This window comes from Eucyclogobius newberryi, unplaced genomic scaffold (assembly GCF_026437365.1).
Source record: "Eucyclogobius newberryi isolate DKJ021-1_F unplaced genomic scaffold, fEucNew1.0.hap1 SCAF_5, whole genome shotgun sequence".
Classification (NCBI taxonomy): domain Eukaryota; kingdom Metazoa; phylum Chordata; class Actinopteri; order Gobiiformes; family Gobiidae; genus Eucyclogobius; species Eucyclogobius newberryi.
The window spans coordinates 17,297,332-17,440,746 of record NW_027316167.1 but is presented as its reverse complement, the minus strand read 5'-3'; the positions used below and the strand labels follow the sequence as shown (position 1 = coordinate 17,440,746).

At 39.8% G+C, this 143,415-nt stretch overlaps 11 protein-coding genes across 21 annotated transcripts in view; 8 read left to right on the top strand and 3 right to left on the bottom strand.

The window, feature by feature from the left end:
• Positions 1-4,888, top strand: part of kif18a (kinesin family member 18A) — a 22,688-nt gene extending 17,800 nt beyond the window's left edge. Inside the window, exons 15-18 of the mRNA XM_072465399.1 lie at positions 1,300-1,636; positions 2,663-2,755; positions 2,838-2,938; positions 4,714-4,888. Of these exons, the coding sequence (XP_072321500.1) occupies positions 1,300-1,636; positions 2,663-2,755; positions 2,838-2,938; positions 4,714-4,850 (668 nt within the window). The 3' untranslated portion in view covers positions 4,851-4,888. The remainder of the gene's footprint in view (positions 1-1,299; positions 1,637-2,662; positions 2,756-2,837; positions 2,939-4,713) is intronic.
• A 35,089-nt stretch (positions 4,889-39,977) lies between these two features.
• bdnf (brain-derived neurotrophic factor) lies at positions 39,978-53,617 on the top strand. Of its 6 annotated transcripts, none has more exons than XM_072465069.1 (3): positions 40,439-40,808; positions 41,517-41,635; positions 52,584-53,617. In XM_072465069.1, the coding sequence occupies exon 3, from the start codon at positions 52,605-52,607 to the stop codon at positions 53,394-53,396; it is 792 nt and encodes a 263-aa protein (XP_072321170.1). In that variant the 5' UTR covers positions 40,439-40,808; positions 41,517-41,635; positions 52,584-52,604; the 3' UTR covers positions 53,397-53,617. The 6 variants fall into 6 exon arrangements, with proteins under 6 accessions (XP_072321173.1, XP_072321170.1, XP_072321169.1 ...); XM_072465070.1 differs by lacking the exon at positions 40,439-40,808 and adding an exon at positions 40,927-41,050; XM_072465072.1 differs by lacking the exons at positions 40,439-40,808; positions 41,517-41,635 and adding an exon at positions 39,978-40,093.
• A 1,941-nt stretch (positions 53,618-55,558) lies between these two features.
• On the top strand, positions 55,559-58,701 carry lin7c (lin-7 homolog C (C. elegans)). The gene is made up of 5 exons (XM_072465067.1): positions 55,559-55,767; positions 57,224-57,342; positions 57,420-57,491; positions 57,626-57,835; positions 58,116-58,701. Exons 1-5 carry the CDS (start codon positions 55,731-55,733, stop codon positions 58,281-58,283), a joined length of 606 nt encoding a protein of 201 aa, XP_072321168.1. The 5' UTR covers positions 55,559-55,730; the 3' UTR covers positions 58,284-58,701.
• A 3,924-nt stretch (positions 58,702-62,625) lies between these two features.
• Positions 62,626-123,628, top strand: LOC140381741 (large ribosomal subunit protein P2-like). Of its 6 annotated transcripts, none has more exons than XM_072465872.1 (5): positions 62,626-62,728; positions 63,527-63,650; positions 63,735-63,783; positions 64,146-64,244; positions 123,607-123,628. In XM_072465872.1, the coding sequence occupies exons 2-5, from the start codon at positions 63,528-63,530 to the stop codon at positions 123,612-123,614; spliced, it is 279 nt and encodes a 92-aa protein (XP_072321973.1). In that variant the 5' UTR covers positions 62,626-62,728; position 63,527; the 3' UTR covers positions 123,615-123,628. The 6 variants fall into 6 exon arrangements, with proteins under 6 accessions (XP_072321973.1, XP_072321971.1, XP_072321970.1 ...); XM_072465870.1 differs by lacking the exon at positions 123,607-123,628 and adding an exon at positions 64,372-64,459; XM_072465869.1 differs by lacking the exon at positions 123,607-123,628 and adding an exon at positions 64,369-64,459.
• On the top strand, positions 65,078-68,308 carry LOC140381022 (ferritin, heavy subunit). Its single transcript, XM_072465038.1, has 5 exons — positions 65,078-65,363; positions 66,254-66,359; positions 66,772-66,918; positions 67,156-67,281; positions 67,910-68,308. Exons 2-5 carry the CDS (start codon positions 66,258-66,260, stop codon positions 68,066-68,068), a joined length of 534 nt encoding a protein of 177 aa, XP_072321139.1. The 5' UTR covers positions 65,078-65,363; positions 66,254-66,257; the 3' UTR covers positions 68,069-68,308.
• mcee (methylmalonyl CoA epimerase) lies at positions 69,150-70,916 on the bottom strand. The gene is made up of 3 exons (XM_072464721.1): positions 70,813-70,916; positions 69,657-69,994; positions 69,150-69,357 (listed from the first exon to the last, which is right to left on the bottom strand). Exons 1-3 carry the CDS (start codon positions 70,838-70,840, stop codon positions 69,205-69,207), a joined length of 519 nt encoding a protein of 172 aa, XP_072320822.1. The 5' UTR covers positions 70,841-70,916; the 3' UTR covers positions 69,150-69,204.
• mphosph10 (M-phase phosphoprotein 10 (U3 small nucleolar ribonucleoprotein)) lies at positions 70,870-75,085 on the top strand. Its single transcript, XM_072464720.1, has 11 exons — positions 70,870-71,013; positions 71,818-72,505; positions 72,579-72,760; positions 72,896-73,070; positions 73,437-73,578; positions 73,658-73,725; positions 73,805-73,942; positions 74,014-74,124; positions 74,283-74,390; positions 74,519-74,749; positions 74,827-75,085. The coding sequence occupies exons 1-11, from the start codon at positions 70,928-70,930 to the stop codon at positions 74,974-74,976; spliced, it is 2,079 nt and encodes a 692-aa protein (XP_072320821.1). The 5' UTR covers positions 70,870-70,927; the 3' UTR covers positions 74,977-75,085.
• ist1 (IST1 factor associated with ESCRT-III) lies at positions 75,544-79,610 on the top strand. The gene is made up of 10 exons (XM_072465126.1): positions 75,544-75,639; positions 76,139-76,239; positions 76,542-76,722; positions 76,795-76,882; positions 76,962-77,045; positions 77,108-77,218; positions 77,297-77,479; positions 77,588-77,689; positions 78,161-78,200; positions 78,281-79,610. The coding sequence occupies exons 2-10, from the start codon at positions 76,152-76,154 to the stop codon at positions 78,445-78,447; spliced, it is 1,044 nt and encodes a 347-aa protein (XP_072321227.1). The 5' UTR covers positions 75,544-75,639; positions 76,139-76,151; the 3' UTR covers positions 78,448-79,610.
• On the bottom strand, positions 84,117-97,184 carry pkd1l3 (polycystic kidney disease 1-like 3). The gene is made up of 19 exons (XM_072465577.1): positions 96,986-97,184; positions 96,117-96,218; positions 94,616-94,641; positions 94,228-94,257; positions 93,997-94,146; positions 92,965-93,093; positions 92,650-92,866; positions 91,948-92,129; positions 91,080-91,310; positions 90,672-90,773; positions 90,092-90,270; positions 89,868-90,014; positions 88,849-89,051; positions 87,312-87,493; positions 87,042-87,174; positions 86,084-86,279; positions 85,306-85,528; positions 84,838-84,922; positions 84,117-84,340 (listed from the first exon to the last, which is right to left on the bottom strand). The coding sequence occupies exons 1-19, from the start codon at positions 97,182-97,184 to the stop codon at positions 84,297-84,299; spliced, it is 2,760 nt and encodes a 919-aa protein (XP_072321678.1). The 3' UTR covers positions 84,117-84,296.
• dhodh (dihydroorotate dehydrogenase) lies at positions 97,830-107,954 on the top strand. Its single transcript, XM_072465371.1, has 9 exons — positions 97,830-97,958; positions 99,068-99,280; positions 99,358-99,557; positions 101,356-101,438; positions 103,105-103,292; positions 104,024-104,137; positions 105,523-105,676; positions 105,765-105,924; positions 107,282-107,954. The coding sequence occupies exons 1-9, from the start codon at positions 97,941-97,943 to the stop codon at positions 107,427-107,429; spliced, it is 1,278 nt and encodes a 425-aa protein (XP_072321472.1). The 5' UTR covers positions 97,830-97,940; the 3' UTR covers positions 107,430-107,954.
• A 4,899-nt stretch (positions 123,629-128,527) lies between the features above and the next one.
• Positions 128,528-136,597, bottom strand: LOC140381150 (trace amine-associated receptor 13c). The gene is made up of 4 exons (XM_072465173.1): positions 136,531-136,597; positions 134,243-134,311; positions 130,382-130,724; positions 128,528-129,577 (listed from the first exon to the last, which is right to left on the bottom strand). The coding sequence occupies exons 3-4, from the start codon at positions 130,647-130,649 to the stop codon at positions 128,682-128,684; spliced, it is 1,164 nt and encodes a 387-aa protein (XP_072321274.1). The 5' UTR covers positions 130,650-130,724; positions 134,243-134,311; positions 136,531-136,597; the 3' UTR covers positions 128,528-128,681.
• Positions 136,598-143,415: the final 6,818 nt, after the last annotated feature.

Sequence of the window (143,415 nt, the reverse complement as noted above, 5' to 3'; positions counted from 1 at the left end):
TTGTGGGGGGGCGGTGTTTAGTGAATGGGCCACTGTGAAAGAACTGCAGAAGATATAAAAAAAATAAAAATAGTTAGCATTTAAAGGCACAGTACCCACAAAAATGCTCTCACTGCCCCAATACCAAAACAACACGATGAGCTGTTTTTTAGTAGCTTTAATTCTGCATGAAAAAGAAAAGAAAAATGGTTCTAATAGCAATTTATTGTTCATAAACCTCATTCTCATATTTTCCTAAACTTCTAAATAAATTATCAACTTCAATAACCCCGGGAAGACTAGCGACCTTTTAGGAAGCTAATCGGGCTCTGAAAAAATGAATACATAAAAATAAGAAGTTCATTCCAGTTCAAGTTGTCTTTTTAAAATTATTGTATTGAAGGTGGTTTGTTCAGCAACACAATCAGATTTTGCGAGCATAACTTTTGGAAATTATCATTTTTCAGGCCCTTCTTTCTCCAAATTGCATTGAAATGTAGATTGCTATAAGACGCATTGATTCAAACAAAAAAAAGATTATTTATTGATTTATTTTGCTGTAAAATCCAACAATGTGTATGAGAAGTCAGTTCAACATAGTTTTGTCATGATATAAAATAATTAAACCTAATTTTGATTTTGATTTTTTTCCTGCCTCCAAAAGTGCTTTCCAAAGGTATCCATTAATTGTGTCCATGGCAGGGTTTTTTAGGCCCAAGAACATAGTTCTAAATTGAGAGGGACGTCAAACACTGTCTCCAGTGCAATATTAATTCCTGTCCAATATCTTTGTGTCTCAAAACACCTCATGACTTTCTCCAACAGTTAGCATTCCCTTGTGAATAATAGACTAAATTTCAACACAAAATAACTTTATAAATGTATGTTTCCATGTGCTCTTCTACTAGTTCTGATAAAGCTCAGGTCCAGTTTTGTCCAGTTAATGTGATGTTTATTTCATTTTTTTGTATGAATACTTCATTACAAATCAATATCTCTTTTTTTTCGTTACTAGTTTTTGGTATAGATTAGTATCAAAGTTTTGATTATTTTTACAAGCCTTTGTCAACGTGAGTGACCTTCTGAGTTTTCAGCTAACCATGTGCCGTTTGCTGACGTCTTCATTGAGATAAAGACAACAGTTTTATTTTTTTATCAGCAAACTTTGGATCACAACATAATTCTGATGCACTTCACTACATTTTTCACATTTTCAACAACAATTTTGCAGAAAGGATACACACGAGTTTCAAAAATGATATTGCATGTATAATTATTTTTTTTCGGTCAGATTTCTAACCCTTTGTTTATGTGTTTTAGGACATGCACATCAGACAGACGCCTGTCCCAAAGCGCCCACCAGACGTAACCTGTCTGCTTCTATGGCGGCCCCCCAGAGTCCCAGAGCCTCTGCACTGCTTCCTGTGTCTGAGGACGGCGTGGTTCCCCTGCAGCGCACTCCCGAGCACATCCAGAAAGCGGTCCAGGCCGCCGGCGCAGACCCCAACGCCACTTTTGAGGTCGTAGAACCAGAAGATCAAACCAACACGACCATCATCTTGGGCCTGAGCAGCAGTCCAGCTCAGGAGTCAAAATCTGCACTCATCACGGGTCAAGGCCAAACTCTGCAACCTCCCAAGGCCAGCACGAACAAAAGGTCAGTCATGTGCTCAAATCCACGCTTACTCGACTTCAGGTATTATTATAAAAATACCATTTAAAAACGTAAGCGAGGCCTGCATTTTATCTATTAAGATCTATGTGTAGATTTTGTGTGCTTCTAAAGTAAGGGTTTTGTAAGAAACGCAGTCGACCTAAACCATTCGAAGAGGCTTAATCCCTAAAACCTTATTCGATCCAGACAAAAGGGAAAATAACTAGAACATTAGACCAAGAGGCTTACGAGAGCTGAGCCGCATCCCGGTGCTGTTCCCTGCAGCAGACGACACAACAAACCCCAACCGTATCCGTGTTTGTGATGCAACAATGTATTTTTCATATCAAATCATCCTAGGGGAGGTGCCGGCCCATTGAAACGCAGTCACTGGATTTGTAGGATTACAGCCTGCTGCACGGCTCCAGAGCACAGGCCCGAGCACAAATCACGGAACGCTACATCCTCCTTCAAGTCATAGATTAATGATTTATGATGGGCAGGACAGACGGGCCTACTGTATGTCCATGATCTCTGTTTTACTTGCACAATTAAGGTTGACACATTAGTACAAAACTAATGCACTTATTATCTCGGTAATGATATCCGGGCAATATTTTCACATTGAATCAGGAATGAACAAAACGAGAATGGACCATCAAATTAACGCACTTTATACTTTTGTTTGTCGGTCAAACTGTGCAATCGGCTCTTTTCGCTTTTTTTTTAACAGTATAATATATATTAACAGTACAATATACTCAATATTCATACACAACATATCTCCAAAACAACAATTTTTATATCATTTCTTTTCCAACATATCTGCCACCTCTTCTATTATTGTATAGCAAAGGTTTAAGACACTCGTCCATCCTCCCGGTTAAACAAAGCAACCGCTCTACCGCCTGAGCCACCGTCGCCTTTTATTTGACTTTGAACAAAAGTTGATTTGAGGAATCTGTCAATATACTCTAGCTCAAGTCTCTCTTTGTCATTTTATTTTATTTAATTTTTTTTACCTTTTAGACCGCCAGTCCTATCGTTACAAGAAATCCGACGAGTCAAGCCAAAGTACATGGAGATGACGTCGTCTTCACAAGGAAAACGCAAATTTAACCAGTAATGCCTCTTTCTAATTTTCTTTTAACTTCATTTGTGTTTGTTTTGTTTAAAGTATATATTTGTGTTTTTTATTCTTTAGTGTGATCAAAGAAGACGGCTCGCAGGGGATTTCTGTAGCAAAACGCATCAAGAAAGACACTTCTGTGACACGCAAACCACTCCGGGTGCATCGGACAGGTGGTGAGTGACACTTTTAGTCCTGTTTAAACTTTAGGAGGCATTCTATGGAGGAAGTTTTTATTTCAGAGTCTCAGAAGCATTAACATTTGCTAAACAAATGCAACGATACAGTGCATTTCAGAACATGTTTGAAGAGGTCTATTTTGATGTTTGTTTCTGGATTCTTGTACTTTTCTGAGTTAAAGTGCCACTTCACTTTTATTCAGTTTCAGAACGAGAAGATGTTACTTATTTAGCTTTGAATGGTCAAGGATTTTAAACTTGCAGTAAACATTTAATCGAAAATGTTTCTTAGGACAATGTGGGCAATTCATCTGAAATGAAACAAATAAATGTTCTGAGGGCTACATATGACATCTTTCCCCTTTTTCTAATGTTAGGTTAGGGTTAATACCGTACTTAAGTCGTTTTTGAGGGTCTGTTCTTTACTTGAGTACTTTCCACTTTGACTCCACTGCATTTGAAAGACAAATACAATACTTTCTAACTCATTACATTTCAACATATTTTGGCGGTTGTTTTTTTCCTGTCTTTTGTGCAATTGAAGCCGTATATTAGTCCAGAGAGCTCACTGTTACAGACTCTGTGCAGGTGGTGGCTGCATTGTCACTTATCAGTTTATTTGAGTTGAATCAGTCATTCTTGAAATGGTAGAAATACTAAAAATAGGTTCATTGAATTCCTCTTTCTATTCTAATTGTCAGTTGTACTAATTTTACACGACAAGACTGAAATACAATTTCTGTCTTGTCTTTAGAAGGTGCTGAGTAATAATAATATGAAGTACTTTGACCACCTCTGTGTATTTGTAAACCATCAACAAAGGGCTTTTTATGGTTCAGGTTAAAGCATTAAAAAAATAAACCCACGAGTACAAAAATTTCACTTGATGCCTGATTATTATGATTATTCTTAATTCACCCTGGAGAGACGCAGAGACGACCAGAAAGGACTGTTTAGCAAGCTTTATTACGTGGGTTATTTGGCGCTCAGACCGGAAGACGTTGCAATCATGGGCACTCCATGATCTATTTGTATTAGATGTCTCCCCCCGGAGCCTGGAGACTGGTGGTGGTAGATGTGAAGAGAAGGTAGAGGATGAGGGGAATGTAGAGGAGGAGCTGGGGAGGTGGTGGGTCGCAGTACGGTTTGAAACGGTCGAGCCATCTGCCTGAGGGCTTAAATGCGACCGCCTGGGCGCTGATTGGGAGCGGGGAGGAGTAACTTGAGAGCGTTGATTGGTGATGAGGAGCAGGGGCCATTATGCAGACGCCCCCTGTCCTTCCACCCTCCTTCTTGGCCGGGAAAAACTGCATAACCTCTTTGGGATAAGCACAGAAACCTGGAAGAGTCCATGGTGAAGTGAGGGATCTGACTCTCACAGACGGACAGGCAGACGCCGCTTGAGTGCGATGATGGCGCTGGGGAGAGGGGTCCTTCCATGGAGGCCGACGCCCGGGCTGGGTGCGTTGGTTGAGCTGGGGAGCAGGTTGCCTTGACGTAAGTGGGTGGAGTTAGGTCTTCCAGACTGAATTTACGCAGGCTTCATTTGTCTCATGAAGGTATATTTAGATTGATATTCGCAATATTCTTATTGTTGATATCTCCACAACTTAAAGTCACTTAAAGTAGTACTGGCTTGTGCAGGAGCAGAGCCAGTCTTAAGTTGAAGTGTAAACCAGCACTTGACGTCAGTGCCTGAATGATGTGTCGAGCTATTTTCTCTCCTTTGTCTCATGTTTATTCTTGACACTGTGTTTGCTGTTTGCCCCCAGGTTCAGAGGAGAACAAGCCTCAGAGAGTCGTCAGGAGCACATCTGAAGGAAACCTCAACCTCCTGGAGCCTCACAAACCCAAATCCATTTTCTACAAAACCACACAAACATTCAAGCGAGTGGCCAAACGAATGTGAGGCCACAGCGTACATCGCCGTCCTCTGAAACATCTTTTAAATTAGGTTTTAACTTGATTTGAATGTACTCTATTTCAAGTGAAAAGGTCCTGTGGAGGCTTTTCCATAGGAACATTTCTGGTTTCTCTCTGGGCAGCTAATGACATTGATGGACTGAATAAAACATTACAATGTCGAAGGAAAAACTGCTCTGTTTTAAGTTTGTTGTAAATAGGTATTATGTTTCTGTACAGTCAAACATGGGACTGCAATAAATGCTGCTTTTATGACCCTTAATCTTTTCTACTAAATAACTTTATTTTCTCTTGAATTGAGTGTGCTTTCTGTGCGTGAATGAGCCTTAAATGACGTTTGAGTTACAGGCTGTTCCCACAGTACGTGACACAACTCTGACTCAGGAAAGGTGAAAATACAATGGCTCAAAAAAACTGAAGTGACCCAAGAGTGACTCGCTGCAAACTCACAAAAATAACTTTGTCAGTCCACATCAGACGACACACTGTGGCTTTGAGAGAGCAGGTGAAGTTACTGATGCTCTGCCCACACAGTTTACCTGGTGAGTGCTTTTTACTACAATAAACATACCCTGAATGAGACGATCTCCCACCAGCTCCAAACTTTATACTTCTTTATACTTGATACTTTTCCACTTTTGAGTTGTGTTTTCAAAATATTTTAGGCTCGTCTGTTGTGTTTTTAGCTGGCTCAGATGTAAAGAGTCACAGCTTTCATTAGGCCCCCCGCTGTGCAGAGGATGGGACCTCATTGCCATGTCTGAGAGGACTAGACCTGTCACTTTGAATTTAGTCCTGCAGTTTTCAATGCCACCGCGTTCAGTGTGATCTTTATTTTTAGCTCAGGGCTCAATGCACATATCAACACTGTACTGCACAGGCACAACACCTCTGCTCTCATTCACAAGAAGCTCCTCATTGTGTGAGCGCTGCACACAGGCAGGCCGTGGCTAAACTTTATTAACTTTCTACCAGCCAATAGGGCGGTCTGTGCGTTTTTCCCACTGACCAATGGGGCAGGCCGAGAGGTTGGAGGTGGGTGTTGCTTAGCAACTGCAGGTAGAATCTCGGATCATTCCGGACCCATTGTTTTTATGAGGGAGACTACGAGCTTGTGTTGTGATTGTTTGTAAAGAAATAAATATATATTTTTGCAAATGCGTCACGAAGTTGACAACTCTATTTTTGTGTTGTATGACTGAGATCACAGAAACTTCAATGGCATTTCAGTCACAACACTTAATGGAGCACAGTATCCATCTGCAGCTTCATCACTCTGCTGCTTACATTGTTGGTTGGAGGCACTGGACAAGAGATTAAAAAAATTAAGTTTATTGGTTATGTTACTTATCCAGGTATCAACAAACGGTAGAAAACTCAAGTGTCAAGATTGTAACTGCTAAATTAAAAGAGTTCTTCGTTTTTAGTTCAAAGGAGACGGTCTTAAATAAGCATGTGAACCTCCTACAATGTTCTTGACTCCCACGAGGCGGCACGTCACAGCTGTGAACTTTTTGTCCCTCGTCTAATGAGATGACCTGATATCTCAGACCAATATGTCAGAGAGGAATAACTCGAAGCCCTGTCCTTTCACCACTAATCATGCCTTGTTTTACCCCTTTTCTGTAGTGTACGTGCTGCTATGTCTCCGGCGTGAACCTCTGTTTATTAAAAGCAGCACAGCTACTCTTCCAATATCGTTACCTGTGACCTGCATTTGCCTATTTAAATGTTTGTTGTTTAACTCTGGTATGGGATGATACCCATAACTGCAAATTCATCTCGAAAATGTAAAGGGACAAAGTTCCATTTGGAGGGGCTCAGTGGTAGAGTGTGGTTCAAATCCCGCTCTCTCCTGGCAGAGCGGTCAGATCCACTGGCCCTCGGGTTGGCGGTGCGATCGCAGCTGCCTCAGGTGAATACTACCGTTGTGTCCTTGGGCCCGACACTCAACCCGCCTCCAGTGTCTGATGTGCGTGTGCGCGCAAATGTGTGACTAGTTCAAGCGCTTTGAGTGTGTTGAGTGAAGAGATTAGCAGATTCAGTTTCTCGTCAGATGCCCTCCCTGTCACAACTGAGGATTTATCGTGGCTTGGGACCAGCATGTTAAGACCACATTGAAGTCCGGAACCTTTTAATATTACACAAACTGATTTTAAATGGTAAAAGTATAACATTCCTTAAAACTATGTTGTATTGCTTGGTAGAACCTGTAACCGTATATATTTAATGTATTATCTTGTTTCTCTTGAACGACAATTAAAATGAATACTATGTTGATGCAGAAGGTAATTGTAACATTTTCTTCTTTAGGATTTACCAACCAATTCAGATCGTAGTAAGATCCTTTGCATCTGACAATTTATTCTTATACAATAATATTAAAGCATACATGGGGAGGAAAAAAAAATGTCATCATAAATGTCATAAATTAGCTTTCTTTTTTTTGTCCAGATTTAACAATTGCATTTTATTGTTCCAAAGAGTGTGGCTACGTTCACTCATTGTCCTGTGATGCCAAATGCAAATATTTAAATGGGTTTTATGGAAATTCCTGGCACGCACTCTGGATTTGGCATGTAAAGCAGGATTCTTGTTTACTCCCAGTCCATCTGAGTCCGACACTTTGGACGGAAAAACCAAAGGGATTACAAACGAGTGTCTACTGGGTGCAGAAAGTTGAGGAAAGGTTCAGGATAAGGTAGGTCTTTAACGCTTTATTTGCCATGGAGTATCATAGAAATTCAAATAATATGCTGGTTTTCTTCCAAACGTTTTAGGAAAAATTGAGCAGAAAATGCCTGCTTTGTAGATTTTAGATTGTGTTTGTACATTACATTCAGCTATTAACACTTTAAACGTTCATTCAAGCCAATAATGTTAATATTCTCGACAAGAAGTTGATTTTCTGACACTTTTTGCACAGTAATAGCTTACACAACCAGACATGTTTGTTGCTTCCTCTACATTTGACTCCACAGGCAAATTCTGTGGCGGGAACACAAGTGCTCCAGTTCATACGCTTCACTCCAAACGGGCAGAACAATATGACCACCACTGCTTTATAGGTGGTCATTATTTTGATATGTTTACACCTTGTATAAATACCTTTGGCTCTTCTATTGGCCACATACTCCCGTCTTCACACAGGCATCACTCATACATAAACACCATTGCAATGGCAGTGTCACGTTACTAAAATGTCAAACTTTATTCTGATACAAAAGGAAAAAGCTGAATACTCCATACCACAACTCTTATTTAGACAATACAATGGGATTTTCAACATAAAGTAATACTTTTATTCTAGTTCTGAAATAAATCAAAACCATTACAAAACTAGTCAGAAAAGCTACTTTTTTGTCCTATTTATACTTTTTTTGTGTTCAAATTAGTTATTTATTTCCAGTGCTAGTTTTAGTATCAGTTTGTATCATGACTGCTTTTGACAATACAGTTTAATGACATGAGACACAAGCTGCAGTTTTGGAAATACCCAGTTGTCTAGTGATTCTCAAACCTTTCACACCACGTGCCACTTTTAAAACATCATTACCGGTTTCTTCTCTGATTCTCTAATGGCGTGTAACGTGACTATTACAGGTCTAAAATTGGACATCACTGAAGTCTAACCGGGACATAGCGAAAGGCGGACACAAAAATGTAAATACGATTGATCAAGCCAACGCAATCAAATGTTGTCTAATCCATTCATTTCCCTATTGTCCTGTTTTTTACACATCCAAGTTTAGGACAAAATGTCCACTTTCCTCTTACACACCACACCCACTCACAGCTGCCATCATGACTCTGATCTGTTTAAATGGTCGTTATGTTATGGCTGATCAATGTACACACAAACGGACACATTCACTTTTGTATTTCAAACGTTTTTTTTTATTTTAAAAAGGGACAAAGAACAACTAAGTACATATAAAATGGCAGCATGTTGTCAATAAATAAACAAACAAATAAACTGAAAAAAGGGAGATATAAAAAAAATAAAGGGAGAACCCATGAAAATGAGCTTGAATCTAAGAGAACCGGCTCACTCGGGCACAATCTGTACACATTGTTACATGTTGATTCATGTGGAAAGTCCCTTTGCTTTTGCATTGAGGTCAAAGGCTTTATTTGACTGGACAGTTGTAGTGTGGAATGGGGAGAGACGGGGTATAGACATTCAGCAATACGGAATCCCTTTTCAAATAAATAAATAACTATGTTAAATGTCATACTGTGAAACATTCTTTGCAAAGTAAAAACATCTCCATGGAGACGAGGGAATGGTGGACCTTCTACCAGAAAGAGCACCTTTTAAGAGAGCTGTTTCTCAGTGGTGAGCGAGTTGATCCATAAACCTACAAGTCGATGGTTTTATCCCACATTCACCACGGCAGTATTTCACCCTGGAGAGACTCGGACACAAAAGCAGAAAAGATGTTTTAGCTAACTTTATTGCAAAGTTTATTTGGCGCTCAGACCCCGGTGGAAGGCGTGGCGATCACGGGCACTCCATGATCTGATTGAATTAGATACCTTCCCCCCGGAGCCTGGAGACTGGTGGTGATAGATGTGGAGAGAAGGTAGAGGATGAGGGGAATGTAGAGGAGGAGGAGCTGGGGAGGTGGTGGGTCGCAGTACAGTTTGAAGCGGGCGAGCCATCTGCCTGGGGGCTTAAATGCGCCCGCCTGTGCGCTGATTGGGAGGAGTGACTTCGGTGCGTTGATTGGGGATGAGGAGCAGGTGCGAGGGCCATGGTACAGACGCCCCCTGACCTTTCACCCTCCTTCTTGGCCGGGAAAAACTGCATAACCTCTTTGGGATAAGCGCAGAAACCTGGAAGAGTCCATGGTGAAGTGAGGGATCTGACTCTCACAGACGGACAGGCGGGCGCCTGCTTGAGTGCGATGATAGCGCTGGAGAGAGGGGTCCTTCCATGGTGGCCTTGATGTAGATTTAAGTTAGGTCTTCCAGGTGAATTTACGCAGGCTTCATGTATGAATGCTGTGAGTGTGTTAGGACTAAAACTGAAGCAGAACAGAACCAAAAGTCTGCCCTAAAACCAGGACAAACGACCTCAAAGAAGCAGCCTATAGATCTACATCGTAACAGTTAATAACCACAAACGCGTATCCCCATCTTTTCACACGACTGTTTATCTTGGACGTGGCGTGACTGAGCGGGGTGCGATTTACAGTTTAGCAGGTAAAGGAAATCATTGGTGTTGTGATGCTTCAGCATGTTGTTCAGCCATGTTCATGTCAGAGCCCACCTCAGTTATTAGTTAGTTATTGACTTTTGCTCTCATGTTTTACAATGGATGACATTTTATAGTAATAGTCCTTCTATGGTCTAATTTCTGTAACAGTACTATATTTATGTATTTATTTATTTATTAAATGAGAGAATCTCTTTTTCGTGAGTGCCCTGTCAAACTATAAAAAAACAAAAATACAAATTAAACAAATATACAATATATACTGTAGGTAAAATACCAATGAAACAATGAAATGAACAAATACGTAAAAACACACTTAAACATACAATATGGGATAAAACATGCAAAGCAAGAGTATTCTTTGCATATAACAATGATTGAACCATCTGATTTAAAAAGTGTTTGTTTGGATTTTAGTCTCCTATTTCTTCTTCTGGTTGAAAATGCATGAATAAAAGTAATTATGATTCAGATTGTGTAATGAGATGCTTTGGGTGCCAATTAATAATAAATACAACTCAATTGTCCTTAATAAAGAATCATTCAAGCAAAACGTCTTGATCCCCCCCGTTTTTTTAAATTTACAAATACAAAACAGTAACAATAGCGATAACCACAATAACGTTGTTATATATATATATATATATATATATATATATATATATATATATAAATGGGAACGCCTCGGGATCCCCCCGGAGGAGTTAGAGGAAGTGTCTGGGGAGAAGGAAGTCTGGGAGTCCCTGCTCAGACTGCTGCCCCCGCGACCCGGCCCCGGGGATAAGCGGCAGAAAATGGATGGATGGATGGATATATATATATATATATATATATATATATATGTATATATATATATATATGTGTATATATATATATATATATATATATATGTATATATATATATATGTATATGTATATATATATATATGTATATGTATATATATATATATATATATATATGTATATATATATATATGTATATATATATATATATATATATATATATATATGTGTGTATATATATATATATATATATATGTATGTATGTATATATATGTATATGTATATATATATATATATGTATATGTATATATATATATATATATATATATATATATATATATATATATATATATATATATATATATATATATATATATATATATATATATATATGTTTTATATGCACCACTTCAACAATATATTCTGACCCTTTCTAATTCTGTGTGGGGCATGTCGGCCTAAATGCATTGCGACCCCATATATCCTCTTTAACTTTAACTGTTGGTTTGACAAATTTACTTCCGTCAATCCCACAGCTCGGCAGAGGTGAAAACATTGTGTTGTTGCATTGGGGGCACTGGGTGCAAGGTGCTTGTGTCTTGTGCCACTCGCTCCTATATCGAAGCACAAATGTGATGCATCGGTTAAGGCTCCAGGAATTGACTCATTTTGTTTATTGAAACTGCAAATTTGTCATCGTTGCCGCAATTGCCATGGCGACAAGTCTCAAACCTGCTGCTAATACATTATAGGCGTGTATGCTAATGACTCTTCCCTGAAATGCAGTAGAATCCTGTAACTCCACCTCTTACGGGCAATTAGGGACAAAATTCTAATTATTGAAGGTTTCCCAGAAGTTTCTCAGTGGCTCCCCCGAGTCCTGTGCTCCATTCAAGTGCTCCCGAGGTGCTGCAAAAGTGTTGCAAAAGTGGGAAAATATGATATGGCATTTTTTATTATTTTTTGAGAGAAACAGTCAAGTGATATAAATCTCTTGATCGACTTATTAGTTGGTTCAAGTTTACAAGATTGCTTTAGGTTTGCTAAAGCTTTGTTTCCTAACTGCTTTACGTGAGGAATTTAATCCCTGTAAATTTGAAGAGAAACATTATGATCCATTAAAATGTTATATTATTACACTCAAACGCAAAAATAATGGCTTATTTGTTTTTGCATGTAGTACAGAGCAGACAGGATTGACATAAAAAACAATAATAAAATGTAAATCCAAAAATCCAAATGCCCTTTCAATGCATGTATGGTTCACTCTTTGGTTTGACAGTCTTTAATCTAGATCCAAAAGAGAGAAAAACTGCTGTTTTTCAGATTGTTTAAACAAAATAACACAAATAACTAAGAAACAAAAATTGACAATTCTGTTTTGTTTATTTGTTAATTTATTTTATTTTTTTGCCCGAAGGCTTTATTAGACAGAACAGTTAAGCATGAAATGGGGATGAGAGAAGGGAGGACATGCAGCAAACTTTTGGAGCCGGGATTCAAACTGACAACACTGCACAGAACCTGGCATATGTGCTGCTACCTAAACCACCCGACATCTTTATAGGCAGCAGATTCACACATGTTCCTTGTTACGAGCGCCGATAAAAACCCTCTTTTGGATTAAACAGAAAATCCAAAGAGCGAAACATGTGCCTTCGAGAGCATGTTTCTTTTTTTATGTTTTTATTATATGAAAACTAATATTATGTCTGATTTACTGTAAGGAAGTTGATTTTATTTGTATTTTGCCCTTTTCATAGAGCAAGGCCCACAGACACACACTGTAATCAGGTTGAAAGTAATAACATTTTACATACATTGGGGTTAGATTATTACATATTATTATAATATTATAACATAAAGGCCTTTTTATAGTTGGAGCCAATTACACTCTTTCTCACATTTATGCTATTGTGGTTGTGTGTTTTGTGGCTTTTGAATAGTGTGAAAAGGCATTACACTAACTAATGCTAATCAATGTGAATATGTAGTAATTTAGTCTGGACCACGGTCCTTAAGCCATTTACAAAATCACAAAACTGAAGAAAATGTGCACCACGACAATGTGAACTTTTTTTTAACTGCTGCAGTAATTCAAGCTCTCCTGATCTTTAATCTATGAGTGTCCATTATTTATTTATAAAGTTTTTATCAGGGCTCTGGGCCGGCACAAGGAGTAGCTTATGTTTTGGAGTACTGAATTAGATGAATTTATGACATTGTAAAACTAACTTATTTTTAGTTGGCCTTATTTTATTAACGATATTATGTTTTTTGTTTTTTTGACTTTCCAGTGTCTACCACAATGCAACCAAATCATGTACTCAGGTCTTTTGCTATTTTGATTAATAAAGATTTAATTGTTGTTGTTGCCAAGGTAATTTCTCAGGATCAATAAAGTTTGTCTTAGTAATAAAGAATTATGAGCATGTTCATCTTCTATTCCTCTCCACATTTTCTTCTGTGCGGCCGTGGCCCATGTCCTACCTCAAACCTAAACACTTAAAATACCTAACTATTACCATTTCTTTGTCCAGTTTGTATTATCTTTTCAAAACGGGGCTATATAACATTTTCTTGTGAAGGGTTCACAACATGTTGTTGTTGTTGTCGGAAAATGCATGTTAATGAACATACATGAAACACATGACGTGAACACGCTGGATTAGCCATGGACTCATTTTCATCCGTTGTCCCACATTTACTTTCACAACACACTTATTCATACACATGTTTTTAGTGGTAGGAGGAAACCTATCCAGACATGGGGAGAACATGCAAACTCCAAACAGAAAGGCATTGCCTATAACTTAACCTAGTGAAAGAAAATATGATGAATTACTACTCACAAAAACTAAACAAAAACTGACCAGCAAGATGAATTCTGGCAATATTTGATGGGCCTGAGCCACCAGTTGTGCAGCGACTAGACCAATCACAGGGCGGCATTGTGATGAAGCCCCAAATAACACAAAACAAACATAGTGGCAGATGTAATTCAGCCTATTTTGCAGAAATACTGAATATTTTACTTTTTAAAAACTGAAAACACGTTGTGCATTGTGGACGGGAAAGATGTTACAAAAGTTACATTTTTCCGTTTGTTCTGGCGTCGACCAGTCAGCTTAAAATATTTGTCATGCCTTTTCTCGACTGCTTTCAGCAAAAGCCTTTCCAAGTGGATACATGTATAGAACTCTAGCACTAGCCAGGTTACGTTCAACTCACTTATCTTCCATTTATTCAATTACCTACAAGTATTTTTATTGCTTGCTTGCACTATCATTCTGATCCTGTTGTTGTACATATATTATATCACTCTTATTCTACACATTTTATTTTGAATGCCCTTATTCTGTTTTGTCATATTTTATCAAAGTATATATTTTTACTGTTGTTGTTGTTGTTGTTGTTGTTGCTGCTGTTGCTGTTGTTACTGTGATGATGATGATGATGATGATGATGATGATGATGATGATGATGATGATGATAATTCAAGTTCAAAGTTTGTGAATTGTACACAGACAGTGGCAATAAATCCAAATTTGATTGGGATAAAAAAATACTAATAGCAAGCTAACTACGCCACAGATCAGTTTAATTTTAATTTAATTTTACCTTTATTTTCCCAGGTCGATTTATCTTTTTTTTAAATGATTAACTCTTTCACACAGTAGACTATAAAAGACAGCGAAAGAGCGACTCAAAACAGGTGCACTCATGACAAATTGTATGTTGAACAACTACATGTGTAACTTGGCTTGTTCCCATGGAGATGGTATGTGTAATGCCATTCTGTGGAACATTCCAGGCAAAGCAATAACATCTCCATGGAGACAAGGAGGACCCTCCGCCAGAATGGTTACATAGTGACCTTATACCTTAAAGACTTAAACACTGACAATAAAATGAAGGTTTTCCAACAGCTGTGAGTCACTCTTATGTGGGTGATGGCTAATAGTAATCCTGCATTGTAAACTGTAGGCATAACGTCAAAGCACAATATGCAAATGTGAGGAAAAATACTACTGGTGATGCAGATGACTTTTAACCATGACCTGACTGGATGGAGTCATCCACAAAAACAATATGCGCTCAACCATGTCTGTCCACGCATTCTTCCACACATCGTGCGCTCATCATTTTGTAATCACTTTTGCAATAATTAAAAAGCAATATAGAGATTATAACGGCAACTTATTCAGACACCCACATTCATTTGCTGTGAAAGGCAAGTGACCCTGGTGATGAGTCACTGCATTCACTGCGAGACTTTTTTTTAATTCCAGGGAGCGAGTGAGAGACGGCCGTCCTCACCACGAGCTCAGGTGCATAAGACACAAGAAAAAAATACAAGTTAAAACTAAAATAGCACAGTACTTCATTAGACAGCCAGTGAATTTTATCTTCAATCAGATCTGAAGCAGCTGCAGCCTTTGTTAGACCTGAGGACTGCTCTACTGTCTCTAGATACTAAAGCTCAACGTGTTACACAGGCTTTTGCTGGAGGTCCTTAGGAGTTACATAACGTATATCATATGGCATTTGTCATCATTCAACAAATGAAAACTTTGTTTGTCTTCACTCATTCTTTGATTTGTATGAGTCAACAGCTAAACGTTGCATGAACAGTAGGAATTTATAATAATCTAGTGGGGGGGATTTTACTTACATACTGTATTTCTCCATGAATCTGGCATATTTAGCCTTGAAGCTGAAACATTTTCACTGTCGCCTGAAATATGTATTTTTGTAACAAGCTGCCAGCAATTCTATTATAGATTTTTAAATGTACACAAATAGGTCCTTTTAAATGGTTCACAACTTTGGATGAATGTTGCATGTATTTCTTTTAGCCGTTTGTGTCAAATTACTCAGTGACAAATCATTTGTCCAATCACCTTCTGGTATTCTAAATATGCTCATAAGGCCGTTTCATAAGGGCTTTCGGACAACTATCATTTACTTATCAAGCATGTCAGCCATATGTTAAGGCTCTAAAAAGTGGTTGTTGGAGGGTTAAATATGCCATGACTATTTTAATATTTAGAGGTGTTTGTTTAACTTCAAATGTACTGGTTCTTTTTTTGTATACACGGAATGTGCTGAAGTGTAACCTGTGCAAATTTGTGTGACTGTTAAGGTTTTTTGTCCAGTAGATATTTTGACATCAACTTGCCATGGGTTGGGTATAATCTTTACATGTTTACATGCATACTGTTCATTAGTGCAGCACAATAGGAGAGTGCTTAGCACCACAGCCACACAATGTCTAATGTAGAGTCTGTGTGGCCTATGGGGTTTCTGGTTACATCTGCATATCTTAACTAGCCCTACTGAATTGGTGACTCCTATTAGTTAATGTGATTCTAGAAGTAAATTTAGACTCCTTTTTCCCCATTCAAATAGTAAGAGTTGCACGACAGAGGTTAAATAGCTACAGTGGTAAAATAGACAGAGGTTAAATAGCTACAGCCCAACAAACACATTTAAAACTTCAGCTAAATTCAGCTAAAGGTTTTAATAAATTAGCAGTTTAAAAACACAGGATCAATGCGTGCCGTTACACTGACCTCGGAGCACTGTGGTGGGGGTCCGGGCGGGTGCAGGTTGGCGAGAAGAATCCACAAGGTCTATTTTTCCCAGACACTGTAGCGATCTGGAAGAGTTTTAGGGTAATTAAATGAGTACATCGTGGAGTGACCAAGAGTCTGGAAGTAACCTGCTAAAAATATGTGGCAAACCCGTACTGAGTATAAATGAGGCGTTTAACTTTTAATTTCACCATTTATTTTGTTTTATTCTACGAGAAAAATGTATGGGAAATGTACTATTACCAGCTGGGGTCTGTCACTGTATATGTAACGTACGTCCACACCATGTCCGTGAAACATCTTTAATCTATGAAACATCTAGGCTCATATCTTCTTTTTAAACTATGTGCTTTCCAATTTATAATGGATTGTTTTATTTATTATACTTTCTGACATGTTAAAATAAATGTAAGAATATTTTAATTGTTAGGTTTGGTCAGTCAAGCTGAAGGTGCGAGATCTGAGGCACATAAGGTCCGGTCAAATCAACTCGAACTGTTGAGCAGGATGTTGATCAATGATTACATCAAATAATATTATAATATATTATATATTATAATACTATATCAAATATAAATATTATTACTGCTCATTATTCCAAATCAATGTTTCTACTTTCAACTTCACTGTTTTTGAAGTTGTATCTGGAAACATGCAGTTTATCCATGGGTTTCAGAATGATGAGAAAATAGGACCGTTGTCATAGCGATTAACAATTTGAAATCTTAAAAATCTTTTACATAGGGAAAGGTCCTCAAAATGTTGCATAAAACAGGAGCTGAAACCCACAAATGAAAAAACTAGTGAAATGTAGTTAGTCAGCGGCACCTAATGCGGTGCTTCTCAAACTGTGGTCTGTGTACCTCGGGTGGTACTCTAGATCTACTGCATTTTCAGTCCTATTTTATTTGCTTTTCTCCCATTATAGTTTAACTCCACTTTAGATCAAATTAAGGTCTATTATGCTCTAGTTTTAAAGTTTTCATTGTGTTCACATCTAGTCTTGGGTTAGTCCGAGAGGTGCCTGGAAACTTGTTAGTTGGTACTTTGAGTATAACGTTTGAGAACCATTGACATAATCCTACACCGCACTACTCTCTGTCTACGCATAATTTACCGTATTTACCTCATATAAGTTGCATAACTATTTACCATCTTCTTATGATGTACTAATTCACATTTATTGTCTTCCTAAGGAAAAATACACTGTTAAAAGACTTACTTCATAAGCGCGTGGAGGTGGCAGCTGAACTCACGTGTTATTTTCAGGTAAATGCACCGAAGTCGTGTCTAAGACTAAGTTTATGTGTGGGTGGAAACTCTGTAGCTTTTCTTTTTATACTTGCCGTGGATGAAGTGAGAAACTAAAGTTGATTTATAAGCGAGGAATTTAAGAGATGCACTCAGCAGATGCTCGGAGTGAAACGTGAACCCAAATTTGGACAAAGATTTCCGGAGGCGACGATGGGGAAACGTGTCCAGCAGGAGTATGTCTGACCACAGTTTGTGCAAAGAGAGAGGTAAAAAAAACTTGAATAAACTTGAGCCTTATTTTTGGGACATTAGCCCTGAGGCCGCGACTGTTATCTGGCTGCATCAAGTTGACTTTGTTTAAGGGAAGAAAAGAAGGAAATTTGGGGGGAGTGCACAGGGGGGAGGGACTGTAACGGGAGTCTCCAAAAGCCACTGAAAGGAGTTTGATCCAAGTGATATTTTATATGTGTCCTGGTCAGCGATAGACAATGGGCCACGGCAAACCACCAGAGAGCAAAGCATGTCAGGTGAATAGTATGTCTTCTTTGCAGTGTTGTACATCCAAGGCTTTTGTGCGGCCGAATTTGGCTGCTGGAGTTGCACAAAAGAGGCAGTTTGTTCACTACTGACAAGTGTGCTTTTATTTGTGCCGGCCCCTTTGATGTGTAGAGAAAACTTCAGGCCGGGGGTATCCCTTCTGCAGACAAATGCACCAGAAATCCCACTCCATTGTATCATCTTTAACAATTCACCTGTCCATTCGCAGCGCAAAGCTTTTATTCCCCTTTAAGATCCTTTATTTTAAAAAACGCTGTGCCTACTGTCTGTCTGTCAACTGTAATGAGGGGCGGGAGGAGGGAGGGGGCGATGGAGAGGGCACGCGGTTCAGGGGAGGAAGAAAAAAAAACTTGGCAGGATCCAGTGACTTTGTTTATCAAGTAGGACACTTTGACTTTAGGCTGAAGGAAGCATGGAGGTACAAACAAATAGGATTCATTCGGGGAACCCCTTCAGACAACAGGTGCCTTATAATGCATGTATGTACGACCACTGTAAAATATATACTCATTTAGTTTAGTTTATGTCAGTTCAGATCAATGTGAAAAGTATAGTTGTATGGTCAACATTCTGTACAATTGGAGTGAAATGTTTTGAACATTTATAAGTGCCTGAGCACAGACTGCCGTTGTGCCTCTGGATAAAACACTTCCTTCACAATGCTGCCTTTGTTCTCTTTGTCCTGAAACATTAACACTAACACATTCATACAGGCAAAGGGGGGCGGAGTGTTTTGCCCATTGACACAAGAACAGGGAGCAGTGCTATCAACAGGAATAAAACCTCCAACTAGGGCTGGGCAATTAATCGAACAATCGAGATTCAGTCATGTCTAATCATAAATGACATGTTTTTTTTTTCTTTTATCAATCCACAGACAATACTTTGTCCATATAAAATCATAAAAGATATATATATATATATATATATATATATATATATATATATATATATATTGTTCTTGAATGGCAAAAATTAATAGGTTGGCAAGTTTATAAAATCCATGATAGATTGATCAATAAAAGGCAAAATATTGTGTGTTTTCTTTCCACATAAAGCCCAGCTCTACCGCCAACCTACAACTTATTTGGCAAAGGTCTCTTTAGTGCAATGGTTCCCAACTTATTTTGTCTCAAGTTTTGTCTCACACTCTGAGGACCCCCAACTCGGGTGCTCAGCAAATAAATGGGTACATTAATCAATAAATACTATTTTATACTTTTATACTTTTTGTTACACTGATATTCAAACCGCTCCAAAACTTTAGTAAGAATTTAAAATGCATTATAAAGATTTATTTATTTATTTAAATTAGTTTAAATTTGAAATGATCAAGTGTCTCCTAATTGGAGAAATAATTGCCTCTGACAGACAGACAATTACAGGGGTTTAGCAGAAAATGGGTACTGGGTACAAACCTTGGTAGGTCTGTACAACTATGTTCTATGAAAAATTACAGACATTGTGAGGGCCTCCTTCCTGCACCGGTCCCGGGTAAACAGGCACCCTACCTTTTTTCCTCCACAATGATGCCCTTGACAAATTATTCATAATAAATAATTCTAAAATAAATCTACCAAGAAGGAAGCAAGAGAGGCCCTACTGTACTGTCTACTGTTTACACTGGATGATTAAGCATTTGATAAAGTTGGAAAATTACAGACCAATTGAAACGTAAAATTGGTATTTAATACGTCTGACATATTTTCAAATTAGCGGTTTCATAATACGTGCCAAAATGCACTCATCAAATATATTTTTTTTTACTGTGCCATTTTTATAAAGAAAGGCATTTCCAAATTCCCAAAGTGCAAAGCTTTTTAGACACTTCATTGATGATGTCATTTCAAAAATGTGACTCTCATATGTTCCATTTATTCGGGTTAAAAGGGTCAAGGAAAATTCAGTGATGCTTAATTCAAAAGTGAGAAAACTCTAAAGCTTCAGATTCACTTAGGGCACACAACAAACAAAATTGTTTTCATATTGAATTAATACCAAATTATTCCATTTAGATAATAACAACAACACATTAACTATGTTTAAATGTTTCTTATTTGTGGCTCTTGGAAACTTGCTGTCTTCTAATGCTTCTAATCTTCTAGCTTCTAGTCAATGTACAAATTAATTTACATATAATTGTTTTTCTAATCTTATTCTTTTTAGGTCTATGAATTTGCACTTGTGCACACGAAGACTGATTTGGATATGCTGTGGCCTTCTCTAATCAGTTAGCATCATTCTGCTAAGTTACAGCTAAATTAAAAGGTACACTTGCCATTTAATTTATTTCAGTGAATTGTTGAAACGTTCCACTTAAAATGTCTGCTTTTCCTTGACAGAGACAGTGGACGGAGACATAACCATGCCATGTGACCACCTTTGTCGCTGTGTGTTGCTCATCTGTGCCTTCCTGAAGGTTAGTCACTCTCAAATACAGGGGGCGCAGACATTTTCAAGACTTCCCTGAAATGCAAATCTCTGGTCACTACCACTGGGAACCAATAACGCCTTTGGCTAAGCAACGAGATGCAAATACTTGTATTCAAATTCTCCTGTAGACATTCAAGCTCAACCCAAGTCTAAAACACAGCATACAATGGGTTACATAATTAAAAAAGGCTTAAAAAATGACCATGCATTTTAGAGTTATTCTGTGCAAAGAAGAATTTAGATTTCTGCCAAGATGGGGTTCACAGAGAGACATTTAAAGGTGCACTATGTAACTTTTCCTCTGCACTTTCTTAACGCATTCCTAGCATTCTAATTATTCTCCTCTGTAAGTTTTCAAGTGCTTTTCTCAACTTTCAGAAACGTTTGCACGGTTTGGCCATCATGGTAATGCTAACAACAACTGGCATGCTCTTCCTGGTTCGTGGAGGATAAAAACGCTCTATAATTACATGCAGACAGCACACGTCGGTCTCATTTTTACCATAAGAGCTGTTTGTACACTACATCTGTATTGGAGACAAAATTATACATTATGACAGGAGAAAACTGGGTACTTATCTTTCTCCATGGAGACAAGGAGGAAACTCCACCAGGCCAAGTTACATGTCAGATCTGTGGAGAGGTGAGACTGCTCACAACATCGGTTGTTTAATAAATACATTATGTTTAATGCCATACTGTAGAACTTTCCTCCTCAGTAACATCTCCCTGGGGACAGTAGGTGGATCCCACTCCCACCAGAAAAGTTACACAGTGCAGCTTTACCCAGACAAGAGGAGGCAGCATCAACACAAGCAAAACATCTTCTCTCAGTTTGAACCAATGCCAGTAACGCACAAACCAACCAGGGAAAATACATAAAGCTTGTGCAAGTTTTGATAAATATGTTTGATTGTTCAGGATGATATTAAGTATGAGGAATGTTGTGTTAATTTGAGAGTTTTTTGTGTTGTGTTTACAATGTTTTAACACCCGGATCAATCAGAAATCACACCTGGATTTTGTATTTGATGCAACGCAGCCAATTAAACATACACCAGAGAACAACAGCTTCACTCAATTAAGAGAGTTTTTTCTTTTTTAAATTGTGGTCAGAACGGTTGCAGATTCCTGGGCTAATAATGCCGTATCATAAGGATAACACAAACAATGATTAAGAAAATGTTTTTGATTGAGACTATTTGACTACCTCTAAATCAGGTTTTTAGTCCGAACACCCCAAATAAAACCAAGCAAACCATAGTGTAAAACATTATTGAAGTAGGAAATATTTAAAATCTAAGTATTTTCTTATTAAAACGCTCATGTACAATTTCACCACAATTTGCAATATGTAATGTTTAGAATGAATTATAGGCAAGGCAAGGCAAGGCAAGTTTATTTGTTGAGCACATTTCATACACAAGGCAATTCAAAGTGCTTCACAGCAGGAAAAATGCATTCAAATCACAAAGAAATTACAGAAACAGAAATACAATAAAATTAACTAAATTAAAAATTATCAATCCAACTGATTTTCTAAACTAATAAAATCACAAACAAAAGAGAAGAGTGCAAAGAAAAAATCCTTTCAGTCATATGCGCAGCTAAACAAAACTGTTTTTAGCTTAGATTTGAACATTGTCAGAGTAGAAGCCTGTCTCACATCTTCAGGAAGACTGTTCCAGATTTTAGCTGCATAAAACTGAAACGCAGATTCCCCATGTTTTGTCCTGACTCTGGGCACCAGCAAGAGGCCAGTCCCTGAGGTCCTCAGAGTCCGAGATGGTTCATATGGCACTAACATATCCGAGATGTACTTTGGTGCTAGGCCATGGAGAGACTTGTACACAAGCAGAGCTGCTTTAAAGTCTATTCTCTGAGCCACAGGAGCCAGTGCAGAGACCTGAGAACAGGACTAATGTGATGGTACTTCCTGGTTCTAGTCAGGACCCGAGCAGCAGCGTTCTGGATGTACTGCAGCTGTTTTACAGCTCGTTTGGAGAGGCCAGTGAGCAGGCCGTTACAGTAGTCTAATCTACTGGAGACAAACGCATGGATAAGTCTCTCTAAATCTGGTTTTGACACTATATTTTTGATTTTGGCAATGTTTTTTAGATGGTAAAAAGCTGCTGATGTTATTGATTTGACGTGGCTATTAAAGTTCAAGTCTGAGTCCATTATTACCCCCAGATTTCTAATTTGGTTTGTAGGTTTTAGAGCGAGACTCTGGAGGAGACCGCTAACACTTTCTCTTTGTTTCTGTGGGCCAAAAACGATTATTTCAGTCTTGTCTGAGTTCAGCTGGAGAAAGTTGTTTTGCTGGAGAAAGTTGTTTTGCATCCACAAACTGATCTGTTGGATGCAGTGACAGAGTGAATCTACTGGTCCATAGTCACCTGCCGATAGTGAAACATAGATCTGAGTGTCGTCTGCATAATTGTGATAGGACACATTTTCACTGCGTATCAACTGACCTAACGGCAGCATGTAGAGGTTGAACAGAAGGGGACCCAGGACTGACCCTTGGGGCACTCCACAGGCCAGGGTCATGTGGTCTGAGACACAGCTACCAATTTCAACAAAGTACTTCCTGTCTTCCAGATAGGACCTTAACCAGTTTAGGGCAGTGCCAGTGATGCCCACCCAGTCCTCTAGTCTCTGTAAGAGGATCCCATGATCGACAGTGTCAAAAGCAGCACTCAGATCTAACAGAATTAAGACTGAGGCTTTGCCCGTGTCAGTGTTCAGGCGGATGTCATTTGTCACCTTGACAAGAGCAGTCTCAGTGCTGTGATGAGGTCTAAAACCTGACTGAAAAACATCAAATGAGTTGTTTATTAAGAGGAAATCTGTGAGCTGTTGGTAAACAACCTTTTCAAGGACTTTGCCCCAAAATGGCAGATTAGAGATGGGCCGGTAATGACTCAGTACTGCGGCATCAAGACTGCTCTTCTTTAGGAGAGGCTTTATGACCGCAGTTTTCAAAGACATTGGGAATGTTCCAGATTGAAGCGACATGTTAACTATGTGAGTGAATGGTGCTAACAAACTGTTCAGCACAGACTTTAGAAATCTGGTGTGTAATACATCGAGGCAGCATGTAGATGAACTCAGACTGGTGATGATCTCATGGACAGTTTTGTCAGTTACTGGTGCAAAGTGAGTTAGCTCTAAGTGTCTTGGTGGTTTTAGGGTAATTTTTTGCATTGTGGGATTTATAGCATTTTTACTGCCCTGAACTTTGTCATTAAAGAATAATGCAAACTCATTACACTTGGATGTGGAAATGAGTTCTAACGGCAGCTGAGCTGGAGGGTTTGTTAATCTGTTTACTGTGGCAAACAGGACACGCGAGTTGTTACTGCAGCTTCCAATTATTTCAGAAAAATATCTTTCCCTAGTTCTACATAAGATTAGGTTGTACATGTTCAGCTTTTCTTTGTAAATCTCTTTTTGAACCTGGAGCTTTGACTTGCGCCATTTCCGTTCGGCCCTGCGGCACTCCCTTTTCTGTGCCCTGACCGAATCATCATTTCTCCACGGCGCCTTCTGCTTATTTTTAACCATTTTAGCCTTTATAGGGGCGATGGTGTCCAGAACATTCAAAACACTAGATGTAACAGAGTTCAACAAATCATTTACATTAGAACATGAGACATTTTCAAAGTTTATCATTTCCATAAACAGTGCACCTGTGCCATCACTTATGTGTCTCCTCTGAACAACTGCAGGACCAACCGGAGGTTTGGGAGAAACAGACAGGTCAAAGAAGACACCGAAATGATCAGACAGAGCAACATCGATCACATTAACATTTGAAATATTTACCCCCTTTGTAACTATGAGATCTAGAGTGTGTCCTTTGCTGTGGGTGGGGCCTCTCACATGCTGAGTAAGACTGAAGGTTTCAAGGACAGCATCAAGCTCTTTAGCGTTTCTGTCACAAATATTATCAACATGCACATTGAAATCACCTGTAATGACCAAACCATCAAAGTCTGTGCATATGACTGAAAGCATCTCAGTAAAATCATCAATAAAACTTTAGCAGTGCTGGGGAGGCTTGTATAAAACAATGAAGAGAATGGATGGAGACCGTTTTAGCTCCATTTTAAAGGATACATACTCAAATGATGAAAACACCCCAAAAGACAACCTGCGGGTAATTATTTCATCTCTAAAGACAGCACAGACTCCACCCCCTTTTTTGTTTTCTCGTGTTTCAGATTCAAACTTAAAGTTGGGTGGAGCAGATTCTATCAGAACTACATTTCCTGTGTTTTTGTCAAGCCATGTTTCAGTTAAAAACATAAAATCAAGATTATAAGAAGAAATAAAATTATTAATTAAGAGAGATTTGTTACATAAGGATCTGACATTTAGCACAGCAAGTTTCAGACTAGTTTCAGTGAGACTGGGCTTTATCTTTTCACAGGGAATATGAATCACATTTCTCAGATTGGGCCTGACTCGCATTTTGTTTTTCCATCTGTGTGATGATGTGACTACAGAAATAGCACTAGGGGGGGCTCTTTTTACATAGGGCCCCGGGTTGGTTTGATTTTTAATGTGACAATAAGTCCCGGCAACGCTGAGACCCAGTGCATCCTAGCTATGGGAGATACCAGGTGAAAGGCGAGGTTGGATGGGTGGTGGGGCTTTTGTAACCAAGGAGAGTTTGGGACCAGGTGAGAGGCGAGGGGGGATGGGTGGTGGGGCTTTTGTTGGTGTAGTCGGCATAGCCCTTGCTATTGTGGCAGTACGAGTGTTTTGATATTGTTTAAATGGTAAGTTGTCCAACAACGCCACCCCAATTTAAACTGGGGAAAATTAGTAAGGCACGCAGATAAGGATTACTGATGAGACAGAGACAGTTCCATAAATTACAACATGTTTATTATTTAACTAGATAATGCTAACAATCTAAAACACATTTTAAACAAGACAATAATATTTTTAAACAATCTAATCTAAAAGCTGAAATGCTACCACTCAACACCACGCACACCCACTCACACACACATACACATACACATGAACAAACTCAATAAGACCGTTGGAGGGGGCGCTGAGGCTTAGCCGTGGAGGTAAACAAATGGGGCAGTAACCTAATAAGAAAACGCCAAAACAACAAAACAGTGCACCACAAACCAAAACGCGGGAACCACCACCAGGGGAATCCACCACGGTGTCAGACCATCAGCCCCTATAACACAGAAACATGTATTAAAAGCGGTACATAATTTGAGTCCAGTGTAGGCACGGCACAGGGATATGCAGGTAGAGCAGCAGAAAAATGTCTATATCGCGCCCATGCGCGACACACCCAGCGCAGAGCTGGTACAGACCACGGGAGAGCACAATCGGGCAGCGTGGGGGCACAATCAAGCGCCGGCCTGCGCCGTCAGTCCGACCAGGAGGATGTTAGTCCGCGCAAAGCGGGTTACTCCGAGCACAGCGGCAGCGGCAAAGCGGCAGCAAAGCGACAGCAAAGCGACAGCAAAGCGACAGCTCCTACATACAGCGGAGGAATCAAACACTGAATTTGGTTGTTAACACTAGTTTGCCACTGACCCAGGCATACTTACTCTTTGGAGCGCGACTTAGAGCTCCGATGAGGGAGAGGCGAGAGCGAACAGCTACGTCAAAGCCTATAAAACAGGAGAGCCTAAGCGCGTCAGACGATCGCGGATCTTAAAATGAGGGGCGCTTACCTAAGCTTGCGGTAGTGAGTGACCCGCATCTGTGGTTACAGGTGACTGTCCGTGCTAACAAAAAGGAGTCTAAGATTAGAAGACAGTCCACAACATTTAGGAGGGAGACAGCGCTCCGCTTACCTGCCGTGAGGCGCTGGAGGAACGCGGAAGTGTGACGCCGGTGGGCGGGCACAATGCGAGAGGCCAGAGGGAGCGTAAAAATCAGGGGGGGCATTTTTATGAATGGCGACCGGCATGAATGGCCAATGAGAACGCGGGCTCAGATCTAAGGGCGGCCCAAAATGCGATATGGCCACATCCACTCCCCCAATCTGCATCGGCGCCCCGCCGATGGCCTAAAACAGCCTAAAAGCTGGCACTTGTGGAAGGAGCCGGGGACTCTGACTCCCCTTGAGGCTGCCGACTCACCGGTCTTGGGAGATGATGGAGGTTCTGATGTTTGCCCGCTGTTGGCCTTGTGGACCTACGCACGGACCGCTCAGTTGGACCAGTCATGGAGGTAGTGACTGTCACAAACTGGGGCTGGTCGGCAAAGGAATCAGGTGGAACCAAAATGGGTCCAGCAGCATCTGGGGAAGAGCACCATATTGCCCCAGAGGGTGGTTCAAGTGCTGCAGCCAGCCGAGCTGGTGTTACCTCTGTAACGGGCGGTAAAGCCTGCGGAAGCAGGAACAAATCGCCCTCGTGGGACGACCCCTCTTCAGGGTTTCGCACCGTGGGCTCCACTGGAGGGACTGATGCTGGAGCGAGATCTGGAACCTCACTCTGGATCAGGCACTTCAACAGGGAGCGGTGCACCCTCTTGATTTTAGTCGGTTGTCCAACTGGGGCAACTGTGTACACAGTTCCACCCTCATGTGGAACTTGCACAACCACATGTTTAGTGGGGCACCACTGGTCTTGAATTTTCTGGCGGCCTCTCACACCGTAGTCCCGGAGCAACACGAGCTGGCCCCCATTAAGGGGTAACTCCTGGACATGTCGGTCGTGGGTTGCCTTTCTACGGGCAGCAGCTAAACGCAGTTTCTCTCTTGCTCCATCGAAAGCCATTTGCAGACGGGCCTGGTGCTCCTTAACCCACTCGTGTACAGTCCCGCCAAGTGGGTCCTGTACCTGTCCCAGCAAGAAGTCGATAGGGAGCCGCGGTTCCTGCCCAAACATCAAAAAGAATGGAGACTCCCCAGTCGACTGATGTGGGGTAGTGTTATAGGCAAAGAGCACCTGTGGCAAGCAAGCGCTCCAGTCCCTCTTACGGGACACAGGCAGAGCACGCAGCAAGTTGTGCAGCGTCCGATTGAAGCGCTCACACTGCCCATTCCCAGCAGGGTGGTAAGGAGTAGTGCGCGACTTCACAATCCCATACAGACTGCACAACTGCTGGATCAGTTGGCTCTCAAAATTACGGCCCTGGTCAGAGTGGATGCGGGCCGGAACCCCAAACTTGCCAAACCACTCCGTTACCAGAACCTGTGCAACCGTACTGGCACGTTGGTCGCGGGTTGGCACCGCCATTGTGTACTTGCTGAAGACATCAGTCATCACAAGAACATTTTCTAGGCCAGCTGCGGTTGGCTCCAACAGCGTAAAATCAATAGCCACAATTTCATTTGGTCTTGAAGAGAGTAGGTGGCCCATGAAGGCATGTGTCGCATGATCATTGTTCTTTGCGAACTGACACCTCTCACAAGCCTGGCACCACTGGGTGACCTCCTGGGACATACCTGGCCAATAACAGCGGGGGCGAAGCAGAGCCAATGTCCTCTCCACGCCTTGATGCCCATGGTCTTGATGGACCTGATTGAGGACCTCCCGAACCAAAGCCCTAGGCAGGACGAGTTGGCAAACTGCCCCACCACCGTCGGAGCGGAACACCTGCCTGTACAACAAACCGCCCAGCTCCACCAGATGGTCCCACTGACTCACCAGAACCGAGGCCGGCTGCGAGAGGACACGCCGCTCTTCACGAGTGGGCCGGCGCTGTTCTACCCAGAAAGTCAGGATCTCCTGAATGACTGGGTCAGCCTGCTGGAGTGTATAAAGAGCAGCAGGGGAATGGTGGGGGAAGACTGTTACTACAGACTGAGTTGCCACCGCCTGTACCCCCTGCAAGGCTTGCTGTAATGGCTGCGGTAGAGAGGTACTTGCTGCTACCCCGGACTCGTCCCTGGGTGAGGGCCATGGCTGACGGGACAAGGCATCTGTATTCCGGTTCGACTTACCCGATCGATACTTCAGTTCAAAATCAAACAACGCCAACTGGGCTGCCCAACGCTGCTCCACAGCACCCAGTTTAGCAGACGCGAGATAGCTCAGGGGGTTATTGTCTGTATAGACCACGCACTTGTGGCCCAACAGATACTCTCTGAACTTCTCCGTCAATGCCCATTTAAGAGCCAATAGCTCCAGTTTCATGGAGCTATAATTGGACATATTCCGCTCTGTAAGTCGGAGTCCTCTGCTAGCATATGCGATGGGTCTGACTTTCCCCTCCTGCTCCTGGGAGAGAACTGCGCCTAAGCCCACATGGCTGGCGTCTACTTCCAGGATAAAGGGAAGAGAAAAATCTGCATATGCCAGCACTGGGGCAGACGTGAGTTTGGCCTTCAAGGTCTCGAAGCTCTGCTGGCACTCCTCAGTCCAAGGGACTGCAGCACGCCGAGAGGTTCTCTTCCCCAACCGACTCCCGGTCAGCTCGGCCACTCTGCGATGTAAGGGAGCGGCCAGTTTAGCAAAGCCGTCGACAAAACGTCGGTAGTAGCTTGCAAACCCCAAGAAGGAGCGCAGGTCAGAAACCGTAGATGGGACAGGCCAGTTTGCTACTACGTCAATTTTGCCGGGATCAGTGGCCACTCCCTGGTCAGAAATCACGTGCCCCAAATAGTGCACCTCCCGCTGGAAGAACCGGCACTTGCTCTGCTTTGCCTTGAGCCCTTCCTTCTGCAACCTCCCAAGCACCACCTCCAGCCTCTCCAGGTGTTGCCTTACCGTAGATGAAAAAACCACAATATCATCCAGGTAGAGGAGGAGAGACTGGCACTGCTGGTCACCAAAAATGCGTTGCATAAGTCGTTGGAAGGTGCTGGGAGCGTTGCAGAGCCCAAAAGGCATGCGATTCCACTCAAACAGACCAAAAGGTGTACAGAACGCCGTCTTGTGCCGATCGCCCTCTGCGACAGGGACCTGATTGTACCCGCTGGCCAGATCCAAAGTGGAAAACCAGCGGGCCCCCGTCAAAGCGTCGAGCGACTCTTCGATACGTGGGAGTGGAAAGGCATCCTTTCGGGTCTTTATGTTCAGTTGGCGATAGTCAACACATAGACGAAGGCTGCCGTCCTTCTTCCGGACCAAGACAATGGGTGATGCATAGGGGCTGGAGCTCTCTCTGATTATCTGCGCTTTCAAGAGCTGATGGATATGCTCTTTGACCAGCTCGTACTCAGATGGCGGGATACGGCGGTAGCGCTGACGGACTGGGACATCATCCAGTAGTGGAATGTCATGGGTGATCAGGTTGGTACAACCCAGATCCTGATCATTCGCAGCAAACACAGAGGAATATTTCCAAAGTAATGCCCGCACCTCCACCTGCTCCTCAGGGGGCAGGGGAGATAGGTCAATGGCTGCTATGGGGTCCGTGGCGGAGGAAGCGACACTTTGAGAGGAGACACTCGCAGCCACTGCGGGAAATTCCGTCACTCCTGCAGGAAGACTCACCACATTGACATTGTCCAGAGTCCCTACTAGGGTACGCGGGTAAAGCAGCACATCGTTGTCACCGACATTGACAATGGGAATGTACGCCGTGCCACGGACTACCTGGACCAGAGCAGGGGATGCCAGCAGGCCTGCAGGCAATCCCTGCTCCAAAGGCTCAAACAAGACCGTGGCACCCGAATAATGTGTCGAACAGGTAGCAGGGACGATTTTCGTAACACCCCCCGGGATGCGAACAGCTCGTTTTCCCTGCAACTTGACCCTACCTGGTTGTTTGGGGGTGGGCCGCAGGTCTGCAGCGTGGCACCTCTGAAACGCTTCCACCAATGGAGTTGGGCATGTGACCACAGGGGCTGTATCAAAAAGTGCAGGCCCATACTGTCCAAACAGTTCCTTATAACACCTGCGGAGCACATTCATTCCCAAAACTCCAGGGACTTGGGGAGAGCATTGACCAGACGGGTCCCCCACTACTAACACTCCACAGTGGGGCATCACTTTACCACAGAGCTCAATAGGTAATTCTAAATATCCAATGTAAGGGATGGACAGACCATTGGCAGCTTTAAGCTGTAGCCAATGGCAAGCCTGCAAGCGTTCTTCCCCCCATGGCTCAAAATGCCTGCGGAAAAAGCTTTCTGTAATGGTAGACACCATCGACCCAGTGTCCACAAGACATGGCACAATTACGCCATCCATGTCTACATCAAGATGTGGACAGGATGCTATCAACTTTGGAGCGTTCCCCCCTCCGTTAGTGGTTGAGCTAGTGGATGCCCCACCCGTGCGTTGGCTCCGCGACACGGTGGGCGCTAGTTTTCCGACGTTTGATTAAAGCGACGGCGGGTCGGCAAAGAGGGTTCGTGGCGACTGGGAACACGAGGGCCATCACAGTCTCTGGCAATATGGCCAGGTTGCTGGCAACGATTACACACAATCGGGCCATAACGAGGGGAGCGACTACGCTGGTGTGCAGTTTGCGTGTTCTGCAATAATGCAATGCTTTGCGTCAACAGCTCAAGTTGTTCCTGTTGCTTTTTCAACATCTCCTTCATTTCGCTAACCTCAGTCCGTGTAGGGGTGGCCTCAGGCCCCGGGTTTCCACGCATGGCATATTGTATACCAAAGGCCGAGGGCACTGAATTGCTTCGACCTCTCATGCCGGCCGGCAGACCTTCAAGCTCCCACCTGATTGCCTCTCCCCTGACCTCAAGCAGAGTCGCCCTAGGGCACCGGCGCACATACTGTTTTAACTCACGACGCAAGGAACCATCACTCACGTGCTCAATAAACTGGTCGCGCATTAAATCCTCAGCATTTGGCATGTCTCCCGGGGCTTGCATTTTAACCCTTTCCATCAAGCTCAGCAGGGCCAGGGAGAACTCCTGCAATGTCTCACCTTCCTGCTGTCTCCTGGAGAAGAGGGCCTCCTGCAGAGCAACATAGGACTCTGTGCACCCGTATAATTCCTTAAGAATAGAGACTATCCTAGTCGGGTCCTGGCGCTCTGCGGCAGATCGATATTTTAGTTCTTCCTTCGCCTCCCCCTCCAGGTGATCAAGAAGGAAGTATGCCTGGTCCGCCAGTGACAGGTGCCGAGCCCTCATACAGGCCTGTGCTTCCTCGGCCCACTCACCCACACTAATCCCTGTACTGCCCCTAAACATGGGACATTTTCGGTCCCTCGGAATAAATACCAACCGGTCTATGGCAGGGGTGGCGGGGGGCACAGGCACTGCAGAGCCACCAGCACCAGAACCAGCTGCAGCGCGTCCCTGGCGCAGCTGTACATTATCTGCTTTGAGTTGAGTAATTTGGTTCCTTAATTCCTGCAGCTCTTCCTCCATGGCTGCAAGTCTGTTGCTCAAAAGAGAGACTGCCGCTTTGCCTCTTTGAAAAAACACACAAGTTACTTTTGCCGCTTGCCACAACAATCACAAAAATCAAATACACAAATAACTTTGGTGGAACTAGCCTCTGCCTCCAAAACAGCAAATCCTGCCAACAACGCCAAAAATGTGGCAGTACGAGTGTTTTGATATTGTTTAAATGGTAAGTTGTCCAACAACGCCACCCCAATTTAAACTGGGGAAAATTAGTAAGGCACGCAGATAAGGATTACTGATGAGACAGAGACAGTTCCATAAATTACAACATGTTTATTATTTAACTAGATAATGCTAACAATCTAAAACACATTTTAAACAAGACAATAATATTTTTAAACAATCTAATCTAAAAGCTGAAATGCTACCACTCAACACCACGCACACCCACTCACACACACATACACATACACATGAACAAACTCAATAAGACCGTTGGAGGGGGCGCTGAGGCTTAGCCGTGGAGGTAAACAAATGGGGCAGTAACCTAATAAGAAAACGCCAAAACAACAAAACAGTGCACCACAAACCAAAACGCGGGAACCACCACCAGGGGAATCCACCACGGTGTCAGACCATCAGCCCCTATAACACAGAAACATGTATTAAAAGCGGTACATAATTTGAGTCCAGTGTAGGCACGGCACAGGGATATGCAGGTAGAGCAGCAGAAAAATGTCTATATCGCGCCCATGCGCGACACACCCAGCGCAGAGCTGGTACAGACCACGGGAGAGCACAATCGGGCAGCGTGGGGGCACAATCAAGCGCCGGCCTGCGCCGTCAGTCCGACCAGGAGGATGTTAGTCCGCGCAAAGCGGGTTACTCCGAGCACAGCGGCAGCGGCAAAGCGGCAGCAAAGCGACAGCAAAGCGACAGCAAAGCGACAGCTCCTACATACAGCGGAGGAATCAAACACTGAATTTGGTTGTTAACACTAGTTTGCCACTGACCCAGGCATACTTACTCTTTGGAGCGCGACTTAGAGCTCCGATGAGGGAGAGGCGAGAGCGAACAGCTACGTCAAAGCCTATAAAACAGGAGAGCCTAAGCGCGTCAGACGATCGCGGATCTTAAAATGAGGGGCGCTTACCTAAGCTTGCGGTAGTGAGTGACCCGCATCTGTGGTTACAGGTGACTGTCCGTGCTAACAAAAAGGAGTCTAAGATTAGAAGACAGTCCACAACATTTAGGAGGGAGACAGCGCTCCGCTTACCTGCCGTGAGGCGCTGGAGGAACGCGGAAGTGTGACGCCGGTGGGCGGGCACAATGCGAGAGGCCAGAGGGAGCGTAAAAATCAGGGGGGGCATTTTTATGAATGGCGACCGGCATGAATGGCCAATGAGAACGCGGGCTCAGATCTAAGGGCGGCCCAAAATGCGATATGGCCACACTATATTGGGCGTGAGTGGAGCCATCTTAATGCCTGATTTGATCAGACTTTCAAAATGGCTGGGAAGGCCCATGGGTGAGAGTGGAGATGAGAAGGAGAATGATGAATCTTTAGTGGGAGTAGATGTTGCAGGGGGAACCCAGGGCTGGTGTGAAGGCAGGGGCGATGACAGGGATGTTGTTGGGCTTGTCACAGATGGGTCCAAGGCCTTTGAAGATTGTTCCTTTGCTGGAGGCGGTGGAGGTGAATGTGGAGCAGCTGGAGCTGAATCCTTTGCTGGTGGTGGTGGAGCAGCTGCTGATGAATCCTTTGGTGGAGGCTGAGGTTGTGGTGCTTTTGATGTTGAAACATTATACATGATTAAAGATATCAACCTTTCACTACCATGCCTTGAAATCATCCCTACACTGAGAACCTGTGATCTAAAGGCTGCTGAGTACAACCAATCAGTAAGAAGCCATCAATTGTTGCTGCAGTGACACTAACATAAAACCAGAGAACCAAAATATGCTGTAGTTGGCAAAAGTTAAATAAATGTTCACTGACCTAACTCCAAAACTATGCACAGTATAGGCAAAGTAAGTGTCGCTGCCTCCCTCCTCCTTGTGGGTGTTGCTGCTCCCCCAAGCAGCGCCCCTCGTCCCGCCGCAGCGCCGTAGCCCGTCTGGCCCAGGCATAAACCATAAAGATAATGGAGACAGGCAGCATCCTCCACTGTCAGCCTGTGGAGCAGACGGACATTAGTCAGCCCTGAGATCAATGCACTTGTATGTCACAGCCCGCGCCGCATACCTCCCCTCAGGCCAGTTTACATACTCACCTGCTGTTTCACGCACACACGCCAGCAGGTTGCATGGACGCGAACTCATGTTAAAGCAAGAGTAACTTTTTAAATGCATTGTAACTCAAGAAGTAACATACACACAGTACCCTTACATTTAAGTTGTAAAATAGGAATCTAGCATTGCTCCCACTAGTTAAAGTTCAAAACAAATCTGATTTGAAACAAAAGATTGGATACATACATTCAAAGGGGACGTGCTGTATTATGCTACATTAACTTTTTACCTTGTTACAACTGTGTTTCCTCATCATTAGTGTACTCAAAGTTGTATTTAGATTTTTAGATTTGTTTGAGTAATCCTGGATCGTCCTGCATTTGACGCTCAAGTGATCAGAAAATATCGGCTTTCACCTACCCCCTATTCCTGCCCACATCCTTGTACTTAGTTCAGATTATTTGAAAAATTAGGACTCTTGAGGGACACGTGTATGGTTCTAAAATATCACATAGCCGGCAGCCAGGAGGAAAAGCACTATCATGTGTTTTGGGATTGTCCTGTTGTTCACAGATACTGGACTGAGATCAACAAAGTCTTACAGACAATTTATGACATCACCATCTCAATGGATTTCAGGACTCTGTATTTGGGCCTCAGGACTCCTGCCATGGACACAACCAGCAGCTCTCTCTGGAGCATCCTCCCGACTGCAGCAAAAAAGCCCCTCACAAAAAATGGATGACACAAAATGCTCCTATGATCAAGGACTGGACTAACATTATACTGGACATTTGTAGTACGGAAAAAAAATCACATTTGAAAATTGACAAATTTGACAGACTTTGGACTAAATGGGCCATTTTCTTTGGGTTTCCGGTGCCTTGATTTTCTCTTTCTTTAGTTTATTATTTGCTGGATGTCTACTGTTTTTTATTCTATGTTGTTTTCTCTGTCATTTTGTTTGTTTATATGTTGTTAAATTAAAAATACATTTTAAAAACTTAAATTAAAAAAAAACTAATATGTCACATAGTCTGTCACGTCAACAGGCCTGTTTCTATTAAAAGGCTGTTATTAGATCACTATTTACATTGAACAAAATGTATAACAATGATCTAATCATTTCAATTCTAAGTACCTGAAAAAAACATAATATGTCTAATAATAATTAAATCTGCAATGTTTGTTGAGGAAAAACGTCCAAAAACATGTATTAGACAAGACGCTGTAAAGCACAATTTAAAACATTCCAGACAAAAGACCTGTGGATAGCATCACTATCTAAACTGATGATTCTCAATGTAGTTCTTCCCCCAGGCTGATTTTATCTTCCACACAAATATTCTATATTTTTATACCTCACATACAACTTGACATTGTTCTTCTACTTAAGTGATATTATACAGTTTCTGTCAATCAGTTCACCTCTCGCCGGCTTCTGTATCAGATTGACACTCTTTGGCCTGCCATAAACCAGTGGGCAACCCAAAAACCATCCATCCTCCTCTGTCCGTCAGGCTAAACTTAGTATCAGAGAAATTAGCACAAACGCTGCGCGGGGCATCACTGTGAGGTATGGTGGCAGCGGGGCGTTATTTACGGGGCAGCGCTGCTTTCTGAAGACTCGAGCTCTGACTCACCTCCCCAGACCCATAATTGATTCCTCTCTCTCTCTGAAGAAATATTATGAGGCAGAGTGACAAATGTTCAGCGGGAAGCATATTGTCACCAGGCTGCGAGAGTTTGGCAACTATACCTGCTTTATTGGTGATGGTTTTGTTAATGAAAGTTCACATGTTAAAATAATCAATATGAGTAAATATAGTGACACATTTAATTGTTAGAAAATTAGGCATTTTCCTGCCAGAATTGGACACAAATCAAAGCCAAATTACACAACAAATGATTCACTATCTTCAATCATCTGTTACAATAGATGACATACTGTTGCATACAGTGAGCAGACATTAATGAAATAAGATATGATGTGATAAAACATGCCTGTAAATGATGTGACTGAAAATGAACCAGGTACATCTCTTTAAGCCCTTATTGGGCTTGGAAAGACTACATGTTTGTTTTATTTTCAATATGCTCTCCAGCCTTTAATTTTACTTTTTGTAAACTACAAGTGTATATTTATATATAAATAATTTTGAATACCTCCAAAACAACAATTTTCAAATCATCTGCCCCCTCTACTTCAAAACAGGATATAGTTGCACAATAACTTAAATAAGCACATTAAAATAGTTTCAAAAGTTTATGTCTGTTTCTGCATATTGACATTTGGATAACAAATAAGCCACAAAGACGACCTCTCCTCACTGTTGTGTCTCTGGTCTTGAACAGCAAATCCCAGAGGTCCTGAACTCCACTACCACAGGTTGGCAGCTGGCTGTGCGTAAGAGACTGTAAAAGATAACCTTCTATTTTTAACCAGCAGCGGGTACTATAGTAGCGTATGACGTGGACTCTTGGTTATCAATATTTATGGAGCCAAAGATTAAGATAGAGTAATGATACACAGCCCGGGCTTAATAGTTGTCATTACGGCAAGAGGAAAGTGCTGATAGTCAGAATTTTTTTGCCTGGCACTGTACATTTTAGTAATGATTTCTGAGACCAAGCAGGGCCCAAATGTAATTAGCAGTAAACAGGAGTGTGTGAGGGCCGCAGCATAAAGACACTCAAATGACTTTATTCAATACAAATCCTGTTACACAGTTGTCAGAGACAGGGCTGGCACTCTTGCAAAGACATGAATGAACCTGATTATTTTATTTTGGCAAATTCAAGGTCTCATAAATGAGATTTGCAGTAAGCAGCTAACTGTACTGCATTGTCTTTACTGTTTTGCACTACTTTTTTATCACTTTTTAATGTTTTGCAATTTTAATGTTCTCAAATTAAAGAAAAGGTGTCAAGCATTTTTGTGCAATAACAATAATATGTGAAGGTAATAAGGAATACCTAATGTATTATAACATGAAATACTAAAGTATATCAAATATTCATTCATTCAGTTTATTTTATTTAATTATATAAGGAAAACCCAATGAGAAAAGTTTTCTTTCTCATGGGTAATCTGTTAAAACACAACACAAAATAAAGAACAAACAATCATAGGATACTAAAACACAAATAAAACAATCAATAAAATGAACCAATACATAAAAACACATTTGACCCTTTTGTGAGAAAAAGTTTTTTATATAAAGTTTTGAAGGGTCACTGAAATATGTACTTGAATTTCATCTGGGTCAGTGAGCCCTTTCCACAACTGAACAACTGTCAAAAGACTATTGACTATTGGCTAATTGCTTATTTTATTTATTCATTTATTTTGAGATAACTACTCTAGTATCTGTATATCCAAATATTTGACTTAACCTTAAATATTCAAGTAAATCAAATCATTGATACCACCTGCTTAGGGCTGGGTGATATGACACACTTTTTTCAAATCGGAAATCATAACTTTTTCTCTAATTGACAGAGAATTGGAGTCCTGCACCTGCTCCTTTTCCCTTTTCATCTTATACTTACCTCTTCTTGAGTAATATTGAACTAACAACCCTCATACATTGCCCTGCAACTCTGCCCACTTAGTTTTAACTACTCACGGTGGGGTGAAGTGGCTCATTTTCTCATTGAGCCAAATGCAGCCTGGGGGGGATTGGGATGACTGATCTCATGACCTCAAGCCTGGCCGTAAGACATTGAGGTGGCAAAGCGTGTGTGTGTGTGTGTGTGTGTGTGTGTGTGTGTGTGTGCTTGTAGGGGAGGGCGTAGGGCAAGCGCACAGAGACAAGAGACGAGCGTGAGTCAGTGCTCTGTGAAAGCTGTGGGAGCAGTGGAAGTGTTAACAACATCACAAGTAGGAGCAAGTCAAGTTTACCACGTCAAGGAAGCGCGGAGGACTCACCCGAGTAGGACGAGGCTCATAGGAGGTGATGGCCGGTTTATTCCCTAATCATTTAATCACGTCCAGGGGACTTCTGTCGTCTCCAGCCTGATGTCCACACCTAAGCAACGTCACTGGCTCTGTTATTACTATCCTGTTACAAGTGTGAAAAGCCTACATTTACAGGCAGGGAAAGCATATATTTCAAAGATGGCAGCCTCAGCTCTAGTGACTGGTTGCTTTTTTGATATCTTTATCTGCTCATGCCATCTTGTGTTGTTAATAAAAATGATGGAATAACTTTGGCTGCGTGTCCAAAAGTGAGAGGACATGCGGTACATGCGTAGTTAGACAAAATTAGAAGCACGTTCCTAAGCCAAGAAACACTTTATACTGTGTCAGAGCCTAAACTGTTGATAACACAGCAATAATTGGGCGGTGATAGATATTTGGGGACGCTTGCGTGCGCTGTGATGGAAGGGGGCGGCGATAGACTGGCATCATCAGCAATGTTTCAGGGGTTTCCGTATTTTGTATCACGTTATATTAAGGATTTCCCTTATCCAGCAGCAAGGAATCAATGGGTTGAGTTCATGTAACGTCACAATATTGTAAAATATCTACAGTGAGCTGGAGGACAAGTCAGAATTACATGGTAGAATTAGCCTTTGACAGTCAGATTTATTTTATATTTTATTTTATTGACATGGTTTATGGTTAATACATCTGTAATTACTGGGTCTATCCACATGAAACAGAAAACACCATAATGTTTTAACATCTTAGTCAACATATAAATCAACAAAAGTGACATTATTTTCCCACAGTAGCTTCAGAAAATGGTGCCAATATTCAACTCCAAAGATGTTATTGTTGTCAATTGAAAGGACTTTAAGCCATGAGATTAATATGGCAAGTTTGTGGAGCCAATCCATAACAAATAATGATAAGACTCAACATTTGTGCATTTTCTATTTGGATATTTCTATCAAAATCATTAACTCTCCCATAGAGTCATGAAAGTAAGTCTGAAATGATCATCAAATTCTTCCTGCCAGACTCGCAGCCCCGGAGAAAAGGAGATGGGTCAGGAAGGGCATCTGAGGTAAAACTTATGTCAAATAAATCACAGCATCATAAGACATACACAGGCTATACTTTACTTTGGAGACACTGAAAGGGGAAATCCAAAAGCAAATATAATCTACTTTTTATAATAATAATAATAATAACTTTTATTTATATAGCGCTTTTCAGTGACCCAAAGACGCTGAACATAATAAAAAAAAAAAAAAAAAAAATCGTTTAAGATTGTCACAATATTCCACTCACTTTCCCCATTGACAACTACATTAGAAGAAACGTAAGAAGTTCTACCATGAACACCGCCTAAAATAACGTAATATAAGGCCATTTTCTTTTAGTTGTGACGTTGAGTGTCTCTTTTGGTATCCACGACAAAGACTTACACAACACTTTAGACAAACATCTTTATTTTGTTGTCAAATACGTCCATTGATTTATCACATTGTCGCTATTATTTATCAGTTTCCTTTTGTTTGTTTGTTTCCCTTTTCTTTGCGCTTCCCTCAAAACACGTAAACACGACAGCAGAGATCGTTTCGGGTGCCACGAACATGACACTTCCCTTGAAGAAAGTTTTGGAGATGCTGGCACAGAATCAGGCAAATATCACGTATTACTCATGTTACTTAGTACATTTGGGGCTCCACTTGCACTGCACTGCGCGCCTCGTCACTGCATAACAATCAGATGGTGAAGTGTTGGCAGTGCAACTGATGGAATTTTACAGAAAACAGATTTCGCCTTTGAACTTCCACATATACATGATCGAAAAGTAGCACTCTGAAGGCTGCGCTCGCCCGTTCACAAACCCGCAGCGCTGCACCTGGAAGACGGAATAACTTTTTGGATTTCTCCTGACACAAAGAAAAAGGGAAGCGCTTTACGAGATATTGATGTAAGTATGAGATGAACCGCACGAGGAGAAGAGCGCTGGTGGAGCATTTTTGAGCAGCAACAAGTTCCCCCCTCCATAGAAGTTGCGGCGCGGCACGGTGCGTTTCCCCCCTATAATAAAGAATAATTAAAAGAAAAGGGGCTCGTGTAGCTTGTTATGAACCCGAAATGAGCAGTGGTGTTCATGTGTGATAGGCCCACAACATATGGATCGCCGCCAAGGAGGGAGTTAACAGCAAGTGAAACGGTCTCAGAAGTTTTATCGTAGCTCGATGCGGATCAAAACATATGAGGAGGCAGTGAAACGATCGAGCGACACCAGTGCGCGCTTCTGGAACCCAGTTTAGCCCCCTTTTTTCCCCTTTAAAAACTTGGAATTGCCCGTCGCTCACGTAAGAAGACCCTTGATGGCGTTGACCAGGCGACGGTGTTGCGTACATCTGAACAAGCTTTTCTGACAAGCTTGCACTGTTGTTGATATTTGCCTCTTCCCTTTCTCCTGTTGAACCACCCAGGTGTTGCCTAAGAGAGTTTAAAGCAAGACGATATTGCAAAGGGTTATTCGATTCATAAGCCAGCGAAGTGGTGGGCGATCTAGTGAGCACAGCTGAAGTTCTCATATGATGACTTCAAACAAGACACATTACCTACCAGCATCTGTTGGAGTGAGTGGATATTAAGACACCTCTATCTCCAGGACAGCGTAGGGGAAAATGGTAAGTGGCAAAGGAAACCGCGGCATATACAACGGACTGATGAGCACTAAATAGTCGTGCTTACTCTGGCTGGTATTGTTTGGCGCTTGCGTTTCTGGAAGGGTTGGACTATACTTGGCTACTTGAGAAAGTCAGTGTCGAGACTCGTGCCTGATGAGGTTGATGTTGTCAAACCTTCATTGGAAAAAAAAGGCTCGTGTGTGGCATTTCTCTGCTGTGGATATGCCGGTTCAGTGAGAGAGGTAAGGCTGGGGAAAAGAGAAAGGAGTATTTTCTACATTGTGTCTGCGCTCTGCTGTGGATCTGCTGAATGTGTTGGCTCACGCATGTATGTATGTGGTCTTTTTTTGTTTTTTTTTCTGGATTTTTTTGTTGTTTTTTGCCACATTTTTTTAAGCCAAGCAACATGTGCCACTGCCATTCAGAAGAAATGTAGCCTCTTTTCCCCCCCAGTCGGAGTATTGTTTTTACGCGTAAACGCTGGCACTGGGACCGGTTTAATTGTGTTGGGAGCTATCTAAAAGGAAATGTCCAACCAACATGTGATCAAATATTAACAGGGCTGGTTTGGCAAGGGGGGTGAAAATTACACGTGACAAGGCTGTGGGAAGCCGCTCAGTTAAAAAGCTGTTTAAAGTGGGCACTCAAAAAATTCTATAGACATTCTGTTGGCCCCTCATAGTTACATTGGCTGTGTTATGCTTTCAGCACGTTGGACAGAGGCACCGGAGTCGTGCATGGACTAACACGCCGAGTGGACGCCAACTCTCTTTTCTCTCTTTTCCCAACCCCTTTTGCCAAACCTGGGATTGTTTTTTCAACTTTTGGTAAGCTTATTCTGAGGAAGCCTGTGCCCTTTTGTAGACGGAAACAGCGGGATAGCTTTCTGTAAAAAAGAATATATAATAATACTAGTAATAAAAACGAGGAAGGAAAGGAAAGCGCTTGCAGTTTAAGGCGCATGTGCTTCAAAGATGTGTTCTGGTTAAAGTAAGAAATGTTAGGGCGTCTGGTGTTTTGCTCATCTCATAGTCGCTACCTATAAGCAGCCCCCCCACACTGCGTTAAACTTTGGGACATGCAAGTGTTGGTCGCGGAGATCTAACCACGCACATAGTGGTTGTCAGCCCCTTGTAAAAGGTAAGAGCACAATCCATTGTTTTCATGTCACTCTTTTGTTGCTATATATGTGCTTCTCTCTGGCTTTTCCTCACGTGTGAACTTGGGCTTTTAATAAGTACAGCATGCAGCCAGCTTTTCATTGTTCCATCACTGACCGGAATCTCTCCGAAATAAAGCATAATCCCAACCCAGGTGACTCATAGTGCACTATACATCGCAGACGCGGCTGCTTTTTTTGTAACAGAACTTATCTCTGTTTTTCTCTGTACACTCTCAGATGCGTTTATAAACCCGGCGTAAACGCGTTAAATGGGACTGCGGTGTGTTTGTGCTTCAAGTGCGGCTCTTTGGAAAGCGTTTTTTGGAGTTTCCGAACAGTGTCTGCTGCAACATAATTTGCGTAATCGTTGCGTTGTGCCTAATCATGCTCCCAATATGGGACTTAAAGACGCTGCAGTGATGCTTCTAGTGTGCATCCATCTATCCATCTATCCAGCTATCTATCCGTCCATCCATCTTATCCATCGTATCCATCTTATCCACCTATCAATTGTCTTATTTGGTCTGCAGCATTCATGTTTTGTCTTGATGTCTGTGAATTTTTTTGTTGCCTACCAAAAATAGCCCTACACTTTACCCCCCTCCCTTCCCAGACCCCCCCTCCACCCCTCCCGCCGTCATCGCCATCGCTATCAAATCACTTGTGTTTTTACTACGACCGCTCCACGGTTTCATTCATAAGGTGCTTTTCACTTCACCTGCTTCCCCCATAAGCTTGTGCTCGCTTTTGTTTCCGCCGCGTCTCCGTGCGTAAAACCCAAAACGTCGAAAAGAAAATGACAGTCGTGGGAAAAAAAGACATTTAAACCCGTGCGAAATCGCGTTTTTTTTTTTTTTTTACCATGGGAAAATTGTCACGCTGCAACAATTCCTGTAAAAAAACAATTACAATAGCGATGGGCGTGGTCAGAGCGCTTCACTGACAGATGTGATGGCTGACTATGATGATGGAGAGATAAGATGAGGGTTTGTTCCGGACAAATTGATTTTTCATTCATTCTGTTTTCAGCAAATCACAACTATTATTGTTGTCCGTTCAGTGCTCGTAATTACTGTGGGATTTTTTTTTTTTTAAATGGGCTGTATTTTTTCTTATTTCCGCCTTTGTCTTTTAAATTATTATGTCGTTGCGATATTCAGAAACGAGGAGAATATTATTGCGCTCTCCACAAGATTTAAGATTTCTGATCCAAGACGGAAGAAGCTTTGGAGGAACTGCAAGGAAGGAGAAAAGCCCCAACGCCCACTGACTGCCGTAGATGGTTTAATCCACAGCGATGTTTTTTTTTTTTTTTTGTTAAAGAAAAAAAATCCGGATTTCCGTTCGGGAATCAAACGTATTGTTAATCTTTACGTGATTAATAATAACAAGTGAAAGAAGGGAAATTTTACGTCATGTGCGCAGATTGATTTCTCAATTTGACTGCCTATTAAACCAAAAATAGATCAGACGACTTATTAGGCTTCCGGGTATTCATAATAAAACCTGAAATTACAACAGTATTTTTCTCTCACATTTAAGAGGATTATCGTCATTAGGCTGATCAAAAATAATGTCACGGTGTGAAAAAACAATGCTTTTAAACGTCTTTCGTGGTGTATTGTTCATTGAATTGTCATGCTTCTTAATTTGTTTTAGCGATAATGTGGCAGTATATTTATTACGCTTTTCCCTCGCGCGGAGACGTGGGATTATGGCGTGGGCGTGGGCGTGTTGGGTGAAGGAGGAGGGATGAGCGAAGGCGGGTTAGGAGGGGTCTGTGGGGTGGCACGACACACTTTGTATGTATGAAGGTTTTTTTATAGCACTTTTCTGCAATGTACGTCAGCGGATCAGTCCATAAATGGGGCTGCACGTTCATGTGTGCGGCCGTGCGCGCTCCACGCGTGCGTCGCCGCGTGTGTTATCTTTCCCGAGAATCTCCCTCCTCTCCCTCTCTCTGCTCTCTCTGCACTCTCAGCTCTGCAGAGCTGGGGTGGGCGTCAGGAGGGAGGGTTTACTGCAAAAGCGGTATTATGTCTTAGGCCTTAAAACTTTAAATTAAAAGAAACAATGCTCATTAGTTTGTTATCATCTGACATGCCACCAAATTGTGCCTACATGATTATCGTCTACGCGTTGGTGCCAAATAACGTTATATTTATTTTAAATGGCTCTAATTTTCAAAATGTGAGCCGTGTAAAGATTAAATAATCGCTCCTCCTAACTTTAAAAGTGCAGCAGTTCTGCGTTTTATGGTCTAGATCTTCAGTTTTATTCTCATCGCATATTTGATTCCTTTTGCGCGAGTGCGGATTGGCGCAGAATAGTCGTTTCCACGTGGTTTATCCTGTATGTTTCACGTGTGCAGAGCTGGGTCTGTGAGCCACAGTGAGGAGACGTGTCCTTACATTGTTTTAGTTGCTAGGCATTTATTTAGTGAACATTCCATCATAGAACGTTCACGCGCGCAGACGTTGCCACGCGCGCTTCTGAAGTCGTTGCTATAGGCGTTTAATTCCCACGAGTCTCTTCAGTGGTTTTTACCTTCGCTAAATTAGTGAATTAAGACGCATTTCCTTCATTACCGAGCGAACACATGACTAATGTCATATCTGCTCTTCACTGACAAGTATTGATGAATTGTGTATAGTCCAACATTATCATATTTAACGAACACATTTAACCATATAAAAGCATTTCTTGTGCTATGGGTTTTTTCTTCTCGCTTCTTTCTTCTGCTTCTGTGTCTTTTGTGCGCCTGCTTTAGTCACCACTAGCGTCACCATCATCTCCATCGTCAACACCTCCAACCAATTAGCAGGCTTGTTTAAACACGTTCTGGCAGGAGGCCCTGAGCTTTATTTCGATTCTTAATTATCAGCTATTCGTCACATGGTTGTTTTTTTATATATGTATATTTTTTACAGTGCACAAGCCCACGACAAGTTATTAATACACAGTGGGTAGTTTCAGTGTTAGTGTCTGTCCACGTGGAGTCAGGGCTGTGTGCGTGAGAAAGTCTGACGACATCAACAAGCTCCTTCCTTCATGGCATCTTACATTTGTTTCTTCTGCCTGATATTTGTACATAATCAATAATCTGAATCACAGTATGGGAGCCTGCATGTGTCGTATTATCAAACAAATCATGAGTCACATTACAGGCACGGTGCACACGCTCATTTTGTGCCAAAAAATTAGGTTATTGACGCTGTGGTGATATTGGATTGAGGAGTCTGGGGTGAGGGGTGTTGGGTTGGGGGGGGGGGGGGGGGGGGGGGGGCAAAGGGAAGAATAAGACTGCACATAATAAAGCGTGATCACATATGAAAAGCTGGTCTATTGTATCCGTGTTTGTGATTAGATGAAAAGGGTGTGATGACAATAAGCAAGACATTAAATTCTCACTACAGCATTTGATTAGGTTGGTCTTTATTTGTTTAGCAGACACTGTTCTCCACCTCCGGACTTGCGTCACTATAGCGAGTCGTCCCCACAGCCCGGTTGACGTGTTTTCTTTCATTTACTTTGATCAAAATGCCCTCGCTGCCATCCTTTATCCCTACTGAAAATGACATTTCTGCAAAATGTCAGTTCGTCCATGTTTTCTGCACAAGCAATAGGCACACGCATACTTGGAGACTCTTGGAGAGGATTTTTTTTCTTCCACCGCACTGCCGGCATCACGCTGCAGTTTGGCAGATATGAGCCTTGAAAGGTTATCCAAGTGTGTCATATTGTCACTCGATGGTTGATTTATCTGCAGTCCAAAGATGTTTAGGTGACTGTGGTCTAGAAATGTATGCCTTTATCAAAGCTGTATCACTCTTAACGTTGTCCCAAAACTGACCAAGACAAAAGATCCCCATAGCCACTGGTCCCATTTGAAGTCATTGTCCCAGGCGTCGTACGGGGAAATCTTAAACCTACAGAAATCGTACACCTCAGTTCCGATGAAATAGTGGTTTAGCAGTTTTAGATGGACGGGCTGTTTGACCACACTTCTCTTCAAGTTTCACCCGCATGAGCCAACAAATTCCACCTGCCTTTAAAAATTTCATTCACAAAAAACCCTCTCTCCGACATGCGAGCAGGCCCTCTGTGTGAAGTTGTGCTGTCTTTGCAAAATGGAGAGACACACCATGTTGTTGTTTTGCTCTCCTTAATGAGATGCCAAGTGATTTATTTATGAATTACTTGTTTGGAATGGCCCCATGTGCAGTGTGCATTTTTTTGAAATCTTTGCCGGAGTGAAGTAGTGGCTCTGTGATTGCTGATGTAAGTCTTTGTCATCCAGAGTTTGCCCTCACCTCATGTGCGCCTTTGGGGAGGGCTATATCTATCTTGGCATGTCCCCGGGTGTGTTGGAGGTGGGACTGACTCATTAGGCAGGTGTGAGAATCCACTCCCATAATGCTGCATGCCAAACAAGAGCTCTCCACGGCTCATAGGCGCATGCAGGGAAGAGAGACATGATGGTAATATAGCAAACACATCATAATAAATCTTTGCCCTGGATCAAGGCCAAGTCGTGAGGATAATGAGCAGCTCCCTCCCCATTATAATAACTCTTGTATTCAACACAGGTGGACTTTCCAAATCACCCATTGAAAGCTTGTGTCTCCTCTGACGTCTCTATTCTAGCGGCGAAGGGAGCAGTTTGTCCACAAGAGGAAGACCCTTTTAAGCTTTGTTGTTGCAATTTAACTGTGTTGATTTAGCATTTATGAGGTTAGAATGACCTGTGAAAGGATGGTTACTACACGGCGGGGCATTGCAGGGGAGGCGCCCATCTGTTGTGGAGGCAACTTGTCTCAAAGCCTCCAAGAAAGTAGTCAAATTCATATTTCCATAGCCTCCACACACTGCCACAGCATCCCTTTGTCAATGACTAATACAAGCTGATATATGCCAATTTTACAATACAATAGTCTGATTAATGTGTATTTACTGCAAGTTTATGCAATAATATGGAGTTCAACTACTGCTTTTTAACATTCTAATTAGTACTAGAGTCCAAAGTGATCACCCTCCATTCAGTTTAGTGCACAGAATGTCACTGTTTCTTCTTCATCTATGGTTTATTGCCTGTCTATAAGTATGTTTACTCCATCCACTCTGAAAGCATTTGTCTCGCATTGTGCTGAAATGCTAGAGTCCATAAATTCTGGTCTAAACATGGCCCTATAGAAGGATGCTTTAAAATAACATCCAGGAAACCTCATATAGGGCTATAATTGGGTTAGATGCTGACGCAAAACGACGCATAGCATCTGAGCCGGGCTCGTTTTAATACAACGCCTTTATCCCCCTCAGTGTGTGTTGTTTAGAGGCAGAGGCGCGCTGTTTTTAGTTCCCTGCACGCCTAATTTTATACAAATAGGCCAAGTCTAAAACCACTCGCGGTGTATCACGACTTTGCCGGAGACGCGCTGTTACGCAAAAGCCTCCCTCTTTGAACTCACTGAGCATAAAAATACGGAAGAGAAGAGCGCAGCGCGGGAGTGGAGGGCTTTGTGCTTTATATAGCCTCAATGTAGGGTGCATATTATTGGCAGACGCATGAAGTAGATGCTGGTGGACAGACAAAAGCGCTAATAGTTCCGCCTCGGGGCTGTTTAAGCAGGAGTTTGATGTCGACCAGTCAGCCAGCGGCAGGTCACATGTTGCAGCGTCATTGTGTGTAGTAAAGTTACTGTAGTTTGCCACGGCTCCTCATTCCAGCCTCCGAGGTCTTGTCATCCGCCGCTGCTCCCGAGAAGTGCGGCGTTTTTCTCCCCCCCCTCCACCACCTCCACCACCTCCACCGCCGCCGCCGCTTTCACCATGCGACAACTTCACTTTGACGCGATCTCCAAACGATCTCCAAACGCGCCGCGCAGCCATGGGAGTGCATTACCTCATCCATGCAATTTCCACCATCAATAATTTAATATATTTGCTCCATAGCCGAAGAAGAGATATCCTGAAGCTTGACTTGGGGGAGAAGAGAGAGGAAAATACAGCTTAAAGTTAATTACTCAGAGTAGGGAGTTTGTCTTAAGCGTTCCAGATGACACTGTCTTCTTGAATGGTCTCTTTTACGACTTGGGCAGTAAAAAGGTATGTTTTATGTTTGCTTGCCGTAACTTATTTGATGTATTTTGTGTGTTATTGTTGCGTATGTGTGATAGCACGAGGGAGATGGGGAGGGGAGGTGGGCTAAAAGTAGCTCGATCAAGTCCGGTTCTCCTGCGAACAGACTGTGAGGGATATGCGTAACCTTATCCTCGCGTTCATTAATTATGTTGAGTTATTATGTTGATTGGGTTTCCAGAGAACACACCGAGGCCCGAGATATCATGCAATGTTCTTTTAACAATTTTAGCATTAGACTTGAACCAGTCCTAGCGATGTGACTGTTTATTATTCCTATGAAGTAACGAAGTGGAGGCTTTCCAATATATGAAATCAGACACTTTGGACACTCCAAGCGCGTAAAATCCAACAAAACGCATCTGCAACTGCGCAGAATGAGCCACATCATTACTGCGGACACGATGTCCTGTCACGTTTTTGTCTTACTGATTTGGAAAATACAGAAAACTTTGATGAACTCATTAAGACTTTATAGGAAACCTGAGAGAGCAGCTACGTTAGCCAACACCACACACGGTGTCGGGGTTGTACCCCACGACTATTTGCCATCACTAACTTTAAATTGCTTTGTTAAACGTCTTGTTTAGTGTGGTGGGAAGCTGAATCATTTGTGCTGATTTTTCTTTCTTTTATTTTTTTGGACGACAGCCTACTATTTTGGATCTGGGGTGTCAACTTTTGATTTCCACCGTTGCAGGTTTTGAAGGCAAAATACTGAACTTGATGACACTAAAATATGCCGAAAATTAGACGCTATCGGTGTAACTACATATTTATTCGTCTGCCTTCCCATCAAGGAGGGGTGCACACTGCATGGAAGGTGGAGGAAACAGGGCCGGCACAATATTCCACGGTCTCATGCGCGCTCTAGTGGCCTCAACCCGGTACTGCACACGCCTCTGTTTTAAATCTAATGTAGAAGAGTAAATGTTTCAATATAGAAGGCAATGTGGCAGCAATAACCAAGTCATCTCAATCATAGTCAGGTCTGCCTTTGTAAACATTTGAGAACAGGTCGTGTTCCTCTTCTTGTGTGTGAGGAGGATACTTATTTGGAAATGGACGCATCACTCAGCAGTTGCTTGAAGAGCCGTCTCTTTGTAGCAGAGGCTGGGGTTGGCTCAGACCAGGCCAGGTATAATCCTTCAGTCATGCTCATCTATTACTAAACATGCTTTGAAACTGTGTCAGATTGTAAGCAGATCCCAGACAAGAAGAAGGCAGCAGCGACCTTCCACACGTGTCAGCCATTACTGCTGACAACTCTAATTGCATTTCTTTTTAAAGTGCTGCATTGTTGAACACACAAGGGGTCCTTTCGCAGACTGTGGTGCAGAAGTTGTAAAGGAGGTTTTGATTTTATGCTGGATACAGTATTTTGAGGCGTCAAGTGGTAATTGGTGAAACGTGATAAAACATGTTGCAGGAATGAAAGAATTGTGCGTTCAGGTGTGATTGTCAGTCAGTCAAATGTGTATCTATTTATTTCTGTCTTTGATGTTGATATCGGGTGCTGCTGGGGAAGATGTAGCCCTGTTTTGTGTTGACGTGTTCACAGAGTTAGGAGAGCATTAGACTGCCTGTCCTTTCATGCTTTAGAACTACTTTTCAGCATCTGTCAAAGGAGGGATTTTATGTCATAATCCCTACCTGGCTCTGAAAGAATAAAATGCAAGGCTTATGCAGTCATGCAGCGCCTAATGCACAAACAGGTGGTCAGGATGGCTGCGCACTCACCTGCTCCTCTGCACACATTGTTCCTGGTGTTTTGAGCTGTGTCGTTGTGAATGAAAGCTTGTTTGCGTAGAGGTTATTGTCAGATGAGTGGCGCGGGGAACCTGCCGGACAGAAATCAGAACATCCAACCGGTGCAAAGACATGATTCCACATCTCTTTTCTAAATATCTCTCATGGTGAAATACAACGGCGGCCGTGCAGGAAACAGCCAAATATTGCATTGCGTTGTGACATTTTAAGACATTCAAAGCCACTATCCTCAGCCCAGTCCCACAGCAATTAAAAGATGCATCGGGTTGATCACGTTTTAACAGGATGTTGATTGAGAGCATGAGCCATATTGATTGTCCTGATGGAAAACAGGAAATCGCGGAGTTAGAAATAAAATCATTTGTTGTTCCCAGTGTGTGGAGGCCCAGGGGAAAGGAAGGGCTGGCGATTGCACACCGTTGAGTGGCATTACCCCCAGCAACCTCCTCCCCTCCATTGGCTCCCCTATGGAGACCTGGAAGAGACGTCATCCGCGGTTGTTATGCTGCGAAATGACGTTGGCACACTCTCCACCCCCCTACTGCTACTGCAATATTACCCCTGTGGTCTGTATTACGGAAGATGCAGCAGCACTTCTCCGGTCTGCTGCACCATTTTCCAGCATGAAGTTTGACGCCCAGGACGATAATCGGACGCTCTTTGCCTCCGCGTGGAACCAATTGAGTCATAATAATATAAGCCTAAATGCATCCTACACATAAAGGGCCCAAATCCGGTAAGCAGTGGAGCTGAGAAGGCATCAAAACCTTTATCGTGAATGGACAACTTTTTCATTGTTGTTTATAGTGAGGGAGAGAAGAGGAAAAAAACAAAAAATCCATCTGCCCTGCCCCTAACAGACACTGACTTGGGACACGCACATCACGCAGCTCTGGGATTGAGTGGCTCATTAGAAACAAGTATGTGATTTTCTGAATAGAGACTGTGAGACTCCAAGCACTTCTATTTTTAGGCGCAGTGGCAATCCCGTGGCGTTGGCTAATTGCAGCCAAGGCCCCAGATACCAATTAAGAATGAAACAAATGCTTTTAAAGGGGGAGTTTGCTCTCAAAAAACGGAGGTGACTTTTTGGGGTCGTCTGGCTCGGGATGTGCCAGTGTGAGGTCACTGTCAAGAGGGTCCGTCACCTGCTTGTCTCCACACAGATGTTCTTACTTTGCCAGGAATGTTCCACAGTGTTGCATTAAACTTATCTATGTCCATGGGAACAAGCAGGGGACACCGCCAGGACAAGATCTGTGGCGAGGCGATCATGCTCATTGTAAGAATGTATGTTATGTGAGGTGTTTTTAGCAGAATAAACAGAATGAGGCACATTTAGTACTGTGGAAAATTCCAGGCAAAGCAATAGCATCTCCATGGAGACAATCATAAGCAATGTGCACCTTTACATAAGGAGATTTATTTAGTTTTTATGTCTTCGGCTTGGACAGGCATGTGTCCAAGCCGAAGACCATAAGAAGAAGAACATACAGTTTTTAGTCTTGAATCTCCAGTGTCAGTGATCTAATAGTGGATGGAGGGACACTCCATACTTCATCGTCTTTCATTTTCCACATCCTGTCAGTTCATTTTTTGGTCTTCTCATTGCGACAAAACCTCTGTCCCACAGCAAACTCCCGCTTCCTGACAGACAATGGGCACTTTTAAATATTCTAACGTTTGTTGAGACGGAGACAAAATCCCCTTTTAATAAGAGCTGTTCATGTTGGTGCACAGGTCATTTTGTTAGTGGAAGGATAATATTGATCTAGTCCAAACAATGGCGTCCAATGAAAGCCGAAACAAATAATCTCATATTCTTAAGTAAACATGCACACAGGCGCTCTAAATTAATCTTTAAAGGTCTCCTCCATCGTTTGTTCCTGTCAATTATGTTATTACAGTAAAATGACTGATACAATCTTTGTAGTAATGAACGCAAATGTTAAAGAGTAGAAATAAAACTAGAAATTTAGGTTTTAAATACCAAGGACTAATGTGTGTTTGGAAATTGGGAGCTTTTGTAAAAATATGCCCTTTTCTCTGCCAGCAAATAAAACTCAGGCCAGACATCACACAGGACTAGAAGGATTTGTTTGCAAACAATTTGTAAAACTGATAAAACCGTGCCAATGTCACTATGATAAAACATTGGCAAGTGGCTCATTTTGGCTTGAATTAAATGAGATTGAATGGTATTTGAGTCCAGTTTGTTCAAAAGGCTCTGTACAAACCCGGGGTTCCTATGCTCTTGTATTTCATGGGGCGACCACTAGAGGCGCGCCAGCACCACAGGGTGCCTTATGACATCCCTGCATTGCACTCCCTTTATTCTTTCCCCCCTGCATCACCGAGTGTCTTATGCTGTCACCGGCTCTGGGCTGGGTGATACAACATAGCAGCTACATTCTGCCTTTGTTCCTTTGATCCTGGGGCAGGGTATATAAACCGGGAAATCTGTATTGTATCTTGTCTTCTTCTTCTGCATCTCCTTCTGAGCCTGAATAAAGCTACCAAAAGGACCTCGTATCGTCTCGTCTTTCCGATCCTCATTCCTGGCCTCCAGGAGTGCTCTGACAGGCACTCTTGAGCGGTGACTTCTACAAACCCAGAACTAGCACCTTATGGTCCGCACCGTCCTGAGTTATCTTTCCTACAGGCTCTTTGACTGACGTGTTTCTCTCTGTGTTTTTTTGTTGCAGTTCCACCAGGTTAGAAGAGTGATGACCATCCTGTTTCTTACTATGGTAATTTCATACTTCAGTTGCATGAGAGCCGCGCCCCTGAGAGACGCCCCGGGTATGAGGGCCCATCGGACGGAGGGCTACTTGGGCGCTGCTGCGACTGTGGGCCGGGGCCATGGGACTGCTCAGGGCAGTGGGGGCGAGCTGGCGGCGCTCACAGACACGTTTGAGCAGGTCATAGAGGAGCTGCTGGAGGTGGAGGGCAACGCCCATCTGGGACAGGGCTCGGACAAGAGCCAGGGCGGAGGAGGGCCCAGTCCGGTGCTCCCGGCAGAGACCAAGGATGTCGACTTGTACAACTCGCGGGTGATGATCAGCAACCAAGTGCCTTTGGAGCCGCCGTTGCTCTTTCTCCTGGAGGAATACAAAAACTATCTGGACGCCGCCAACATGTCCATGCGGGTGCGTCGGCACTCGGACCCGTCGCGGCGCGGAGAGCTCAGTGTGTGTGACAGTATTAGCCAGTGGGTGACAGCTGTGGATAAAAAGACTGCAATAGACATGTCTGGGCAGACAGTTACCGTCATGGAAAAGGTCCCTGTCCCCAATGGCCAACTGAAGCAATACTTTTATGAGACCAAATGCAACCCCATGGGGTACACGAAGGAGGGCTGCAGAGGAATAGACAAGCGGCATTATAATTCCCAATGCAGGACAACCCAGTCCTACGTGCGAGCGCTTACCATGGATAGCAAAAAGAAGATCGGCTGGCGCTTTATAAGGATAGACACTTCATGTGTATGCACATTGACCATTAAAAGAGGGAGATAGTGTATAAAATGTATAGATTTTATTGAAGAGTTTAAAAAAGAGAATAAAGAGAAAATATCTATTTGTATATATACATAACAGGGTAAATTATTCCGTCAAATGAAAATTTTATGGACTGCATGTAAAAAAAGATGAAGTTTATACAGTAAAAGTGATACTACAGTCTATTTATTGAACATATTCATGACCTTGTAAACAATTAAAAAAAATCTGATCAGTCATTTGCGCCCAGTTTAAATTACTGTCACATTCCTCCAAGACATTGTGATTTGTTTACGTTGCCAAGAATTAGAAAATGAAGGAAAAAAAACATGGCAAGGAATGAACGAGGACAGCTCCATCTTTAAGGCTTGCATGCTGCTTCAATTGTGAATTGAAATTTTTTTCCACATAACAAAAAAGGATATGACGCTTACCAAAAACATCCCGTTACATACTCAGAACCTCCTGCAGTAATTTATCTGTTTACTGTTCTAAACTTCTCAAGGTAATGTTGGAACTACATACTATGTCAAGGTGCTGTTGTCAAAGCTTTGCTGTTTATTTTTTTATCCCCACCAGAGGACAAGATATATATATATATATATATATATATATATATATATATATATATATATATATATATATATGCACACACAAAATCTATTCATGACATGTTTCTGGGTTAATATTATTCATTTTGTATGTTGTGAAGTTGTTTGCAATATTAAACTGAAATATTTGAAGAAATAAAAATGACTATAGGCAACTGAAAAACAAAATCAATGTTCATAAAGTTTCAGAAGTGCATTTCAAGGAAGGATAAACTGGGCACCAATAGGGACCACACACACACCGTCTCTAGCATGAACACAGATGACACGAGCACAGACTATCTGATAAAAGCATGGTTTAAGGACTGGATGTTATGACAAATCACTATATGTTCTTCACCGCCTATTGTTACACATGAAATTTCACAATTACAAGGTCCACATATCAAAAGAGGAGCAGCCACACACATGTGCAGACAGGTACCTTAAGCTGAGGGTTCATGTGAGGCATAGCATATCTGACAAAGACGGATTGGTGCTCCCGCTTTCTGGGTACATAAAAATACCGAACAAATATAACAGTATTAGGCCACAGACAGATATAATTCTCAAACAAAAGAAGAAATTGAATTAATGTATGTTGTGGTGGCCCTCAAAAGCCAGCTTTGAAAACTAGGTTGAAGGGGATTGAAGCATTATAATAAATCTGCACATAACTGTGCCTCTCTGCCAAGTTTAATTACTGTAGTGTGAAGTAATAATGTACTATCACAGCAAAGCTTTCATCTCCTGACTTTGGACAATGGATCAAATCCAAATGTGCCCGAAGTACAAAATACTTCAAGTAGCAAGTATGTACCCCTATTTTGTTCCTGGTTTACTTTAAGGTAAGTACAGATCCAACAAGAGGAAAAGGTCAGGTATTCAGAGATTTGGGGATATTAGGAGCAAGTGAAAAGATAAAAATCTTTTCACTTGCTCCTAATATCATATAAGAGGTTTAAAGAAGGGCACACTAGGAAGAAGACGCCATATGACATAAAACCTACAAACTTAAGTAAAATGGTTCTATAAATGTAACCCCGGTTAGTGATGATTCCAGACGCATTAAATGCACGTTATGTACATATCATACATTTATAGAGTGTTCTTTTGTTAGGTAATGCTTTAGAGTCTCTCATTACAGAGAGAGCACAAACCTCCTATCAGACTCAGCTGCAGCCCTGGTATCAGAGCGTGTCACTGTGTGTTCTGCCACTAGAGGGAGGCAGAGAAACAAGATTAGTTCAAAGTTTCGGGAAAAATATAAACCACTATATCTAATTATAAATATAATATACTACCCATGAAGTATATAATGTATATGAGCTCAAACATATTTTCTTAATATTTGTATTCTTAAACTGTCATGAATATTTCATCTGCCATCACCAATTAACTTATTTCTAAAATTTGACATTGGTTTAAAATATCTCCTACATCCTGGTGTCAAAACGCGATACATGCATCCCTTAGTGCATCATTGAATTACCAACTGTATTGATAATACTAACCTCGTCAAGGTAAAGTAAGTATACTCTGTAGCAGGTGAACTAGTGGGTTTAGTGGATGTGTGTCTTCTTTCCCGCAGTCTTGGAGCGCACACTGACACTGGCAGCTAGCCTAGCAGCTAACGTGGCTAATCTGATTTATCGTCTGGGCTAAGCGCACACGACGTTTCCAGGGATTAACAATTTTTGTTTTCCATATTAGTCTTTGAACTCACTTAACATCCATCAACTAAAGGTGTCCTGCTAGAAGAATGGCGTCACTTGGAGAGCCTGTGCGACTGGAAAGAGGTAAGTTAATTGGCTAACTTAGGTTAGCTGAAGAGTATTTGTTGTGACACGGGGCGGTTTCTGCTTTTCTTTTAGCATTAGCCAAACACAGAGTTTATGTAGAAGTCTTTATTATTGCCGAACGTAATCTTTACGGGTTACAGGCATTTTGCCTTCTATTTCTTCATCGTTATTTATTTTTTATTTTTCGTTGGTTCACTACAATGTAATGTCAGTGTGCTAGCTATGATTAGCCACCGACAAACGATGTCAAATGGCTCGCTCAAACAGCTCTTATTCTAGTTTAGTTGAGTAGTGGTCATACATGTGCATCATTATATCTCTCTTATTCTAGTTCAGTTTAGTAGTGGTCGTACATGTGCATGATTATAGCTCTTATTCTAGTTCAGTTTAGTAGTGGTCGTACATGTGCATGATTATAGCTCTTATTCTAGTTTAGTTTAGTAGTGGTCGTACATGTGCATGATTATATCTCTTATTCTAGCTTAGTTTAGCAGTGGTCGTGCATTTGCATGATTATATCTGACTTCGCTGACCTAAAGCTTGTTTGTCTAAAGAAAAACCGTCAGAGCTTCGTTTTGAACACAGCTAATGCTAATAACACTCTTGTGAAGATTGGGTTTCGCTTTAACTCTGAAGATTGATTTGTTTATCCATTATTTCGTTTTTTATTCTTCATTTGTTTGGACATTGGTCATTTTGCATCTCAACAAATGGTCCACACTAGTTAATAAACTGTTCAGAGTTGAATTGCATGCTTGTTTTCTTATAACAAACAAAGTTAATATTACTTTTTTTTTAATTAATAAATGAAATGGAAGCATTAGTAAAATAACTAAATGTTCAGTCACATGTGTCCCAAGCCTGTGTCTGTGTCAAACTTGAAATGTGGCCTTTCCATCCTAGATCATATCAGAAGGTGTTTTAACAGAGTAAATAAACAAACAAACAAACAAATGCATAGATAAATAAATAAATGTCTGAAGTCTATAGCTTAGCATGGCTGGGCCTGTCAGTGCTTGGATAGAGATGCTGCAGTTGAGGCTCACATTGCCCTTTATGAATGTGTTGGTCAGAGGGCCTGATGGGACATTTGGCAGCCTCTTCTATCAGCACCAAGGCAGCTGTGGCTACAATTGCAATTTACCTCCACCAACTGAATGAATAATGCATGGAATGTAAAATGACTAACATCTCATGGAACTACAGATGAAAAACTAATGATAATTCTGGCTTATTCACTGATGTGTCATTTCAGGGATAGTGCATGTTAATTAAATCAATAAATAAGATTTGAGCATCCTGAAGAGCAATTTTTAAGACTAATAAATAGTAATTATTGAATGGATTAGCATGACATTTGTGCCAAAACCTATTTTGTAAATCACGGCCCACTGGGGCTGCCATGATCCTGCAGGATTCTAATTAAAGAAAGTAATTCAATCATTATTTGCAGATATTAATCGTGCCATTGAGCTGCTGGATAAGCTGCAGCGGACGGGGGAAGTGCCTCCACAGAAGCTGCAGGCGCTGCAGAGGGTCCTCCAGAGTGAGTTCTGCAACGCAGTCCGAGAAGTGAGTCTCCTTTGTCACATTGGATTGAGATCATGTCCTATTAATGTTTTACTTATTTATTTTTTTCTTACATTCAGGTTTACGAACATGTGTATGAAACCGTGGACATCAATAGCAGTCCTGAGGTCCGAGCCAATGCCACAGCAAAGGTAATAAAGGATTTATTGTGTTTCCAAGGGAATATTGTTAACAATTACGTAATTTCAGTTCCATGATGAGGCCCCTGTTTAATTTGGCAAAAGCATCTATTTTGTGTCAAATATTGTTCCAAATATTGTTTCAGGCCACAGTGGCGGCTTTTGCAGCGAGTGAAGGCCACTCCCACCCTCGTGTGGTGGAACTGCCAAAAACTGAGGAAGGCCTGGGCTTTAATATAATGGGCGGGAAGGAGCAAAACTCCCCCATCTACATCTCCCGAATCATTCCAGGGGGAATAGCTGATCGTCACGGCGGCCTGAAGAGGGGCGACCAGCTGCTGTCTGTCAACGGAGTGGTGAGATTACACTGTCATTGAATTATTCAGTCAGCTCTCACTTTACGCTGCTCAAAGAGTATTTGGGCTGGTATTTTTTACTTTGTATGTCAAAGGTTTAGTTTATGTAAAGGTTGTAAAGAAGAACAACTTATTTGTATTAAAATTAAATTAATGATGTAGCTTGTGTATTTATTTGTAGTACAGTATGATTTCTTTTTCTACAATGGATTTCCAAAAAATGGTGTAGTACCTTTTTATGCTCACATCTGGCTGCTTTTGTCCTGATTTTGTGGTTTAGAGCGTGGAGGGAGAGCACCATGAGAAAGCTGTGGAGCTGCTGAAGGCGGCTCAGGGTACAGTGAAACTGGTGGTGAGGTACACCCCTAAGGTCCTCGAGGAGATGGAGTCTCGCTTTGAGAAAATGAGGTCTGCAAAGCGCAGACAACAGAACAACTATCCCCAGTAGGATTTAGTCATTCTGATGCCCAGTCCCTTGTCCTCCTCCTCCAGCCTTCAGGCCATCTGTTCAGGCCTATTTCCTCTTCCCAGCACAACATGTGTAACAAACATGCTCAACTCTAGATGTACTTCACATTCACAAACAACACCAGGCTTTTAGCATTTTAACACTCTTTTGTTTCTGTAAAACACAGTTTTGCTTAACACTAGATGATTGTCTTTTGGATTGGCACTTGCATTTGTGACTTATTCTAGTTGACAGATTGAATGCAGTTGGAGATAAACCACGCAGCTCCTTCGACTGGTACGGTTCTAACACTTTTATCACAGTCACTACAAAGTGCCTCAGGGCAAAGCTATTTTTGTATCTATCGTGTACTGTTTAAACTCTTTGTTTTTTGTTCCTTTTAAGAATATTAAGATCATTCATAACTGTTTAGTTACATGAGCAAAATATTTCTGTTAATTCTCTACAAAAATGTTGGAAGGAACTAAAACATCAAAGAGTTTGTTTTTGTTTTATGAGGAAAACGCATCCAGTCCAATGTTTTTCACTGTTTGTTCACTAAGTTATAATATAACTATTGACTTTATGTGTATTTATTAGTGTTTTTGCATCATTCGATGCATTTTACATCTCAAAGTTTCATCACTGTATTTTCTTTGTCTCATGTGTGTTGTTTTTTTTTCCTTTCCTCTTTTTTTTACCAAAATGCGTCAGACTTCAAACAGCTTTTACATACCGGTAACTACATTTTAGAAATGTTTCCATCAGCGATTATTTTATTATATTAGGATATGTCCTAGCAAAATTGCGGCTTATTTATTTATACATTGATGTTTTTTTTAGACACAATATTCTGTACATAGCAAAGGAAGCTATAAAACTAGGCTTAAGGTGAATCTGTCGCTCTCAGAGGGGCGTGGCACACTGGCTTGTCAATAGTAACTGTTGGGTAAAAGATAATTGTTTGAGTGACATTATGAACGTTAAGGTCATGTGTCTTTTAGATTTGCAGTTAATGTCACAAGATGCAGGTCACTGATTGGCTGCCGTCCGAAGTGGCTGTTTTTATCTTTATTTTAATGTTTTGTTTTAGTTACTGTGGCTTGATAATTGTGGTCAGCAAAAGGATGTATGGTGCTTACGCGCTGTAAAATATGCTTAATGTTAAAAATGGACACTATGTTTTGATAAACATGTTTTTCCAAATTAATTAACACATTTACATGGAAAACCTTTGAACCTGATGGATAAATTTGAATGATACACAGCAAAGAAATGTGCAAATCACAGTAATAATCTATGCAAGATCAGGGATGAGAAAACTTCCATTGATGTTGATGGGACGAACAACTGTAATTTTAGCGTCAAATTTAAACTTCAGGCCGTGTGAAATGCAATATCACATGCTTAAATCTTTTTTAAATCGTAGCTAAATTTAAAGTAAGCTTGCTGCGTACAGAGTGTTGTATATAAACTATGAATACAGCTTTCACACACACTCGCTGCAAACTCACATCTGTCTGTTATCCTTGCGATGCTCTCTTTACCTTTCTATCTGTTTGGTCTTTGTCACTTCAAATGGCCAATAGAGTATTTTTTATAATAGTTTTCTTTTGATATTTTCTCAATTTTTATAAGTGAATTTCCTAAAGAATAAAATAACCCGAGGAATATCTGGTACTTCATTTTGCTCAAGTACCACGGCCATATCAGCCATGTCTCAGAAAACTACTGCACTGACCTAACGCCGGCCGCGTCGGACATTTGTGACGACAACCGGCCTAAATTGTTGCTTTTTTCTGAGATTTTGGCAGATTTTCTTTTATGTTAGGACCAAATTTGCTGCATTTGTGAAACTTTTTGATAACGGTCTAAAATGTGTAATGCTCGTCGGCTTCTTACACGTAGAATTGTTGCTGTTTTGTCCTTTCTGTTTCGCTCTTTACTGTTCTTAATGTTGAATGTAAAATGTGATGTAGACAATTAGTGTTCACAATTTAGGCTTAATAAACCACTTGAAGTTGTGACTTTTCAATTGATCAAAGTTGTTTTTCTTACTGGTGGGAAATGGTTTGGAGAAGATTTTGATGTAAACTAGGCTACATTTTAGTTTTTGTAGCGGGGCTGTGCATTTACATATCTGAAAATAGCAGCAGTGTGAAGGGAGTTTGGAGTAGAGTTGAAAACATTTAAATCTAAATTTTAATAAGAAATAATATACCATTTTAAACCACAATTTGAGAGTAATTTAGTTTTAGCTCTGCATTACGTGTGGAGCATGTTTATTTATGATATCGCATAGTCCACTGTTAGACCTGGTTTAGTTCAGATCTCTGTTAAGTTTGTCTGTCTTGCCATATTTGGAAAATCAAATAAAATCTAAAGTGGGATTTGGTGGGAAAAGTTAGATTTTGCCCAAGTTTCATGATTAAACTAACAGAGTTTTCACGTAGATGCAAACTCTTGACTGACAATGGTTCACTTCACATTTTTGGCAGCACAAATCCATCACATTTGAGACGAGAGTGGACTTGAGAGTGAGGGCCAGCTGGTGTTTGGAAACACAAGTCCTATCAGACTAACGGGCTTAAGTGGGACTTGGACCAACCAACCCTGGACTTATCACGCAGACCTCACAACGTCTAAACAGCCAATATTAGTGTCAAATACAACTTTCAAAGTGAAGTCATTTAAGTAGCGTTGTTTTGTTTTTACATGTTTTCATTGGATGGTGTTATCACTGTGATTGCATTCTCAATTAAATTAAAGTTTATTTTTACAGCTTATAAAACAACTTCTGCTGATGAAAGTGCTTCACCTGAACAGCATCAGTAAATATTAAAATTGGTGAAAAAAGAAAAACTGTTAGGACACAGCACCAAAGCAACCGGGCTATAAAGCATAGACATGATGGGCATTAACTTTTAACATACATTAGACCCAAGTGCCAAACTATGGCCCAGGGGACAAATGTGTCAAGAAATTAGACATAAACTAATGCTATTCCTTAACACACAGAGAACACAATTCAACTTAGAATATGAAACGATACAGAAACGTCAGACTTTTGTGTGGCAATGGGAGAAACCGCCGGGCCGCCAAGGCTGTTGTAAGCAGCCTGGCGATCCTCCTTGGTCTCTTTTCTCTTGCAGGTTGGTTTTATTACAAATTATGAAATAGGCAGGTCACATTCTCATTGGTTAACTTCACATCACTTGTTTTTACAACTGTCTTTCTTCCTTAGAGATAAGAGTGGGTAATGTTTACCTAAACTCCCCTGGGGTGCCACACCCCCTCCCTAGGATAAACATTCCTTTGGCCCATCTTTACGCCACACAAACAAATGCAGTTTTTCACATGCCATTTTTCTCTTGGAGTAATGATGCAGATAATATACAAATATCGTCATATCACTATTATGCAGATAAAATACATCACAGAAATATAATCATATATTTACATTTTATCACAAAATGTAGCCCAGATCCATTTCTGTTGGTCCTATGATTTCCTGTTGAATTGGCCTAAATTAACTCAAGTACTACTGTTCACCGCACATCTATAAATCACACAAAAGGAATTAAAAACTGATGGCCTCATTCAGGTTAGTTATAAAACATTATCACTCCGGTACTAGAGTAACCTCAATAACAAACATTGAGGCTGGTACCAAACTGAAGAAAGATGTGGTGGCAAGATCACCCCCCTGCTAAATGCACATATTTAATCGCTCACATTGACCACAGTCTGAGACCCTCCACTTTGAGTATGTTCAATATATTTCCCTGGATGAAAAAAAAGTTTGGACACCATGGATTAGGTTTATCCTCCATAAGGAGCTCAAAGGCAGTGGAAAAAACAAAATGTAGAAAATTATGCCCAGGTACAAATCAATATAGAGCACATATAGCTGTAACAAATGGCTCTCTTTCAGCCATGTAGTCCTCTTTCCCACATCCCACAGAGAAGCTTACACTTTTACATTAATGCCACATTAATTGAATTACAAAACAAGACAAAACATTTGCATACAAAACATGATCAGTCTTCATGGAAAAAAGTAAATAAATCACTTCGTGCATTCTGGGCTGATAAAATGTTATAGTGTTTCCATAACACCTATTTGTGTTGCAACACTTGAATTTCCCCATTGTGGGACAAATAAAGGATTATCTTATCGCTCTGTTTTGGTTAAAAAAGGATATGCTGCAATAGTATTTTTATCTACACACTTAAATTTCTATGTCCCTTCATGTCGCACCACATTATTTTTAAATACTGTTTATTCATTACATGCTTTTGTCCAGCAGATGGCGCGACACTTCTTCTTCACCACTACCACCAATAAAAGAAGAAAAGTGTCTATTTCCGCTTTATTCCTTAACGTCACTTCCTTTCTGTCCGCGCTAACCTCGTCGTGAACACGCGTTCGCCTGAACAGCCAAGTGAGTGTCACATTTTATAAGATTTCCCTCACAAAATCACAACCTCAAAGCCAAACAATGTCTCCAATGTCATTATAAACAAACCCCGAGCCCCGCCTGGTTTAGAAAAAACACATTTTCGTCTTTTTTTTCTTATTATTGAGACCAACTTGGCAGTTGCTAATGCGCTAGCAATAATCGGCAAAAAAAAAAAAAACGTTTCTTCAAAGGTGTGAAAGATCTAAACCTTGTGTACAGTCCTAGTCAGCTTAATCACATTTCATTGTGCAGGCAAGGTACCTGATCCCTAGACTGAAGGAAGAACTTTATATCACCATTTCCCGTTTGATTATATGGCCGTAAAGGATATTTGAGCTTAATCTGTCAGAAGGCCAGTCTGTTATCCAATAGTTGATGCATCTTGAGATATCAGTTTTATATTGCAAGAATAAAAAGTTCAGAGGATGAGCTAACGTAGCAGAAGTGTATCAGGTGAATAAGTTGCGCTGCATATTTCTCCCATCTCTACGAAATAGAAATGTACATGTTCAAGTTAATTGAATCAGGAAAGTGTTTGTTGCCATTGTCTGTGAACAGAAGTCACCAACTATGAACTTGCTTTCGCATTAAGCCACAGTCAATGGTAGCAAAATATTTCAAAAAGGGCAATGCATTTGTAGATATAGTATGTTCAAGTAAGAAAATGGACTCACTGCATGTCTTAATGGAAATATGTAAAGTTTACTACAAATTACTTTTCGGGACTCTTACTACTTTTAATTAACAAACTGAAATATTTAACACTTTGTCTGTCCACAGGATGCGTTACGTTGCTGCTTACCTTCTTGCCTCCCTCAGTGGTAACGACAACCCTGAGTCCAAGGACATCAAGAAAATTCTGGAGAGCGTCGGCATCGAGGCTGATGACACACGTCTAGACAAGGTTAAACTGGCCGGCCAAGGATTGGAACTATTTCACGTGCGGTTACAATCCAGCACTAATGGTGTGAATTTATTTTGTCCACAGGTGATCACTGAGCTCAAGGACAAAAATGTGAACGAGGTGATTGCCTCAGGTGAGTGACGTTGCGCCTACACACGCACGGTCTGTAAGTCTAAAATAAAAAAAAAGTTCTATATAGTGATTTTGATTTCCAACCCTAAAAGCTAAACTGTCCTCTTCATTATTTACTGAAGAAATCCTTTTAGTTGATTTAGTTTTGATAATACAAATATAGATGTGTTTACAGAGAAGTACAAAGAACTGTGTCTTCCAATAAAGAGGAAATGAATCTATTCACTCACAGAAATGACTCAATGTCTTAGCTTTTCAGCTAAAAGTTAGCTGACTAATGAAACATTTTGGTTGCCTGGGACTAATCAATCTTTATTTGGACTAAAGGCCTTGTTATCTGCTAATCTTTACCAATCTTCTCAGGTTACGGTAAGCTGGCCAGCATGCCAGCAGGTGGCGCTGTCGCTGTTGCCAGCTCTGCAGCTCCCAGTGCAGGTGGAGCTGCTGCTCCTGCTGCTGCAGGTGAGCCTCTTTTACCTCACATTTGTCTCGCTCTGGTGTCGTCTCATACACTGCCAGTGTTTCACTGGATTGTTAACTTGATGTTTAAGGATTCCTTTTTACTTTGCAGCTGAGGAGAAAAAAGAAGAGAAGAAAGAAGAGTCCGAGGAGTCCGATGATGACATGGGATTTGGCCTCTTTGACTAAATCGAAAATAAATAACATTTATAAAATCTTTGTGTGAATTGTGCCTTTAATGCAAGTCATGTTACAGTGAAAACCAGATAAGGTTCAGTCTTTCACAATAAGTTGTCTTATTACATTTGCATCAGAGAAACGAAACCTTCGGCAAATGAGTAAAACATACAGATACGTAATATAATCTGCCCTGAATTTTTAATCAAAGCTCAATTTGACTGCTTCCCAACAAAGACACTTGCCACAGGAATAAAGTAGAAACTAAACATTGTGTCCCAAGTAGTTGAGTCTGCAAATTTAACAATGTCATGACGACAAAGGGAATTTCAATATGTTGAAATGTCAGATTCACGTAAGACGGATGAGTCATTGTTCAGGAAAGGATTCTCATTTTATTTGGACACAGAAGCTTAACATTATAAATGATAAAGATTGTAATAGTGGTACAAAAATGGACTGACTACAGCTATATGTATTATGTGTGCATACAGTTAAGTACTCTGTATATTGAATAAAATTGGTTTAAAATATGTCTAGATTGTATGTAAAATGTTACCAAAACATTACGGAGTGTAATTTAGTAATGATAAAACGACACATTGTTAAACCAGTTTACGTAAGCTGAAGGTTGTTTTTGTCAGTTTGTTGTTCAGTGTTGGTCGTGGCGGAAGTGACGTAGCGTCAACGCTGGAGCGCTATATATGCCGCAGAGCTCGCGCTGCTTCCAGTCGACCTCACATTAGCGGACGGTAAAGGTTACCTGCTTCAACAGTGCTTGAACGGCAACCTTTCTACTGTCTCCTGCCACCATCAGTCGATAATCGCTAAACATCTTCTTATTTCGTCCATCTGCGTTCACAGTTCGCACTCAGTGTTAACGTTAGCTCAAGAATTGTTTTTCATCAAGGACAATCTTTCAGCCCCTCGAAACACACCAATTTGGTAAGAATTTTTCATTTTTATTTGAAATATTTTGGCTTTTCACGTTTAAAGTTTGCTAATTGGCGAAGAGTTAGTGCTGGATCAGTCTCGGTTAGTATGTTGTCCGTGTGCGTGGCCTGGCGCAGCGCTTTGTACCGGAGGCGCGCGGCTGCTCCACCACGACACATTTATGTAACCTAATCTAGATCTATTTTTAGATCTGTTTTGCGCATGTTTATTTAGTGATTGCCTCTGTTTAAATGTGTATGTCCACAGTAGGCTCTAGATTCAACGTTTAACAGTTAACTTAGCATCAGAGCTTCTCAAAGTGTGGGCCGGGCCCAGAGCCGTGCCAATGGAGCGCGAGATGGTTGTCGTAATGTGCGCACACCACGCTGGTTAATCTCTAAATACAAGATAGCAGCGGAGGAGTGGGTCACCCAGCCTCTGTCCTGGTTCCCTTCGCTCATCTCCCCCTTTTTGAATCTTGACTTTTGAACTTGCTCTGCTACTGTGACATATGACTTAAAGCATATGACGATTTTGATTCCTCTCCGCTTTGATTCCACGGGCTTTGAAAACGATTACACAGAAACGCAGACGTACGAGTCGGCTCCGTGTGACTGTCATGGACCCACAGTGGTAAAAGTGACAGTGACGAGAAGTAACTAAAGTGCTAGAAAAACCTTCACATGATTCCAAGTGCTGGGCTGAACACAGAGGACAAGAGGTGCATAAACATGATCAGGGTGAAGTCCGGTCACTTGACGTTGGCTCAAGTAAAATGATTAGTTTAGGCAATAACTATACCTTTTTTATGAAAGTGTAATTATTGTAATTGAGCTGTAATTGTATCCTAGGCCAATACTACGTAACTACATACACTAATCTTATGTTCACTTTATTTCCAGAGTCATGAGTTCACAGGTGAGACAGAACTACCACCAGGACTGTGAGGCTGCAGTCAACAGGCAGATCAACCTGGAGTTGTATGCCTCCTATGTCTACCTGTCCATGGTAAGGTCCAGCCAGACACAACAGCTGAGTCAGAGCCCATGAGAGCTCTAATGTACAGACTGTCAGCAAGCGTCTACCAATATTTTTACAAGCGCTTGTATTTCATTTTTTTGTCACTATAATTACAGAATGGACTTTCTGGTCAGTAGGCAGCAGTAATGTTTTTTTTATATTGCTGTTGTATTTAAAACATTTTTAGGGTAACGCTTGACTTCACTGTGAGGTGAAGTGATCCTACAATAAATGTGAGGCTAAAGTTCGTTCAAAGATTAAATCATGTGGTGCAACACTTAAGTTTACTTATTGGCTAGCAGATCTAATGTGTATTCCTAAAAATCTTTTTGTTCAACAGCACATCCTGTAACTACGCACAAATATATTTCTAATTTATTTTTATAATGACACATTGCAGTCTTATTACTTCGACCGGGACGACCTGGCTTTGCCCAACTTTGCCAAGTTCTTCCTGAACCAGTCGCACGAGGAGCGTGAGCATGCTGAAAAGTTAATGAAGTTTCAGAACCAGAGGGGTGGAAGGATCTTCCTCCAGGATGTCAGGGTATGCTATTCTTTTTCTTAAAATATTTAGAAACTTGTGGCGGTAATCGAAGATTTCAACAGCAGAACGTTCAGAGGGTGTGCCCTGTCCTCATCCTCTTATCTGTCCTTGACACAACCCCGAGCATTTCAGTAAAATGTTTAACGGCTCTAAGAAATGGCCAAACATGTTGCTGTCTGGGATCAGACCATCGCCCTTAGTTAGGCTTATCTTAATGTGACCTGCTCTACATTTCAGAAACCAGAGAGAGATGAGTGGGGCAGTGGCTTGGAGGCCCTGGAGTGTGCTCTGCAGCTGGAGAAGAGCGTCAACCAGTCTCTGCTCGACCTGCACAAACTCAGCACCGAGCATAATGACCCACACGTAAGGCCCACATTACCCTGCTGTTAATAATACAGTGCTGCTAAATGTACCTGGCCACTCTGATAATACAGTTTTTTTTTTTATTTTATTCTATGTCTAGATTGCTAAACATGAACCCTTATCAGCTCCAGACCAGACCTGTTTTTTTAATAAGAGGTTAAAGTAGAGACCGCTACTTGGTAATAGAAAATACAAAAACATAATTGTGTACATGGCAGGGAATATTTAATCTACGTGCAAGTATTGCAATTTTACTATTAAGATTGTTGTAAGACAACTTTTTTTTCTTTTTTTTTAACAATTATTGATGGCATGACCAAAACAACAGTAAAATCCTTAATACTTTCATATTGTCTTTATGAAATCTTTCTGAATTATAAATAAAGTTGATGAAATGCCTAAAATTGGCACAATTATTAGTTTATTTGCTTTACTTTTGATGATTTAAACAATGACCTTAGAGCCGCAAATATTAATTCATAAAATAATGCTGAAACTCCTAACTATTATGCGGAAGGAATTAAACTTCCGCCTCAGATCATGCGACTGTTGCTGGATCAACAAAACCCACTATAGACTTAAACTAAACAACTAACTCGATTGCGCTTTTTTTTTTTTTTTTTTATAGATGTGTGATTTCATCGAGACTCACTTCCTGGACGAGCAGGTTAAGTCCATCAAAGAGCTTGGCGACTGGGTGTCAAACCTGCGTCGCATGGGTGCGCCGCAGAATGGAATGGCAGAGTACCTGTTTGACAAGCACTCTCTGGGCAAAGAAAGCAGCTAAACCACGTGACCAATGACTTGCATATCTGTCTGCTTCTAATTGTTTCCCCTATAAACCGTCCGCATGATTCATAAAACCATAGTCCTCCTCAGCTCATAAAATTATGATTCTTTTTAAAAGAGAATGATGGTAAGGATTGTAACCTGCTCAGCATCTTTGTGTTAAATATATTTTTGGCTGTTCTTTTTCCTTTGCTGTGTGTAACGCCATAAGTTGCCCAATAAACTCCTCTGGTTCAGATTTCCTTGTCATTGTTGTGCGGCTTAGAATTTCAAACCTGTATCATAGAACACGGGAAGATGCCAGGAATCTGCTCCGATTTCAATGCTTTTATTGAATGTCGGATCAATAAAATATGACACCGACAGATATGGTCTTAATTTAGAGCTTGTGACTCAGACGCACCACTGCATTGATTAGTAAATATCGACCAAAATACACTGAGCTGGCCCTGTGACTCTTAATGGGAACAAGCAGGAGAAAATGAATGAATACACGCACTAGCACGTTAGGTTTTATTCTCGCTAAATGCTGTTGATTCCGGATGCTGAAACTGAACTAGACCTTAGTTTCCTCGGCTCTAAAAGGTGAACATGGACTGGATATGAAAATGACATCGCTTGCCTTTAGCGTTAATAGGTTTATACAGCGCCTTTCATAATGACTCACAAAGCACTTTACATTGCATTATTCACCGGACTTCTGTTTTAGACTGGTAGGGTTGTCTCATAGTTGGGATTTCTTTTATAAATTGACAAACAATTACATCAGAATCAGATTGTGAAACATGATTGGTGAAAAATAAGGGGGAAAGTCAAGGAATATGTCCGTCTGCTAAGGTATGCTGCCCTCTAGTGGTTCATTTATCATGTACAGTACTGTATTGCAGAAACAGACCTGGCACCTGAGTACCTCAACAATAAAAAAAGTGTCATTTTTTTTAGTTTATTTGAATAAGTTATTTACACATTTACAATATTAAACCCCAAGCATGGACATAAGACTTGATTCAGAAGCACAAAACAAAATAATGTCTTTCAGATAGCTGTTTCTATGATTAATTCTACATTGAGCCACCACATTTCTTTTGTGAGTTAAGTTTATTCACCAGTCCCTCTCTTACATAAGGCACAGTGTTACGCCTCCTCCAGCTCCACCAGAACACCATCACAGTCTTTCGGATGAAGAAACATCACAGGTTTTCCGTGAGCACCGATTCGCGGCTCTGCAGAGAGAGTCCTGATGTTTTTTGCTTTGAGATCTGCTATTGCTGCATTTATGTTATCCACCTGCAAACAGAACAAAATCAATGGGATGCAAAGGGGTTGGGGAACAAGTTAGTTGTTATGATATATTCAACAGTTTAAGGCAGTGTTTCAAGCTGAATAATATAACTATGTATAAATTAACTTGTAGTATTGTCATATTGTCAAGTAACATATTTAATCTGTTATTATTTCTATCAGCAGAGACAATATCGTGCAGCTATAATTAAAACATGTTTCGCTTGTGCCAAAGTCTCAGTATAAACTTGAGGGAAACACTGGTTGTATGTAATAATAGGAACAATAGAGCAGTAGAAACTCACCTCTATACAAATGTGGTGCATCCCTCCAGCCTTGTTCTTCTGTAGAAATCCTGCGATGGGACTCTTCTCTCCCAGAGGGTGGAGAAGCTCGAGCTTTGTGTTACCAAGCTCCACAAAAACAGTGTAGACTCCGTGCTCCAGCAGAGGCACCTGGTCGCTCACTGTGGCTCCCAGCACATCCCTGTACAGAGAGGTGGCCTTCTCCATGTCAGGAACAGCTATGGCGATGTGGTTGAGTCTTCCCAGCTTCCACACTGATCCTGGGACGCCCTGACCAAGAGCTGCTGTTTTGGAGTACGCTCTCATCATCAATGTCTGACAACAACATCTAGACAAAGCTGGGAAGAAGTTACACTGGGTAAATGTACTGTTGTTCAAAATTACATACTCAAATACAAGTACAAATTGCTTTAAAAGGCTATAATACATCTAGGTGAAAAGGCCAAATGTAACACTGGCTATGTTCACAAGCACATTAAAATCTTGATTATAATGTGATTTTGAACCTTAAAAATTAATTAAATGACATGCAAACTTCAAAATCTGACATGACTAATCAAAGGAACCATGAGGAACAAGAAATCTGAGGATTTTGTAGTTACAAGCACAGCAAAATCTGATCATTATCTAATTTCTGGAGTTATCAGATTATTGAAATGTCATGTTATGTTGATGTGGGTAATCTGATTTCTTTATGAAGGTTTTAACAAGGAAAAATCCACGAAAAAGGAGCAATTATAGCAAGCAGTAAAAGTATACAGATATAATTGGGTTGTCAGATTATTTAAGACATCTGATTTTTCAGTCCGTGAAAATGTACCCACCAACTATAATACTACCACGTTTTCCTTCATCTTCCTAGTTATCCTTTGAGTATTATCATATTTGTTGTCTATTAAAAAAAAGCCTTCAAACATTAAACAATATATTAAACAATAACTCCAGCTACAACCGAAGGTGAGTAAAGTTTTGCTAAAAACTGAATCAATTAAATTTGGCCTGCCTGTGTTATGTTACTGCTTGTTCTGTCATCTTGAAATCAGATAAGGAACATTTCCAGAAACTAACCTACTTCAAGTTTCACTAATTGTGCAGTTACTGGGGTAAAAATGTATGAAGCAAGAATGTGGCGGTGTTTTTGTTGTCGCAAACCAACCTGCAACCTTCAGCGCAGTGGACGCCATGTTTGTGCTCCGGAACAAAACACTCGCCGCAAGAGTTTCTAGTCGAGCCTGTTTACCTGCGACACCACGAGCTACACATGTGGAAAAATGGCTGCCAGAGAGTTGAGCAGCGCATTGGAGGATTGTGTAAAGAGAATAAACGTCAACACGAAACATTTAGAAACATTTCTTAGGTAAGGTATTAAGGTTACTTAGGTAACCTTTTTATGTTTTTACCTGTAAAATCTGATCTCATAGCGGTCAGTTATAAAGCAAACCATTGCATTGATTAGTCGACTAATGGTAGCCTAGTTAGCGCAGCTTTCTAGCCCCGAAGTAACAACTACTGAATGTACCTTTGACAGCATATGGTTGTAATTTATCCAAAGGGTTTTTTTCTCTGGAGCAATATATTTTCTAATTGCAGTATTTCGTTTGTTGTAGATTGTAGGCCCTATGGTGATACATTAACGCTCCCTCGTGTAAGATATTCCTTTATTGTCCCACATGGGGAAAATGTCATACCAGGTCCCAATAATACTCAGTAATGGGTTGAAAAAATTAAATTATTAAAGTACAACGTAGTGTTCCAAGAAATTACTCAATTAAAAGTAACATTATTTTGGGATTTCGGGTCTGGTAGAAACTTCTGATTTATCCATCCATCCATTTTCTACCGCTTGTTCCCTTTTATATTTAAGTTAATTTAATTGGAAGGACAAAACATGAAATAATGCACAAACTCTGGTATTTTCAACAGATAGACAAAGTTTTTGTCACCCAAAATACTTTATCACAATAGGAACTAGGGAGATTAGTTAAATTGTAAAATATATAACCCAGAGTTGGGAGTGAAAGTATTCTGCTAGAAAAGTACAAGTTCTCCAAAACGTTATTCAAGTAAATGTAATTGAGAGAGTACTGTACCGCTGATAATATTAGATCTGTAGAAACATGGCTATAGACTACCTCACCTGTCATTCATTTCTCTCTTCTAGTCTTCAAGATGATGTGGCTGAAAACTTCACTTCAATCACCAAAACCCTTTATGACCTTCAAAAGGTTCATGAGCCTCAACATTTTAAAGGGAGTCCTCTGGTTGAGTTGGCAGTGAAAAACTTTGATGAGGAGCAGATCTGGCAGGAGCTGGAGCTGCAAAACGACCCTGTTTTACAACAATTTGAAAAGTTTGTCGAGAATATTGTGTCAGATGAGACTTTAACTGTGTTTGAGGAAGAGGAGGACGAGGAAGATGAGGAGGAATTAGATGAAAGCGACCGAGCGTTTGATGACGACGATGCAGAAGAAGAGGAAGACGAGGAGGAGGAGGAAGAAGACAGGTTGAAAAAGCAAAAACCTTCGAAGAAAAAGCTTCATGACAGTGCAGATGAATATACAGATGAAGGCTCAGATTTAGATTTTGACGTGGATGCTTTGGAGAAAAGGGAAAAACTTAAGAAAAAGATGGATGGAAAACAGTCCAAAACAAGGGGAATTCCTTCTGAAGTTGATGATAAGTTCTTTAAATTGTCAGATATGGAGTCGTTTCTCGATGACATGGACAAACGGGAAGGAAAGGACAATAAAAATGAAGATGATTTAGACTATTTTAATGACTTGCCTTCTGATGAGGATGATGAGCTCAATCTGGAGCAGATTTTATCCAAGAAGAAAAAGAAAACAAATGTATGTTTTTGTTTTTTTTGTTTTCATTCTTCAAGCAAAATTGATTGAATTGATCATAACTTTACTGTTTTAGGTAATAAGTTCCAGGAATCTCAAGTATAAGGATTACTTTGATCCTGTGGAGGGAGGAATGGCAAAAGCAGATGTCGATTCAGAGTCTGACAAGGAGCCTCAAATTGGTGACAAGGAAGATGACGACGATGAAGATGATGACGATGTTTATGAAAGTGATGAAGAGGAGGAAGAAGATGATGCGTAAGAACAATACATTTAACACTTGTGTAGTATTTTGTGTACTAAGTGATTTAGTTTGGTAATGGAAAACTGAAAAGGATTTACTTTTGTGAGTTTTTAATAATGTCTCTTTGTATTTTGCGTTTCCATTATTAGGAATGATGAACCAAAACGTTCAATGGACAAACCGAAGAAAGTTTCATTTAACCTTTCAGGGGATGAAGAAAGTGAAGGAGAGGATATAGAGGAAATATTGGGGGGAAAGTCGGCCAACTCTCAAAAATCAGCCAAAAGTGAATCAAAATCACCATTTGAAAAAAGACTAGAGAAGGTAATCACCGATGCACTTTGTTTTGTGTCGTAGAAAATGCAAAATACTATGTGATTATCTGAATGGTCATAAGTACTCAAAATGGCTCCAATATACAGGACACTGAAACTCATAAATATTGGTGCTTTTAGTTTCTATTGAATTCTTGGCCTTATTAGCAAGTTAGTTATGCTTATTTATGGACTATTTTAAACATGTTTTCTGGTATTTGGTGTGATTCTAACCTAATACATATTACACTCAGGACCTTCATTGTTTTGTTGATTACGATTCTACTAATTTATTTAAATATATGCTTAATGAGAACTATGAACAGTAATCATTGCTTAGTCTTCTTGTTGTTGAACCAATGAATTGCTTGTGTAGATGTCAGAGAAAATCAGTGAGCTGGAGAAAGCTGCGTTAGGAGAAAAGCCATGGCAGCTGACTGGAGAAGTGTCGGCCCAGGCTCGGCCAGAGAACAGCATGCTCGAGGAGGACGTTGAGTTTGAACAGTCCTCCAGAATGGGTCAGAAGCTAAATTTGATATTATATTCAAAGCATTAAACTGGAAGTCTCCATCTAAATGCTATTCTCACTTTTTTCAGCCCCCGCAATCACAGAGGAAACTACACTGACACTTGAAGACATCATCAAACAGAGAATTAAAGATGGGGTTAGTTATGTGTATTTCAAATGTATTTAGTTACTTTTTGCATCTGACGTAACTTAATCCAACGTTCACGACATTCAAGGCCTTTGATGATGTGGTCCGCAAAGAGAAACCCAAGGAGGAAGTGTTTGAGTATAAGAAGAGGCTAACCTTGGATCACGAGAAAAGCAAACAAAGCTTAGCAGAAGTCTATGAACAAGAATACATCAAAAAGATCCAGGTATGTATTGTCTTCATTATAGATGTCTGTGCATAGTATTTTGTGTTTCTAAATATTTCTATACTTTTTAGACAAAGACTGAAGAAAAGGAAAACCCAGCTCATGTAGAGATCCAAAAGCTCATGGACACACTTTTCGTTAAGTTGGATGCACTTTCCAACTTCCACTTCACCCCCAAACCGGTAAGTCCTGTACTTGTATAAATCTTTTAAATACACTTATTTGAATTTGTAGATGACATAGATTCCATCTCTGTCTCTCATATATTATTTAATATTTTGGTCACATTATTTTCTTCATGAATTCTATGGTAATGAGTTTATTTTCTTTTTGTTTTCAGTCTGCTCCAGAGGTTAAAGTGGTCTCTAACTTGCCTTCTATTGCGATGGAGGAGGTGGCTCCTGTCAGTGTCAGTGATGGCACTTTACTGGCTCCTGAAGAAGTGAAGGTATATTCATTAACAAACTAAATTGTTGTTTTTTTGTATGCTTTTTAGGATTAGATCACTTTTTTTCTGTTTTCCTTGAAGCTTTACAAACTTGTGTTTGACAATGTTTTGCTTCTCTCCTACATCAGGATAAGAACAAGGCAGGCGATATATTGGGTGACACTGAAAAGACTACATCAGACAAAAAGCGTGAGAGACGTCACAAGAAACAGGTGAAGCGTCTCAAAATTCAGGAAAAGGAAAGAAGACAGAAACTCAAAGACGCTCAACAAATCAGCGAAAATAAGAAGCCATCGAAGGCCCAAGTCACTGAAAATTTAAAGAAACTCACAAAAGGGGGCAAAGCAACACTGTTGAAAGTAAGAGCCTTATACTTTTTGTTTATATCACTTTGTATTTTTACACTTCATTAAATGTGTCTGTGTTTTTGACTCAGGACGAAGGAAAGGACAAAGCACTGCGTTCCTCTCAAGCCTTTTTCTCCGAGCTCCAAGATCAAGTTAAAAGCCAGATCAAAAGTGCTAAAGATCCATCATCAAAAAAGAAGAAACGCAAGGAAGTGTCTGCCAGCAAGCTCAAATTATAACAGACTGTCTGTAATGACCGTTTTATTGTACAGTTTTTGTTTAATGATCACCTTTTGAAAATATAAACGTCTCATTGATACCTATAAAAATAAATGTGTTTGTTACTTTCTTTCCTTTTAATAATTGAGATTAAACATATATATACAACAAATTGAAGGTAGAGTATAGAATTTTGGGAGCGTATTGTGTATAATAACATCCATTCTATACCAGTGATTCTCAATCTTTGGGTCATTGGGACATTTGGGTTGTCAACGCACTGGTAAAATAGGGGATAAAGGTTTATTATACACTGCGATTCAGTGGCGTCCAAGATCTCAATCATAAAATAAATCTAATATCATTTGACAGTTGTGATAGAAAATGCTCAATTATTATGATGAAAAGGGGTATGGTTAAATATATTATATCAAACTATAATCGGCATTCCTTTACGTTGTTGCTTTTACTGGCGGCTGGCAGCCAACCCTCAAAGGTGCATTTACTGTCATCTACTTTATTCTTTAGGCTTTGAAATATGACCTGCGCAGGGCCCCGCCCATTGAAGAAAAGTCCCACAACGTCACGCACGCCACACATAACACGGAAGTGAACTCCGGGACAGCCAAACACTGAACGAAACCCCCCCGAAAGTGGTCGACAAATCTTCTCAAGAGCTCCTAGTAAGTATTTGTGGGGTTTCCCTTTGTATTTGACTTGTCGTTTACTTGTTGTGTTCATGTACCTTTTTCTTGTTTGTCAAGTTTTGTGTCAGTTGTTTTCCCGTTAGCATTGTTGAAGCTAAGCAGCTAACATGAACCGTGACAGAGTAGATTGCACAAAGCAAAGGTTCATTAAGTTAAATAGGTTCAATGTGATAACAATGTAGTAGGACGCCAAGATTATAGCTAATGGATATGTTTACCTAGTTTATGATATGTTGACATTGTTGTACTTTATATATTATTTCATGTAGACACGTACGAGGCACATATCTTGGCTAAAGCGTGTCATTATACTGGATAACGTTGATTCAATGTTGTGCTCTTCTTGTCCATTTTGAAATACAACATTTGTAGTCATTTAGTGGCAGCGGTAACGTAGCGGGTTTGGCATGCTGCTCACATGATCGGGTGAGTCATCTGAGCCCTGATGTGTAGCTTCACTTTTCTCTGTTGGCAGGTGGACTGATAAAATGCTTGGTGGGGGGTTCAAAGCTAACAGGCTAAGCATCAATCTGAAGCTTGCCATCAGCAGACTGAAACTTCTGGAGAAAAAGAAAAGTAAGTTCTGACTCTTTATAAATGCAAACAAAGACTAAGTACTGAAGTGTTTCATTCTCCTTTTCATTTATTGCAGCTCGTGCCTTTATAATGATATTGTACATTTAGAATAGTTTTTTGGAGGGAATAATACTGCTTTATTGCCACTGTCAGCTGAAAAAATAAGTTTCTATATTCTCAGCAATATGTCACACTTCTAAAACATTTTCTGTAACAGACCTTGTCATTTATTACCATTGTCTACCGTGAAATAAATCAATGTTTATGTAAGTTTGTGTCAATTGTGTCTTTTTGAAATAAAGCTGAACTCGCTCAGAAGGCCCGGAAGGAGATTGCCGATTACTTGTCATCAGGTAAAGATGAGCGTGCGCGTATCAGAGTGGAGCAGATCATCAGAGAGGACTATCTGGTGGAGGCCATGGAGATCCTGGAGCTTTACTGTGACCTGCTCCTTGCTCGATTCGGCCTCATTCAATCAATGAAGTGAGTGACAAATCCTGCACTTTTATACTGTCCAGTTTGTTCTGTTTACTTACACGGATGTAACATTTTCAGAGAGCTTGATCCAGGTTTACAAGAGGCAGTGTCTACTCTTATTTGGGCAGCCCCTCGTCTTCAGTGTGAAGTGATTGAGCTAAAAACTGTAAGGCCCATTTCCAAAATTTACAAGAAGCAGCATAAGATTATCTCTCATTGACTTTATTATGTTTAATGTTTGTCAGGTATCTGATCAGCTGTGTGCAAAATACAGCAAAGAGTATGGCAAACTCTGCAGGACAAATCAGATTGGAACGGTCAATGACAGGGTAAGTAAAGGTTATTGTATAGTTTTGTTTATTTATTTCATAAACACCTGTTGTGTTTCCAGTTGATGCATAAAATGAGTGTTGAGGCTCCTCCTAAAATCCTGGTGGAGCGTTACCTGATCGAGATTGCAAAGAACTATAATGTGCCATACGAGCCCGATGCCATGGTTCATGTGAGTGCTCAGATGAAGTCCCACAGATGAAAAATGTACTCAACACATGTGTTGAAATAAATGCTGATTCTCCAACAGCCTGAGGTGTGTCCTGGAGAAGAGGCGGATCTGATCGATGTGAACAATGACAGAAAGGGAGGTGGAGGTGGCGGAGGAGGAGGAGGAGGCTTCACTGCACCTATGGCTCCCATGCCCATGGGCCCTATGTCTATGCCCATGCCCATGCCTGCAGCCTTCAACTATCCTACACCTAAAGGAGCTGTAAGGGCCTCTGTGTGAATGAAGCTAGAGCTTATCACTGTCAGCTGAACTGTCAGTTGTATTGTTGTGGCTTATTTTAAAGCTGTACGTTCTATCGTTTTCTTTCAGCAACCATTCAATGCCCCAGTTGGGACCTACAACAACTTCCAACCCCACATGGGAGGAGGGCAGCCCCCACAGTTGCCCAATTTCCCCCCCACATACGAGTCCGTAAGTGACCGCACCATCCCCATGTCCACTCCTTGTTCCTACAGCTGGACAGACGGACAGGGCACCACTCAGGGAAGAACAGTTTATTGGTGCTTTACTTGTCCTCTAAACCTTTTTACTAATTACTAATATTACTTAGTTTGATAGACTAAAATCATAATGTCATCATCAAATTTAAGTTTAATATTCATGTTTATACTAACTTCTTGTTATAGGCAATGTTTTGTAGACATTTCACCATTCAAAAGAAATATTTTGTTTCAAATTATTAATTGCTATGACAAAGGTCTTATTTTTTATCATTCTGAAACTCTTGGATTGTCCCCACTAGAGCCATTGAAACTAGATTGTTTAACCGATTCTTATGTTAAATCTATTATATAGCCAGGGATGTGTAGTATAAACACTAACCTATTTAACGCTCAACCATTTTAGAAATAAATATGAAAACTGACACATTTGTCATTTTAGATCGATGACCTAAATGACAATTCCTCTTCACAGGTTGTCGGTAAGTCACTCCTTAATACCTGATAATGTTCTTCTTCCACCTGTGTCTCACTTATGGTTTATTTCTCTGTTTTGTGACAGCTTCTGGTCCAGCACCGCCTGGATTCGACAGCAGCGCTTTGCCGGAGCTGCCTTCGGTTCCCGACACACTCCCCACGTCTTCATTTGGTGGAAAAACAACTTCGTCGGACGACATTGATTTTGATGATTTAACTCGAAGGTTTGAAGAGCTCAAGAAGAAGACTTAAATTATTTAATGCATATACATAAAGTTATAAATAGCAAAATAGAACAGGTTTAATCTTTTCATAGTTATTGTTCTGAGCTTTTTTAATAGCATAAATCTGTAATCTTACCTCATCCAGACCAAAATGACCATTTAACTGAAGGGGGGGGTGGCCAATCTAACCTTGACGATCACTATCAAGGCTGATATTTTAATCAAGTCACACATGTCAATCGGGAAGTGACTGATCTGTTAATTTAAAGTCATTCTCCCATTTTTATACTATACCTTTAACCTTTTTTGGTGATATGTATTGTCTTTGTGTTATTTGGGTTTGTCAGTCTCATTTTTCCATGCCTTATTCATTTCACACACTCAAAGTCGGACTGGTTCAGCAGGTTTGGTTTCGTCAAGCTAATGTATTCCCAACTGGTGGTTTGTTATCACGACGTAATGTTGAGCTCATTGATGACATAATCCTCAATATACTCGACTAAGAAAAATGCAATATCAGATTAAAAAGTAAAAAGAACTCCAATGGGATACTAGTTCTCTGTGCGCACTAAAATGCTTTGTTGCAAAAAATCTTCCAATTACACTTTGACCCAGTTATTTCTGGACATATCACAAATTTAAGTAAATATTTAGTTTTTTTAATGTCACAATTACAATATAGCTTTGTGTAACTAACTCAAAAGCTATGATGATTGGAGTCTGCATCTGTAACTATTGTGCGCCACTGCATTTGCCTTAGTTTGTCATTGAGGCCTTGTTCATTTTGAATATGCTTTTTAATTTATTTAGTCTTGGCTCTTTTAGACTCGCTCCATGTTAGCTGAGTGCAAATGTCGGCGATTCATTTGTTTGTTGAAGTCTCGCTGTGATTTTGTCACGCCCGTGTGCTTGCATTGCAAATGAAAGGTGGCCGTGACGGGATTGAGTCGTCTCAGGAAAGCATGCAGTAAATGACAGCTTAAATTCTGCTTTAAGACGAGTATCGTTTGTCACTGGTTGTACGTGATTTGAAGAGCATTGAGAATAATCGCATTACACAGAACTGTGATCACACTGTCTTTTCTATTGGGGACTGTTCTTTCATACAACTTCAGACACACACTGGTGTCTTATTGCAAAATAAACTGATGTAAAGCAACTGTTTATTAAAATATACTACTTCAACTTTAATATGTGAATGGTTAATCTGTACTTTCTTAATTGTAAACTGAACAAAAGAAGCTACATAAACTAATGAAATTAACTTAACATGAAGCTTTAGGATGATTAAAATAACAAATAAAATGATATCCTCTTATGAATATTTCAATGTTCATTTTGTTCACTCATAGGTGCACTATGTAACTTTTATTCCCCCATCTGCTTGTCTCCATGGAAATCCTATTGCCTTGGCTGTTATAGTTCACAGTATAAACTCATCTTTACATATTCAGTTGCAGTTGTTTTTATTGCACAAATATTAAACACATTCTTACGCTGAGTGAGCTCGTTTCTCGTTTCACAGATCTGATTTGTAACATTGTGTTGTCACCTGCTTGTCTCCGTGGAGATGGACACGGAGTGCACACGGTGTAAAGCAGGCAGCTTGACGGCAAAGAAATACCTGAATTATGGATCCTGATATTTTAGAACAGAATTACCATTATTTTATGCTACTAAAAGAGTACTAAATCGTGAATATCCAGGTCACAATATAATTGTAAGAACAAGAAAGTAATTGAGAATTTTAGAAGCAAAAACAAGTTATTTCAATTCAGTCTACATTCCCAAAAAATAAAATAAAAACCTACGTGTTAAGTGCTTTTTCACTCCACATTAACAAGACTTTATCATTTAGAAAGATTGTTTTCATAAAGCTGGCTACAGACTGGAAGAATGTTCATGTATTAGACACTGGGAATGAAATAAAGTTAAGGATTGAACTATTGTTTGGCCACAGTGTCAATAATCTTAAACCATTTGGTGTAATACCTCATTCGTCCTGGATTGTTCCATTGTAGAAAAAAAAATCAGTTGTATTGTCTGGACTGGGGTGCACGGTGGCAAAGGCGGTTAGCGCTCTTGCCTCCCATCATGGGTTCGATTCCCGGACCAGGCCAACATTACATGATCTCTCTGGGTGGAGTCTGCATGTTCTCCCCGTGTTCTCCCCGTGGGTTCTCTCCGGGTTCTCCGGCTTCCTCCCACCGTCCAAAGACATGTATGTGTTAGGCAAAATTGGTGACTCTAAATTGGCCCTAGTGAATGAATGTGAGAGTGAACTGTCTGTAATGTCTATGTCTCTGTGTTGGCCCTGCGACAAGTTGGCCACTGTCCAGGGTGTACCCCGCCTAAGGCCCGAAGTCACTGGGATAGGCGAAAGGGAACAAGCGGTAGAAAATGGATGGATTGTCTGGACTTTTTTTTTGCTACAATCTTAATAATAGTAAAATTGTTACTGATCAAACAAAAGATTTGACATTGTCTTATGCAAACATTGCAGTGACGTCAGTAGACATTATGCAGTTTATTGACTTGATACTTCTCTTTCTATCGGATTTATTTTCTTTTCCCTTGCACTTCAGCCCCCATGGCTTTACTTATCGTGAACAGCAGGTGTCCCTGTTGTCAAATAAAACTCATTCACCCAGCGTTATACTGTAAAATAAAGGTATTGAGGATTTATCTGACTGAGAGCACTTATACTTATCTCAGTCCATTCTCTGGCTTGTATTGATTTGAAAGTGCGGTTACATTCATAGTCACATACAGCTTTAGTAATGGAGCAAGTCTGGAACTAGATGGAGTTTGGAGAGGACTTGGGCACATTAAGTTGCAACCAGCTCCTCAGTGATAATGGACATTTTAAGAGGTTTGTGCCTGGATCGTGACAATATGAAAGAACTAGTACCAAATGTGACATGTCAGATACTATTTTGTACATAGGTTGAATTAAGTGTGCACTGTGTAACTTTAAAGGAGTTTTTCAGCAACAAAAACAGCTGCGATTGAATAAATTTAAGTCTAAGTCTAATGCTATACTCTGGAACATTACTAGCAAAGCAATGGCATCTCTATGGAGACATGTAAGTGATTCACACAGCACCAGAAAAAATATATATGTAAATGTGCAACGCAACACTTAGTTATCCAATACGGTAAAGATAATATGATTAGAAAAGTTAGAAAAAATTACACTAATCTAATAGTATTTTTCAAACATGGACAGTAGTTCCCTTTTTTTGCCGTTCAACCTGTCTCAACCCTCTTCATCGCTACCGCAGCAGCAGAACCATCTGCCCCCTCAGCCTCTCCATCTCTTTGTTCATCACCAACACAATAGACGTGTCCAAGGCTCTTTAGGCTGAATAATCGCTATTGCGTGTGAAAAACAGACTGAAGAGTGAACATGTTTTTGCTTTCGACATATATATATATATATATATATATATATATATATATATATATATATATATATATATATATATATATATATATATATATTTGTCACATTCAAAGTCTTTCCAGCTCTTTTCTGAAATAGCCATCATTATCTTTGTGAAGAATGAAATTTCAGGGATAATAACGCTTGAAATGTGAGGTGAATGAACTTTCACCCTCGATGGATAGCTGCAATGTTACCAGCGTTTATGTCGCATTTGTTCAAACTAATCACTGTGGGTAAAGGTCAAAACATTTATGTGAACAAAGTAGACTGTTAAGCTTTAAGTCCAAGGTTTGCAGAACAGTTTTGATGAATGGACTGGCTTCGTGTCCGACTCAAGCGTCATCATTCATTCATCCCAAAAATAAAGACAAGGTTGTTTTTTTTATTGTATATTCAATGGTTGTTTCTTGAGACGTTGAAGGACATTTTAAAAAGTCCCATATTGTATTTGTCGGTTTGCACAGACTTAAAATATATATATATATATATATATTTTTCAAGTGCTTGTGATTGATGTTGCCTAATACCATGAGTGGAAGCAGAAGATTGTATTGTTCCCAAACAATGAGAAAAATAATAACTCAAGACTCAAATGGTCAATACATTATTTATTTAGTGCTTAATCTTAATTAATTTCCATACAAGCTAAGGCCTTGTGGTCATTGTAGCCTGCAGTAGATGGTTAAAAGAAATCAATAAGAAATGTGGCATAACTGCAACCATTTAATTATTCAATTAAATGCATATATTACCAGAAAAAGTACATGTTCAAGCCAGTGGGATACAATGGTTATCATATCTCTTCAGTGTGGCTTCAAAACAAATGTATTTTCTACTTTTTAAAGAAACCTTAAAGGTTTTTTTTTCAGTTAACTTTTCCAATTGAGAGTATTGTTGCCTGAACAGACTCCAGTGAACTACACAAGAGGATTTAAATGAATTCAATGTTTATTGTCACACATTCTAAACTAGAGGTGGGAGATACATTAAAACAAATCATAATATGCAATGATTATTATTATTAGATATGCAAAATTATAATATATGGTTGTGAATTTAAAACAAGTTTAAAATTACAGCAAAAAGACAAAAGTCTAGGGTATATTTTTTGGTCCATTCACGTTTGGTGCTAGACAACCAAGGCAAAAGGAACATTTTACCACATTCTTGATGCTTTGCTAAAATACCATCTGAATATTTATCAATTTAATAAGATACAAACAAATATTGTATATTTTTTGTCAATATTGTCCACCACTAATCTAAACACATCAGTGATAAATTATTAGTTAAATTGCACAAAACAAACCACAGACTTGACATGGATGTGAATAAATAAATAAACCATGCAGCTACTCAGCAAACAGAGGGAAGAGTGTCGGATGTACAGCCCCACTATAACCTTCAGCATCTTTTATGATGATGGACAGATATTGGAAAAAAGTAATAAATTAATAATCAGATCCCATATATGTTACATAAACTCCCAACTAAAGTGAAAGTTCATGTTCCAGCTTCTGTAATGTTTGGCCGTGTCTTTGACGTTATCAAGGCTGACAGAGGCAGTGCATGACGTGACCCATTCAATCAAACGTCTATTATGGTAAATATTTACAAAAACATTCATTATAATAATTCAAAGCATGTCAGATCAGTAGTTTGCTGTGCTAAACATTGCACACATTAATCAGACATTATACACAGGATTAATAACCTAATTACTGGATTTCACATCTAAATAAATACAAGTAGGTACAGGTAGGGGTATTTCTCAGATATGTAATATACAAGAATTTAAATGGTTATAATTCAAAATGTAACGTCTATATATGTGTGCTTTTGAATTATTCTTATTGGTGAGGACTGTGAATAAAATAAAATAAAGCAAACGTTTCTATCACATTGGCATAAATTATATGGTTATAGGTTATAGTAGCCACTGTATTATGTACACTATTTTTATTTAATTTACCCTTGATATATTAATAACCTGGCTCTATAAAATAAAAAAACTCAAAGTGGCATCAAACACTTGGCTGGGAACAGGATGAACATTAACAAGTGTAAGTTAACATTGTAAATGTGTGGTCAATGTGATGATTGAATTGTGATTTTCCTACTGTATTTAGAGAGATTTTTATACAGTCAAACACAGTAATATTAGTTATTCTCTGAGTGAGTGACGGGCAAATAGTAGACGGATATATTTTTCTTATGAAATGATGGCTTATAGACTCTTGCCATATCACCAAACCCTACATGAAAATATTTGGTCAATTGTCAATTACGTTCCGAACAGATAAATTAACTAAGATTCACTTCCGTTCCAGCCAATGAATGAATAACTTTGGTTTTAACCGTGCATGATTTTGATGGTGTTACCCATAAGTGCAAAAGCTTGTCTAAAAAGCTGACCGCAGTGCCTCTCTTCAATCGTCTCGGCCGGTGTAGCGCCTGCACTTGTCCTTTTGTGCTGTAAAAGAAGCAGACACGTCTCAACAGAACTCATCCACTTAGTGAAACAAAGTCACTTCAGCTGTTGAACGATGCGTTATGTAATTGTTGTGTTGTCGCACTGATCTATCCTGCATGAGACAGGCCGATTGACGACTGCAGAAAGTGTCAGACAAAATGGATACGAATATGTGTGAATAATAATCAAAATCTTGGTTTTATTATTGGCTTTCTCCAAGTCTTGAGGGGTAATAAATGAGAATAGATTATTTCTTGTGCAGGTTGCATCCACTGTTGACCACTTAAAACAGCACCACGTGGCATTTCTGGAGATGTTTTGGCTTCACCTGAAATGTTCCAAAGTTTGGCATGACTTAAAAATTGCCTTTTTCTTGATGTTTTATGTGTATCCCATTAAGATAGTTGAGCCTTGGCTTCCAACTATGATCTAATGGTGTGTTACAAATCACAGTGAAAAATCAAACCAGATTAACCAATTAAAGTAAAACGCCTTACATAGCAGCACTTGCTCAACTTCTTCGGTCTCCTCCATAGCAACAGGTTTCAGCAGCAAAGCGAAAAACACAGCAAGGCCGATGACCTTAAAAAACAACAACATGGATTTATGTTAAACACTTTTTTATTTTTAAGATTAGGCTTTATTAGACAGGAAAGGACCGTGTGAAATGGTGGGTGAGAGAGGAAACACATGCAGTAAATTGTCAGAGTTACCAAGATCATAATTTCAATTGAATCTATACTCCAAAACCTTAATGTAGCTGTTTATTAACTTTACTTTATCATTCAGTAAGTTTGATTTCCTCAAAGCAGTTCATGGTAATGTTTTAGACAATGGGAAAGGAATTAACGCTTTTGCTATTGTTTGGTGCCATCAAGAAATAGTGATGTTTGTTCTCACATTAGTTTAAACATAAAGAACCTGAGCCACTTGTCGTCGGCTGGCACCACAGGAAGCAAACCCACCTTTAGCGGCTGCAGGATGAAGATACTCTGAAACAGTGAAAGACCCAAGGACATGACCCACTTCACGGACTTGTTCTTGCCGTACTCAAACCCGTAGAGCAGCGTGAAGAAAGTCGAGATCCCGCTGATGGAGAGCAGCAAGAACCAGCCGATAAAAACACACCACCAGGGCAGCCAGCAGTTCGCAGTGTGCTTCTTCTTCACCACCTTCACCGGAGCCGGACTGCGACGGGGACAAAAGTACTCTAAGTCAATGCCATCAACGCAATGGGCAAACAGATATGGAGTGTAGGGAGGTCTTTTGTACCTTCTGAAACAAAGATTATTTAGGGTTTGGTGCATTTTTTTGGTTTATCTGAGCAAAAACACAGTTCTCCTTCCATTGTATTTCATGTGAATCCTATAAAAAGTGTTAAAATGTCCCAATATCAACATATACCTTTGAGTTTGCAGTTACAAAATTCAGATTCAAAAGCCACCCATATTTCGTTTCATATTTAAATGTTATTCTTAAATATTTGTGGCATCCTTAATTGTTTAAAAAAGTAAAAGGAACAAAATAATCATGTGCTTCCTTGATTTTATTTGTTATCACAAACTATCGGCATTAAATAGGCTACAGGCTGGTGACGTGTTGGAAGTTGTCTGTCGCCTTAGGTTTATTTATTATGTGGAAATAAAATGTGCCCAAAGACAAGCTCCCAAAGACAAGCTCCGCCTCCAGACTGTAAACCACTGCTCTAATGATGTAAGATGTAATTGCATCCCTGGGACGGACCAGTAGGTGAGGTGGCTGGTGAAGACCATCTCGGCCTTGCGGATCAGGAGGTTGGTGGTGCTGAGCAGGTGCTGGTACTCGGCTGTCGTGGGGAAGCTTCTGGCGTCGAGTTTCTCCAGACACTGCAGCAGGTGACTGAGGCCGCACAGAAGGAACTTACTGCAGTAAACCCAGTGTGAGTCGCTCACAGTTTCACCTGAGAATGGATAAAAGAGGGATTGAGAATTTCCTTAAAGTGGAACAAAAAGAAAAATATATCAAAGACATTTATCGGAAATGTAGAGTTTTCCTGGACTCAATATGAAGCACCTTTGTTTGTTTGTTTGTTTCCGACTTTATGGCAGCAGTTGCACGGCCTTAGCTTTGCCTGGTTGTGTTTTTCAAATTGTCTATATTGCAGTGCGGGATATTGTCTATACATTTATCTTTTGGTACAACGCATACAGAATTTTAAAGTAGGTAAATAGTACAAATAGTATAGTAAAATAATTATGATAATGTATATGGTAACCAAAGATGATATCAATTGTTTTGTATATTAATATACAATATAAAGTGATAAATATTAGTGAACAAATAACCTTTAATCTGGAAAATGACACTTACTACTGTAATGGTCATCATATAAAAGCAACTAATTAAGAGCTAAAGAATCGGGGGTGAGAGTAAAAAAGTTTGACTTCCTCCCAGTTCCTTTCGAGCTTAATTTTTGTCAATATTTATTATCACATGTGTGCAATGTGTACAAATGGTGCAGTAAGTTTTGTGTCTGAAGTTTATTCTGGTTTATGTTGACTGCCATAGTGAGAAGTTGTAAAAAAAGATAAGCTTGAAAAAAAATTAAAAAAATAAAGCAAGATTTACATTTTTAGTGGGAGACCAAACTTGTATAACAAGTGTTTCTTTTGGCTCTTGTTGTTCCAATACATGCTGCTTACGCTACCGCTCCTAAACCTACCTTGCATAAGCTGGACAAATTCATGCACATTCTCCAAGGCAGGGCAGAGATCAGCGCTGGACTCCAGGTGGTTCGACAGGCAAATCTTATTTCTTGGACTTTGGCTCACCATGGTAATCACTTCCTCCGTTTCCTGGATACAATGTACCACAGCCATTTGTATACACAAAAATCCACTTTGCAAGGATCATTACAGGTTTCAGGCATCAAATAGTACCTTAAGGCAAAATGCACAAACTGTCAGGGTCACCCGATTTATTGCACACAAACCTTTAAAATGCTTGGTATAGAAACAACAGGGGGCTTCATGATTTCCACGTCAATGTCTTTTTTTGTGACGATCCGAGGCTTGATGCTGCGGAAAATGGTGATGATCAGGATGTTTATGGGGAACATGAGCAGGCCACTCTGGATGCCAACCATTATCTCCTGCCAGGTGAGTTCCAGGAATCCTGCACACGTTTACAAGAACATGTGAGAAGTGAAGCCTTTCACACTGAACATACTCTATGGGCTATTTTGCAGTGGTGGACATTTTGCCTTTCAACCCACGCACACTTTTTGCTTATTCTTGTGCATTTGGTTCTGGGACTGGGAGAACACGTGTAGGAGGCTAGATTGAATCTCTTATGTATACCAGACCTTTCAGCCTTTATACAGTTTAGACAGTTCATTGAATTGTAGTAAGAACCAATTATATCCAAACGTTATACCATAAAAGTGAAGGAATTCATTTAACGTTGACTAAGGTTCAAGTCACACAGTACAATCAAGCTACAGTAGATGCCTTATGTTTTGACCAGAAGTGGGAAGTTCTCAGTTACTAGTTAGTTATTTCAGTAACTTCAATAAAATGTTACTTTTCAGAGTGCCGTATTTTTCTGACACCGTGCTTTTACTCCTGAGTGTAACAGGGCTCTTACTTGAGTAAAACATTTTCTTCCTCTTCCCCCAGTGAGTCTACAAGTGACAAAAGCTAAACGTTGACAACATTAAGTGATTTGAACATTTCTTGCTCTGCTCTTTCAGAAGTTTGATTTTTCAAAATGTTTCTGGTCCATCCATATTTTGCATTATTCAGTGTTTTATACTTCCAATTACATTAACTTCACATTATCAACCAGATGTTACAATTACAGTTTATTTTAATTGAATACATGTTATGGGTGCATTATCCACCTCTGCTCTTATTTTCATGTGGAACCATTTCAAGCTACTTTCCACCACTTTTACAGTAGTTTTCTGCCTTAGAAGACCAAATAAGAACACGAACGGCATAAAAGGAGAATTGTACTACTGTGAAGATGTACAAAACATGAAGAAAAAAAAGTTAATAGAACTGATAGACAGAATGTCGACGACATCAAGGTGAAATAGGGGAAAGGTTTATGGTAGTATTTCAGTACTCAAGTCATTTTCCATGTGAGTAGGACAAAGAAACACCACAACTTTTGCATTATCTAACTGAGTATGTGTTGTAATTACAGGTATAATGCTCGTACAGTATTGCCTTTTGGCCAGGTGAAAAAGAGGTTCAATCTGAATGGGATTTTCATGGTTAAAGGGAAGGTATTTCAAATTTCATAAACATGACCTATCTGTGCCCCAGATACGAGGTAAAACACCCAGGTTCATTAGTGATTTGTGATCCAGTGAGAACGCAAGCTACAGTACATAAAGAAAAGTTAAAACACTTTGGGATCAGATCATTCTTGTTTTATATTTAACTACCAATACCAGTAATAATATAGACTTAAGTAAATGTAAATCTCTTGTTAAATGTATTGTTTTGATTTGTTTTGTTTACCTATAGACAGGACTATAGGTGAGTTTTCATCAACAGGGAGGTTCCAAAAGGCGATGTTGATGGCCATGGTGCAGAGGAGCAGACTCATGCAGCAAGAGATCCTCTGTGCCCGGGTGAAGGGGCTCCGCGAGGGGGGGTCCCACACAGACACCCAAATGTGCTCATCCCTGAAGCCATTCGACGTTCGGTTTGTAAAGATATTTCTGAGAACAAATGAAATATTTATTTTTCCAATTCTGATTGTGTATTTTTGCATTATTTACAGCACATAACAGAATAACAGCCCAAAAACTTTCGACACATCTTAGGGTGCGTCCCGGTTTGAGCGGACATGGTTTTGTCCTGTTCTAGTCCAGGTTTAGTCCCAGTTTGAGGACAACCTTATTTCACCCCTTTAATATTGACACACTGATATTTTGTGTTATTGTGTAAAGGGGACATTATGTCAAATTGACTTTATTGCACTTTTTACCATGTTTTAATTGTGTTCCCTCATCATTCGTTGTATTTGGATATATTAAGTGTATTTGGATTATTGAGTAATCTTGTATTGTCCTGCATTCCAGACTTGAATACAGGCTTAAATCCCTGTTTTTTCCTACCCCCTATCGCTGCCCTCTGCTCTGTACTTATTTGAGATTATTCTAAAAATTCAGACTGTCACGTAAGGATTTTACAACCATAAGAAGATCTGCTGCCTGTTACAGGCAAATTTCCCTATGAAGAAGCTTCTCAGTTCTGCAGGGTTGAACAGAAAGTCACTGGACCTGTTTCTATTATTTAGCCGTTTCAATCAATATTGCAGTTTACAATGAATAACTTATAAGATCATAATATGTATTCTGTGAATAACTTACTGTAATGATATAATTAAATAAGAAGTCAAAGAATGAGTGTTCATCACTTATTAAATCAGATTAATTGTGTTTTAAAATGCCTTACAGAAAATAGTGATTTGTTCAAATGCTAATACACTGAATAATTCATAAAAATAACGGGAAAAGATTAAAGAAGCGCACCTGAAACTGGCAATCTCATTGTTCTTTGCTATGTTGAATGTTTTCTTAATCGTTCCTTCTCCTTTATCAGTGCTCAACCAGCAGTCGCAGAAGAACTGAAACACAGTCTTGGTTTGGAAGTCTTGAATGACCACTCGGTTGATGTACCTTTAGTTACATAAAGGACAATAATACAATATGTTATAACCTACTTCTATTATGTTGTGTAAGTTCAGGGACAGTACCAAGATGGCTGCCCTCCCGAGTTGTCGTGCTGTAGTCGCAGGTTCTTCAGTTCTCCCAGAGGATACGGAGTGGCCAACAGGAACACGTCCACAGATCCGCGCTCAAACACAGGCTTCTCCGGGTCGGTGAAGTTATGGGTGCCACTCTCTCCATCAGAGCCAATCAGATTCGCCATCACCTGCAACAAGGCACATTATATTCACCCAAGAATCAGGATCCCTCTCGATCTCTATCTTGGTGGACCACTTTCAAAATCACATGCTTGTTAGATGTGTTTCTACTTTATTTAATCTCATCTAAATATTTGTCACAGTTTCCCATGAGATTAATTCAATATTGGATCAAAAACATGGTTTACAGTTAAGATATGGATTCAAGTTAAGCTTAGGGTTTAGGCAAGTATGGTTAGGATTCGGGTAAATATCTAGGAAAGGAATGCAAGTCAATATAATGTCCACACAAAAAATAGAAGAGAGACTTTTTCATTCTTTAAAGACATAGATGTAATTTTATTGATTGAAATGTTGGAATTAATTCATATTATTATGGTCAGTATGATACTAAGGACATGATTCTTACATTTGCAGTTGTCCCAGCACCTTTTCGATGACCGGTGTGGACACAGACCAGGTAGTTGTATTGAGCTCCTGGATGGTTGTCTTCTAAAAGGGTAATCTTCCTCTACAATATAAAAAGATAATACTGTTATCTACTTACTTGGAACACCAAATACAATCCATAAAACTGGGAATACAATAAATACAATCCATACAACCAGGAATCCAGGTGTATGTTAAAAATAATTACACAATTTAATCTATTTTTGACCTTTAACTCTTATTTTTCTACATTTGCTTTACAGTTGTCCTTTAATTTCCCGTGTGTTAGAGGAATGTTGAGTTTATACAAAAGAAAAACTACTTTACATAGATACAGTCAGATACTTTTGTGTTTGTGTGGCTGAATGTATAAATGTAGCAATATTACCTTAGACAAAGCTTTGCGGTCAGCGTAGCAAGCCCACATAAGGGTCATCAAGTAGAAACCAAAGAAAGCACAGAGTAAGGCCAACACCACATAGTTTTTGGAGACAGTGGCGAACAGCTCTGCAGTGCGGGATATGTCCACGTGGTTGGGCATCACAAAGAAGGAGCTCCCAAACAGAGTCAGGTGGTTACAGAGGCACTGTGTGGACTCAGGGGTGCTTTTCGGACCCACCTAAAGCACAATAAATAAATACTGCCTTTTGATTCTGAAAATTTACCAGTCAACCAGATCCTCATTTAAAACTGGACTTTATATGGAACAGATTACATATATACACTGTATTCTATATGGACATCACTAACATGGCACTCAATTCATGGGAAACTGCCTCACATTTGAAAAAAATCAGGTTCCCATGAAGTAAATACTTTATTAGGTCCAAAAGCATTATTTAAAGTTCAGATATGGGTTAAAATAACTTACGGTTGGGGTTTAGGTTAAGGTTAGGTTTAGGAAGGAAATTAATGTAAGTTAATTTAATGACCCCAAGAAGCTTGTTTTGTGGTGGTCCTTCAGTCTGTTCCAGGGCAGCTGTGGCTTCAGACGTACCTTATCACCAGCGTGTCGGGAATTCATGAATATTGCACAAAATTGTTCAAGCATATTTTCATCATTATAAAATAAACACATTTATTGATCCATCCATCACTAAATATCCGATTAGGTATCTTATATATTTACTTATGGTGGTCTCAGTTCTCATTTTCTTTTTGCATTAACAAGTGATTTTTCCTGCTGTAAAATTAACCAAATTGTGCATGTTGTAAAAAGCAGCGGATTTTGGTTAAATCTAAATATAGAAACGTACCTCACAGCCGTAAGTTGTCCATATTTCGCTCTGTGTGTCCCAGTACATGCACTTGGTCATGAATGTGGTGATACTCAGCTGCAGGTCTGGGACCCACGTCGAGTTGAACAATCGGGCATCAACGTACCATGTCCCGGGATCACGTTTCATCATGCTGGGGGTGATCCTCCAGCGGTAGCCCTCTGATTAAAGACAAGTCACTGTGACAATCTTGTTAACAAGACCTTTACTCTACGCCTTGGAGTATATACAGTATATATAATATATATATATATATGATTGTTTACATCACGAAACACATTAAGATTTCCTTAACTGATTGAATAATACTGTAAATATTTACTCTTCTCAGTTTCTTAGTTTAAAATTACTTTGCAGAGGAAACTAAAAAACTAAAAAAAGGAATTAATTTTGAATATATTCTGTAAATAAACAATATATTGTGGATATGTATCTATGTGACCAAGCAACTGACCTTCTGTTGATTGTTTTATATAACATGTGCTGTTTGTAGATATCTACAATGTAACGTCCTAAATATGATAGTTGCAGGAAGTTCTGGGAGTAGCTGTTCTGTAAAATTTACCGGGAAATAGGCCAACAAACATTTGAAAAACTGGGCTTAATAGAGTTTACATCTACAATCAAATCAAACAGACGGACTGGATTCTTCATTTATAAAAAGAGTGCATTCACTGTTACCTTGAAAGTTGAGGACGACTTGGGTTCCATTGTAGATGCTGTTTGGAGGCGAGTCATAATGCAGGACCAGACGCAGTGACACATTGACATTGGGCTCCATGGTCAGAAAAACAGTCATATTGGTGTCGGTGATGTTGAATGAGGTCACTGCTTTGCTAGACTCCGCCAAAGCCACTGTGCTGTTCTCCACTGTAGCATTGACGCGAGGCAAAAAGATCTGAGAAAATATGACAAAGAAGTTATTAAAGACAGCCCTTTCTTGGTTAAAAGGTGCAAATATTAACACCAAAATACTGTACAACATTTGCGTCTTACCTGAAACCTGTCGGAGAGATTGTCCACTTTGATTGCTTTATTCGAATTTCCATCATTTAATGTAACACTACAAATGTGTCCATTTATCACTTCACCAGTTGGATGGGGGTTTGATCTGAAAGTAGTCACCTAAAACAAAGTGTATTATCATCACTAGCAAAAAGGAGTGTTAGTTGACGACTAAGGCTAGGTTTATGGTATCAATAAAAACAGTGATACAAAAGTAGGCCACACAAGCAATCAATTATCAATTTGAACACATTATCCAATGTGCAAACCTTTGAACTAATAAAAATGATATAGCATTGATCAAATGATCAAATGATCATAGCAATTGATGCAATGTTAAAATCAAGGAAATACGGTATAAGTGAAAAACAATACAGTCATTTATAGAGGTGGTCAAAGTATTGCCTTCTGGTTATTTTAGAGTCAAATCGGATTATTGTAATTATTTTAAGAAGTCAATGCATGACATTTGTCACAACAGCAAAAATGCGGTTGCTTGAATTTGTGAAATAAATAACTGCAGTCCTTCGTAGCCCATAAAACACACCTGAGCGATAACATTTGATGTTCCTGTTAAGAATGGTGAGAGTGCTTGTTTTGAGGGCATCAAAACATATTCCCCGTTCTCCTTAGATCCCAGGGTTGATTGGCCAATATTCTCTGCATTGAATCTAAGAATATAAATAACTGAATTTACTGAAAATAAAATCAAAACATGTAAAATTCTGTGTTTTTGTAAAGGCCTCTGACAATTTCACTCTTCATATAGTTTTATGTAACACATCAACATACAGTGGGTAGTAGTAACCTATGTTGATGTGTTTCTTACCTTTCCTGATAAAGAGTTCCGTCTGGGTGATTTATGACAAATATCCTGGTATTCCCAGTCGTAATCACAAGAGAAACAATTCTGAAGATCTCAAAAATATCCTCAAACAATCTCTGTTAGGAAAAAGGATTATTTTGCGATGATGCATATGTCTGACTTTAAAAGGTAATTGTATTTAGTGGGTGTGTACGTACAGTTGGATTGGGATCACTCTCAACGTCACATCTCGTCAGTGACAGCTTGAAAAGAGCAGTGGTGGCGTTGAGGATGCGAGACACAGTTGAGTTGTCAACAGGACTAGACAGAGCTACAGCTGCTGCAGTTAATTTGACTACTATGTCGCTCTAAGGGAAAAAGATAGAAAGACTTTCAGATTATTGGACATCTGGTTTATCAATCTGATTCTAATAATTTAATGGACTCACTCTGTTGGCTGGTGAAGGTTGTCCAAAATGCTGTTCAAAACCGCGCAATAGACGTTCAGCATACTGTTTCAGAAGATTTAACAATGATATGAAAATACACATTGATGGACAAAAATATTCTAATATTCAGAATCCTTACATCCAAGTTATCATAGATATTATTCTGTGCACCTCTTTTAGACACTGAAATAAAAATAAATATATATAAAAAATTAGACAACCGGTAACTTGAAATGTTTTATGGTCTGAAATTAAAAAGACGCACGTGAATGGATGTTTGTGTTCCCTTGAAATGAATTCTGTTGAAATAAGTGCACAACTTGATCAACAACAATAATAATCCTGCATAGATGTTTATGTTTCGATAAGAATTATATATATACTATACCTCCACCTCAGATGCATCAGGAATCCCTTCAAAACAACAGTGAAGTCAATTTTAATAGTGCATGAACTTAAGGTAACATGCACAGTAAAATGACATCAAACAAGAATGTGCAGTGTTGTGTCTATTTACAGTGTTATTATGTTACAGCATTATTCAAAATGGATTAAATTCACAATTTACCTATACATTCTACAAATAATATAATAATGACTATGTGAAAGAAGGTTGTTTTGCAAATTAAAAAAAATAATAAAACCCATAAAAGCACTAATGCTACAAGCTTGCTACACCTATTTATGGGCAGTTTCATTCATTCTTCTTTGCACAACCTCCTGACATCAATAAGTTTGGTTGGTGAACGTCGACTCACAGCTAATTCTAGATCTCCCCAGAGATATTCAGTTCAAGTCTGACCTCTGGGCCACTCAAGGACATTCACAGAGTTGTCCTGTAGCCACTCCTTTGTTATCCTGACTGTGATTAGGCACGTTGTCTTTTTGGATGAAGATGAACCTTCACCTCAGTCTGAGGTCCAGAGCGCTCTGGAGCAGGTTTTCATCAAGGATGTCTCTGTAACTGCTGCATTCATCTTTCTGTTGATCCTGACTAGTCTCCCAGGTCCTGCCACTGAAAACATCCTCAGAGCACGATGCTGCCATCACTATGCTTCACCGTGGGAATGGTACATTGGATGAGCGGTGGCTGGTTTCCTCCAGACATGACGCTTGCTGTTCAAGCCAAAGAGTTCAATCTTTGTTTCATCAGACCAGAGATTTTTGTTTGTCATTCAAGTACCTTTTTACAAACTCCAGGTGGGCTGTCATGTCCCTTTTACTGAAGAGCGGCTTCTGTCTGGCCATTCTACCATACAGGCCTGGTTGGTGAAGTGCTGCAGAGATGGTTGTTCTTCTGGAAGGGTCGTTGATCTGTTCGAGTGACCATCGGGTTCTTGGCCTCCTTCCTGACAAAGACCATTCTCCCCCGAGTACTCAGTTGGGCCGAGTCTTGGTGGTTTCCAACCTTTTCCATTTACGGATGATGGAGGCCACTGTGCTCAGAGGAACCTTCAAAGCTGCAGCAATGGCCTTGTCCCCTTTGCCTGTTCTGTGATACAATCCTGTCTCAGAGGTCTACGGACAATTCCTTGGACTTCATGGCTTGTGACTTCACTGGTATGTGTGGGTGTGACAGGTGTGAGCTTTTCAAAGTCATGTCCAATCAACTGAATTGACCACAGATGGACAGATGGAAAACAATGTACCTGAGCTCAATTTTGAGAGTCATGGCAAAAGCTGTGAACATGTGTTTTTTTCAATACTAACAACCTTCTTTCAAGTTCTCAGAATTTTAAGGCTATAACGTAACATGTGGAAAAAGTGAAGCGCAGAGAATACATTTCAAATGCACTGTATTGCAAATGCATACAGTAAATCAATATGTGGTATGTGATGAACATAGTGTTGCTTTACTGTTGATATCAAGTAAATAATGTCGACCATACTATGAATGCAGAGGAAGCCACGTTTCTTTTGACAATTGCTTGAAGTGGAGAACTTCAGTGGATTCAACTCCAGGTGAGAGCAAGAGCTGCTGCCACTGTCCCCTGTAATAACAAAGGGAAATAGGTTTTAAATTAGCCTATACATTCCGATTTGTGTGCTTTTTGTTTGTGGTTTAAGTCAATATTTCAAACCTCAGAAATTTATTATTTTATTTTATGTTTTGTAAATAATTCTGTTTGCAAATCAACCAAACCTGAGTGCATTAGCAGTCTCATATACAATCACCACATCAAACTAAACTGGGACTAAATGAACTAAACCTGGACTAGACCAGTACTAAACCAGGACTACAACAGGACTAACACATACATTTAGACTAAAACTAGGACCAAAAAGTGTTGTGAAGAGTGAATTCACCCTAAGAATGAGATAGAATACCCACAATGACACCATTTTATGAAAGCAATGATCTTCAAATACAATCTGGGAGTACAAGAACTAACACTTAGATTTGTTAACATTTCAAAATATAGTAAGAGAAGAGTAAGAGTCATTTAAAGAGGTTAAGATTGTGTTTTTGAGATTCATTTTGAGTGTGCCAAATGTTGTCAGTTGTGTTATGTACACTCTCTGCAGCAAAAACCACAATCACTGCACCTCCATGAAAGTGGAGGTCAAGTAAATTAGAAGTGTGCATCACAAAAATATCCATAATACCAATTAGAGAAGCTTGTGTATATGTATTATATATTTTTTAAATTTAACCTACCGTGTAGATTTTCTTGAAAGGGTATGCAGGTTACCAATATGCTTTGTATACACAAGTTGTTACAGTAAAGAATAAGACAAAACAAAATCTGAATCTCACCTTTCAGTTCGGATCCAAGCCACCAACTCAAATCTGTGGTGTCTCCAAGCCACCAGCTCAAGTCTGAGTCTTTCTTGCTTTTTTCCAGGAACTCTTTTAGCTTGCTGCACATCTCCTTCAGCAGATACCCTCCTTGATTTTCACAGTTCGTCCTCGCCTCATCCCAACTGTAAGATCCGTCAACAAACTTGAGACACATATTTCCGACATATTCACACTTTGCAGGGGTTTGATCTGATGCGTATGTTTTCTCAAGTAAAAGCAAAAATCCAAATGTGCAGAGCAGAGGGAGAGACATTCTCCTTAACATGTCCATTGTGGTCATCACTAAAGGAGCTTCTGTAGAAAGACAAGCTCCCTTCCCTGTGATATGGAAATGATAGAGCTTTCTCCAGGAGGAAAAAAACTAAACTGACGTAAGAGTTTTTTATGCCATAGGAAAATGACTTGAAACACTCAAACAAGATGCAAAGTGACTTACCTGGATTACTTGAGGCCACACTGAAACCTCCTCGCAATCCAAAATAGCCTACATGTTAGCTTCCACACTTCAAATAATCAATAATAATACATATATTTAAACTCTTCTTAACTAAAGTGTGTGTTTGTTATTATCCCTGTCTACGTTTACCTATTGGTACTTCTTTAGCTAATTTTAAAAAAGGTAAAAGCATGTCTTTGGTCTTTTGATAAATAGTCTAAATCATTTTCTAAATAATTATTAAAACAAATTATATATTCTAGGCCTATATGAATACATTTCTTATAATTATCTAGTTTAATCTTCTAATAATCAACCTACAAGATCATTCAGGACAGTTTGTCATCAATTCTCGCGAGAGTTCTATCCTCGCGCGAGATGCTAATGCTAATGCTTATGCTACATGTTACATCAATGCTCGCGAAACGCATGGGGAAACGTGCCCTCTAATCATGCAATGACAGAAACACATCCATGGCGGGTCGTCTGAAGGTATTTTGCAGTCTGTATTATATGTTCCTTTCTTGCAAATGAAAACGTTATGTTAACGTCACTTTTGAGTGAGACTGAGGACTGACTTGGAGTTTGACTTTGTTGATGTGGTTGACAACACCACAGTTTTTAAGTTAAAACTATACGTGTCTAGTGTTATCGTTAGTAGCATGTTAGAGAATATCTCAGTAGTTAATGATCTGATCATAAACCCAGTTAATATTGTGCTATTCATGGATTTCAGAATTTTCCCCCCCATTCAAAATATAGAATAATTATTTTTACTTTGTTAATCGCTATGGCAATGGTCCTGATTTCTCACCATCCTTACTGATTTGTTTAATTGATCATCTTTTTCATTAAAATTGTGGGCTTCTTGAAGTGTTGTTAATTGAGCTCATCTCCTTGAAAACTGCTCATTCATTACATTGCTATTCAATTCTTAAAGGTGCACTGTGTAACTGTTCTTGTGAAGGGTCTACAACCTGTTATTGCTTTGGAATGTGCCATGATACGGCATTAAATTTATCCTTGCATTCATTCAATTACAGGTATTTTACTTCGAGGGGGAAAAATGACATTCTTACTGTGAGCGGGGTCGCCACTCCACAGATCTGATCTTTGACTTGATCAACTGCTTGTCTCCATGGAGATAAATATCGCCATGCTGTGGGACAATCCAGGCAAAGCAAAAACATCTCCATGGATACGAGTAGGGTTGCATGATTTTGGAAAAAATGTAATTGCAATTTGAGGTTGGATTTATGAAAAGAAGGATTCTGGTCCGAGTGCACATTGTAAACAACTCCAGAAGCATTAACAATTGAGAGAAGACTGAAATATGAACTGATGAACCATTTGGAGAATCACATCCATTTCAGAACATAGCGAAACTACATGTACATGATAATAATGACACTGATAATGATAATGATAATAATCAAAATAATTGCAGCTTTTATACTAAGCAGCTCTAGAGAAGAGCAGGTGACTGATCCTCCCCCATCAACGTTCGATAGGGCACTTTATGATTGAAAGTTGTATTGTTAATAATCTTATCACCTTGAACATGCTTGTTGAATCACAGTATTGTTCTTGTCTCTTTACAGAAACAGTTGAAGGATGCGGTGAAGGTGATCAGCTGTGGCAGTCTTCTATTTGCCTCGTATCTCACTGTCACGGGAGATGAGCCCTTTTATGCCAACCAGCTCATGCCTCTGCTGCAAAGGATTGTGGGAGCAGAGGCTGCCCATGTTCTTGCTGTGAAAATAATTGGTCTGGGTCTTGTCCCCGTAAACCGCTACCAAGACCCCCCATTGTTGGTAAGAGCCGCATTTTGCCTTGTAAAACGACGCATAATGGCAAAACTGATGTTACTCTGGTTGTTTTGTCTTTGTAGCAAACAAATGCCTTTGGTTTAAAGTTCAAAAATCCAATCGGCATTGCTGCAGGTTTTGATAAACATGGAGAGGCCGTGGATGGACTGTACAAGATGGGGTTTGGCTTTGTGGAAGTGGGGTCCGTCACACCTAAACCTCAGGAGGGTAACCCCAAACCACGTGTGTTTCGACTCACCACTGATCAAGCCATTATAAACAGGTATGGTTTGGAGGGTGAGCAAAGGTACCTGCTTTTAAAGTATAATTTATCAAAACGTTTCCCCACATAATTGCCACAAATTATATCATAACCGCTTTCCTCTGATTATTCTGAATAATCGACTGTAGGATTTTAAGAAGACGCAGCTATACAGCTTTACAATCTCGACGTGGAGGTTACAAGCATATTATTTTGACAAAGCAAAGGCACCTCAATTTTACAAATCATTTACACACGTTATAAGTTTCAACTTTTATCCAGGTTCTTGAGAAAATTATTTCATAATTGAACGTGCAACCATCAACGTCACAAGTGAACGATGACGATTGCCAGCTTTTGAAGAGTAGTCCTCTTTCAAAACATTTTGCATCCAAAATCAATTTAATGATTGAACGATTGAATGAATGAATGAATGAATTAATTTATTGTTTGGTCAAAACAAAAAGTGCACTACATCCAACACAAGATAAGAAATAAATATTTGTAATTTGACGACGTGTTGGCAGAATCCAAGGCTTATTGTGCCTTCACTTTTCTTCATCTCTCAAGTACGTTTGTGGACATTTGTGACATTGTAGTACATTAGTGGACAATTTATCAACAAAACTGCATAATACTGGACAGGATGTTTCCAAGTATTCTCTACAAGCATTCACATTTTTACATCAATGACATTTATTTTTATTGTTCAAAATATTTTTTCATCATTATTTTCTTAAATATTATTTTGAACTGAAATATCGAAGTGGCTTTTTTAACTCGTTGCAAAAATGATTCCATAATATTACTCCATAACTTGATAAACAATGTTTCCCCAGCGTCGTTCTCACAGAAGGTCTGTCAAACACACGTTCCCCTTAAAGGTGGAATGGACGATTTTTTTCAGCAAATTTTTCCTCATATTTCCTCGTGGCGTGGATAAATCATTTGTCCTGCCACGTATCAATCATAAAACGCACCTACCGCTCACCTGCAGCCGCGTGCGGTTCGTCCCCACGTTTCCGCGTGCCTAAGCGCATGGATCTATCATAATATAGTTCCCTCAGTGTACGGGGCAAAAAGAAGACGGAGAAAGACAGTTCAAGCTGACGCAGAAGTGGACAGAAATCTACGGGAGACGAGAGATGTGATGCACTCCGTTGCGCTAATAAACAAACGCACGTGTGTGGTGTATCAGTCCGCACGGGGGTTCTCAAATCGCCGAAAAATCGTCCATTGCGCCTTTAAGTTATATTTACTTTCTCTCTGTGTAAACTTTGTCTTCAATGATTTAGGGATTTCATTATATTTGACTACATACATAAACGTAATAATAGAAATATATATATAGAGATAACTAGTTTAGTATTCTTTCTTACAATATCTGATTATATTACCGTAACTAATTTATTCTTGTATTCTTTGTATACATTCTATATATTCTTTTGCATTCTGGATTTTAGGAATTTCCTATATGGTTGAGTGTTCTTTTTTGCAAGTCTTAATTGTTCCTTTGGTAAACTGAGGTTTCAGCATCCTACCTTTACAAATGACTGTCTTGGTGGACATCATTTATTGTAAATATCTAATAATTTTGCTTCATTAGGACCAATCACCACAAACAATGTAAGATTTATTTCCAATTGAGTGAAACATATTGGACTTAAACTCCATTAAAATCATCCAGAGGTGAACCAGGTGATCTATATATGCAACAAACGATGAATGAGCCATAGAGTGTACAATGTGCTTTTGTGTGAGTGTGGTTGTAGCTCAGTCCCTTGCACACAGTACTTGTATCTGTGTGTCCTTCTTTCAGATATGGATTTAATAGTTGCGGCCTCACTGAAGCACAGCAAAGACTCAAGGCCAGAGAAGCCACACAAATGGAAGAGACTAAAGGTGGGCTGCAGTAAAAACAAAATTGCATTAATATGGCCTAGGTCCCATAATATGTAAAAGTGACATGATCGATTGAACCATGTTTGAAGTGTCAAAACACAGCCCCAAAACAAAAAAAAACACTCCACTCCAAATGTTTCCATTCCATTCTTTCATTCCCTACACTACAAAGCAACAGTAAAGCCACAGTAGTTGGACTTTTTAATGTTGTTGTTGTTGTTGTTGTTGTTGTTGTTTTATGGCGGTTGGCATCCGAGTGTTGCATTACCGCCAGACTTTATTCCTCAGACGTTTCGTAGTCCTCAGACTCTGTCGTAGTCCGTAAAAGTACTCCTCCCATCGCTTTGGCGTTACAAAGCCCATGAGGTCATGATGTGTTGTTGTGTCAGAGACCAACCGGCTTTATTCCAGGGAGACTCTTCTTCACCTTCCTCGCCCTCTTTGACGTTCGGTGCTTTGGAAGTACAAAGCCCATGAGATCATGGGACGTCTTTGTTGTTTTACAAAGCCCATGAGGTCATGGGACGTCTTTGTCGTTTTATCCTTTAGAAGTCCTTCTTCCATCACTTTGGCGTTTCTAGGCCCATGAAGTCCAAGCGCGTTAGAACATCCTCTTGCTCCTCATCCTCGGCTCAGTCTCCAACACCCCCCACCTCTATAAACGTTTACCCAGCCCTGTGCTACATAAGTAAGCAACCACAGCCTGACACAAACCCTGTGACTGGATCGCCAGAACGTTCCGCAGATTGAACTCCCGCCCATTATTCCGAAACCACAAGGCCAACCCGGCCCTTTCCCTATCATAAGCCTCACAGCAAATCAGCACATGCTCGACAGTCTCTGGCACCCGACAGTGACCACACAGACCGGTCGGATGTTTGCCTATCCTACTTAGTGACCAATTGAGTCCAGTATGGCCAATCCTCATGCGGGCGAAGGCCCTTTCCTCCCACGCGTTCCTGCCCATAGACCCGCAAGGACCCACACTACCCTGTATGTGATAGAGATGCCGTCCAGTAACACAGTGGCTCCAAAATTCCTGCCAAAGGCCGACCACATGACTCTTGATAACAGGCTTGATTTCAGATTTGCTTAACTCAACCGCCACATCAATTGATGGCCGCCGAAGGGAACGTTTAGCCAGTGCATCAGCCATTTCGTTACCATCCACCCCCACATGCGCAGGGACCCAAATGAAGGAAACCCTCACATCCTTCCTGGACAGGGAGAGCATCCAGTAATGTGCCTTGTTGGAGCTGTTATATGCGACATCAGTGGATATATTAAAGCCTATAGAATGAAGCCTGAAGAATAAAGCTGTACGGTGGAAGCACCGAACGTCAAAGAAGGAGAGGAAGGTGAAGAAGAGTCTCCCTGGAATAAAGCCGGTCGGTCTCTGAAACAACAACAACTATTCTAGTCACAAAGACATATCATGACCTCATGGGCTTTGTAACACCAAAGCAATGGAAGGAGTACTTTTACGGACTACGACAGAGTCTGAGGACTACGACAAAGTCTGAGGAATAAAGTCTGGCGGTAATGCAACACTTGGATGCCAACCGCCATAAAACAACAACAACAACAACAACATGACCATAATCACTTCTACCTTTTTTATATGCCAATTTGGGCTAAAAAAATATGTTTTGATTTTTGTTTTTAGCTGGCCACCCTTTAGGTATCAACCTGGGTAAGAACAAGCTGTCCCAGGACGCAGGAGCGGATTACCAGGAGGGCGTGAAAGCTTTGGGACCCCTAGCGGACTATTTGGTGGTCAATGTGAGCAGCCCCAACACCCCAGGACTCAGAAACCTGCAGGGGAAATATGAGTTGCACCAGCTCCTAAGCACGGTAAGGCTGTTTTTAAAACATTGCTACTTCTTTGAATCTAATTATTTGTTTATTTGCACGTTGCATCATTCACGTTGTTATAATGATAAGAGCCTGGGATACATAGAAACGCATTAGAAGCTGCTTTTGTATTGTCTTCATCAGTGTTTCTTACGCTACAGTGACAATATCAAACTGTAGTATCATGATTGTTGTGAGAAGAAACATCCCAATTCAACAATCATTCACAATTTATTGACGCAAAGCAAAAAAGTGGAAGCTTCACTTTTCTTTCATTCCTATTGTCACCATCACCAGTTTCTAAATAGTAAAGACAAGACGGTACTTTCTAAATAGTAAAGACAAGTTTGTGACGCAATAACACAGCTTTTTACATTTAGTTGTATTATTTTGGAGGTTAGATCCCAAAGGAATAATTGTTTTGCTTCTGAAATTGTTACAATTGTTATTTCTTAGTTATTACAATTTATTAACTGAATAGATTGGCTATTCTATTTTTAGTCTCATTTAATCAAGGCAAAGTTCTAGTTGAGTCACTGATTTATTCTGAGTTATTAAGTCCTGCTTTAGACCTGATTTGAAGCTAGTACCAAAATAAATGACATCAGACACAAATTACAGTATTCCGTGGATAACATATCACATTTTCATCTGTGATACTTGATAAGTTTACAATCACTGAGCTAGCTGTGCCCCAATAATAAAACCTCTTGCTCATCTAATCTTTTTAGGTGTTGAAGGAACGGGACGCCCTGCAGAGAGAGCACAAGCTGCCAGTTCTTGTCAAAATTGCCCCTGACCTCAGCACTCAGGACAAATACGACATTGCTGATGTAGTCACCGAGGTTAGAAGCCATTTGTTTTATTCATAGTCTCCTAACCAGACCTCTGATTCAGCTAATTTAATTAATGCCCTTTTCTCTCTGTTTAGAAACTACATTTTAAGATGAGTCATATCTTCTAAAATACAGTTGAATTGGATTACATTACATTTACATTGGATTTGACATTACATTAAGACATTTCTAATTTCTTCAAAGAATTCTGATGTTTTTAGGCCATGTAGGTCACACGTGTCCTTGTCCTCAAAATTGTATTACTCGAATGAAGTGCACTTGTTTTAGCCGCATGCTTTTGTCAGCGTGGTGTTTTTTTTTTAGAAATACAGAGGTGGTGTTGTTGCGTTCAGTCAAGCATCTTAAATGGACACATTACTGGGAAAGGAAGGCAAATATTCAGTCTCTTTCCGTCTCCACTGACATTAAGCACAGGGGCTCTACTTGAACCAGCTTTCCTCGCAACAACAGGTTCAAATCACAATTTGATTTGAAAAGTAACTATAAACGTTTAATCTGAGAACCAGAACTTCAGTAAGTACAGGTCTGTGGAAACTGAGCGTCCACACCCGTTGTGGACAGTGCAGGATTAATCAAAGATGCAGGAATCACTCAAAATACATCTTGAGTATGGTTATATGAAAAAAAGCCTCAACCCTTAAAATTATTTCATTTTTGTCTATTTAAAAGGACAGAGTTAGGGGTAGTGTGTTGTGTTAGACTAATGGCATTTTTCAATTGTAAATTGAGTTTTAGTAAATGTGCAGCATTGTTTTAACGTTAACTGCCATGTTAGTAACAAGTGCAAATCTAATGGTGCCAGGCAACTGGCAACTGGCAACTAGGTTTTTCCCTCCTCCGATCCCCTGGAACACAACTCGAACTGGTAATTCCTATTTGTGAACTGGGAGATGGTCGAGGGACTCTCACTTCATACACGAGATTAACTTGGGACTGAAGATGGAAAATTAGCCATGTTACTATAATCTTTACATATTTACATGATATTCATTAATATGTGTTGTCCCTTTACAAATGAATAAAATGCAAAATACAAAACTGTGACGTATTGCAACAATAGCAATCTCGGAATCTGAGTAGTTAACGGGTATAAACATTTGTTTTAAGTCTGACAATATTCTGTTAGAAACGTTTGGTTAACGTTTATTTTTATTTGGCCTACAGATCAGCATGAGCTATATTGTTTACATATGAGTTAATGCAGCTTGAACGCTCTGAAGTCAGAACTCGTAACGTTCAAGTGGGAACGTAGCATATAATTGTAATTGTGCTTTGAAAATAAATCCGTGCCAATGCAAACAGGGAAAAGAGAAGTTTGTTTGTCAATGTCATAAATCAGTTGTTTCTAATACTTTTGCTTGTATCTTTTGTAGTTGGGAGTTGATGGTTTGATGGTTTCCAACACAACAGTGACCAGACCAGAGACACTAGAGGCCCCAGAGCGGACTGAGGTGGGAGGACTCAGCGGTCAGCCTCTGAAGGAGCTCTCCACACAGACCGTGAGAGAGATGTACAGCCTCACCAAAGGTCTGTATTTAGATATTATAATGTGTTCACAACTGTTAATCTTCTACCACATTTGAAGAACGCACCGTGATGTGCAATGTTCCTGCAGGAAAAGTGCCCATCATTGGTATCGGTGGCGTGGCGAGTGGGCAGGATGCGTTGGATAAGATCCGAGCAGGTGCATCCTTGGTTCAGCTTTACACTGCTCTGACTTACCAGGGTCCGCCTGTTGTGACAAAGATCAAGAGAGAACTAGAACAACTTCTTCAGTAAGTGGCACAAATTACACACTCTTTGATAAGAAATGCAGTGGCTTGCAAAAGTCACGTCACTTAAAATAAATAGCCTTTTTTGTTAAAGAACAACACAAAGCGGCTCACAATTGTACATGATTTAAAGATAGAAAATAAAAAAACTGAAAAGGACAATTACAAACTTACCAAAACATGGTTGTCTACCAAAACCAACAGGCCGAACAAGCAGAGCACTGATCAGAGATGCAGCCGAGGCCCATGGTTACTCTGGAGGAGCAGCAGAGACCCACAGCTCAGGTGGACAGGGAATCTGACAACTATTAATCGTGCACTACACAAATCTGGCCTTTATGGAGGATTAGCAAGAAAGTCATGAGTCCGGTTACAGAAGCCATGTGGAGGACACAGAGACACATCTGGAAGAAGGTGCAAAAAATAGCAAGTGGCTGTGTGTGGTGGAAAACTACCACAGCACATGACTGAACACACTATCCCCACTGTCAAATATGAAGGTGGCTGCATCTTGCATCTGCAACAGCCCTGAGACTGAGGTGGAAGTTCACCTGCAGCTGGACAATGACCCTGAACATAAAGCCAGAGACGTAATGGTTTAAAACAAAACATATTAATGTTTTAGAATGACCTAGTCAAAGTCCAGACTGCTGATCACAATTGCTCTACATCAATGAGAGAATCAAGAATGGAATGGACAAATCATGGAACTGATGTGTAATTGTCCTTCTACTTCACAATTCTTTGCCGCTTTGTGTTGCTCTTTCACAAATGATGCCAATGCAATTTTTATTAATTTTTAGCTGTGATGTGACAAAATGTGGAAAAGTTCCAATACTTTTCCAATCCACTGTGTAAATGTTTAAAGTTTTTCTAAATTCAATGAACGTTTCAGAACATCACCCACATTAAAGACAGATAATGCTTGTGTCTGTGTACAACACGCAGATCATTATTTTATATTTTAGTTGCAATATTGATCTAAAACTACTCACTACTACTTGGCCTTGCCAATTTACATTAACCATAGCAGGAGAAATGTCCTTTTTCAGATGATCTCCCAGATCAACTCTAAATACAATCAGTAAGTTATAAATATGTTATAATCATCCATCCATCCATTTTCTACTGCTTGTTCCCTTAATTAATGAATTAATTTTGCGTCCTGAAACTCGACCTTGGCCTGCTATAATTGCAGAGGTGAACTTTAAACGATTACTCAAATGGTGGCATTTGGTCTCGACTCAGAGGCTGCCGAGTGTGAGGGTTACATTACTGAAACCCTCTTGAGAGGAGTGAGTAATTATCTCCCTCCGTTTCTTTACACTTTACAATTAACAACTTAATTGTGCTTGTGCAGGGAGCAGGGCTTCCGCAGCGTCGCAGAGGCAGTAGGAGCAGATCACCGGACGATATCGACTCAAAGGCAAACCACTGTGTTGAAGGAGACATTTACTGTTAAAAAGGACATTACAAACACTACAACTGCTAATGAACAGCTAACATAATACATCATCCACGTGGGACCTTTCCTCAGTGTTCCTGTCCATCCACTGTACATTGTCAGCCGATTCTCTGAAAGGGCAGTGTGTTCAATATTTACTATGACGGATAAGAAGACCGGCCATTTTTGTTCAAGCAAAACAGATAAATGTAATGCACTAGCCTCTGCTTCAGCGGAGATCCACAGATACTGAATGATAATGTGTTTGTCCTCCAATCCAGTGGTTCCCAAACGTTTCCGGGCGGGACCCACAAAATAGGTTTAATTGTCTTTGGTTGGCCTATTTAGTAAAAACTATAAAAATATGTATATATGTTTTATTACAAATACATTAGCATGTCCAAGTCATCTTGCTACCCCCAGTACTTTGGGAACCACTGCTTTGATGTACTTCACCATGAACCCCTCCACACGGTTTCATAGTTTACTGTGTAACAGAAGTGCACATTTACTATGACTGCACATATATTGTTTTATGATGCTGTCAAGGCTTTCAACTCCTCAGGCTTTTATTACAATATTAAGACAAAGAACCATTATGTTTTGTGATTCTGAAATGTTCTAAACAAAATGATCATAAAAATTACTTCACTGAATGTGCTTATTATTAAATGCTTTTGTTTTTCCATCGGCTACTTGCCTGGGATCATTTGTATTTGTCTATTTTTTTCACTGTTGACTCTTATGAATGATACCAAGTTATACATGTAATCAAACAATATATTTGGTATATTGTACCCCTCAGTTGTAACCGAAATGTAGTTATTATTGTAAGTGTTTTAAGCTGTGAATCCGATATTCCTCGTGGGTAAACTTAAATCAATCCCAGAATAGGCTGAGGTCATTAGACACAGCGTTTTAATGTGGGGGATCAGCTGTGCGCCTCGTCTCTTCCCCGGGCGACATATGTGCAGATCCCAGCAGCAGACAAAATCAACACGACTTCAGATTAATGGCCTTTTAGATAGACTCGCCACATACAACATCGATTACACAAGGACAAAGCACTCGGCTTAAAGAGAAGAGCAGGGAAAGACAAATATTCACTCTGGTCATCAGCAAAAGTGCATTAAAGATTGTTTTTGTGCAGCGATTGGATATAGTGGATGTCTTGTTGACACTTGCAGCCACTCAAAACTAAAAGGATGTCATTATTTGAAAAGGAAACTCACATGACATGTCCCCATGGAGTCTCCCTATGCAAAGTGTAAGCAAAGCAATGCTAATGCCACAGGGAGAGACGCAGAAACGAATGAAATGACGCAGATTCATGCTTGTAGTAAAGAGTATTTGTACACCAGCATACTGCCATGCAAATGAAATCAACTAATATCATTTCAACGGATCAACTTAGAATTGCAATATAGTCATTGCATTGAAAAAAGTTGACGGTATAATTATTTAGGATCAACATTTTTATTACAGTTCTTTTTGAGTTGGTCACATCACCAGTTATCCTGTTACTAAGCCATGTAAACAGCAATGGGAACTGCTCTTGCCTCGAGTATAGACAAGTTTTGGGACTGTGTCAACCAACTTTACACACTAAAGGGAAAATGCAATGGCAAATGAATTGTGTTTCGTTTTCCTCATCACACGAGCTCTGGCAAACAGCAGTTTTGATTTGTCGCTTCAGAATGGCAGGTCCCAATATACTCTCTATACTCTCTTACTTCACTGCTGTTGAAGTCAACCCTGAATGTTAGAGAGTCAGGGTTTCTGGCTTATTTGGCAAATTCAAGAATAAAACAATTTGTGAAGGAAAAATGCAAAAGTTTTGATATTTCAAGGAATAGCTTTTTAATTTTTTCAAATATTACACGCATTGTATCAATAAAGAGTGTTTATTTGATATTGATGGACTCAATAGGCCAACTTTGCTTGAACCTTAAGAGAGTATTGGATTAATGGTATTACCAATTCAATATTTAATTGGATTGACTAGTGAAAGGGCCTATGTAGCTTTTGTATAAGCAGAGTGGAAAATAGATGAGAATAATTAAGTCTGCATCTGCAGTGGTGTGACAAGGATGTTTGTCCATACGAGAGTTCTTGTTAAGCACTGCAGCAGCTGAGCTGCTTTGTAAACTACCGGTAATGATGTTTCACGCTCATGGTGTCATGCTAACACGAGGGATTAGCTTTTGAGAAGTTTTGATTGTGGCCTAAGCATTTTTTCAGCTTTTGTTGATTGTTGATTCATTTATTTGCTTCTTAATTAGCAAGTATCAAAATAATTTGTGAACACACTTGTTTTGAACCATTTTGTGGTAGAATTGCATTTAAATAGGGTAAAGAGTATCTTAATATAAATTACCTGAGGAATACTAAACTTACATGGCTGCACACATTTGAATACTGGTTATCTGGTCTAAAAAGGCTATTTTCTTCTTTTCAACCAGCAATCTTTACCTTTTGTGATCTCTGGGATCTTTTCCATCAATCAGACGACAGGATCCTCGTGAGAGTGATGACGATGGGACGAAGCGTGACACAGGTGGATTTCCTTCATCACGGCATCAGATGTTTACAACAGAGCAATATTAGACAAGACATTTGATGTACATTAGACCATGTCAGGTGCATTTTATGTAATCAGACCATTAGAGGCAGCTATGTCTTGGATGTAAACAATAGAATCAACTCAAACTCACACTGGATGTAAAGACTGTAAATGTAGATGTAACAGGTTAAGAAAAGGACCATTGCTTTTTGAAATGTGATCTGAATGATAGTGTTTGAGCCAACGTGTTCATTTACAAGTAGTTTATTTCTTTTTAATGTGATTTTTGACTCATACGTCTTAAACGTGTTATTCTGAAGCTGGTAAGGACTAAAGAGTGGGCAAGAGTCAAACCACACCCTTCTAGTCTTTCATACTTCACTGCACTTATGGAAATGAGAGATCACCGAGCAAGAGCAAGTGCAGCCACTGGAACCAAAAAAACCAACCACATTTAAGGCTATAGGGAGTTTAGTTTATTTAGTGCTTGTAACAAACATTCTTTCAAGTTAATGAATGCCATTTCAAGATGGTATTGATATTATCTCTCTCCATGCCCTATAATTTATTTATTCCAATGTTTTACAACCTGTTTTGAGTCATGGCACACTATTTAGTTTGAAATGATTCTGTGGCTCATCACCTTTTAAAACTTTACCAAACCACAGATTTCTGCAATAGTAATTATTTTGTGAATTGTCCGTGACACTTTTTTGAATTTTGTTATTTTGTGATTGTTTTGCTGTCCTTTCATTTGAGCCGGAGTTTGATCAATCAAATCTATGCTGTTGTTTTTTTCAGGGCTCACAATACCTCCCCAGCTCATACATGTGCAACCCTCCGCCACCCGTTTATTATTAATATATTGTACAGAAATAAAGAATTGTACGTCATATAACAAATATAGTCCTTACTCGTCCATTTGAGCCTCTACAGGTTGAAACTCTGTTATGACACACCAAGCAAACACCTTTTATGAACGTTTTAAATGGTGAATAAACTGACGTCAAAGGTCAAAGATTCAACAATTGTGCTCGACATGTCCTTGTGCGCTATGCGTCGACTGAACATAGAAGTCGGTGCCGGTGAAGGTGAAGGTGAAGGTGCTGTAGGCGAAGTCACAGGTGTCATGGCCTATACACGCCGATTGTTAATAGTGCAAGAGTATTCGACAAAATGTACATAGGTAGAAGGATTTAGCTTTTGATTTAAAGGTACAATAATAGGACTTTTTAAGAGGTAATTTGAAGACGTCACCTTTCAGAATAGATTATCCAATTCATCACATCTTGCGTACATATATTTTCTTTACATATGTCAATTTACTCACAAATAGAGGTGGAATATATATGAAGAATGTAGATGTTGTTTTGAAGCTATGCAAAATTTGAATACGCAGTATATCGCTTAAAATAATCGACTAAAAGAGAAAAAAGGATAGCTAAGGATATAAGGTGATATTTTTGCATTTGTGTGATTCACTTTACAGACATTTCACACTTGTCTGATATTTAAACCTCAACTAATATGTTTACCGACATGTTTTAACACATTTCTGTTGGATTGACATAATATCGTCTGATTGTCTTTATCAGGATACTCCAAAAATATTGAGATATACATTTTTGTCAGTATCTTAATAGTTGCAATAAACATCCAATTTGCTGAGAACCAAAACTCCAGTCATTCTTTGTGCCGGCTCCTGTCTGGATTATTGGATCAAAACAAAAAACACTGAACATTTAATCACAAGACAAGCTCAGTTTCAAAAAGGACAAACAAATCTCTAGACTAGAATTTTAAAGCTGTGTGTGCCGACTATAAAAGGGTTACATTTGTCATTCCAGACAATTATGATCTCAAAGCATCAGAGACCTTACTTGAACGCACTCAGGGGAAACTCATCATTTTCATACTCATACTATACATAATTTATTGCCCGTTACATAAGTAGCTTCAAAGTAGGTAAGTTATAAAGTCCCTCACCTAATATCACCGTGTCTCTGCTCTATTTTTAGTGCTGTCCTACAGTTGTTTTAAGCTTTACATAACTTCCTGCTCTTCTGATAAAGCAACTAAGCACCCACTCACTCTCTGCATAGGCCATATGGGACTTCAACTCTGATTAGGTTAATGTAGTGTGAGAAATACAGTCAATGGTTCACTGTAGAGTTTATACACGTACAAGCACAGAAGGTTAATATGGCGCTAAACAGGACAAAAGCAACAGACATTCGGAGTTGTGCTAAAGGTGCACTATGTCTTTTTCTAATCCATCTCCATGCCACTAGACCTAGTTTTATGGCAGATCTGTGGAGGGGCCTCCCGCTCACAGAAATAATGCAGTGGTTTTAGATGCCGATCCCCATACAAAATAAAACTTGTATGATAATTATGTAATTTATCTGGTCTCTTTAAGATAAGATAAGATAAGATATTCCTTTATTGTCCCACATGGGGAAATTTCATTGATGCAACGCAGGTAGATACAGAAGAAAAGAACAGATCACTTATAGGAAGTTTGAAAACCAGTTTACCAGTAACATGTACAGTAAAAGGCGTTTTTTTATTGGTCAGGCCTTAGTTATTTCATTACTTGGTTTACGGATCCGCCGCACTTAGATTATTGATTTCTACAATATAAATAAAATAAATTATTATCAATTGATTTTTTCAAAGTACAGCCGAAAACACAAACGCATCAGTTCTGTCTGCCTAAAATCTACAGTTACACTGTAGATTTAGCACCCTTTCCTCCCGTGGTGTGTTTTGGGCAAACCCGGAAGAAAACATCTTTTGAAATTGAAATTATATTTACATTTCGTTCGGCTGTGCAATATATTTCATTAAAAAATCCGTAAACCAAGTAATAAAATAACTGCGGCCTCACAAGATTCTTGCCAGCAAAACCAAATATTGCAATATGGCCTAAATTGACGTATGTGATATAAAAGGACGGTCCTGACGTGGGCCGACCTTTAACTCATTGAGCTAGTTGAGCTAACATGGATCTATTAAATGACCTGTCGTGAATTGGACAAGTGGCCAGTCCATTTTTCCCATAGAGCGGTTGGCAGGGACCTACAGCTGTAATCAAGGTTGGATTTTGTGGTGATTTTTGTTTATTTTTAAATTACAAACTTTCTCACGGCTCAAAATACTTCCGTTTCCGTAAAGATAGTTTGTTAATCTTTAGTTTTGGTTTACTCTGCTCTAGCAGCTCTCGTTCTAATTGGTCAGAGCAGTCATTTGGTAGAATCGTTTATTTTATTTCCTTTTTTGGAGGGATTTTTTGGCCTGTAGGCTTAATTCAACAGGATAGTGCAGCGTGAAATTAGGATGAGTCTGGGGAATGAAATGGAATAAAGTGTCGAGAGCTGGATTCAGACTCATGGCGCTGCAGCATATGTGCTATTCAATCGACCACCAGCTGCAATAACTATTTCTTTCCATCCATGAACACTTTATAACACCTGTCACTTCAAATAACTCATATCAACAACACTTTATCTATTTGCACTGCCAGGTTTGCATTGTTGTTCTGATCCTGTATATCCTGTATATTTGTATTTAAGCCCAATTTATTGTGATTTATTGCCTATATTTTTTAAACTATTATTGTAATTAATTGTTTTATGTTGCACCTTACCGCTGAAGCATCCTTTCCTAGTTTTATTGAATTTAGTTTACTGATTTTTGGTTATACGGTTATAATGAAAAAATACAGTAACTGCCTCTGGAGTCCTTCAAACCCTTCCTGACTAGCCAAGTTGCTAGGTGATCGATAACATGACACTGTATCTAAAAAAAAATGTATACGTCAATGGTATTATTCTTTTCCAGATAGTTTGGATCCCAGACAAACTCTAAAGCAGAAATTAAACTCCAGTGTTACGTTCTCAACTGACAAAACATTCCACTTTAATCAATAGAAAAGTTCTGTTCTTAAAGCTTTTTCAATTACATTTGTAATGCCCGAAATCACAACAGCGGCAGCGTTTGCCACAAAGGGCGCCAGATTAAACGACATTTATAGGGAATTGGCCATTTTTATCGTTTTGACTTTTGCCCTGACAGGTGCGCAAAATACTTTCCAACACAGAAGAGCAAATCATTAATATTTCATGGTGGCCTTTATTGACCGCGGACAGACCCATTTTGATGTGAGCATGTTTAGTGTTTCAGAAAGGTTTTTGGGCCGGACTGTGCAGGTGGATATTTATAGCATAGGCTCTTGTGGAGGAGAAACAGTCACAATGGTTGAGCGAGGGTCGTGGGGGGCGAGCAGGTAGCATGGCTGAGATCACAATGAGATTTGGGATGAATAATCTATGTGACATGTCAGCGAGGTGTGAGACAAGCAGGGAGGACAGACAGCACTTCAGAGATTTAAACCTTGAGGAAATGTACATATTTGCAGACGTAGGTTTGTTTATTTGGCTGAGAAAGAAGGAGAAATGTGCTCCAGCAAAAACAAAAAAGGTTCTAATCCATTCCATGACTACTAAGAAAGGCTTTCATTTTTACAATTACAAGAGAATAAATGCTCTTGTATTAAATGCTGTAGAGCTGATAAATCCAGTTAGAACACAAGGTTCATTATTTTATTTAATCCAGACATTGGATGAGACATTGTAACATGAAAGGTCATTTTCTCCAAAGGCATTTTTCTTCCATAGAGACAGAAAGATCAGCCCTTAAAGTAGCAGCTGCACACATCAAACTTTACAATCTACCAAGATTTTGATGAATTGTACGGAATTATTCTAAGGCCTAACTCCAAATGATGAGGCAAAATTTACATTTTTACAAAATAATTGTCAAAAACATTGAAACGAGTATCTTTCCATTTTTAGACTTTTTGCCCATGAAATGTTTTATGTATTAAAAATATATATGATATGAAACAGTCCTTTTACACATATGTCAGTAAACTACACAAGTTTCTAATTGATATAACTAAATGTAAGATCCAAGAGGCGCTCCATTATCATATGTGACAATAGAATTTCTATGGCCCATTACAGAGCTGTTGGAGTAACAAAGAAGATTAGTTTCAGGGAAAACTTACAAATAGATAAAAAGGCCCAGTGGGCAGGGCCTATCCTGATATTGACATATGTCATGGAATTAGACATACACCGATGCTATTCCTTAACACATAGAGAACACAATTCAACCTAGAATATGAAACGACACAGAAACATCAGACATTTGTGTGGCATGCATGGGAGAAAACGCGGGGACTGTGTCAGCCAGGCCGTTGTAAGGAGCCTGGCTGACCCTCCTGCGTCTCACCCCCGCGTCTCACACCGTTTTTTCCCATGCTGGTTGGTTTTATTAGATATTCTGGAATAGGCGGGTCACATTTCTCATTGGTCAGCCTCACATCAAGGCACTTGGTATTTTTCCGTAGAGATCAAGCCTTGGGTAAACATTACCCAGACTCCTCTGGGTTATCACCCCCCCTAGGGTAAACATCCTTTGGCCCATCTTTACGACCCCTTCACAAACAAATGCAGTTTGTCACACACCCGTTCTTCTCTTAGACTAATGATGCAGATAAAATATCACTATTATGCAGATAAAATACATCACAGAAATATAATCATATATTCACATTTTATCACATTTCCCTCCTGTTTATCAAAGCATTAGTCTACTATATCATGTGCCAAACACATTACTCATTTCAGTTTTCAACATGTCTTTCATATTGTTGTTAAAATGACACTTTTACACTCAAAAAGTTTATGCACGGTTCTCAACATTGAACACATTTCTTTTCTCTCGGCCCACAACATGTCTACTGCATTACTGTCCTATATTTTTAGTCAGATTGGTCAATCTCTGTAATTTGACAAACAGACAATTTATCTTGTCTATAATTTGTGCGGTGTGATGGGAAATATAGAACTACAAGCGGAAAGCCCTTAAACCCACTGCTCTCTGGTCAGTCAGTTTGACTCGTCAGGGACCTCTCTGGACACCCCAATAACATCAAATACGTAGTATCAGGTGCTACTGGGACCAGACTGTCCTCTAACCTCTCGACCTTGACCCTGCGGTATGGTTCTGGGTGATGCTGGTCTTTGTTATGACCATGGCTGGCCACAAAAGGGATACATAGGCACAACGTCCCACAAGTGTCCCCACATCACCATACGTCCTCTCTTGGTTTCTTAAGAGACCTTCTCCCGCTGCTCGCTTCGCTCACACCTATGACACATATGAACTGGTACATTTCCCATCTCAATTCATAATCTCATTAACATTACATGTAGTTATGTTGTAGCAGATAAAAAAGAACTCTCTTAGTTAGTGCAAACAACTGTGGCTGTATAATATGCCATTGTGTTTCTTCAGCCTCTGTCATGTCAATTATACATTGTACATTATTACACATCATGCATTTCATAACCTTTCAAGTTGATCACTTATTTTCTTCCCTCTATTCCAGGTCTGTGTATGTTTCATTTCCCGGTAAACACAGTTGTGTATGTTGATCGATTGTCCCGATTGTCCCGATTGTACCGATTGTCCCGATTGTCCCGATTGTCCCGATTGTCGCGATTGTCCCGATTGTCGCGATTGTCCCGTGCATAATACAGGTGTTCAGCACCCATATTATTGTCATCACTTGTGATGATGATAACTGTTGATTCTTTTCCCACAGAGTATGGTACTCTGCGCACCGTAGCCTCTGTCTCTCGTTCATCGTAGCAGAGTATCGTACTCTATCGTAGACTCTGGACAAAACTCATACAAACGAAGTCCTGCGTCTGCGATGTTATGGATCTGGTGTTGTGTTGTCCAGACATTTCTCTCACTTTCCCATGAGAGCACCCATGTTCTCGTCCCTCCAATGGTCAGTGTGAGGACGACACGGTGTGGCTCCGTCCACTTTGCTCGTCCACCTGGCTCGTCTCTGTAAACACCACATCTCCAACACGCTCTCTGCTGCGGTGATAAACAAAGTCTTTTCGACAATTCAGTGTATTTCAAACAGTTTTCTTGTTTACAATTTTTTTTTAGTAATTATTGATTCGGAATATTTGTTTACACGTACATATCCCTCCTTTTTGAGATATGGCTTTGCCCATTTCTCAAACTACTACTACATTTAACCAAAATTCAATAATCCAGATAGTTTACAACGTTCACTAATCCAGGATGTAATCAAGGAAGAGATGGAATTGCGTCTGTCACTCCACTCCGCAATGTCACCTCTTGACCTTTCACAGTTCAGTGGTCACATCCCTGGCTGAGCCCCCCCTTCCACGGCGCTGGGCCCCCCCTGTGTGTCTGTAATCCGTCTATGTGTCTGTTATCCGACACTGCCCTAACCTATCTGTTTTACCACCATTTGTTTCAAACTCCAAATGTTTCAAACTCTAAATGTTTCAAACTCTAAAAGTTTCAAACTCCAAATGTTTCAAACTCTAAAATGTTTCAAACTATAAATGTTTGGTGCGTATGTATGTATGTGTGTGTGTATGTGTCAAATACATCAAACAATACTAATTATCTCAATAATTCCCCCGTTGAGCTGGCCATAAGGGTCAGTTCACAACTTAGAATTTTTAACATCAAATTTCACATCTCCTCTGTGCGTGTGGCCTGCATAAAGTCACACATCTAATGTAATATGTGCTAATCTTCTATATGTGCTTCAGGTGAGTTTCAAACTCAATCTCTCATACCTGCTCATGTGGTGCTTTACAAACATTGTGTATTAGTTTGTTCTAGCAAGTCTATATGTGTATAACAATCAAAATGATCCTAAACCTTCCCCTTGTACATAAGGCACATCATTTTATCAGTCTAACCATCTCTTGGCTCCGACCTGAGTCCTATAATGTTTAAGTCCTGTTATCACTGGTTTTCATAACTTCTATAACGTCTAAATTTAGATGATATTGTCTTATTTAAATCTATTCAATTCTTGATTGAATCTCCACAATCCTTCAGGTATTTACTTTAGAATGTCAAATTCTTTCCCTGTTAATTTTAACTTTTCCTATTACTCATCACGTCAACCCTCCCCCTGAGGTGGTGTTGCTCTTAATTGTCACTGTGATACGTAAAGATAACGACATCTGCTCCATCCTGAGTCCTCCAGATTCTTTGCCAGTCAATAGCCCCTTATCTCTGACTATCTTTATGACTTGGTGTCCTGTTGTCTTTAGTTAATAAACACATGTATGTCCCATGTCCCCCCACTTCTGCGTCAATTGCCCTAGTTAATGACCCATTCATGTCTTTCCTGGGAGGGCATTGGACGTCACTATTTAACTTATTCCCTCACTTATGTCTACATGCAATACGAGGTTTCCTCATGATAATACAAATAAATAAGTTACTGATATAACTTTTACTATCACTTTACTTACTACTCATTCTACTCCTATGTCCAAAAACATCAGTAGTCACCCATTTACCCATATTATCACTTCCCAGGCCTGTGCCTGTATTTGATCCTAAATTTAAAACCACTTCTGTCTTTTCGTCCTGTACTTTCATCTAGTCATGTATTATGGTTACATAATAAGTCCAAAAGATAATTTTGTCAAGTCCAAAAATAAAACAAAACAAAACGTAGCTTTGTTCTGTGCACTCAAAAAACACGATACCGTAAAAACACAACTTTTGTCTTCTATGTCGGGGACAGGAAGTGTCCTGTCTGTGATCATCACATTCCCCCAAAATATTGGCCATCTATAAAAATCTGAATTCATCTTCATCTCTTATCAAATTTAATGAAATCTTTATAATTGATTGTTGTCAATCAAACAAAACCCTTAAATTTGTTCTACAGAGCTCTCATTAACTAAAATTTAAAACCAGCTGAGTTTAGCTTTACTTATTTCATCAGTTCAGAGCGTCCTCTGAACTGCTTTCCCTTCTCCTGCCTTGTTGACCCTCCTTATCTCCCCCTCTCTGCCACGTCATCTGAGCACGCTGGAAGTCTCCCTCCAAAATCCTCTTATGACTTTTCCTTTGTCTTTTTACAGTTTGGGGTGATAATTTTGGCATTATTTGGTCTCGGTCGTCTGAGAGAAATGCTACTTGCTTTACAGTCACGTCATATCTCAAGCTTCTAGTAGAATTTCTTATTGATTTTCCACCGGAGATAATGCTAGGTGTTTAAAGATTCACCCGTGACTGCAAATTTTAGATCTCTCAGAATAACGCCTTGTGACCCTTGTATGATTAATTGTGATTCTCACACTCGTTAGTGAATCACTTATTAATCCTCATTCACACATTCACACTTCTCTCTTACTTACTTCGCTCGTGCACAGCGCTTACATTCACACATATTTCCTCAGTAATATTAAACTGGGTATTTCCTCAGTAATACCTAACTGCGTATTTCCTCAGTAATATGAAACTGGGTATTTCCTCAGTAATACCTAACTGCCTAAAATATTTCCTCAGTAATATGAAACTGGGTATTTCCTCAGTAATACCTAACTGCCTAAAATATTTCCTCAGTAATATGAAACTGGGTATTTCCTCAGTAATACCTAACTGCCTAAAATATTTCCTCAGTAATATGAAACTGGGTATTTCCTCAGTAATACCTAACTGCGCATAAAAGCATACAATATTTTTCCAGTAAATATCAAACTAATGCATAAAAACGTTTTATGGCTAACTCTTTTTCACACACAAAATTTTGTCTGACCTTCTTCGTCGCCTGTGTTCTCCTGCTGCTTCGAAACGACGCGCTCTCCTCGCGGAGACTGAGGTGCGATGGGCGGCCACGGGAAAAGTGGACTTCTTTCAGCTGTGCACAGACTTCACCGATTCACCCGTCAATCTCCGCGAAGGGGCTGCTTGTCATCCGGCTCGAAGGACCAGAAAATGTCATGGAATTAGACATACACCGATGCTATTCCTTAACACATAGAGAACACAATTCAACCTAGAATATGAAACGACACAGAAACATCAGACATTTGTGTGGCATGCATGGGAGAAAACGCGGGGACTGTGTCAGCCAAGCCGTTGTAAGGAGCCTGGCTGACCCTCCTGCGTCTCACCCCCGCGTCTCACACCGTTTTTTCCCATGCTGGTTGGTTTTATTAGATATTCTGGAATAGGCGGGTCACATTTCTCATTGGTCAGCCTCACATCAAGGCACTTGGTATTTTTCCGTAGAGATCAAGCCTTGGGTAAACATTACCCAGACTCCTCTGGGTTATCACCCCCCCTAGGGTAAACATCCTTTGGCCCATCTTTACGACCCCTTCACAAACAAATGCAGTTTGTCACACACCCGTTCTTCTCTTTGACTAATGATGCAGATAAAATATCACTATTATGCAGATAAAATACATCACAGAAATATAATCATATATTCACATTTTATCACAACATACCATTTGCAATTCTTCCAGGGGTCTCTTCAAATTCATTACACACCCTTTGACGTACTGATGCAGTGTCTCGACTTAAAGTGGCACAATGTAACTTTAAGAGATAAGTTTAATATCACATGGTGGAACATTCAAGAAAAGGCAATTGCAGCTGCATAGACACAAGCTGGTGGTGGACTTTCTCAAAGAAAAGTTACATGGTGTATCTTTAAACTATATACTGTAATCTCAAAAAGTCAGATGGTACCGTAAATAATTTTGTCTCTGCATTTGACCCACCCTTTAATGCCGCTGGGCCAAACTGTCAGGCACAAGCCTTGGACAGGACATAGCCCTCTTACCCATACAAATTCATTGAATAGTAAACGTCAGGCAGGACTAATTTTATATTTAAGCGTGCATTTTAATGACAGTGCAGACCTGAGCTGAAGGATGATTGGCATGTGTAATAATATATTTAACAGTGAGAACTAGAACAGCACTAGAAGCAAATGGGGGCTCTTGACTTTTCACCAGCTGCAATCCAATTACATCTCTGAACATCAGATTTTTGCTGCGACTCTTTGCCTTTATAGGGCTCACTAAAGATTGATTGGAGACTATTTCCGCCGCTGAACTTTTACCATCTGGGAGGCCTCAAGTGGCTTTACTGATAATACAGTGAACCTCTATTCCTCTATAAAAAGAACAAAAGAATGGGCGTGTTTTCAGTCCACTTAAGAGTGATTACATCCTCAGTAAGTTTTTAGGTATCAAGAAAATTTGCTGTTCTCTCACCAAGCAGAAGAGCAATCTTATGTGTATTGTCAAATCATAGAAAAGATTTCATAGGTAGTCATATGGACACTTTAAAAATGAAGACATTTTGAAATTTGTAATTTTCTATCTGCAGAATAGCTCTGATACACTCGACTTTATCCTGCTCTGAGCTGACAAAGCCCGCCTTCAGGGACCTGTTTACCCTGCCTTTACCAAGGCAGGGTAAACAAACAGATGACCTAAGGCCAGTGCAGAAATTCAAAATGGATCGAAGTTGTTTTGAAGAATGTCTTGATTTTTAAAACATTGTCCATGTGACTAACTTTGAAACCTTTTCTACAATGGAGCCCTCCTGGACGAATGAGGGATTACACAGATTTATATTCTCAAATAAAACACTGTTTTTTCTTTACTTAACATTCCAAATAATTTACTATGTAAATGATGATTTTCTCTATTACCACATACGCCAACTCAAAACTGCCATGTTAAATAAAAGTCCTTTTTAACACGAAATTATTGTCATTGAAAATTATAATTCTTGTTGTGGCCAAGTACATCTCGATGTAGAGGGTCATCAGTAATCATTCCTGTAGCAGAAATTTTTTTGTCTTACATAAACCGTGTGTTTGGCCTGTTTCTCAAACCTGAACAGGCTTTATGGCTATGTGAGTGATTGTTGTTGGTCAGTAAGTCTATAACAACTCTCAAGCGAGTGGTAATCCTGCCAAAAGAGGAGACATGAATCCAAATTATTACAGTCGCGAAGATATTTGAGATATTTATGTTTGATCTGTTTTTACCTTTAGTTAACCAGGTAAATCCATTGTCTCTTTGGCGGTGACCCTACTGTTTTTAGGTGGAAGGGGACACAAGACATGTTAATATCACACAGAAAGGCTATGGGCCCATGGGGATCAAACCCAGAGCCTCTTTCTCTCTCATCTTTCTCATCCCACATTTCACTATGTACTTTTCTGTCAATAAAGCTAAAGCTAACGTTAAGACGATACTTTGGAACATTCTTCATGGAGATGTATATGTTTTTTGCCATACCGCTGCCATATATTATAGCAAAAGGAATATTTCCATGGAAAGAAGCAGGAGGAGCACCCTCCTGGAGATGCAAGTCTGCTCACAGTGAGGATGCATATATAAAAACTACCAAAATGAAGAGAGACTAGATATTTACATACTGGGGCTTTGAGATAACAATACTTTGAAGATATGTTGGCATCCCAACAGAAATGTGCTGATAAGTGCAGACACATCACTTTATATCATTTGAAAAAATTACATATGTTTATTAAATTTTTATGTTTATCTGCTTATTTTTCAGCCTTTCTAGCTTCTTATTGTCAAATATACCAGCAAATGATCCCATATTTATCCTGGCCAATAAGACAGACCAATAGAATATGCAAAAGGTACAAGATACCCCACTGTAAACGTAATCAAGAACTCACTCATTTCTTTATCAATTTCAATGATGTGACTGAACACATACAGTTACAGAAAGCACCCAGAATAACTCTGTACGCACCTCACAGTTTGAGACCCGCTGCTGTATCATTTCTGTTCAGTGGCTCATTGCTGACCCCATGCAGTGCTGGCCCGCTGAGCTATAAGGCTTTGCCCTTTCCTCCACCGAGCCTAAAACAGACAGCAGCCACAGGTGGTCAACGCGCTTTATCGCTCCTGACATGCAGCCCGGCCTTAAGAGCTTAGAGGGACAATTAAAAATTAATCAGGACAATGAAACGAGCAGTTCAGAAGAAGGACGGAAAAAACAACCCGTACAGGCTTCAGAAGGGCTGTGACCCATTGTCCACTGAGTCTCGTGGCTGTGGGCCATGTTGTCAGTAAGCTTCTCCCGCTCTTTGTACAACAGAATACAAAAAGATGATATTAGAAGGATAATACAACTTTTTTTTTAACTGTAATTAGATCAGTACTTACTTAAAGAACCATATTGTCAGAGAAAACAGAAATATATGGTTCTTGTTTGTATCTCAAGTAATGTAGTTTTCTTCAGCATTGGTGCCCACTGTTTGACGTATCTTTGTTTGGATTTGAACTCAGCACAAGACATTTAAGGGAAATATTTCACGTAGGCAATGCATTATATTTTATTCATTGATTTATTTTTATTTTCTTGTATTTTTCTTCTTCTTTTTTAGAGCAAAAGGGACCATTTTAATACTCTGATATGATACAATTTGGTTATTAAGAAACTGCCCTGAAACAAAAAAGTTGGACATTGGTTGTTATATGTTCAGCACATAAGATCCACAACAATGTGAACACATTTAAATTATTCTGACTAACAAATTCCCATCAGGAATAGTTTTTTCCTACTTGCAAATCAGTCTTTAGTGACTCTCTTGAGCTCATGTTGTAGAATCTTTAACAGCGCCCCACCCACTGTTCAGATATTTCAATATCACAGTGCCATGATGTTAAATTAAAAACAAGTTTATATTTGATGTAAATAAAAATGATTAGGTTGTTTGTGTTTTTGTTGTGGAAATCAGACAAATAAAAAAAACAAAAAAAAAAACAATGACTTTATGTAATACTACATTACAGAAAGAGTCTTTTATTGTTTTCCATCTGTGCATTTTCAGTAGAAACATTTGACTGATAGAATGTGGACCATTTTACATTTTGTTGTAACATGCAAAAACATGTTGAGACACTAATACTGGCAGATAGATATAAATGAATTGTATTTATTATGTATATTGTTAATAACTGATCATAGATCACAATGTTAATTTTAAATGGTTTAGATGTTTCATAAAATGTGTCATACCAGATGTATTATTCTTACAATGTAAACAAAAGTACAAAACAATGTTTAAAAAAATAAAATCATGTAGATTATGAACTTTAGGGATCTTTAGTGAATGTGCGTCACTTAAATGTGCAAATTTTGTCTTCTGAGTTCAACTTAAGTTATAAATATTAAACTATAGCTAGACACTGTCAAGTTTCAGCTCTGGCCATGCCTGCAATGCATTTTCATGTTACATAAGCTTGTTTTGAACACAGGCAACAGGATGTGAAGCTTGGACCTGTGTCAAGGAGAAAATAAAGTGCATTTATACAAACTAACAGACTGACATCCCAAACTCTTTTATTCCCCTGAAGGGAAAAAAAACTCTGTGATTAAATGATCAAATCAAGGAAGATATTTTGAAAATATTTGCTGTCTTGAACTGAAAAAAAAAAATGTTTAAAATATTTTCTGTCACAAAAGGTTTCACTGAACAGGAACAAATATAGTTTAATTTCAAAGTTCTGTAAAAACTGTAAAAGTCAGATTTTGCAAACTGTAAAACTCATCATTCACTTTGTCACTGACAAATTGAAGAAGGTGTTCATCATATTCTAATAATATTGCATCATATTTATATAGCACTTTTTTTGGTTACTGTAATACGCTTCACATTGCATTATTCATTCACTCCGCACCCGATGGTGGTAAGCTACTACTGCCCTGGGGCAGACTGACAAAAGCCAAGCTGCATATCTGTGCCATCGGCCCCGCCACCAAGATTCACTCTCACACCTGATCCATACTAGGCAATGTGGGTGACGTGGTGCCTAAGGACACAAGGACATATCCGCTAGATTAATTTCTGAAGAAAAATAAATAAATAGAATCTGCAAAACCTTGAAAGACGGTCTGATTCATGAGTGGTCCACTGTAGAAAAGGTTTCAAAGGTGATAATGACAATGCTTTTGAAATTGCGATGCCACCATTATCAATCTGAAGTACTGTTGAGAAGCTACAGTTTATACTGCCCAAACAGGGGTTTTATCTTTTACCTGTTACCTATTTTAGAGGCAAAATAGCATGTGTAGCAAAAACATTGTGAAAGTACAACCAGTGTGTGTTTTACAAATTCAAGAATCAATTCTTGTCATTAGAAAACAACACAATTCAGTTGAGAGCATAAAACACTGTATAGCTATGAGGTATATACAGTGTGATGATCATGGCGTTGCTGGTCACACATGTTGGGCAGACAGTAGGCTGTAATCTTCTTGGTCTTCTTTACATGTCCTTCAGGGTTGCTCACACTTATTCCTGCTTTGATCATAAATATTAGTACATTTACTTTTATCCATTTATAAACCATGCAGACACTTTGTTAAAACGCATTTCCCTCACACTCCAGTCCTCATATTGTACGCTTTGAAATATTAATGGATCATTTGTTTCATTACAGCAACAGCGGCTCACAAGTGCCAGTCGGCTAACTGATTTCACTTTTGGCTCAGCACTGACTTGTGTTTTGAAATGCACTCACCATGCGCTGATACTGCTAATGTGTTTCCTCTGCAGATCTGTCGCTTGTATAATCACTGTTAGAGCGCTAATGGTGTCAAGTATGGATGTGAAACACCACTAAACCCTTTCTTTATCATCAAACGCATGAGGATAATACTGTAAGTATATCTTTATTCTCAACATACCTCGGCTAAAATGAAAAGATGACGACGTCCTTCTGGGATCATAGCAACAACTCCCAGAGGAGTCAACGGGCTGCTGGGAAGGAGCTTCTGAAGAGGTTTCCCGTCGTTGTGTAACCTCCAGAACGAGTGAATATTGCAACAGAGCTGAGTGCATCATGTCACAAGCCCCATCAAAAAATAATTTATTATAAGCAACTTTCACTCAATCACTTGCCATGTATTACCACATTTTGTTCGATCTCCCTCTCCTTTCTTCTTTTCATTAATTTAATACATTTATCTTAATTTTCTATGGGCACTGGAGTATATGGGCTAGAACACAAGTTATATAACAAAAAATAATAAAGTTGGTCCTGGGCCCGACATATACATAACCACTCCCTGTCATATTACTTCAAAAACTATTTTTCTGTCTCACATTTCAATATGGAGAATTAAACTAGAGTTTGCCTAAGACATCCCATCATTTGACTGTTTTCCCCTTAATGGCAATATATTGAAAACTTACATTAGTGGCCAGATGGGCCAAACGTCCATGGAGATGCATAAGCAATAAGTGAAAACAAGTTAACAAAACTGTGGAACAACCCAAAAAGCCGCTGGGTCATTTCTGCTAAATCCATTTATCACACAATAGAATCAGAATACTTTTGAACGAAGCCTATGTTTAATATTCAGCATCTGAACATTGGAACATCTCCATTGGTTTAAAACAGAATAAGAGAAAATGTTGTGGCGTGTCATGGCAATCCTGATCTCAATAGTTACACTCTAGGAAGACATATTGCAAGGGTTCAGTTCACTGTATGTAAGAGTTTTGCAAGCAGCTGCAATGTCAACATTGCCAGCTACAGTTGACAGCTAATTCCCTGCGGCAAGTTATCAGCTCCTTCCTGTCTGCCACAGTGACAGCTGATATGGATATATATGTGATAAACTGGACCGAAGCAAACAAATTATTTATCTACCGTCACACTAGAAGTGATAGATTTGTTTGGCAATGAATAATTTATCTTTCGGAAATATCAGTATTTTGCCGTATTTTGCTTTCATGCTGATCTAGTAACCGACGGTATCCGTATTTTGGTGTTCATTGTTGGTTCTTTTGTTTGTAAGGTAACTCAAAAGAAAATGTATTTTTAGAAGGGAAAAGTCATGAAATTGAATCTCTAGCTAGAAATGGTCAGTAAAGGAACAACTTGTTTGCTTTAGGAGCTTTGATGTGGTGGTGAAGAGTTTACCCCTGAACTAGGTTTGGTTAAAATTTAGGTCTGGTCATAATGGTTTTATTGCAAGATAAGGTGAATGCTTTGGCAGTGGTCTACACTCTACTCTCCAAACCTTCAGAATTACAAACAATGAATTGACATCAAAACACAAAAATATACATTGATTTCAATGGCATGGCATCCTTTTTATTGGTTAGCACCCAGATGGCTTGATAAATCAATTCAATATTGTTCCACAATGTATTTTTATATCAGTAACTCAAACAACACATATTTTTGCTTCAGTTTGTACAATAGTTCAAGCAATAACAAGAATATCCACACACAAGATTACAAATGCCCTGAAGTAAGGAATTGTCATTTAATCTCGTCCAAGATTAAGATTCATTTGGCCCGCAATCATAAATATACAATTCATTATCCATGTCCCTTAATACTGAACAAAATAAACACTTCATAAAGAAGAAAATATATTAAGTATTAATACAAATTTGGTAGAAAAATGACACAAATCAGTTGCTAAATATATGATTGTAATTTAAAGATGAATGTACAGAGTGCAATGATGGACAAAACTGTAGCTGATTCAAAAGTGTTCTCTTACTACAAAACACACTGTTTACACCTGAGAGATCCTTGAAGTGAAAATGTGAGTGTGAAAAAGTGTTTCTAAGATCCTGGGGCTTCCAACATTGAAGTTTATAATCCATCTCTGCAGACTACGTTGGAACTGCTTGAGTGAACATTTATGATGAATGAGACACAATGCTGAAAATGTTGCATTCTGGTTTTCCACAGTTGTGTCATGTCATGTCATTTAACTGCTGTGAAAAAGTCTTGATGTTTTCACACAAAAAATATCTGATTTGCAAATTGGTGTAATAGCTAATAATCTTCATCCTTTTTCATCTATTGTTCAACTTCAAAGTCAACTGTATGCATCTGACTGATTACAGCAGCTGTTCAAAGCTTTTGTCAAGAACATAAGATAGATATTGGATTAACTGTTATTGCTCTGATATCATGTTTTAATTGGATGTGGTTTGTTTGGTTCGGGTTTTATCTGGGAGAAAGATAACGCTGAAATCAAAATGAAGTGAAATAAGCCATTTATTTCAGTATTCTGTGTAACTTTGAGATAATGATACAGTTTATCCAGATGTATGAATGTATTTTTTAGGTTTACTTTTGTTTTTTGGATGATCAATATGAATTATAATCATTATACTTCACAACAGCGGTAAGGTCAAAGGAATTTGCCATCTTCCAATGCTGGAGGTAGGATCCTTTAAAGTTGCGGCTGCAGGGCTGAGTTGAACTAGAATATGCTGCCTGTGCAGGAACAACCTTAGTCTACAAATCAGCAATCTGTTCATGAAACTGGACCTTGAAGGCATCTATAAAGTGGTTACAAAATAGCAGCATGGTGGCTTAGTGGTTTAGCCATCTCTCCTCACAGCAGAAAGCTCCCTGACTGGATTCTCAGACTAGTTTCCTCAAACATGCACAGTACAGTAGACTATACCTCCAGCTTGGTACTTCCTGCCAAAATCTTTAATCAATATCTGATGCTGTGTTTGCGGATGTCTTACCCCAATTACCCATGCACTGCTCCTGAAAAGTTATCAAGTGGCATTGAATAATTAAAAAAAATGTCCCTTCAGATAACATAAAGTGTCCATATGCTCAATACCCTGATTGATCAATTACCATGATTTAAAATCTACATTAAACTACCCTTCTGTCACCCCATGCATAGATAGACAATTAACAAACTGTGATGGTCAAAAGTTGAACTTATTCATCATTCAACAGTGTCACCACAGAGCCAACTGGCACCACATTTACACAAAACATCTATATTTATAACATACACTGAGATGCAGGTTGTGCCTTAAGATTTCTCTCCATGCGGTGGGGACTGTTCTCTCTGAAATAACAAGGTCACGCCTTTCCTGAAGCGGTGATCCCTCACACTGTAGATGATGACATTACAACAGCTGTTTGAAGTTAATATCCAAAAGGCGAAAAAAGAAAAATTACACCATGTGTACCCCACTACGTTTCCGACCACAAACACAGCGATTGGCGAGAAGGAGGCTGTGAAGGCGAATGTCAGGATCCCAATTGTTTTTGCTGCTTTGATGTCAGAGAAAGAGGGTCTATGGGGGCATGCACCACTGGTCCCCCCTGCTGTTTCACTCACACTGCCCTCTGAAAGAAGTTTGCGCTTCATGGTGTATCTCCGAATGCTTGTAAAAGATATAATGTTGACCGCTAATGTGCCACCAAGAAGCGTAAAGTCAAATGCAGGGAATAATAGCAAAATATTAGCATCAGGAGGCAACTGGCCACCATGAAGAAGTGGGGTGTAGTTGCACATCCGACTGCATTCATTGTACTCCATTGTGAAGTTACTGCTGAACATTAGTGGGGCCATTGCCAAGATGAAACTAGCCGTCCAGGAAAGCAATATCAGCAGCAGTGTTCGCCTTCTTGTCACCAAAGCGTCCTTATGCAGGGGTCTCAATATGGCAATGCTACGCTCCACAGTCATGAGGAATATGGTGCTAATAGACACAAAGGTGCATCCAGCAAAAACTGGCCCAATCAGCATGCAGGGCTGCCAGGGACTGACCAGGCCGCCCGTGGCTGTTGACAGGGCCGGGGAGCTGGAACTGCCCTGGCACCAATTCGGGGGGACATTGGTGACCATCAGGGAGACCTCGGTGTAGACAGAGAATGGGACCACCAGGACGCCCACCATCATGTCTGCGATGGCCAGAGAAACTGCCAAGAGAAACTGAAAGTGTAAGTCTTTATAATACATAGGAGTTTTTCTCTGACTGTATTTGAAGTGAAATGATTCACAATGACTTTTCATTTTTGATTTGAATGTCCAGAATAGAATAACTGGCCAGACCAAGGTGTTGACTCTGAACGCGTCATTAACCTAAGGGTTCCATATGTTTTATTTCCGTCTGTGTTAGCCTACTATACTCAGATCAGTTCTTGTAAACACTAATTACCCAAGATACCCAAAGCGCTTTAAGGTGCATTATTCATTCAGTCCACACTCGGTGACGGTGTTCACTGTAGCCACGGCTTCCCTGGGGCAGCCAACCTGAGCCAAGGCCTATCTGACCACCACCACCGCGCACGCACACACACACACACACACACGCACACACGCACACGCACACATGCACAGGCACACACCACATTCTCACATACAGGCAAGGTGGAAATGTCACAACTATTTACACAACTATAGTACACAAGTACACAACTATAGCAGGTGCAGAAATCTTTCCCCCAAGTTTGAGTGGCATCTATTTTTCCCAGCGGTCTCCCATCCAAATACTAACCAAGCTGCCTAGATAAAATAAGAATACTGAAGTAACCACTATATTGCTTGACAAATAAACAAATTTTTGCAGCTGCCCAGTTTCCAGTTCACAAAATGGTAACATACTGCACTTAAATCACACTAACCAGCTCATGTCCTAATGAATGGATACACATATTTCAAATCACCCTTGGACTGGCCATTTTAAATTTTTAAATATAAAAATAAAATAGAAAATACTTTACCTTTGAGATATCCCTGTGGCGTCCTGGACTGCCTCGTTTGCACAAAGACCGTTAGCGTGACCACATTTCCCACCACAATCGCAAAGGCCAGACTGACCATGAACACCACAGTCAGGGTGCGGTTCAGGACTCCACAGCAGCAGAGGGTGCAGAGGGGTGCTGTCCCGGGAGTGGTGGGTGCGGTCAGGTTGATGGGGGGGTCAGTGGTGAAGAGCAGAGGAGCTGTACTCCCCGCGACGCTACTGGTGTTGAAGAGAGGAGCTGTCATGGCCAAAGGGAGAGCGCTGGTGCCTTCAGTACAGAGGGTCTTCTTTTAAACCATGCCATGGACCTGAAGGTTATTCTAGGGGTACAAAAGCAGTGAGAAAAAAAGTTGTTGTGTAGCCAACATTTAAAGTTAAACTAACATATTAATATTTATTCTATATTCTATCATAGAAATTTGGGACAAATGGTAAAAAGACTGACCGACCTCTGGGTTAGCTATTTTAAAGGGGACATATTATTCTAAAAGTCTTTATTAGAAAGTGCTTAGAAAATTCATGTTTTCACCTACCCCCTATCCCAGCCCACATTCCTGTACTTTGTTTTAAAAAAAATACTTATTTGAAAAATTAAGACTCCAAGTGACACATGTAGGTTCTCAAATGTCACATAGCAGGTGGGTGTGATTGACATGTGGATTAACTGGTCAGAAAAAGAAACATGACACAAAATGTAAGACTCTTGCTTCCAGCAGGGCTGGTGGTTGGTGGCCAGACTGAAAATCCACTGCATAGAACGACAGATTTCTAATCGGACTCAGGGCTGCAAGATAAAACATATACAGTAGAAGTTCAATGGCGGAGGAACAGCAAATGTTGTTCTCTATCCAACTCTTTAGAGTCCCAGCTGGGGATGCGTACCGGTACGATGGACCGGACTGGACTTGTAAAAACGTTTCGGTTCAGGTCCAATTAAAACCGAAACCCTGGTGATTCGATTCTGGACTCATACAAAATCTAGCATTCACATACTATATCATTTTCGTTTTAGAATCTAGACCATCTTAAACCTTCCATAGATCGCAAAATTTACGCTGGAAAAGACGTAAACACTGACATGTGTCGCTGTCAATGGCGCACACGGACCCTAATTAGTGACGCATGCGTATTCCCCGAAGTTGAAGCCGTCGAAATAAGTTAAAAGATGCGAGGGACAGGAGCGCCTCGTACCGTGTATCCACATGTGAACAGTGAAGCAGCAGCTGGTAAGATCGCTTTATTTGAACTGTTTTAAGCTGTGGCCGCCACGTGCAATGTTGTGATGGTTAATGTGCTGCGGGCGTCGCCGCGGGTTAAAGGGGCGGGGTCAGCGTGGTCTTGTCTGGGTTGTGCTTTGGTCTCGGTCTAAATATGAATGAAATAACTTAAGTGTTATGCTGTGGTGTGATGTATTTGGCATTCAGTAAATACAAAGTAAAGTTAATTGCTGCATTCATTAATTGGAGTTTATATTTTGTAATAGTATTTTGTATTTGTATGCTACAGTTGTTAAATATGGGCTGGTGTTTAATGCTGCTAATATGATGTATTATTTTGATGTGCTGTGTAAAATATTTTCATATTGTATTTTTGATACTGCTAAGTTGATTGCTTCATAGTGGTTCTAGTTGACTTTTATGCTAGTTTTTGTAACTGTTATTTTATTTAATTATTTACACTGGTGTATTGTCTGTTTGAAGGTTTTTACCTGACTTTTAATGCCAATGGATCTGCAAAATTAAAGAGTGGAAATGTATCTAAAGGCAAAACATAGTATCAGCTGAAAGCAGCTGCCTCAATGCTTGCTCTTGTTCAGAAGTTGTTCCTCAAGTAAAACACATAGCTGTTAGCTCGTAGCTTGCGATTTGTGAGTTGTATCTTCTGTTGAAAACAGTGAATAAACCAGACAAGTTGAGTTTATTTCAATCTGCAGTTAAGCCTTGTGTTTGATAGTCGTCCTTGTTCAAGTGTCTTCAACTTAATTTAGCCAAGTAGCTTGTGTTACGCTGTTATAACATGATGCAAATATGGCATGGGTTCAGCCGGACTCATTAGGTCCGCATCTGAACCTAAACCTCTGGATTCGAATCTGGACTTGAACCTGAACGTGGGTTTAGGTATGCATCCCTAGTCCCAGCCCATAGGCTGCTTCAATCATTGATGCTGCTCACTGAACTGGACAAGAGCGAGGCGGTTGCACATTCAGGAAATCACCTAAATTTGCATGTTGTGCAATCCTCCCTTTCAATAAAACAAATGTGGGACTTGGGAGTCTTTTAGCGTATGATTACAGTTCATATCAGCATTTCCCATTCCTTTGTATTGATTGACTCATCACTTAAATTCCCTGTGATGCTACTTGCCCTGTTGTGGTTATAACATGAAATGACCGCCTGATTGCATGATTGTTATAATTGTCTCTATGTTTCTCATAAACCTGAATGGCACCTGTTCTCTGACCGACATCATGGACATCATTGTTTTATGTGGAGCTGATCAACAGGTTTTGTCACAGCTATTGTTCACACAAAATACAAATTTATATTCTTCTCATATGTAACTTCAGGGGCAAGGCAACAATATACATATGTACTGTTTTATGTTTTATGTGTGCATATCATGTAAATATGCCAGATTTCCATCTGTAGCCTCATGACAGGTTGATGTTAAGACAAGACATGCAAACTCTGCATAGACAAGCCTGGTCTGGCCCTAGAGTCGAACCCGTAACTTTCTTGCAGTGAGGCGAGAGTTCTAGCCACTCCGCCACCCTGCCACAGTGTGCCCGAATAAATGAAAAGCAAGCATTATCCACAAGCTTTGCTCAAAAAGACAGCACAGATGGGATATAACACATACAATAGTAGCACATAGACACATGTTAAAGATTAGTAAAAGCCACAAGTCTACATTGTCACTGCGGATTTGATTGTCCAATGTTTTTCTGCACTAGAAGGTTCTGAGTGCTGTGATATATCAATAGTGGCTGGGGCAGTGTTCAGCGAAGCTCATCTACCCAGAAGTTGTTTTTCTAATTCGAACGTCACACTCGCCTCTGCTTTGGGCTCTGTGTCAATACATCTCCTTAAGGTGGACACATTCTTAGCAAGTGGAACCAAAACATTCATCATTTTTCTAAACTACTTAAATCTTGGCAGAAAAATAAATATTGATACAATGATAATCAAATTTGCTATGAAATGGTTAGTTTTACACAGCTTTTATTTTAACATGCGATGAACCTTGAAATATTGTATACCATTAAACAGCAACAGGATTTAGGTAGACAAGAAAAGGCTGGCAAAATACAAATTACATTATTGAGGAATTTATAATATAAACTGTAGTTAGGCAACTGTTCAAAAAATTAATTGCAGTTGTGTTTGTGTAAAATAATTGTATATATGCTTCTGCTTACATTCCACTTAGTATTCTGACACATCATGCTTTTTCATCTGGAATTAAACAAGCACATACTGTACATATTTTTACTGTTGAACCCTTTTTAAATAATGCCATGTACGGGGATGTGTGCGAGGATAGTTGGTAGGTTGAGCAAACATGCATGGATCAATCAATCAATCAATCAATCAATCAATCAATCAAATATACAACTGAGAAAACGAATGATGAGGGAACACTGTTTCAACATTGCTAATTTGAAGAACCACAAATGCTGATATACATAATATGTCCCCATTAACTTGAGTGGTGTAAAGATTCCTTTACTGTCTTCTTGAAAAACTCCACATCTTCAAAATGACCTTTCCTGAGTCCCTGTGCATTAACAAAAGGAAGGTATACAGTATCTTTAGGGGCCTCATTGCGGAGCTTTTACCTTGAACAAAGATGACAGGCGGATGACTTCCCTGTGGCAAGTCCTGAGGCGCACAGAGACACGCAGCTGCTGGCAGAGGAACAGAGGATTAGAACATGCCACTAATTTAAGTTTTATTTATTTATTCATTCATTCATTTATTCCAATTTCAGTCAGATTCAGCCCATACAGCTGAAAAAAACCCACAACAAGACAACGTAAGCATCTTCCATTTTGAGTTGAGTGGCATCAGAGAGTAGTTATCCATCTCTTACACATTTGAGGTGGAGGAGACGAGACTCCATCTAGTGGACATATAATGAGCCACAGAGTCTGTATCAGATTATTTGATTTATAGTCAAAATCAGACAACTACGTGCAGTGTGAACTATTGAGCTATTGAATTGTATTAAGGAAAGTTGCCGGGTCGGGTGACGCCACTATCATTCTGATTGTGTGATTTTTGTATAGAGCGGCTGATCTCGACAGAAAATGGTTTGACAAATCAACCTTCTTTATATTTTACAGGCAAGGCTTTTCTCTAGTTCTCTAATGGGAATGAATGAACTTAACAGGAAGTGTGAATCATAATGGAAGTGTGGTTTGAAGCAGTCATAAGGGAGTGGGAGGAATGAGGTGGAAAGTCAAGCATAGTTAAGTACATTACATTGCACGCACAGTTCAAGTTCAGCATATGGACAGAATAATGAAATAAACAAACCATCAAATTTCTGAAATGTGCAACAAACTCATTGAGGTGAATCAGAAGGATGTAGGAAACAATGTGTTATACAAACTAGAGGAATGAGTTTGGCATAGTGAAACAGCTAAATATACTGGTACTGTTATTCCCATTTAGAAAAGTAAAATTGGATAGTGGACATTAAATACTAGATTAGATCAATGTTGAACAATAAGGTTTTTCCTGTTGCTTTCTTACAATGAGTGGCTTGTTTATTCTAGATATAACTTGAGAATGTTTGCTCAGAATTTGTGCATGGTTAATCTATGGCATGTCAACGCTTTGACACATGGCACGGTCATACTTGATACTACATACTTGACTTAATCAAACATGATACAGTCATGTTTGATTAATGAGGGATTAAAACAGCAGGAGCAGGAGAGAGAAAGTTTGCCCAGAATTTTGTTGAAGAGTTTCGTATTATTTGTATTGTTGGTTGGTTTGTTGGGTGATTGTGAGAGAGTAATGCTCTGTAATTGATTGTGTAAAATGCAGATAAGATCTCAGCAACAATTGCTGCTGCTACATGTTTGAAGTATTTAAACACAAGTGACATGAATAGAAATGAATTTGTGAAATAAACTAGCATGTTTTTCTGGTATTAAAATAACCGTAGCCTTTAGGAAGTGTATGAATTGTTATGAGCAAAGCACTTTGGGGCAGGTCATGACACATAATGTTTTCCAGTTTGTTTTTGTCCGGGGGCTTGTTCTGACCCTCTGAATCCTACTGTTATAATAATCACAATTAAATAAAACTCAAGGCTCTGTAATTGTGGAGCTTGACAAAACTCCCTGATTTGATTTTCCTTGTTCTGGCATAGCTCCTGAACACTGCCCTCTGATGGTGTAAACAGGTTTTTCAGTAGAGTTTAGTTCAGTGTATCCACAGTGACATGTGTCCCTGTGTGACAGTTCAACTCATGTGGGGCTTGGCCCCCGGCCCCTCTGTGGACCAGGCTCTGTGCCGGAATAATGGCCTGCTGCAGGCAGCTGCCACTGCACATGAGCTACATACTCCCCCCTCACATGTCCACATGCCACCGTGTCCCTGTGCACTGTGAGTCAGACCAGAACATGGTCTGAAAATTATTTTTAAAATAATCACACAATTTGTCAGTTTTTGCCACTAATTGGATACTAATATCTCATTTTGTATATGGAATTGCACAGTAGATTTAGGGAAAGAAAAAATTACAATACAATACAATATTTCCCTGTAGACATGCTCATAGGCACTGTTCATACTGTTGATTTTATAAGCAAACTGAATACAGAATATTAGACAAAATTCCCAAAAGCTAATACTTAAACTTAGTCCTCAGTCTTTCTCATACTATCACTCATCAAACCAGCACAAGAAGACTTTTAAGTGTAACCATCATATATTGGTTTGTCAGGTCAACTTTAAAAACAGAAGTGAACCGGTCTTATTTTATATTGCATCAACAGCTGTGCAATTGTAGTTATTTTATTTATACATTTTATTACAATACACATTATTTGTTACATAGCATTTACATTGAATAGACGAGCAATATATATAATGAAAATAAGTGTCTTACCAAGTTTGAGACCTCCTTGAACCATCTTTGGTGAAGGCAAAAATGACCAAAGTTACTTTAAATCCAATTAGTGTCGCCTCAGCGGCCTCTAGGTTCTGTGTCTGTGTCCACACATCTGTCCGATCACACAGACTAAGTGCATCAGCAAAGACTCAGCGCATCAGCACAGAGCCACAGTGAGTCAGTGGAAGCCTCCTCTGCTAAAGCCCTCCACCTCTCCCTCCAGTCCCCTTCCCTGACTCTCACACGCACTCACTCCCTCCCTAAAGCTTCAAGGTAAAGTCTACAGCTCCAATTCTCTCTCTCTCTCTCTCTCTCTCTCTCTCTCTCTCTCTCTCTCTCTCTCTCTCTCTCTCTCTCTCTCTCTCTGTCTCTCGCTCTCTCTCTCTCTCGCTCTCTCTCTCTCTCTTTCATTTTTACGCCCACGTTCATCTTCACATCCCTCTACCTCACTCCCTCTCAATCCATCTCTCCTGGCTATAATTTTGTTCCCTTCGTCTCAAAACCAACTGGTTTCCCTTTTACATTCAAAGCCTCATTTTCTGCTTTTGTGCTATCTCTAAACACATTACTCTTTTATCTACATGCTCCATACAAGGGTGAATGTTCATAAACACAAAACAATGATGTCACTCCTGAGGGCAGCAAGCGTAATTTCCCAATTCTACATATATAGGTGCTGTGTACAAAACAGGATGAGAATATCTTCTCTTGAATTTACACAAAGGTGTAATGGTAACGTGTGGCTCAATAGTTTTCTGTCCATTCAACCTGCCAATGGCACTACAGATGAAAATTAGCCTGCATGGCTAACTCTGGCACATTTATATTTGGAACAAACACATGTTAACTAATGTGCACTGTCCCATAATAAATTAAATAAACATAAACAAATAATAAGCAAAATAATGACATTTAACCTTTGTGCAAAAAACTCCCCCCCCCAAAAAAAAACACGAAATGAAGAAGAATACAATATTTTCTGGATTCTCAATTTTCCGTTATGACTGAAGAGAACAATTATATATAGCTCAAGTAACAGTTTTGGAAACACAGAGTGCAATCGAGAGACCAAATAACAAGTCTTGGGGAAGCAAAGGGTTCACCTTAGAGTGGTATTAGGCTTTAAAAGCCACACTTACCCCTCTGCTTTTAATTACTTTTAACAGGGCACCTAAAAAAGCTCAAATTCCTTTTGTATGCGTTGTACTTCGCTTCAGACAATCCCAAACAAACAGTGATGTAACAATTGATGGAATGGAAGATAAAATTGCCTGCTATGTGGACAATGTTCTATTGTTTTTGACCATACCAGAAAGTATTTCATTCATAAACTGAATATACAAAAGACTGAGATCCTTTCTCACCTTGACTTTTAGAGGGACCTGATTGAATGGCAAACTGAATCTCTTAAATGTGTAGTTCTCCATATGGATTTGAGAAAAACAAAAGTCCTCTTTAAATACCTTGAAAGTCTAAGTCAATGGATGGAAACTATAAAAATGTATATTTTGACCAGATTTCTCTATCTATTCAAAACTCTTTTTCAATTTCCATCCCCAACCAGCAGTTTGATGAGTGGAATAAAACAATTTCAAGATTTATATGACAGGGTAAAAATCTGATTCACCCTGTCCTTGAAAATTACTTTATTTCAGCTCAAATGAGTGTTGTTGTTCTGGTGTGACCCAGAATATGAAGCACAATGGAAAAATATTGAGTGTAATGTAGTACCAGATGTTACAGGCTTTACTGGTAGATGACAAATGGTTGAGTCATTTGGAAGAAAATTGAGAATCCCTTTGTGAAATTTGTGCTTACAACCTAAAACCCTGGACTAATCAAAACATGCAAACTAAACAAAGACGTTAAAATATTTTTTTTTATGATCAAGGTTTTGTATCAAGCAGCCCTGACCTGAGATTTAAAGTTTGGATAAAGAAAGGTGTGAAGGTTTTTATACCAGATAATAAAAGAAAATCAAAAATGAAAATATTTGATACTTGATAAGCATCCAGTGATTTTTAGAAACAGGACTTTTAGAGATACTAACAAATAAGGAGTTATTATAACTAATAAACTAATCAAAACACCCCCTGCCCTATACCTGAAAATGTTATCTTGTGTTTTGGGACTGTCCTATTATTCATAAATTCTGGACTGAGATCAGAGAGGCACTGCAGAGTGTCTTCAACACCCATTGAACACACATTGAACCTCCAAAGTGTATTTTTTCATCTTTCCTCCAAGTCTAGAGTAATGTAGATAGGAGCATGGTCACTTAGGTCTATTGTGCCTGTACATATCTGACTCAGTAATTTTAGAGAGAATCTATTCGATTCGATTCTAGAGTAGATTGTAGGTGGATTAGAAAAATGTGTGTACTGAAGTGCACTGGGGTTCATCTCCCTCCAGATGTCAGTCCTACATTGTTCATTAATTAATGGAATTTGTTCTTGATAACTCCTCCTGTTCAAATCCCAGATTCCAATCGCTGCCAGAGATTATCGTTCCCCCAGAGTGGTTTGCATTCAGGTCCATCATTTTAGTATAGAAGGTGATATCACTTCCTGGTGGAACATACAACATTTACATTTACTAAAGTAAAAACCTTTCCATTAACAGTTCCCTTAAATGTGTGTTCTTGTAAATATATAATGTCTATTTTTTCTTTTCTCATTTATGTTAATATTTTCGAATTATCTGATTGGGTTCAATATGCAGTAACATTAAAGGATGCTACTCTTAACTTTTCCAATGCCATTGGGTTGATAGTGTGGATTTCATTTATACTTTACTTTCTGGTTGAACCAAAAATATAAACACAATAACTACATAATCTTGAAACATAAGAAAAGCCAATGACAAAAACCATCCTCTCAAACAACTGGATACTCTACCTCCCCAGACCTCTACGTTCCTCTGCTTCCCTCTGTATTTATTCATCCAGTTTTCCACAAACCTAATCACCCACATTTAGCATTAAGCTCAGATGAGAGCATGTAATTAGACGCTGAGTGTCACAAAAGTATAAGTCATGTATGTATGTACTACCATCTTCATTTAGGTGACATTATCTTCACTGTGACAGTCAATGAAATAACTAAATAAGAGAAAGAAGAAGACTGATGCTAGTTGTATGGCTTATTTGCTTTTGGCATCTGACTTTGTTACATCTTGGAAGCGTTGTTGTGGCTATGAAGAGGCAAAATAGAAAAACTCTTACTTTAAAAAAATATCTTTCTTTTCTCTTATTTATGTCGGTGTAATCCCTCATTCGTCCAGGCGTGTTCCATAGCAGAAAAAGCTTCAGTTGTAGTCATCTGGACTCAGTTAGAAAAAATAGACGTTTCGACTCTCATCCAAGAGTCATTGTCAATAAAAGAATTTAGATCGAGAACTCCGATATTAATACTGTTCTGTGGTAAGACCCGCCCATTGGGCGGAGCCTTCCTGAAGTAGAAAGAGTTGTTTGTTTCAACAGGAACTCCCCCCTTGTATCTACCGAGCTAGCCTATTCAGAATCTTAATGGGCTATTAGAATCCTCTTTGTCTTTGTGAGACCCTGGCTCAACCACACTGAGTACCTGATTAGCATATAAATGTCCTGGTCCTAGCTCGGTAGATACAAGGGGGGAGTTTCTGTTGAAACAAACAACTCTTTCTACTTCAGGAAGGCTCCGCCCAATGGGCGGGTCTTACCACAGAACAGTATTAATATCGGAGTTCTCGATCTAAATTCTTTTATTGACAATGACTCTTGGATGAGAGTCGAAACGTCTATTTTTTCTAACTGAGTCCAGATGACTACAACTGAAGCTTTTTCTGCTATGGAACACGCCTGGACGAATGAGGGATTACACCGACATAAATAAGAGAAAAGAAAGATATTTTTTTAAAGTAAGAGTTTTTCTATTTTGCCTCTTCATAGCCACAACAACGCTTCCAAGATGTAACAAAGTCAGATGCCAAAAGCAAATAAGCCATACAACTAGCATCAGTCTCTTCAAAACAACACAAATGTCCAACTATGAGAACATTGCCTGAACTCACATGCCCCATAGATCCATCTCTTGTTGCTGTTAAATTCACTGTGTTTTGTATTTTTCTGAGGAGCACTTCTGTCTCTGCTGGTGTTTCGAACTCATGATTCTTACCTTCAAATGTCACCAGAAGAGTTGCTGCATAGTTGTCTCCGCCTGAATTCCTAACAGACATGGTGAAACGTTGCTCGTTGTTGATGAATTTCATATGGTACGTCTTGCAGAAGAAAACATTTATGCCTTTGTTCTGGAGGTCTCCTAATTATCAGGCCTAGTCAGCTTCTTGTCTTCGTTGGCCCAGGCAATGTGCTCTTTCTATAGTTACATCCAGCATTGGATATAAGCTCCGGAATTGTCTTCTGGAGTAAACTATCCGTGTTGTCCTCGTCCTCCACTTCTGGGACCCCCACAAATATAATAAGTGCCTCCTCCTCCTCTAGCTTTCAACTCCAGAATTTCGACTTCAATACCATGTCACACTGCATTTCACCCAAAATAAGGGCCACTTGTTGTGAAGTAATGTCCACTCTCCCATCTGTTCCTAATTTATCTATTTGGGGGAACAAAAAAAAAAAAACAATAGGAAGAGCAAAGCAGCGTACAGTTTGTTTCATTCTTCATCTGTTCACCTCCACTGTTGTTGTTTGAATGGAGCTTTAACCTTTAATCAGATTTGTTACATTTTGAACATTATTCTCTAACTGTCAAACTGTGGTAACCATGCACTATAGTGCAAAGAAGAATGTCTTTCAAAATGTCTGCATAACTCCCGCCTGAATTATTTATTTGATGGTCTGAAGACGGAACATAAAGTCATCCTGATGTGACTGTAGGCACATAAAACATCGACAGAGAAATATTATGCCTGAATATTTACCCTTGTTACAAATATGAAAATATGTTTATGATTCATTAACATTTATTTACAGAAGACACATTTGTACTTTTATCTGGTATTAGTGACAAACAACATTATTTTACAGTTTTGTTCATCGTAAACTGCAGTATGGATCTACAATCCCTTAATACAATGGCCCATTGATTTACTTTTCAAAAATGGTAGAACTGATAGGCCCAGGCTCTTCATAGAGGTATTTCATAGTGGGGATGTGTTTTATTTTTTCTTTAACTCTACATGTGTGAAACGGATTTAGGATTTTAAACAATAATACCAAGTACAGAGCAGTGGGCTAGGATAGGGGGTAAGTGAAAACCAAAACTGTCTCAAGTCTCAAATGTAGCACATGCAGAATCACTCATTACTCAAACAAGCATGAATCAATTGAAGCACAACTAATGATGAGTGGACAAGATTAAAAGCTCTCACAATGTCAAGGTGACTTTAAGCTAATTGTATGTTCTGAATGAAATGCAGTGATTAAAACGCAAGTATTCAAAGTCGAATCTTTCACAAAGGCTGACAGTCTCCACAGTAAAGCTCTTCTAGATTTCATATATTTTGAAGATGACAAAAAAAACAGCCTTGACATCCCAGCGAGCATGTAACCCTTTAGAGGCACTAAAAATCTCTGTCTTCCGCGGAATTACTCCAACTCTGCCCATGTCATGAACATGTCCAGAGCCAAGGTCCAGAGATGCCCCAAGGGAGACGAGCGGGACAAGGCCAGACCTTTACACACCATTTGCAATCATCCATACAACAGCAGACATGTACCTTGGAAATTATTTGCTTTTGAAAATCCACTGAATGTGTGTATGCAAATTGAGGCTTATCTCCTTGCCATATCCTAACGTGCGGATCAGGGGAGCCGATAAGCACTAAACAATGAGATCTATTATGTAAGTCCACAGGGCACACAATTTGAGTTGAATTGTCAAACCCACATTTGTGTGAATTTTGCTGTTTTGCGATTCGAGTCCTGCGTGGCTTGAGTGACTGGTGATTCTCAGTTTTGGCACGCTCGGCTAAACAGTTTTATACCTGACTGCAGAACTAAATCATAACCTCTAAGACACAGGATATGAATAATGGAGCACACAGGAGGCATTTGTGCATATTCTCTGAGGCCCAGCACAGTATATAGACAGAGATGTTGCCTTACGTTACACATATACATCAATACAAGGATGAAGGTTTTTATTTAACTTTCAAACACTGTAAAGGAAATCAGTGCAATCTTCACTAGGACATTAAAATGTGTCTTGTTTAAAGAACACCAGGTGATGAAAAATACAATTTCAACTGATCTCTTGCGGTTGGATTTAGAATTTTGGACATAATGTATATTCCAATTTTAGAGCAAACCCTGAACTCTTCTAAATTGCGTGGCATGGGTTATTATTACGATTATTATGATGGTGTCCTTGTACTCTCTTTCATAGATATAGCTTTCTTCCAGGGCACTTAGCCATATTTAATTCCATTTTATAACAGAATTGGTATCAATGTAATTAAAATAATGTCAACCGTGGACAAAAACATGGCACTTTGAATCAATCATAGCCATAGTTTTCACCTCTTCAACTGACATGTTCTTCCTGAAGGGCTCTTTATTGTCTCTCTTTGTCAAAATGTGGGCGATGAAGATTTACTTAAGCCATCATCTCTGCTTAATCTATAATGAATTCCTTATAGTAGATATTTTCCACAAAATGTATTTATGTCTGATCTTTCACGCATGACATGAGCATGTACTAACAATTCATTAAGTAATTTTACTGCTGACATTTGCTTGTTCACACTTACATACAAGTGATAAAAAATAAATCAATTTACTGCTGTTCTTTAACTAGAAAACACGCAAACCCTTCCTCAAACAACCTTCTCTGTGGGACTATGAAGGCAAGGGGTCTTCATTATGTGCACGTGAGTGGCTCAAAC

Excerpts from the sequence above, each read along its gene's own strand:
- lin7c (XM_072465067.1), top strand. The coding sequence starts at position 55,731 with ATGGCGTCACTTGGAGAGCCTGTGCGACTGGAAAGAG. Across the intron at positions 57,343-57,419 it reads TCTGCAACGCAGTCCGAGAA|GTTTACGAACATGTGTATGA; the intron begins GTGAGTCTCCTT and ends TCTTACATTCAG. Across the intron at positions 57,492-57,625 it reads GAGCCAATGCCACAGCAAAG|GCCACAGTGGCGGCTTTTGC; the intron begins GTAATAAAGGAT and ends ATATTGTTTCAG.
- LOC140381741 (XM_072465867.1), top strand. The coding sequence starts at position 63,528 with ATGCGTTACGTTGCTGCTTACCTTCTTGCCTCCCTCAGTGGTAACGAC. Across the intron at positions 63,784-64,145 it reads GAACGAGGTGATTGCCTCAG|GTTACGGTAAGCTGGCCAGC; the intron begins GTGAGTGACGTT and ends CAATCTTCTCAG. Across the intron at positions 64,245-64,353 it reads TGCTGCTCCTGCTGCTGCAG|CTGAGGAGAAAAAAGAAGAG; the intron begins GTGAGCCTCTTT and ends TTTACTTTGCAG.
- LOC140381022 (XM_072465038.1), top strand. The coding sequence starts at position 66,258 with ATGAGTTCACAGGTGAGACAGAACTACCACCAGGACTGTGAGGCTGCA. Across the intron at positions 66,360-66,771 it reads CCTATGTCTACCTGTCCATG|TCTTATTACTTCGACCGGGA; the intron begins GTAAGGTCCAGC and ends GACACATTGCAG. Across the intron at positions 67,282-67,909 it reads CCGAGCATAATGACCCACAC|ATGTGTGATTTCATCGAGAC; the intron begins GTAAGGCCCACA and ends TTTTTTTTATAG.
- mcee (XM_072464721.1), bottom strand. The coding sequence starts at position 70,840 with ATGGCGTCCACTGCGCTGAAGGTTGCAG. Across the intron at positions 69,995-70,812 it reads CACTGCGCTGAAGGTTGCAG|CTTTGTCTAGATGTTGTTGT; the intron begins GTTGGTTTGCGA and ends ACTTCTTCCCAG. Across the intron at positions 69,358-69,656 it reads TGCACCACATTTGTATAGAG|GTGGATAACATAAATGCAGC; the intron begins GTGAGTTTCTAC and ends TTCTGTTTGCAG.
- mphosph10 (XM_072464720.1), top strand. The coding sequence starts at position 70,928 with ATGGCTGCCAGAGAGTTGAGCAGCGCATTGGAGGATTGTGTAAAGAGA. Across the intron at positions 71,014-71,817 it reads CATTTAGAAACATTTCTTAG|TCTTCAAGATGATGTGGCTG; the intron begins GTAAGGTATTAA and ends TCTCTCTTCTAG. Across the intron at positions 73,726-73,804 it reads AACAGAGAATTAAAGATGGG|GCCTTTGATGATGTGGTCCG; the intron begins GTTAGTTATGTG and ends ACGACATTCAAG.
- ist1 (XM_072465126.1), top strand. The coding sequence starts at position 76,152 with ATGCTTGGTGGGGGGTTCAAAGCTAACAGGCTAAGCATCAATCTGAAG. Across the intron at positions 76,240-76,541 it reads ACTTCTGGAGAAAAAGAAAA|CTGAACTCGCTCAGAAGGCC; the intron begins GTAAGTTCTGAC and ends TTTGAAATAAAG. Across the intron at positions 76,883-76,961 it reads AAGTGATTGAGCTAAAAACT|GTATCTGATCAGCTGTGTGC; the intron begins GTAAGGCCCATT and ends AATGTTTGTCAG.
- pkd1l3 (XM_072465577.1), bottom strand. The coding sequence starts at position 97,184 with ATGTGTCTCAAGTTTGTTGACGGATCTTACAGTTGGGATGAGGCGAGG. Across the intron at positions 91,311-91,947 it reads GGACAACTTACGGCTGTGAG|GTGGGTCCGAAAAGCACCCC; the intron begins GTACGTTTCTAT and ends ATTGTGCTTTAG. Across the intron at positions 87,175-87,311 it reads CTATACCAAGCATTTTAAAG|GAAACGGAGGAAGTGATTAC; the intron begins GTTTGTGTGCAA and ends CATTGTATCCAG.
- dhodh (XM_072465371.1), top strand. Across the intron at positions 105,677-105,764 it reads GATGTACAGCCTCACCAAAG|GAAAAGTGCCCATCATTGGT; the intron begins GTCTGTATTTAG and ends ATGTTCCTGCAG. Across the intron at positions 105,925-107,281 it reads GAACTAGAACAACTTCTTCA|GGAGCAGGGCTTCCGCAGCG; the intron begins GTAAGTGGCACA and ends GTGCTTGTGCAG.
- LOC140381150 (XM_072465173.1), bottom strand. The coding sequence starts at position 130,649 with ATGACAGCTCCTCTCTTCAACACCAGTAGCGTCGCGGGGAGTACAGCT. Across the intron at positions 129,578-130,381 it reads GCCACAGGGATATCTCAAAG|TTTCTCTGGCCATCGCAGAC; the intron begins GTAAAGTATTTT and ends TTCTCTTGGCAG.